The sequence below is a fragment of the Ammospiza nelsoni genome, chromosome 3, assembly GCF_027579445.1.
Source record: "Ammospiza nelsoni isolate bAmmNel1 chromosome 3, bAmmNel1.pri, whole genome shotgun sequence".
NCBI lineage: Eukaryota > Metazoa > Chordata > Aves > Passeriformes > Passerellidae > Ammospiza > Ammospiza nelsoni.
In genome coordinates this window covers 60,617,909-60,744,808 of record NC_080635.1, presented here as the reverse complement: position 1 = coordinate 60,744,808, position 126,900 = coordinate 60,617,909, and the positions used below count along the sequence as shown (strand labels likewise).

Here is a 126,900-nt window from a genome sequence, read left to right as displayed (position 1 = left end):
AAGCTTGCCTCAAGTGGCTACTTTTACATCTGTGTTGATGCAGAGAAGCTAGCAGTGTAAAAAAACCCAGTTTTTGCTCTTTCTATGCTGTACTTGACTGGTTAGATTTATGTGTTATTGGTTAAGCAACCAGGTCTAGGCTGCAGAAACATACACACACACCCTTTGTATTGTGAACTCTATATTTGAGCTTGAAGGAGGCAAATGCAACAAGGTTAGAAATGGTTTTCATTCTAATTCCCTATTTTCAGTGACTTATTACTTAAATAACTATTTTGGGCTAAAATTTTCCACACTTAGCTTCTACAAACATTTATTTTTCACCTGTTAGAATATTAGGGAGCAGTTATGAATTAATAGTGGAGAGAATTTCTCTGTTATGAAAGTATTCTTGTCACATTAATAAATAAATAAATGCTATAGACAATAAAATTAAGAATTTAAAATAGAAATTGGCATGGAAATATTAATTACCTTGGAGTATATCATGCTCTTACTGTGAAGAAAAATAATTCTGAGTTAACTAAGCATTAAGGATTCATAAGTTGGTTTTGAGCACCAGTAATGCCAGCTATAAAGAAAGGTGTTCTTGTTGTACACAGTCTGTTGGTTTAGGAACAGATATTGCTTGATAAAACTAGTCTGTGAGAATTGTAAAGTATTAAATATTCACAATTACCATGTTATACTTCCATCTTTTAGCTTTGAAGAGAACTACAACTTAAAATATTTGGAATATACTGTGTCAGCTTGTGAATTTGCAAGCTGTGCAAGAGAGGGGTGGCAACAGCAGTTGTAAATACACATTGGTTTGAATTCCAGGCGAGCACCTACCTTGTCTGCCATGCACATATGCATGTGTCTGTTTCTATAAGCATGTCTTGACATATTAGCTGCTACAACAGGAGAAGCAGCATGTGCAGTAAGTTTATATAATGTTTCTTATCCTATTTAAATCTGCAGCTGCTGATTCCCTGATGTGTGCAGAACTGTGCTCAGTAGAGCCTTATTCTGATGGGTTGTAGTAACCTAAACAAAACTGTACAGCACTGTGGCCTATTCCAGAAATTAAAAAAAAAGAAAAAAAAATCTTAATTTTGCATAGTATTTTTTGCATGCAGCTTCTTCTTCTTCTCGGACCATGTGATCTTACACCAATCTTCTGATACTAATGCAAATCATGATACACAGGCCCGAATACCCATCTTCACTACAGAACAGAACTGCACCAAAAGAGAAACAGTTCATGTTTTGGCTCACATGAATGTAAACCAGCATATAAACCAAATATATGACATAGCTTTCCTTATACGAGTCCATTTATATAGGTAATTTCTGCCTTCAGGAAATGATAGAAGAAATAGCATTTTATTGTAATATGATCTTGTTGTTATAGATGTGGGTCAGTCTATTTTTATGCGTGCTTATATAATGCAATTATTTGTCCCCAGCTGAAACTTGGCTTACATTCCATAGAGAAGAACAACCCTACTAGTTACCAAAAGATTAAGTAGTTTAATATAAATAAATAAATAAATAAATAAATATCCAGAGACAGAGAGAGAGTAAATACTATTCTTGCTCATTAAGATATATTTAGGTGGTAATTACTTTTCATTGGATTGATGCTTACAACTATCTCATCCAAAAGAGAAGTCAGAAATATTACGAATGGAAAGATATCATTATAATGTAGGAGACAGTTTTTGACCAATATTTCTGAACTGAGAATTGCAATTTCGATATTCACATAGGCTGTAATGAAGGTGCATAACTGAATTCACTGAACATTTAATAGAAGTAATAAACCTTTCATGTACATGTTTGTGTCCCACTCTTAAGGACATTCTTGACTCCACTGGCTTTCTCTAAAGCCTTAGCTCCCAACTCTGCACATAAAAGCAATGCCATAAGCTAGCCATTGATAACAGCTCCAGGTGAGATTTGTGTCTACAGTAAACTTACACTACGCCATCACTGTAATTATTTCTGTAAGGTGAAGAAAATGCATGTTGCTTTCGGGATGAACAAATATATTTATGAAACTGCTGCTTACATCCATGCATCCCTGGATGAGTGGTGACAGGGCAAGAGACTTTCTCTTTGGAGCAAGAAAGGTCTGTCATCCATTTTTAGCAAATCTAAAGTCTTCTGTGTTTTCTTGGAACTTTTAAATGTTCGCTGAGAACTCGTCAACAACCCCGAATGCAGCATTTGTGCACTGCAAATCTAAAAGTCCCTCAGTTTAAACTTTTAAACTTCATTTTTCCAGTTTAAATATTTGGAGGTTATGTAGAGAAGGGCAGATGTGCTTCCCAGTACAGTACTCTAATGATATTAATGATTATACAGTTGATGTTCCCATGCTGCATCATTTTCTTTCTAAAATTTAAGGCACAGAGGATTTCGATTTGCAAGAATTCCCTGGGGGGTAAGAAGCTAGGAGGGCTTGATGTAAAGTGCCACGTGAAGCTTATCTTGGAACATGTGAAAATGAACTCGTTTCAGCAAAAGTATCTTTCTGAAGTTCAGTTCCTCTTGAACGCTTAAGAGCATGCATCAGCTCTGTTATCAGTGGATATTGAAATCAAATCATGTTGTGGGAAACTGCAAATGTAAACCAACCTGAGTTGGTTCTTCCACAAATAGGCATCAGCCTGCACAGACTACTAACGTATACAGTTCTGTGCTCAAAGCAAAAAGAATATCCTGCCTGCTTTGTTGTGGTAGCCAGGAGACCGAGTTCTCCATTGAAACGTGTTTGTCGAACCTTGAATTCTACAGCAAACAGGTACTCCCACCTCTTACTATTGTCTGCAATTATTTTACTAAGAATATTAGTTCACACTCATTATTTTCTAGATAATAAATGAGATTTTGCCAGATTGATTTCCTAGCATGAGGAGGTAGCACATAGCTTTAAAGTCCAGAACAAAAACTCCCTTTTACTGACTGAAGCTACTATTTACATTTACATTTACATATTCACTTACATATATAGATCAATGAGAGCACAATGCCCACTATGCCAGCACAGGAAATGTATGAGTTGACTCCACAAAGCCTGATGACTCAGGATCATTGGCAATGGAATATAAATTTCTCAGAATCTGAATAGTCCATTCGTTGTCAGTTGCAGCAACAGGCTCCATTAATATTCTTTGTTGCTTGTCAAAGAGGGGAATGCTGTCGCTGTGTGTCCACATGACATAACAGCACTGAAAAAATGTTATAAAGGACTCACTTCTTGTTGTTCTACATGGGTTGTTGGACCTCACAGCAAACAGGAGATGCTTTGTCTGTTGCTTTAATTGCAGTCATGTTTGGCAGGCCTAGTGGATACCTGTTCTGCTGCAATCATAATTCTCAATTCTCAGGTAAGGAAAACCTGTTATCAACGTTCAAAAAAGCGTTGTTCAATGTTTGCTGCATTTCTGGTTTTCTTCTACTCCCTTTAACTAGTGGCATCAGGTTTTTGCATTAGCCTCCACAAGGAGATATCTGTTTGGTCAGAGAAAACCTCTGCATTATCCCACATACATCAAGCATGTATTGCCTGGTATTTGCAATCTGACACCACCAATATTAAAAAATACAGGAAAAAGGGTATCATTTACTTGTTTGAACACACTAATAGATAAAAAGTTTTGAAAATAAAGAAAGAATAGTCTGCATGCATACTTTGAGTAATTTGCTCTTATGTCTAATACAAGTAATATTTGGGATTCTTTCCTCTTCATCTACTGCTGGACCAATTTATATTTTACTGGGAATGTCCACATGTGGCTGTGAGTCACTAAGTCTGACACATGTTGCTCTGAAAACTGTTCTATTGCTCTCCAGGGAGAGCAAGTTAGAGCAAGTTCTCACCCTGCCATTGTGTTTTAAGGACCTTGGATGGGACTTCCTCCTCTTTTCCCCATGCTGTCAGGCTTTGCCGTCCAAGCAGACCCACAGGATGAGCTATTTATTCACTTCCAGATATTTTTCAGCAGCAGTTATAGATCTAAAAATTCTACAAACAATTATTAAAATAACCCCTGCTTTTGTTGCCTATTTCAACAGAATTGTTTTCCACCTAAGAAGTGAAGACTGCAACCCTTTCTCATTCAGCTTCTGTTCCCGAGAGTGATGTTTATTCTGTGCTGCCTCATCAACTTGCCTTCTTTATGCATATTAAAAATAAAGCCTTAGCTCTCAGAGTGACTACTAGCTTTTGGATGACAGGTCTGGAGTACCCAGCCTGAACAGAGTGTCCAAAGCAATGCTCTGCTGCAAGGCTGTTATAATCTTATGCGCAGTTGGAGTCAAAGCCTTCTGCTAAGGGAAACGATAATGGCCCTCACATGCAGAGTGTGCCCACATGCCTTAGGAAAGAGCATGCAGGAATACAGTTCTGTGCCAAAAAAAGCCATGTGGTGGTTACCCTCTTATCCACTCATAACCACGATATTGCTCATTATTATCCCTTAAAACTACATCTAGGAAACTCCATTTTTAAAGACTGCAAATCTCCTGTTACTTCCAGCTTTGCCTGGTACAGGCTCCCTCCCTTCTTCCCCTTTCTCTTCCTGACCCACTTACACTCTGTCCCTTTCCATACCACTTCTCCTCTGTGGTGTGTCTCTTTTCCTACTACCCACTCCTTTCCCTCAGGACCTTTGTTATTACCTATTTCTTTTGGCCTGTCATCCATTCCAGACCACACAATCTCCGCTGTATCTTCATTCCTCTTGTCTCTGGGGCCACCTCCTGCTTCCTTCAACTCATTTAAAATCTGCCAGTGCTCCAAGCCCTCCCCTAAATTCCAACTCACATGTCCAAGCTTCTAACTTCAGCCGCCTTCTAGTTCAAGAGTCCTCATCAATATTCCTAATTTGCATTTGACTCACTCTTGCAAATTACTTTTTCTGCTTTTACAACTCATTCTGGCCCAATGCTCCCCAAACCCTTAATATGCAACATGGCTCTGGATTCATTCCTGAACTGACAAACCCACAACCTCTCTATCTGCCTTTGAATTTCTTTAGTATGAAGAACCAACTCTGGAAAGCTCTGCAGTCTTGCAACTTTATGAGAGCAGGAATTTTCAAAGGCTTCATCAAGGTCTCCACAAACAAGCTCTCCCAGGCTGCACCTACACTTACATCCAGGGCACGTTGGGCTGAAACCTCTCTAGAAAACACTTTCTAGAGCAGTTTCTTTCAAGTGCTCATGCTCAAGTTTTCTTCCCAGGAAGAAAAGGCTGTTGCCCACCCAAGCCTCACTCTGGTAGGGAGTTGGGATGCAGTCAGGTAGGCATGCGGATCTGAAAGCTAGGAGGTATTACTGGCTCTCCAGTTTAGCATGACATTTGAATCAACTTTGATAAATATTCTGAGATGATAGCAAAATCAGCTGACTGTATTGAGAATAAGTCAGTCATTATTTCTTAACATCAGCGTGGACATCAAATTGTCTGGGCAGGGAGACAGTACTGCTGGAATCACCATGGACCACAATATGCTTGCTTCAACTGGTAAATAACCACATACACCTTCTCTCTTCCTTCCCATCTTCTTAAAGCTTTCAGACTTCCATTTTCCTGGCTTAGAGCTTTGCATAACATATAAATTATTTTTTTTCCAGTTATTGCCCTCAAACACTCTTTTCTGTCCTCCAGGTTGGGGAAGAATCCCATGACAGACTGATGACTGTCACTGGTGAGAAAGGTCACACTATGAGCTGCACAGGTTATTAGAAGTGTGATAAAAAGTCTATTTGCAGGCTATTTTTGATTAACAAGGCTATCTTTAAGGCATGTTAATCTGTATCATAGAAATCAAGATCTTGGAAATGTCAAATTATTTGGTAAAATATAAATAATGATTCTCTTTTTCTTGGTTTATGTGGATACTTGCTGAGGAGCCATTAGATCACACAAACCCAATATGCAAACTGAATGGATAATGTACATAACTTTACTCTCACCCCATTAAATGGTACTCAAGATTTGAATTTTGGAAGCCGTGTATATGGATGTTCATGCACATGCTCTTAGAAAAATAATCAGTATTTGGCTACAGCACAAACACCTATTCAACGAGTTACAAGAATACTCAGAGAAAGACCAAATTTAGCTACTCCAAAATCTGTCATTAAACATACTGCCAAAATCATATTAAATGCCATACTTACGTATAGAAAACAAGTGTTCAAAATTCTGCCTTTGGAATACAGATGGAATTCTAGTATTAAATAAAATGGCAACGGAACTAATGTTTAAAGAGCATATGTGTATGATGTTTAATCTATTTTTACTCAATAAATTTTTATTGACAAAATAATGGGTTTATTACATATCACGAGCTGACACACTATGATTAGGGCAAGGATTGAAGAAGAGACAGAGAACAGAAGGTACCTTTATTAATTTCATATGTCCTTTTATTTTAATCAAAGAGTTATCTGTTTGATCCAATAAGGCAGCTATGTGCTGTTTCAAATCCTTGGTTTCAGTTCCTACTTCCAATATACATCCTTCAAGGAGCTTTTCCACCTGTGTCACCATTTTCTGTAAGGGGCTACTTACAGCCACACCTATGACTATGTTTCCCTTTAAGGTTTTCAGAGGAAAGGGACAAAGTCTTTCAAGCATAAATAAAATAATGGCACATAACTAGTTAAGTTGTAATTTTAGAAATGTATTTTCTTAACAGGATATGTAATATCATTCCCTAAAACATCAATATCATCTGGAGAATAATCAGTACAGGTCAAGCATCCTAAAGAGTTTGAAAGAACACCAAATTGCACCATTCTTTGAGTATCTTCTGCAGAGCCCAGCTAATTTAATGCTACAATAGAATAATCTAGTTCTTTGGCAACTGTCTGACTTAAAACATTTCAACAACACTGATTATTGGGAACATTGGGAAATAATTTTCAAAAAAGCTCTGAATGACTTCAGTTGTAGTTTATTCTTTGTTTCTAACACACAAATTTCCTCAAGTAAGAGTTCACTGGTGGAAAGTAGGAATTTTCTCATCCTTTACTCTTTTTTGCATTTGTGTTTTAGAAGAGTTAAAATGTATGTTATCACTAATTATTACAATTAGGTTAATACTGTTTTCTGTAATTAGTTTCTAATGAACATATGTTTATTGATGAAAACTACAGCCTATATGCAATGCCATTTGAGCTGAAGGGGTGTGAGAAATCTCATCATTGCTCATAATAAAACAACTATAATATATTTTGCTTAGGCACCAATTCTGCAAATACTTAATTATGAACTTCTTTTAACTGCTGTGTAAAAAAATCATTTAAATAGACAGAAACTGTCAAGATAGTATGGTAAGAGCCTGATTGTCTGAACTGTTTGAACATGAGCATAGTTTAAGGGAGCAGAGTTGTCAAGCTTGGTTCTTAAATATTCTAACACACGTTCTGAAGTAAATACTCTACTGAACAGGAGCTGAGGCTAGCAAGTCTTGTCAGAGATGGAGAATCTCTATCTCATGTCCAGTGCAATGCTGTCCCCATCGTGGGCATCAGAGGGTAATACAGTATGCATCCATAATACCTAAAAGGTTGTACTTAGTCTTGTCATTTGTATTTACTTCTATTGATATTCAACTGATACTTATTACTGGCTGCCTATTAGTATTTGTGATTATTTCTGTTCTAGTAATTTGGGCCAGAGTTGGAAATGTAATTGTAGAAGGGAGCATATATAAAAGCAAGACAAGACTTGGTCATCGATAATTACTGGGATTAACAAAAGATGAGATCTTAGAGTTTTAAGAGATATATCATTATATGCCAAACTACCAAAATCGAGAATTTACTTTGTCAGTTTTTGCCTTTAGGATAGAATAACTTTAGGGAGATGCTGTGTGGTCTGAAAAAAATTAGGATTAGTATAATGAAGATTGTGTTCTGTGCTCTTTAATACTTTAACTCAAACTGCATGTATGTATGTATACACAGTTTTGAAAATATCATATTTACATCTGATCACAATCCTCCGTCCTCCCGCTTTCCCAGTACACTTAGGCCTCATACAGGTCTGTGCTGTGTAATGTTCTCTTGCTAACAGATCTCCTTGCAGGTGAAGTCCATCCTGGGCATTCCTGTGAAATAATAAGGGCCTTCGGTTTCCACTGTTTTCTGAGCCAGGGACAGAAAATGAATTAAGGCAATATTTGTCTTTAGGAATACAGGGCACCGATGAAGAGTATTCAAGCAGGTGGCACGTCTGAGACGAGTTTTATTTTGTGAGCTGGCTAGGTTGTAAAGCAGACGAGGCCCATCACAAGGAAAGTGTGCATACCGAACGCACCCGTGTTTCGGGAGCGCAGGAGGAGCCCGGCTCAGCGATGCCCGGCTCAGACCTTCTCCTCGGGGATCCCCTCGCCGGCCGCGGCGGAGGGCAGCCCCTCTCCCGCCGCACCCGCACTTTCCTCACTGGCGCCCAGCTGTTCTGCCTCTGCTCCAGATCTGCTCTGCGCCGCGGACGGGGCCAAGAGCCACAGACAGGCATTCCCGGGTTCCCCGGCGCCCACCAGCCGACCTCGGCAGCACCTGGCGAGACCCTGGAGGACCGGACCTCCCCCTCGCCGAAAAGTGCGGGGCGTTATTTTTGAAAGCGCCCAAAATAGCGCGCGACTGCTGCACAAGTCTCCTTATTATTCCTCCAGCGTCGGCAGTAAATCAGGGGGAGGATGCACCTCCGCCGGAGCCCGTGTCGGCAGCCGCGTTCGGGGCTCGGGCGATGCCCGGCGGCGGCGGCGGCTGCCGGGTGCCGGCTGCGGGCGGCCGGGGCGCAGCGGCAGCGCGGGCGGGCGGGCGAGGGAGGAAGAGGAGCCGCGGCGGCGGCGGCGGCGGCAGTTTCCCCTTTCCCCAGCCCTGGCTCCGCGGGCGCATGCTCACTGTGCCCGCAGCCCTGGACCATATTTGTCAGGACTACTCGAGAGACGGAGAAAGAGAGAATTTGGGGGGGTAAGGAGCGGCGGGTTCCGATCTGATCCGCAAGCCGTTTAGGGAGCCGCGATGGCAAAGGCTGGTGACGGGTTTTAATTTTCCCCCTAGGTGAGGATGAAAGTTAGAGAGAGCGCGAGAGATAAAGGGAGAGACGCACCTCCTCTCCCTCCCTTACGAAACGTATCTGGGGAAGGGGAGGGGGGCTTCTCCCCGACCACCTCGAGCAGAAAGGATGGAAGTTAATGCCGGGTAAAGTGGGCAAGTGACTCGCAAGTGGCTGGGGAGCGGCCGGGGCACCGGGGATCTCACTAAATCATAAGTGTACGAGTGTGAAAGAGGAACAAAAGAAAGAGAGAGGTGCCTGGTATTTCTTTTTCTCTTCCCAAACACATGAAGGGAGTACATGTATATATATATGCGCTGTATATTTATATACATACACAGGCACGCACGCACGTATGTGTATGTACATATATATATACACGGGGGAGGGAGCTGTGGAAATATGTTTGGGGGGGGCCTTTTTTTTTGGGGGGGGGGGGGTAGTGGGTTCCGAAGGGAGGGGGAAGGGAAGGGGAGAGACATTTTGCAGACTTGCCCCACCAATGAGCTTGTCAGTTGGCTCCATTTAATGACACTTACGGGGCACCGCCGTGCTGTTGGGAACAATGTGATGCGGGTGCCGCGGCCGGGCGGCGGGGGGAGAGGCTGGGGGGGCACGGGTGTGCGTGTGAGCGCCGGGCGGGGAGGGCGCGGAGCGGAGGGAGGGAGGGAGGGGGCTCGCTGCCACCCGAGCCCCCCCTCCGCAGCCCCGGCTCTTTGTTCGCACAGGCTGAAGGACGGGGAGAAGTGCGGGCTGCGAGGGGGCAATGCGCAGCGGAGAGGGGTGCGAAAAAGGGTTTTTCGGTCGGAAGCGGCGAGAGGTGGCGGCTGCCGGGATATACCGGTTGAATGTGCCGTGGGTGCCCGTGTGCGAAGGCCTCTACCAGCGCGCAGCAGAGAGTTTGTATTTTCCGTCGCTCCTGCACTTTGTGTGATTGTGTGCGAGAGATATTTAAAATATAATCATCTCCCAATTTCCGCCATTTTGGGGAAAGTTTGCACACACATACACATACAAAAAAAAAAAAAAGGCAAGCTTGTAGCAATTTTTTTTTTTTTAAGAGACGAAAAAAAAAAGTCTTTTGCTCGAGTGCTCAGTTCCTGCCTCTGTGCGGTGCGTGCGCCGCGCTCGCTGCGGCAGACATGTGAGGCGGCGGGGGAACGGCCCCTGCCCGCTCCGGGCTGCGTGCGGCGGCGGGGGCCGGCGCCTGTCACCGCCGCCGGCTCCGCGGGCCGGCCTCGGGGGGCTGCCGGGGGCTGGCCCCGGGGTACCGGCGGTGTGTGCGAGCGCACATACACGTGAGTGCGTATTTTGCCGACGACGGGGGCAGGGAGCGGGGGGGGGGCAGGCAGGGGCAGGGAATAGGACGCGGCTTTTCTGTTAAGTTGCGCGCTCTCGCCTGAAGTGCGGCCGGGGTGGGGGAGCGGCCCCCCGCGCACACGCCCGTCTCTCCCTCCCCGTCTCCGCAGCCGGTGCATATAACAACAGGATATAGGCACACTTGTTCTCGCTAGCGCGTGTGGGGCGGTGTTTTTTCGGTGGGGGGGGTGGGGGGCGGAAAGAGATTTTTTTTTTTTTTTTTTTTTCGGTCGCGGGGGGAGGGAGCGGCGGCCGACGGGAAGGCGCTCCCGCGGAGCGGCCGCCCCCGGCCGGGGCTTCGGAGAGGCGGCCGGGGCTACAGCGCCCGGGGCGGAGGGCGCCGGTCGGGGCCGCGGCGGCGGCGCCCGCTCCCCACCCCCATGGTTTTCCCCCCTCCCCGTCGGAGCGGGCGCACGCGAGAGCGTGAGAGAAAAAGTTGGAGCGCGGGGCCGGGCGCTGGCGGCTGCGGGGCCGGGCGGGGGCGAGCCCTCCGGGGCGGCGGCGTGTGCCGGCCCCTCCCGCGGCAAGGGCTGACTCCCCTGCCCAGGGATGCGCGGAGATCGGCTGCGAGCGGCCGAGGAGCGAGCCCCCGCAGCCCCCTAGGAAAAAAGAGAGCTCGCCCCCCTCCTCCTCCTCCGTCTCCTCCGCGCTGGGGGAGGGGAGGAGGGAGGAGAAGGTAACATTTTTTAAAATTTTTTTTCCTTTCCACTCGGAGGCAACCTCCTTTTCCCGGATCCCGGTCCCGGGGGGTGGAGGCGAAAGGGGGGGGGGTGGGAAGAAAAAAAAAAAAGGCGAGGGACCCGGTAAACAAGCAGAGTCCCTCTCTCGTTGTGCAACTTCCTCAGGAACACTTAACACCCAGTTCCTCTTCCACCCCCGCCCGCACCGCGCTCGCCCCCACCGCCGCCCCCTCGCCGGGCCAGGGGGGCACTCTTCCCCCACTCTGTTTAATTGCCCGGGGCGGGGGCGAAGGATAAAAAGGCAAATTCGGGAGGGAAACGGAGAGACTCGAGAACCGCTTTCCCCGAGCGCTCCTCCCGAGGAGCCGGGCGGGCGCTTTTGTCTCGGCGGTTCTGCCCGAGCCTGGGGAAGACGCGGACCTGAGCCCGGGTTTTCTCCAGAAAGTTTCAAGTGCAGCAAAAACACGCCGCAAAACTGGCCAAGGAGGGACCTCTGCTGGTAGGCCGCGGGCTGCCGGCGCGGGGAGCGGCGGCCGCGCCCGCCGGGCCTCGCCGCAGCGTTCCGGCCGCCGCCGCGCCGGGCGCAGGGACAGCGAGCGGGCGGACGGGCAGCGGCTCCGGGCGGGCCCGGCGGGGGCTCGGCCGGCGCGGGAGCGGAGGGGGCGCGCCCTCCCTGCGGCCGTGCCGCCCGTCCCGCTCCGGAGCGCGGCTGGAGCCCCCGCGGTTTGCAGGATCGAGGAGCGGTGCGCGCGTTAGGCGGCCCCTGGAGATGCGGCAGCCTCCCCCCGGGGCGTGAGGGTCACGGCCTCTTCCGTGTCTTTTAATTACCTGTGCTTCAGCAGCGCCGTGTGAAAGCTTTACGGCGAAAGGCAGCGGGAGTTACGGTTTTAGTTTTGTTCTATTTTCTTTATTTCTTCCGTATAGTTGAGTGGCACTGGACGGATCTTTGCTATTTGTACTCATGAATGGATGCTCGGTCGTGGGTGCTAAAAATCAGGTGGTGAGCATAAATAAAGCTCATGATATAAAAAGTTCAGCCTATGTCATTTTAGGAAATAGTCTGTGCTCAGAATTGTAACACAGTTTTCTTAGTGCAAATCTTAAAGCTGTTCAGGAACCAAGAAAGTTACCACGTTCCCAGAAGTGTGTATGATGAACATCTGTACGAGAGAAGCTCCCTGAAAGTAGTGGCTGAAGGCAGCAGAGCTTTCCGCTTTTATCCGGGTGGTGCCAGGTAGGCGTTATTTCCCGGTGAGACTTAGCAGCTTTGGCTGTGCTCCAGTTGGTCTCCTGAACTGGTGCTCTAGTGAAGGTGGCTGAAGCAATCATCTTGGATGGTCCTTGTTGTCAGTTGGACAATGGTAATAAATGCTGGTTTAGTTTGTGGTGTGTGTTTTCCCTTCAGTTTACTGAAGTTTTTTAGAGTATTACTTTAAAAGTTTCAATAACTTGTGATGACTTCTTTTCCTCTAAATTGTTGAGGGGTTTTTTGGCATCACCTGTTCTGTGAAGAGAGATGGTTGAGTTTTAGTGGGCTGTTCAATTTAGTCTTGTCTGTTTTTTGATGCTGCTGGTAGGGAGGATGATGGATTGTGAGTGATGGGTGTGAGGAATCAGTGATGAGCTGGCATGAGCCTTACTGAAGAAAGCAGTAGCATGTGTGTAGTCATAGCTTGTTAGTGCTCCAGTAGTAGGACTGCTCATCACAATGGGAGATGCCAGCAGCTCTTTATGAATGGGGGAGACGGGAAAGTCTATAAATGCAGTAACCTGCTGCATGTGTTTAGGAGCTAGGAAAGGTGAACTAATTGTTTATGAGCAGCAGAGCTTATGGGAGCTGATAATAACTGACAGATGAGGAAGAGGAGGGCATGAGTCAGACAAAAGGGATGCTCAGATCTATATTGAATTAACTTTGGGTAGGAAATAATTTGAAACAGGTCAGGTGATAGGAGGTGTGAAGATTCAATGCAGGCTCTGTCTTCGTAGAGGAAGGAAGAAGGAACAAATAAACAGAGAAGTTGTTTGTAACTTTCTGTGCCTGGCTCAAGCACTTAAGAGAATTTAAGACACAGGATTTCCAAGTTGTTGTGTACAACTCTTACTATCTGAGTAGATTAAATCTCCACTCAGGCCTGCATAGGCAACAGCAGAAATAAGGGAACCATGAAAGCCTTACAGAGGAAATATTTTTCTAGTGTGAGGTACAGGCTGTTTATAAACAAGGAAAGGCTGTCAGTGGTAAGTTTAATTAGATGACAGAATAGCTTTGGTATTGGGTAACTATTGTTGTAGTGTCTTGTGGATATTTGAAAATGAGGCAGTAGATGAAGGCTGTGTGTAATTGTTACCCAGTCTCCAGCAATGGTACAGCAATAACTGTGTCACCTTGCTGACAGAGACCAGACTGGGATGAGGACAGCACGAACCTCCTTTAACCACCCGTGCAGACCCAGGCTTCGCAGTATTTTTCAATGCTTTTGTGGTCACATTGTTCCTGTAGGGAAAAAGTTTTAAAGCCAAAATATTGGGAAGCAAGAGTGAACATAAAGACTAGCCATGGAGCATCTAGTAGTCAGAAGAGTAGCAACAGATAAAAAAGAGTAAATAATGCTAAGGGGACATCATCAATAGGAGCTCTGGTCCTTTTCCTGTTGCAACCTTTGAGTGGCCAAGAATTTTAAGCTGTGTCCCTTTGTGAATACATATAAAAGCTATATCTCATCTTTAAAATACCTTGCTTGTAGTGAACTTCATGAGCAGCAGGCAAAATAGTGAAATTTACTCAAACAACTTTTCAACACAGAGAATAGAAACATGGCAGAACTAGCAGTTTCCAAACAATGAAAAATAAGATTTTTGAGGAAAATGGGTATCTGAAAATACTTCTTTTAGTGAAATATTAAAATAATTAAACATTTAAACAGTACAAGAAAAAGACATATTAAAATGTGGTGGGTAGCATCAAAGAATTTTACCATTTCCTGTGCTGTTCCTGTTGTGGTTGTTTTTCTGTAAGTGAAGAGTCTGGTGCAAAAATATGAAGGGTGAGAAAGAGACAAGTGTGAGATGTGCCCAGCTTAAAGAGAGGACTATGAAGAGAGAAGCAGGGCTCACCCCAGTGGGTTTACACTCAATTGGCTTTGCTTTTGCTGTCATGAAGCTTGAAGTCACTACTGTTGTCAAATATAGGGAACTTACATTGCAAGGAGTAGTTCTGCTTCATGTGGCTTTGGGAGTGTAACAAGTCATTGCTGGTAATATTCACATTCTTACATGTTAAATAAAACTAAGCTGAGTATCTGCTTGTCCCTGGTGTCTAGAAGTTGGTGTATTTGCAGTTCTGGTACGCAGAGTTGTTCCCTTCAGATCCACTTTGTTTTCCTTATTTACTGGATATGGGGAAAGGTGTCCTTTTAGCTCATGAGTGCTACACCAGTCAGCCTTGGAGATGTCCAAAGTAAATGTATATAATATTAGGACAAAAATGCTAACCTGTTGCCTTTGTTTCTGAACATCTATCAATGCTAGTGTCACCCAGTCCAGTGGGGAGGAGAGACCGTGGCTTGCCTGTAGAAGGATGTTGTCTCTCTTGGGATCTCCTTTTCCATTGGAACTCACTCTTGGTGTCACTTGCTGTCCCGTGGCTCTGTGTTCCCAGTTTTGGGTCTCCTCATAGGAGCTGTCACCTGGGGAGAGGATCAGTATGGGGCAAATCGGCTAGGCTGTCTTGTCATGGCAGCTACAGAAATCCTCAAAAGTACAAATAAAAGTACACAGAGGTGCATAAGAAGAAATGGCAAATTACTGCAGGCATGTTATGATGACTGGTGGCTTTACTGCTGAGCTCTTTCTGCTGCCAGTGACCAGTATTGAGTTGACCCCACTGGTTAGAAATCATACAGGCATTTCACAGTTAGCATCTTAGATGTTAAAAATTCGGGTAGGGGTCAGGTAGTTTTTTAAATCACTGACTGAAAGGAAGAGTCCTGTTACTACTTTCTGATGTATTCACTACATAACCCTATAATTACTTCAAAAACTACTTGTAAGTCTAATTGGCATATTCTGTCCTGCTTCTTTGCTTTATATCTTTAGACAGTCTCTCACCAGAGGAAACTATCTAATTTTTAGTGCTGTTATTCTCAGTAAGTATCTCCTCTGTGAAGTACACACTTATCATTGAACCTGTTGGTAAAAATGAAGGTTTTTCTAAAGGATGTGTCTTAATCTTATTAAATGTGCTTTTTTATTTTAGTGGCTTCATTACATATGTCTGAAATAAAGTTAATGTTGAAATATTAATATGCAGCACACTTCTCCTACGGCTGTGAGAACTGAGGTAGTTACATCCCTAAAGGCAGATTCTGGAGATGCTTTTGGAAGATGACTGCTCCAAGTACTTACTATTATGTCCTTTCCTTCACATTAGGTGGCATTCACTGACAGGCCCCTTATTTGTCTAGTATTTTTACTACTTTTCTGGCAGTGCCGCAGCAGAAATGATACCAGATCGTTATAGAAGGAGTTATACTAGTTCAAAGAACTACATCAGAGCATTAAAAACAAAAAAAATTAAAGGTGTAGATAAGACATTCTTTTCTTTGTTCTGAGATTTAGATGTAGCTATTGCAATGAGTTCTTCCTTTTTTAGTACCGCGGTGCTGTAACAATTTTACTGGTCTGTATCTTATTTCTTGCTATCATTAGTAGAGGGATATAGGCCTATCTTTCATCTGTTCAAAGTCAGCAAAGCTGGAAACAGATACTTTGTTAAAAGTGATTCCTTTTTGTAAATTAATTTCTCTCTGCGTTGCCCTGTGACCTTTTCATTCCCACCAAGAACACTTCAGAAAGCTGCAGAATGTGAAACATACACAGATTGTGCCTTTGACGTTGAGTTAATTTCAAAAGGAAAGCAATAATGGATGTCTTTAGACATCTCCAGAATGTATCATTATTGCTGCTTGTTACCTGAGGAAAGTTTCTTATGTGCAATTAAGTCAGAATTTGTATGTTTTCTTGAGACAAGTATGCCCTGAACATTTCTGTTACCAATTTTTCATTACCTTTCATGGTTTGCTCCCTGCCTAAGTAGGCTAGACTCTTTCAGCTTCCCAGCCCCCATGTAATTTTTGTGTCTGTAATGGGAGTGGCACTGTGGGAGATGGCAGCATGTGATGGAGCAGCTGTGCTGTCCAATGCTCCTTGCTCTGTGCTACAGCAGCTGCTGAGAGGTAGCATTTCTCCACAGCCTTCCAAGCCTTTACCCAACTTCTGTCATACCTTCTGCAGAAATCATTGGAGCATGTTTTCTGTAATAAACCACAGGAGGGTTGAGTGAAGTGTCCTCTAAATAGAATGATAATTTAAGATTACTTAGAGACTTCAGTTAATGCAGAACACAGCTTTGTGTTTGCTTAGCCAGGCTAATCCTGGGGAGCTTGTTCCACCAATGTGCTTGAACCAGCATGTTTTGTGTCCTTAAAACTTCATGGGTGCCTGGAGAGATCCCATTTTTTAGCTACTCCTTAGCAGCTTGGGTCTTGTGTCCTTGAGGGGAGGCCTGTGCCTCTGCCACTGTGCTGCGGTTCAGTTTGCTCAAGCCTGCTTGAATTGGTTTGCAGTGGTACCTGGTACTCAGATCAAGCAGAGATCCCAAGTTGTGCTGCAGGAGCTTGCCCTAAGGTGGGGTGGTGGATTTGCCTGGGATTGTAAAAGATGAGATCTATGGCTTTGGGGAATTTCTTGGTTTGCACTGAATTTTTTAGATTTATCGATGTTTTTTAAAATGAATTTTTGTACATTTTTGTTATGGTTTTCAATACTTTCTCACAGGAGAATTACCTGAAGGTGGGAAAGGCACATTTAATCATTTGGTTCTTCTTACTTCAAACTTGTCATGTGAAAAATGTGAGGTTTGCTCAAAAAGCATTCTGTGAACACTGCCTATCTTGTGAAATAAAGGGGAATGCAAAGGCTTTTACTCTTAGCAGTGGATACTGACTTGAGGTCCAGCTTCTGTTGAGGTCCAGCTTCTGTTATCTTGTTGATAACTGTGTAGTTGCTGTAGTATAATGAAAGAACTCATGGAGAAAGGTGTTACTCACTTCTGCTAGAATTGAAGAAGAAACCAAGGAGAAATGAAAGGGAGTTCAAATTGTGTACCCCAAACCAAACTAATGTGTGTCTGTAGTGGGCATGTTACAGTGATGGATACTATTTTTCTGATGAATACAATGTAAATTCAATTGTTTTTCATGCAACTAAGTTAAGTTAATTTTTGTAACTTTTTGTTACGGTTTTCAATACTTTCTCACAGAGAATTACCTAAAGGTGGGAAAGACACTTTGAATAATTTGGTTCTTCTTACTTCAAACTTTAAACTTTTTCTCCTTAACCTTTCAATAAAAAGCTTCTAGATGACCAAAGTTTACTTCTGCTTGGTTTGCATCTTTTTCTGTTATTGGAATGAGCAAATAGCACCTTTTTGTTTGGTTGGTTGGTTTTTTGTTTGTTTGGGGTTTTTTTTGGTTTTTTTGTTTTTTTTGGTTTTTTTTTTTTTTTTTTTTTTTTTTTTTTTTTTTTTTTTTTTTTTTTTGTAGGAAGTCAAGATCTCCAGAAAGTATTTGCAGATTCAGAGTGGGACCTAAGTTAGAAATTAGGCTTTAGAAATCAAGGTTAAACTTTGAGTAAGTTCTCTATTTTAATTTCAAATACTGATACTTGCAGCAAACGTTTGCAGTCTCCAGATGGGATATGAGGCTTAAAAGGTGTTCGTTTAAAAGTTCAGAGAGTTTACATTCCAAAAAGTTCGTAAAGTGCAAATTTCAAAAGTGGTGAGGTTTTGCTGATAATTCACAAACAATGACAGCTAATTTTGCCACAGGTTATTTCAGCTGCTAGGCATAGTGTGGCCGCTCTTCAGAAACAAAATTAATGAGTCAGATTCCACATTGCACAAATAGTAAATTAGGTGCCAGGCCACAGATTTAAAGATTGCTGGGTTTGTGACAAGGGGAAAGGAAGAAGTTGGTGGCAGTCACAGCTGGCTGCTAGAAACACTTGCAGTTCAGTGCAACTGATGGTGACAAGTGGAGAGCTGAAGCCAGGGGCAAATGCAATGTACTTCTGTTGCTTGTGCAAATTCTTTATCACAGAAAGGGATGTCCAGATGCACTATTTCTGAAAGTAAATATTATCTTCTCTCCACTCACTGTTCTGAAACAGAGGGATCCAGTAAAGTCAAGTCTTGCAAAGCAGTAGGTTTCTCTGGTGTGCTTCTCTAGCATGGAAATAAGTTTTAACAAGTACAATTCAAAATTTATCTTTATGGAAACAGATGAAGAATATTCAAGTGTCCTGAGTCAGACCAGGAAACTGACAAATTTTCAAATTAATTTTGAAATTTTAATTTTGAACTTGGGTAAAGCATTCACATCAGCATACTATCCAATATTAAGGAAATCCAGTTCTGCTAATCAGTGCTTAGTGTATTTATTAGAGGCATGCAGTCATGTCTTGCCTTTCCTAGAACAGATGTTTTTAAGTGTACTTGACATGTTTTCCTCATGTCAATTTATTTGCAGTTTGAAATTTTTCTTTTCTCTCCAGTACAGCCCCATTGCCTCCTAGTGTGTGAAACAGGTATTATTTTCAAAGTTTCAGAAAGCTTTCCCCTTACTTTCATTTCATCATGTATATTATCAGCCTTGTCATCAGTTGTCCACGTTGCCAGCGTGCAGAGGGAAGCATTTGATACAAATCTGTGAAATGCATTAGAAGAAAGACCTGATGATATATGCATTAAACCACTTACAGAATTGTCAGATAACCTTTTTCTTTTTTTTTCCAGTACATGCATCATGAATGAATCTGCGTCCAGTGGAAATGGTCAGGAGTTTGATGTATTTAGTGCAATGGACTGGAAGGATGGCATAGGTACTTTGCCAGGAAGTGACCTAAAGGTAAGATACGTAATTTTTTCAATAAAAATCTTAAATGACAAAAGGATGCATTTGAAAAGCTGGTGTGTAGGTATCTGCTTTTATGAATAAAACATGAATCTGCAGTTCTGAGTTAAGAGACTGTAGCCTGTTAGGTTTTAGCTCTGGAGTTTCTTGATTCAGTTTGTGGTGCTGGCACAGACAGCCGTCGTCCCTGTAGGAAGGCATAAATTAGCACTGCCTCACTATACAGACAGAATTAATCAAATGCACAAAATCCCAAAGAAATCTCAAAAGTGTGAGAATGCAGTCTACTTAGAGCATTATATTACTGTATCACTAAGAATTTTCATACTGTCATTGACTCTCACAGTCCTACATTCTTAGGTCTTTTTATTTCTAAAAATAGTTTATTTTTGCTATGCTTTTGTCATGTGGGTGCCTAGAAAGATGAATAAAGTGAGTGCTTCTGAGCCAGTTTCAGTTTAGACATTTGAATTATATCAGAGTTGTAATTTTGCTTACATTTCTCACACCAGTTGAGTTTCCTGAAGTGAATCACAACTCTTTCGTTTTCAGTTTCTTTTTATTTATCTGTCGTCAGAAGGTATCCTTTGCTGTGCTTGCAATTTTGATATTAGATATTGTCCTGTACCTATTTTCTCTTGATTAAAGTCAATATTTTTGTATAGTTAAAACTAATGTATTTTGCTTGTAGTTTATGTTTTGAAAGGAGTCTCACAAGAAAATGTGTGGCATTTAAAACAAATTTTTATCTTTTGGTACCTGATAGGATTTCTATTGTTGAAGTAAAAATTTTAAAAAATGTTTGAAATTTGGGACATACATGTTGTGAATGTGTTTTTGTGTTGGTGTTACGTCGTTTGTTTGTTTTGTGGGTTTGTCTGAATTTTTGCTTTTAGTCACAGAACAGCAGAATAAATGTACAGAACAATTTTCTTTGCAGAGGACTTCAGGCCACCACCCAGACTGAGCATCCCAGGCCTCAGGGCGGGTTCGATCAGGTTGCTCAGGATTTGGTTATCTGCAGGACTGGAGATACCACAGTCTCTCTGAGTGACTTGTTCCAGCATTTTTCTACACTCATAGTAATTTTTTTTCCTTTTATGGATACTTTGTTGAAATATCTCCTTTTGTAGCTTATGCCTGCTGCCTCTTGTCCTTCTCCCATGCACATCTGAGAAGAACCTGGCTCCATCCCCTCTAAAGCTTCCCATTAACTGCTGGAAGAGTGCAGTAAAATCTCTCCTCCTGTTCTTAAGCCTGAGCAAATGGATTCACTCAGCTTCTTGCATGTCATCTTCCACAGCCTGTTCCTGGTCTGGTGGGCTTGCTGCAGTGTGAGAGTGCCTTTCTCCTAGCAGGCACATCAGTATTCGCTGGAGGAGAATGGTGTGTTCCCCTGTCCTGCTGGCTGCCCTCTTGCTCAGGTAGCCTGGGTGCTCCTGGCCACCTTTGCTGCCAGGGCACATTGCTGACTCATGTTCAGTTCACAGCTTGCTGCAGAGCTGCTCTCAGATAGTCAGCCCCTGCTCTGAACTCGTGCACAGAGAGGCTCTCTTCTAGTGCCTGCTTTGGTGGACCTTCATGGCATTTTGTTAGCCCGTCTTCTTCAGCTTATTGAGGTCTAGATAGACCAGCAACCCTGCCCTTCAGTTCATCAGCCATTCTCTTCAATTTCATAATTTACTTTTCCTGCCCGTACTCATAGAGAAGCCTTTCTTGTTCCCTTTGCTAGTTTATTCTCTGGCTGAGTTTTGGATTTCCTAATGCCATGACTGTGCACTGCAGCAATATCACTACATACCTTGTCTGTGAAGTTTCCTTTTCCACGTTCTGCTTACCTCCTTTTCCTTTTTGAACTAAGTCAGGACTCCCTGGTTCGTTCAGCTTGGCCTTCATCCATGTTTGCCTAACTTCTGGCACATTGACATGCCTCATTCTCCTGGTGTGACATCCTCGGAGAGAGAGAGAGACCTATTTCCTGGGCCTATTACCCTTTAGAAAAGTGTCCTGTATGATCCTGCCAAGCAGATCTCTGAACAAGCCAACATACACCTCTTCTAAGTCCAGGGCTGCTGCTTCATTATTTGTTTCTCTGGCTTCTTTCAGGATTTCAGACTTCATCATGTCATAGTGATGATGATAGCCAAAGCTATGATGAGCTTCCACATCCCTGAACAGTTCTGTATTTTAAGTCCAGGCTTTCAAAATTTCTTTCTATTTTAATATGCAACATTGTGTGAAAGGGAACCATAGTATTGCAGTATTTGAGCAATACAAAAGGGAACAGTGCAGGAAAATATAATAATCTCATATAAATCACTGGTTTGTGCTTTTTTCAATTGTGGCTATCCGATGTTGTACAAAACTGAAGCAAAGTTAGTCACTAATGAGTAGAGGAACTGAAAGGTTTCCATGGGAAGAAGTGAGGGAAAGGAGCTGGGAGGTAGCCAAGGGTAACTTCAAGAAATCATACAGATGATTCTTAACAATGTCCTTTTCAGGATAACATGAGCTTCATTTTAAGGCTGCTCTTTTGGTTGCCTTTTTTTTGTTGTTTTTGTTGTTGTTTTTGTTTGTTTGGGTATTTGTTTGTTTTTAAAATTTATTATAATTTGGAAACATGCATAGTTGATTTTTGGACAGAGGTTTTTTCTTTGGTCCAAGCATTAGGAGGGGTGCATTCAGAGGTGCAATGGTAGTCTACCCAGAATGGTGAAATATACAGAGTATTGGCCGGGCAGTTCCTTTTTGGGTCATTATTTGGGGGTTTGTTTGCTTGTTTGCATTTTGTTAGCTACAAAAGCAAGGGATTGAAGGGATAAAAGGGATGAAATTGAAATGGAACTATTTTAAGACTGACTGAAGGAAGAATATATATTTTCTAACAAAGCAGAATTATTCCAAGAAGGTCACTGAACTGGGGAACATCAAGATTCAGTGAGAGACTAGGTGTTCACACAGATACCAAAAACTGTTTGAGCTGTTAAAATAGTAAGGACTTTTAAGCTTTTATGATAATGGTAACAACTCATATTTCAAGACTGATTCTAAATAGTGATAGTTAAAATGGTGACTGATCACTTGAAATTGTAAATGTGATTGTGGAAGATATGTTATGCTCTATGTGAAATTCTCAGAATGGGTTTAATGAGGATTATTTACCTTAACTCTCCTGGTCACAGAGTATTTACATTGTGTCCTGAACCTAAAGAAAATGACCTTACGTAGCAGTTACTTATTGTGAGCTTGTGTGTGTCTTTCAAAAATTGTAATAGACTTGTTCCACTAAAGGCATCAAACTATTGTTGTGCATTGAAAGGCACTTGAAAAATTTGATGAAAACCCTGTAATAGCAAGATACTTAAACACAAATGCTCTAGTTTTGCAGCTTGGTAATAGATTAGAGTATCTGAGTCATTTTATAACAAATAGTAAGCGATACCTTAAATATCCATTGTAGACAATGTATTGCTTAATTTCTCATGTTTAATCTTTTCTCTTCTTAAAATGTTCAGGGAAATTGAACAGTCAGATTTGTTAAACTGCATTGTATCAGCATAATAAGGTAAACCTATACAAAATATTGAAATGCTGCTTTTTAATATCAACATTTTAGGGAGTTACCTAATTGAAGTCCTTATTTTTAGTTGTATAAATAATATAGCATTTGCTTGTCTTTACTGCTTGCATGATGAAGTGTCATGCTTATTTTAACGTATGCATGTTTTAAGAAGTCTCTTTTCTTGTGTGCTTTATTAAAATCCAGCCTGGGGTTATCAGGCAAGTATATATGAGAAACCATTCTTTTTAGAACCACTTAATTTTTGGGAATATGAGTTCCTGAATGGTGAAAAGTTGGTAAAATACTATTGTAAGCAGAGCAAAATGTTTTTGAAACATTTAAAAATAACTTTTCTCAATGTTTTCTTAAATTTCTTAAATCTAACTTTTCTTATGGTACAGAGGAACATCTAAATCAGGAATAGATACCTGAATTATTTCTTTTTCTTGTTTCCCAGTCTAATCAAAATGAGGGAGCAAATCAGATACCAAGCTTCCGTTCTCAGCCATGCCACAGTCTCTTATTCGTGAATCTGTTTCTATACCAGTAAAATGCTGAAAATGTTATTTTCCTATGAGTTTGGGCACTGTTAATTCTCAGGGTTTTGTCGCATGTAGTTGGAGAAAGCTGTGGAAATACATTCTTATACAGACTTTGTTAAAAAAAAATCTTCAGCAAAAATGGTTAACACTCCTTGAACACTGCTTTGAACATGCTGTGTGACAGATAAGTAGTGAGTAGTTGTGGAAAATGCTAGAATTTCAAATTACATAGGGAATAGGGAGAATTAAAAATTGTACAGTATGATGCACTGAAGACTGTGAACAAAAATTTTAGCATTGTATATTAGTTCTTTCAATATGTTTAAATAAAACAGAAAACTTGAATTCCAGTAGAATTTAAAATAGTTTACAAATTACAGAATGCCTTCATGTGGCAGGCAAAGTAATGTATGCTCATCTGAAAAACATCAGTGCTTACCAGTTACTCTGCATGGTGTGAATGTAAATGTGAAACACTCCTTTTTTCTCTTTTTTTTTCTTTTTTTTTCAAATCTCTGTGCTGAGTGCACACAGTAACACTATGGCTTCAAGATTTAAATATACTCATTAAATTGGAAAAGCTGTAATAATTTACAGTCACTTCCTACTGCAGTGACAGAAGTTTATGAAGTACTTCTTAATGCATTTTCTAGTGCTGTGTTTGGAAAGTGAGCAGTTATAAACTGCGGGGACAGAATTTTGGTTATTTCCAGCTTGCAAATTGTGCTTGAACATAAAGGAAAAAAAATTAAAATTTAATGATGAAGAAATTAACCTGTAAATAAAGTTGGGCAGTAAGTATTGTAGGAAACTGATAGAGTAGTGGATATGAATGGTGGAATAATGACCAGTGGTGTTTGGTATTTCCAGCAGTGCTGTCAAGAGGGTAAGAGTGTTTTGGATTGCTGTGTTTCTGAATGCAGGGGTGCTGCAGCAGCTCAAGGCACTAAAGTGCATCCTTCCACCTGCCTGTTCTGAAGTTGTGTTCCAGCTTGCCTGGAATAATTAATGATTTTAGAGCAACTTATTTTCTCACACTGTTATGGAAGCATGGGCGGTGTCTCGGGTGATAACTTTGTGCAGTCCTTTTACAGTGCAATGCTGCTCCTGTTCTCTCGTGGTGGCATGGGCTGCACTTTGAATCTGGGGAGGCAGGGAGGGGCCATGAGAGTGGTGTCCCTGAGAAACATCACTGGTAACTGGTTAAATCACTGCCGGCACTGGGAAGATGCTGCTCCAGAGAGAAGATGGATTCCCTTCAGGGAAGGGGGTAAGGAGTAGCCTAGGGAGCAGAAAACAAGGTAGATGGGGACTTCCTCTGACCATATGCGAGCCCCAGCAGATCTACCCAGTGGCCTGGTCCTTTCCACATGAAATTAACTTTGTTCTGTTGCAATCTACTGTAATTAATTAGTTCTTGCTCTGCTTCATTGCTATGGATTTCTGGTTAAAACTTTGCAATGTCATAAAATGAGTGAAACTTATGTAAGGAAAAGAAGGACCAAAAAAGGAAATTTCACTATTAAAATCGTTAAAACTGCAAAAGCAAGAGGTGCTGAATTTAGGTTTGCCTTTGGATCTTTATTTGGGTTCCCTCATGTGTATTCATGGTAGTCTTAAGTGATCACATGAAATTTTACCACAAAGTCCTCTGTGCTATTTGCTGTAGATGCTGTTAAATTTGCAAACAACTGGGCAGAGGGTTTCAGGAAGGAAAAGGAATAGTTTTGTGACTATTGCAGGTAAATCCCGCACAGGAACGCCTAGCACCGCACTTGTTTCTACCGCAGCCTTTCTGCGCAATGCTGAACAACTCACTGGAACCAAATTTTTGGCAGGTAGCCATTTTTTATTTGCTTGCTAGCTTGGGCTTCCCATGAGATATTAGTGTTTTGTATCTAGAAATACTCTGGCCAAAATAATTCGGAGCCAGAGTTGCCTTGTAGGTCAACTTCTGGATCAATAAGCGTCATCTTGGCAGGCCTTGACTTCTGGCTCTGTTGCTGATTTATGTGTCACCTGAAGAAAGTCTGTTTAGCTGCAATTTCCTACTCAAGTGGAGATAATAAGGCAGGCTGAGTTTGCAGTGTAGAGAAATCAGTGGGAAGCCCTCTGGTACTGAGATAATTCTTGAGCACTTCAAGTGGGATGGGAGGGGGTTTGGAAGAGCCTGAGGAGTGTCTAAGAATAAAGCAGATAAACATTACTGCAGACAGGACTGAGGTATTGGTATATACTGGGAAAATGTCAGTCTCTCTTGCTAAAGGAATATGTTTTCTGATGATACCTTAGCTTTCTGTTCAGCAGTGATGAGAGAATGCTCCTATTATTTTTTATTTTTGGAAGGATATAATTTGATAGCAATTCCTTCCTGCTTGTGCCTGCCCAGATAGGAAAAAACCCTTTCTTTTTGGATGCAAATTGTTCTCTCTTCTTTGTTACTTCAGGATTAGCCTGTTGCAGTGTTACTGAAGCATCTTAAAATCAGTCCAAGACTGGTGGAAGTGCTTGCCCTTCTTGCTGACAGCATCTTTCCAGTGAGAGTGGGTCTGGCCTTGCCCCTTGGTTGTGGTGAGGAATTTAATTTCTGCTGACTGTGATTTAGGGAGTGTGGATACCCTGTGATCCCGCTGAAGTTTGTCTTTTGCCATACTTGCAGCGTAGCAGTGTGCAGGCAGGATCCTTTCTCATGAGTGAAGAAGCAGAATTGGCAGGTGCAGAAACAGCACATTTCCCCAATATTCTCTATCCCTAAAAGAGTCAAAATTTTGTGACCAGGCAACTGTAAGGGGTCACATGCTTACTGAGTGCTTTAAAATAAGCTGGGAGCAGAGTGCTCAGAAGGATGACGAGCTACCAAAAGGGAGGTTGTTTCTTTTCTAAGTGGCTGAGAACAGAGATTTTGTTTCAGGAGTTACTTTACACTGCATTGTAACAGTAATTGCTAGAGTGCCTAAAGCTTTTTTAGATATGTGTTCTTTGTTGTACATAGGGGTTTTTTAAAAAGAAAATAAACAGTCATTCTGCTTTCAAACTATGTAGAGTAAATAAGACTGGCTTTACTGCTTGAAGAAAGAGTATAAAAATACCAACAGCTGCCTCATTTTTCTGAATGCTATTCAGCCCTTGCCTGGGGCAGGGGTTCTGTGGAAAAAGTAGTATGTGATTGTGCATGTAAAGAGTGTATCACACACACAGGGAAGAGGGGTCTGGTTGAATGGACAAGCTCTGGCATTTAATAACTTATTCAACTTCAGTAATATGTTATAAATAGTTTGGCATGTAGCAGGATGTGGTTGGACAATTCAATGGTGACAGGCAATTCCTTCACTTTAAAAAGACTGTAAAATGCCAGGAAAGCTCTGATTTGTTTGAGGAGTCCCACTGAAACCACTGTGACTAAATGGGGATTAACATCAAGAATGATGATAACTTTTTGCTAGCTAGAGATCAGAGTGTAGTTCTTGTATCACTGAAGTCCCAGGTGTCAGTCCTCTTGACAAAATGCTGTGGAATTCTGCTACTTTAAGCTTAGCTACTTCATAGGCATTAAGAGTTGAACATTTTGAACACTGAACATTATTCAGTTTACTCGTGTTTTGGATATTAAAAACTTTGCAGATTTCTTCTGAGAGTGTCCACAGTCACTGTTGTGGTGTCAAGATATGTTTTGTTGCTTAAGTTCCTGTCAGAATGCAGCAACAATTGTCTTTATTGCAATGAACTCTTTGTCCTTGTCTTGCCCAGTAGATGGTGGTGTTGGCTGATTTTTCTAATTTATTTTAATGCTGTGCATTAACGTATGTGGGGGTTTTGGTCTTTTTTTTTTTCTCCTTTGCATTTCAATTGCTCATCCTTTTTTTTTTTTTTTTTTTTTTTGTGTCTGTCCTCCCAAATAATAATTTTACCATATGTAAAACAATAGCAGTTTTTATTCTGATTGGATACCTGTGGGAGCTGATGAGATCTTTTACATTCTTAAGAGGGCACAAGTAGCAGCAAACACTGATAGTTTGATCTGCGTTGCTCTGAATTGGACACATGTAACAGTGGGGACTTAATTTGAAACTAGATTGATGCATCTGTTCCCAACAGGTTTGAGTTTTTAAGAAATAATCTACAATATGATAGACATTTTGCATTGTTTGCGATTTTAGTTCATCCCACAGAGAGACAAATGCTCAAGAGTACTTTTATGAAATGTGGAAAAGAGAACTGAAAGCCCTTTTAGCACTCAATTAGCCATACATAAAATCCAGCCAGCAGGATAAGGCAAAGAACTTCCATTAGAAATGGAAATTCTCTAAACCCACTGGAGTTGTGCTTTGTCATGTTCCCTGGGATTTCTGTGGTTCAGAAAGAATGACAGGCTGAGCAGGAAGATGGAGAATATTTTCATAAGAGCAGAGGGACCATGTGCTTAGCACAATAAAATCGAGTTTGAGGAGGTACATAATTCCTTGCTCTATCATATACCAAGAGAGTACGTATTGGGGTACTACAGCTATGTAATCCATAGGTTAATGTGGTTTAAGAAAAAATGGGTACAAACTGACAATGAATATGTGGAAATTAAAATATATAAGAAACTTTTTCAAGAAAGAAATTCAGGACTTTCAGTGCTCTGGTAACAGAAAACCTGCCTTCTTCTGAAACATTTATGAAATACTTTGTGTGATACTATTGCTTGTAGTAGACAAAGGCTTCATATCAGTGGTTTATGATACTTGTTTCAGTCCTGTGTAAATTTTCATACAATTTAAATTTTTTTAAAATGTTTATTAAGAGTAATTTTCATCCCAGTAGAAAAACATAGCGTGTAGACGGACATAAATGGTTCAGAAAGTATTGATAATGTTTGATTATTATTTATTTAAGCCTTGGATTCCCTCAGTATGTTCATTATCTATTGAATGAATATTAAAATTTTCCTGGGGATAAAATTAACAGTCATAAAAGCTGGAGTTTTTAGTATATCAAGGCATCATTTCCCAAGAACGTGAAAATGTATCTCAGCTCTGTGTGGAAAGCATCTTTAATGATGTTTAAATGGAAGCTACTGTTGTTGATCCTTGTGGAAAGTGCAGACAAGGCAGCTGAGTAAGTTCTGTGTTGTGAACCTACCTGTTAGCAGCTGGACTCTTCCTGCCAACTCAGTTACAATAGGTTTGCATTAAAAGAATTGCAGTTTCTTGAGCATGTATATTTTTGCCCTCATTGCTTGCCTGTACACGAAACATTGGAATTTAAATTTTGTACCCACATGCTGTATTTATTCCTGTTTATCTTCATGTGAATTTGTTCAGGAAAGCTGCTGAGGTTTCTTTCTCTTCTCTGTTGCTGTCTGACCTTTTAAGACCGTTGACTTCATAGCATGGGACACAGAATAACCTTAAGAGATTACTTAAAATTTGGCAACAGGCATTTGACAAAAGTCAAGTGGATTGAATTTATACACAATAAGCCTTATAATTTATTCACTTAAAAACATTGTAGTGACAAAAATCGGTCTTTTTTGTGAGTCTGTTTGTTAAGTGCTTGGTTATGGCCTTTGTTTACATCAAGGTGAGGTTCACTGTTTGATGCAATGAGGATTGAAGGAAAATCCCTTTATCTAATGCAAATTTCTATATTTACTTCAGGAGTTTTGTGACTTGAAAACAACTTTTTACTTCTCAGAAAGCTGTGGATCCATCCTCAGAAGTTGGCACTGCCTGGCACTGTCCCCTGCTGTGACATTTCAGAATGTCAAGACACCTAGGGAAGTGCCTGGGAGGACTGCCCTTACTGTATTTTAGCTTGGAGGAAATATTGTGACGAAACCTTTACTTTTAGGTTTTCTGTTGCCTACACTTTAAGTAGAAGAGGCTTACAAATGTGTTGAATTTTTTTCATAGGCACATAAACCACCATTAATCTACATCCTTTTTTGTCATGCTTCCAGCAGCATACACTAGTTGGCATGTTGCTCTGGCAGCTCTTATCCTGTGATGACTTTGTGCAGCATGCTGCTTTGTACATCTATTTATCCTGTTTTTAAGCAGTTAACCTTTGTCACAAGCTGCTCATGTCTTTTGCTCCCCAGCTAAAACCACAGTATTATTTCCCAGGTCTGAGGTGTTGTTCTGGTTAGCCACAAAGAGCTTGGTGTATACATTAATGCTGACGCTGTCACTGGGGAAATAGGGAGTGAGAGCAGTCATGAATTCAAGTTTGCCTCCAAACAGGAGCTGGAGGCCTCTGACACTGGTAAAGGCAAGGCTGCAGGCAAAACCAGGAGTTACAGTGATCAGTGAGGCAGTGCCCAGCTGGACTGTTGTGCCCTCCTGCCTGCTAAGGCAGTGGCAAGCTGTCACTGCCCATCACCGAGACCATCTTAGCGTGGTTGCCTGGCTTTGAGGAGCTCCTTGAGGAGCTTTTCTTTAATGGTTCAGCTCTTGCTGCTGTTAACAGCCTCCAGGGAAATAGTGGCTGGGAGCTGCCTTCCCTGCAGTCATCTGTCTTCCATGGTTCGGTGCCCATCCGTCAGCAGTGAGCCAGAAGGGCTGGCAGGTCACTGCACTGCCTGGGGGGCTGTCCTTGCATTCCACAGTAGGTCCCAGTGGAGGAGGAACATGTGTGTGGTGTCAGGGCTGGCCATCGATTGAACCTACAGACACATCCCAGGTATTTAGGTGTCCCAGGACTGCTCAGAAATACCTTTGGTGCCTGGGTGTTCCAGCTGACACTGTATGAAGGTGTGGGAGAGTGTTTCAAAGAGCTGCTCAGTCACCTCCCTGTGCCCAGCCTGCTGGTAGGCTGCAGCAACCTGCAGGGGTCTTGGCTCATGTTCGCAGCTTGCCTGCTGTGAGACAGCTCTTGCAGAGTTGGAGCTGACAGCAAGGAAGGTTTTCCCTCTGACATCCACCTGTTGCAGAGGCAGCAAAGCACAAATAGCAAAAATGAGCTTAGCCAAAATAGGAACAAGACTGAGTGTGTAAGTCAGCTGTAAGACTCTTCTGAATAGTAACTCTACTGCTTTTCTGTGGTTGGAACAGCATGAATGTCTCTCCACAAACTGAAGCATCAGCACGTGGTGTTTAGTGCATTTGGTTGCCTTTCAAAGTTGAACTCATGGCGTTTCAGTCCAGATGGATTTATCAGCAGTTTGTCCATGCTTTCATATCTGTTGTGAGCACAGCTGATAGCAAGCAAAAATCTTAGCTCCAGACATCTTATGACTGTGTGAGGGCCTCTTCTTCCTTTCCTTCCCCCCAGCTTATTTCTTAGCTGTTCACATTCCTTAGGGCTGGAAGGACTGTATTAGTGAAAGCACACTTTATATGTGTGTGTAAATGGGAGTCACCTTCGCTTGCAGCCAGAATGGCTTTTTTTCAGTACTGTACCATGGCAGGGTCCAAAGTGAGGGGGTGTGATGTGTTCAACAGCCTCTGGAGGCACAGAAAGGGTCAGTGTAGTGCCAGGCAATTGTTCCCGTTCTCATTTTCCCGAGGTAAAGTAGCTTGACCAGAGAAAGAGAAATAGGCTTCATGCTATGGCCTTGAAGGAATATCCTCTCTGGTGAATGCCAGGGAGCTTTGAAGGACTCTCTCAGATGTAATTTTCCCTGTAGAAAGCTGTTGGTAGGAGCCCCACACTGATAAAGACCTGCTCTCTGTGGCAGAGGCACCCCTTCACTGCTCAGAGCAGGCGTCAGGGACAGAACTCTGCCTTGGGCTAAACCCAGGTCACCAGCTGGGCCTGCAAACCACGCAGTGACTGGGAAGCAGAATTATTTTCCTGTGATAGTTAGTGCTGTAATCACTACAGCATTGGGAAGAAACTTTTCTTCTGGCAGCAGGACGGCTGTAACTCGCAGTGCTCCAGTGTAAGCACAGCATGTGGGGCATTGTTGAGCCGTGCGTCTGGCTGACAGTAATATCACATTCAGCGTGTAATTAAACACCTCATAAACTGCCTTGAGATGTTTGTTTATGTGTGCTTTTTAGTGGAGAAGTACTGTGTTTTCAGGGGATGCTGAAATTTCTGTACTCTGTGAAGCATTTGGTGTGTGATGTTCATTCAGCTCCCTTGTCCTCAGAAAGAATACTCGGTGTCTGGAGTGTGTTATTTTGCTAGCAGTGAAAAACATATGGTATGGGGTTGTTCCCATGAATTTCTGTTACTGTTTTTTTTTTTTTTTTAATATGTGTCTGTAAGTTAGATATTGGAGGCATCTGTATCAGTATCTATTGCAAATTAATATTTATAGATATCAAAATGAATGCACATTTGGCTTGATCAAAACAAGAACGGCTTGTTTTGAATTCCATGGGGATAAGCAGAAACACATAGAAAATAGGCAATGTGATGAGGACACCATGTAAAAACTATTTTGAATAGCAGATACTTCAAGAGACTTCCAGTAAATTTTTACTATGCTCTCTGCCATTTATTTTTTCTTACAGTTTAGAGTCAATGAATTTGGGGCCCTGGAAGTAATTACAGATGAAACTGAGATGGAAAGTGTTAAAAAGGCAACTGCTACCACAACCTGGATGGTTCCAACTGCTCAAGAAGGTCAGTTAAGAAACAGTAAACATTTTCTGTGATAGACTGTAGTTTCTTTAATGCATCAACTTGCCTTAAAGCTTGCATCCAAAGTGAAAAAAAAAAACCCAAACAATTTACTTGCCTTAATGGACAAAGTGTCTCTGATGAAGTAACCTGTTTCTTGGGATGTAAATTAGTATGAAAATAAATTAATTTCAAGTTGAAAGCAAATAATTCCACTGTTAAACATCTGAAGTTCAATTACAGACACATTTTTTTCCTTACAGTAATTTTCTCTAAATTTAGATTTGGTATGTTCCCTCTGTTTAATTTGCAAAATAGTAAATTTTAATTATTGAGAATTTAAAATTTTAAGTTATTGAATTTTTTGTTGAGCTGGTTCTCCCAGACTGCCCATGGACTTTGCTAACAGCCTAGAGCTGATTTGTGCACTGCAAACTGCCTTGGTATGGGCAGCACAGCTGCCACCACCCATGTCAGTGTTAGATGTGCAGTGTGTACCCCCACAGATGCCTTGCTCCTGACAACTATGCTTTTTTACAGCATTAAAATCAGTCTGGAGTAACAGGTAATGTTTATCTTGAATGGTGAAATTCTTAGAGTTGTAGTATCTATCTACCAGATTAAGTGTTTCCTGGATTTAAAATTCTGAAGTAAGAAACACCTGTTTTGTTCAAAGAAAGTTGGTTTACATGGTCATAAATTGCTGCAATCTTTTTACACTGACTCCAGTAATGATGGAGTAGCGTGAAAGAGAATATCACAACTGGTTTTGTGATTATTTACAACCACCTAGGTTTTTTTCCTTGTTGGTATTACATTTGATCAACTTTCTTTTAAAATATGTATTCTGCAAGTCCTTTGAAAAGCAGACATCACAATTTTTGTTTCATAATCTTCCCTATAAGCATGAGAAGTCAGTGAGAGCTTTCCTTTGCTGCTCCCTCACGGTGAGTTCATAGTTGTCATGTGGGACATTTACACTGGTAGGAAAGTGGTTTGGGACCCCCGAGGTCTGAAGCTGCAGATCACTGTTAGTGTGTTCTGTAGCAGGGCAGTGATAGTTAATTCAGGTTTCAAATCTGTGATGAGAGTAGCATCATTGTGAGAGTGTAGTAGCACAACAGATTCTCTGCTTAGACTGAGAGATCAGTTACAGCAAAGCACACAGCTGCATCCCCTCCACTCTGACAAACCTCAACACAAACTTGTGTTTCTACTGAATTGAACTGTTCATGGACATACAGACATAAAGAATAAGCCTTCTGCTGCTACCTTACACCATCCTTGATTAATTTAGGGCTTCCCAAAAGTAAAATCACTGCTGAAATTTTCTGCTGTGAGAATAAATAGTTGTTTTGAGCCACTTATGATGCTGGTGTGTAAATATAACATACATTATATATTCTTCTGGGGGAGATAGCCTGCATGCAAAAGTTCATTTGACTCTGCTTTTAAAGACAGTACAGTGCTTAAGCAACATAAATAGTCTATGACTTGAAATTAGTCTTTTGGGGAGGTACAAAGACAACAACCTGCTCTAGAGGCTGGAGTACTTGACAGTGCTTCATACTTGCTTGTGGGGGAAAGTAACTGCACTCTCTCCTGCATACAGCTTCTCCTAGGCTCTATGCCTGTTGTGGGGAAATTGCAGCTTAGGATCAGTGAGTAACTTGGTATTTGGAGATTGCTTTGTTACAGGGTGAGTGATGTTTCACTTCTGGTGGACCCCAGGCAGGTTGAGCAGTAGCTGCTGCTAGAGACTGCAGAGTGTAGTCAGCAGTTTGCTTCCAGAAATAATTTCGACTAATGAAAAGATAACTTACCCCAATCCTTTTCTCCCAAATTTAGGTATAGGCATATCAGCAAGAAATGAGGTCATGGATTCTAAACAGTGATGATGAACAGTCATAGATTCTAAACAGTGACTCTGTGAGCAGTCAGTGCCTGTCACAAAATTCAGTCCTTCCACAAGCAGCCACATCAAGCTGTGACAGAACCATAGAACAGTGGGTTCCTCTCTCCTCTTGCAGTGTGAAAACCTAACTTGCTTGTCAGCAATCTGGACCTCAAACAAACACTAATTCCTAGTTCTTCATTCTGACAAGAGTGGTGTGGCTGATGTTTTTCTCTTTGCTTGGCAAGGCCTGCTAAGGATATTTGGGAATGTATCACCTCTGCCGAAGTGAAGTTAACTTTTGTCATTGTGCAGCCTTTTCAGAAAAGACAGGGATCCCCACAAGGTTGAAGGAAACTGCAAAAGTGGATGGACTTGTTTTCTGTGAAAACTGTTACCGCTATGGTACCATAGAAGAATTTGTTCCTGAAGGGAAATTTTGCAGCCAGAAATGTGCCCAGCAAGTAAAAAACAAGTAGGTACTATAACAAAGCATAGAAGCAAAGAATTTGGCATAAATGCAGCATGAGAGTGAAGTGGTGGGATAAAATGTTCATGATGGGGCAGAGGGAGGTATTAAGCAGACAAGTTTCAGTGTCACCATTGGTTTATAATGTTCTTTCACTGTTTTTTTGTGTAAATGCCTTAACAACATTTGGTTTTGTCTAACACTGACATTGAAGGCAGTCTTTTTTACTCAATGTGCTGTGTTCTGCTGTCAGATGCAAGCAGTAAAACAGTCTATGGGATGCATGAATCAGTGTCAGACTCCCACCCTGTTTCAGTCATTGGAATTAAGATAATCAGTAATGAGATGGTTGGGGTGGTAAGTTAATTATAATTAAGTGCAAGAGCTGTTTTATACAGTGAGTGAAAACATGAGCATACTGCAGTTTCTCAGCTCCTCTTTTTCAGTTAGTGCATTTCATCTCATCATAAAAGCATGTTTGTGTTAGTGTGTCCATTCTGTATTGCATACGGCAGTTTTAAACATTTATGATTTTGTACATTTTCCTGCTTTTTAGCTAATTGCTTCAAAGTTTCCTGTTCTGATTTCTTGTTTAGCAATTTGTACAGTCACATACCAGCTTTCTCCAATTGGATTTGTCAGACTTAACAATTACCTTTGCCTTCCTCTCTCTAAACTGCCCTGCAGTCCTAAACATTTCACAGTTTGCTTCTCTGGGAGACTTGATGGTACATGAAAAAAGACACACTGTTTAAAACATGTAAAACTTGTTCAGCAGAAGCTGACAGCTTTCCTTTTACAGTTGCTATTGTGTGTCTCTCAGAATAATTATTTTGACAGACTTAATTTTCAGTAGTATTTCTAAGAATATATTTGGTGTAATACTATGGGACCCACACATTTACTTGCTTTTTTACTTGTTTTATGAATACAAGAATTGAAATAATATTGGCTTTGTGTCATTGTGTTACTTCTGTGATAGAGAACCAAAGGAGGAAAATCCCAGCATGGAATGCAACGGGGAAGATGATTCTAAAGGCATTCGGAAAAGAAAAGCAAAAGTACCTCTCAAAGAAGAGTCAAGGGATAATGGGGAGAAGAAGGAGAATCCAGATGAAATTGTTAGTGTGCATCATAAACCCATTCCTGCAAGTATTTGGGTGGGAGTTTTGCCTTCTGTTGCAATGTCAGTAGCTCCATCAGCCCACAAAGAGGAGAGACTTCATCACTCTGTCAGAGCCACAATAAGTGGTTGTTTCGTTTGCCAATTTAATTATGCCTCAGCAGTAAATTGTAATTATTGACAATGAATTGATAAAAGCTAGTTTTGGTCTCTTTTCCCTGCTTTTTTAAGAACAGAACAAAAAGAATTCAAAGGAAAAATTATGCTAATGTTTACTTGCCATGTCTTCAGCATGGAAAAACAGGAGTACATATTTCCCAACAACCCTGTTACTTTGTCATTCTACACATGAATAAATAACTATAGACCACTAATTTATTTACAAAGAAAGCTATACTACAGTTAAGAAGGGAATACTTTGGATTTTCTTTGTGTAATTTGCCTTTTAAAATCATATCCCAAAACTTGTTCTGCTTTTGTGTGGCAGTGTAATTTGCTTTGGGGCTCCTTTTATTTTCTTTTCCTTTTGGAATTATTCTTAATTTTAGAAAAAACTTACCCCACAGTACCTTCCCATAATGCTTGTTTCTTGTAGTATGTGTTTTCTTCCTAATAGCTGTCACACTCCTGGGGGTAGCACAGTTTTCAGGGAGAAGGGTAGATTCTGCAACTACAGAATTGTCAAAAGGATGAAGACACTTAGAGTTGTCAGGAGGGAATTTGCAGCTCTCTGTGTAGCAGTATCTTAGGCAAAACTCAGGGGATACCTTCTTTGTCTCCATGCATCTGCCCTCCTAGATGAGTACTTACTCTGCTCATCTGCTCAGATGCTCACAAAACTGTTAATACAAAAACAGTGAGAAAAATTGAAAGGATCACAATGCCATTTTGTATTTAATAAAGCAATTGAACGTTTGGGGGAAAAAAACAGATTAAAACTGTGTAAGGTTCTCTTTTACATTATTTTGGAGGCATGAAGATGCCAAAGATACTGTTATTTATCAGCGTCTCAGCGGGGTCTGCTGAAGGCTTCGTGGTCTCTGGGTCAGGCAAGGCTGGCTGAGTGCCAAGTGGTGAGAGTCCTTCTGCCTGCCATTTTCACTGTGTTTGCAGTGATTTGTCACTGATGGCTCACTTTGCTTCTATGAGACATCTGCACGTTTGTTTGAGGTAGGAGAGAGCTGGGTGAATAACCATTTAAATGAAGTCACAGTTTAAAATTCAGTATCTCAATTTTTATCATACTAGACTTCTAAGCTAATGAGCTTACTGTACTATTTTTTTTTTCTCTTTCTAATTTAGGAGGACAAACCTGAAGGAAGGATCTTGAGAGTCTCACAGAGAGCCAGGAGAAAAAGAAAAGGGGACATAACAGTTTTGAAACAAAGTAAGTTATATTATGGAACAAAAATCTCAACCATCAATTCTTCAGGTAATAGCCATATCTTATTGTGGATTGCCAGCATTGTTTCACAAAATTTATATTCCCTATTGATTTTTTTTCATTACTGTAAAAAGACAGTGACAGTGTTATTTACAGCAATTAAATTTTAAGGCAGCATGGGGGAGGATCTGGTGAGTGTAAATGCAACTAATGTGCATTTTAGGTTTTTTCTTTTGATCCCTCTAAATAGTGCCAGTATTAGAGGGAATCAGCTCCATTGAGTTCCCAGATGCTGAAAGACATGTATCAAGCAGAAGTGAAAGTTTACTTTTGTTTCCTTGGGGATCAATTTTGCATCTTCATTATGTGCTGGAAATAGACACGTTTATGGAACTGTTTAGGAATAATTGCTATAATCAATCCAAAGGGACATATACTGCATCAAGCAACATAATAAAACATATTTAAAATGAGTGCTGTTCTTTCAAGCTATTTGTATGATAGATAGTTTTAGGAAGAATGGGAGAATCAGCTGCTATTATACCTCAGTGGTACACCAACCACAGACCTACATGTTGCCCTCCAGAGTGCGTCTTATGGTAGATGGGGAGACATTAACAGAGGTTGCCAGGCCACTAATCAACACAGAACTCCAGTTAGCTCTGATGTACACCAGGCAGATGAACTAGATGTAACAATAAATGTTATGAAAGATCCCCCTCCCAAAATAGAATCACGTCTGAAATGTTTCTACAGTTGCTTCTAAGGCTGAAGAGATAAGAAGTGTGTGAGACACAGGGACAAAGCTGATGCTTTGTGGAAATCACTGCTGCCCACTGACAGAATGATTTACAAATTTCTTCTGTCAGGTGTTTTTTTTTTTTAATTTTTATTTGGGTATCAATATAAAAGTATAAACTGGTATCAAAGACCAATTTGTATTCAGAACCAAGTGCAATTAATTTCTTTAATGGAATAGATGAAAACTGGGTAAATCCCAAATAAAATTAATGTGGTCTAGTAGTGTTAAGCGATTACTATCACTCTAAAATTTATTATCTTTTGGTTACATTTTTGTAAGCTTTCTTCAGGAGAGTTTGGCATTACTATTGTTATGGTTCATGTTTTAATCATAAAAATGCTAAGCCAGACTGTTACTTAAAGGATTTATTTTTCCTGTGAGTAGCCCACAGTCTGGATCAAGCCAGAATCACAGTGTGGACTGTGATGAATCCTTCTGACAGTGTGAGCTTATGGTCTGAAATGCTAAGCTGCCTGTGCAGAGGAGGCATTTTAGGTGGAGATCAGTAGAGCAGAGTAGAGGTGTATGAAAGTAGATACATACATGGTCATCTGTTCTTGAAGTTCCTGGCTATTGCTATTGTGCAGGTAGTGACTTATTTTTGAGGCCTGAAAACTGTGACTGTAGCCATCATTAAGATGGACTGTAAGCAGTATTGCAATTACTGTGCAAGTGTTCACACTGTGTGAACAAACCTGAAACTGGAGGTTTCTCTCATATGCTAATGACATCCTGAGGAAAAGAAGCACTGGTGACAGTTCTGAAGACTTGCAGAAAATACTGTTAAATCACTGCCTTTCTACCCAAAACCATCAAACTACAAAGTGATGGAGTAGGTGAGAAACAGTCTGAATACTGTTAAAGAGTGGAGTCTTTCAAGCCTGATTAAACAACTTACTATGAGCAGTATCCACTTGAAAAGGCTTTCCAGTTAAAGAAGGACATGGGGGAAAAAGAAACCCCTTAAAATACTGAGCTATTTTGTGATTTGAACTCATCTTTTTACACATTTGCAAATTGTATATCTTAATGCTTCTTAGGAGCAATAGGAAAAACGTGTTGGAGCAAGACTTTGTAAGTTGTTCTTGTCACCTGAAGGAGGTTTTTCTTGTTATTAATCAAGGTTTGAGCTACTGGAACTGTTTCTGGACAAACCAGGAACCTTCATGTTCCTGGTGCCTTTCAGCCTACAGAACTTCTTTTTCTGAAATAAGTTCTGAACAACACCATGAGTGCATTTCATAAAATGTAAATTCAAGAATATTATGAACTTGTGTTGTGGATTTTTTTTTCTTGAGATATTAACAGTTACAGAATTATTTCCCTGTTTTATGCTTCTTTATAGCTGTACCCTCTAAAGGAAGGCAAGCATGGTGTTGGGCATCCTATCTGGAGGAAGAAAGGGCCATTGCAGTGCCTACTAAGCTTTTTAAGGAGGTATGACCTTTGAAATTTAAGTCAACCATCTAAGATCATGAAATTCCTAGGAAATCAATAAACAAAAAATAATTTGAAGATTTTATTCTTTTCTCTGGAAAACCTGCATGATGAAAACAATACTGTGTCCATCAGCAATTATGAAAGCAATTATCTCTCTGTTTTTTCAGAGAATTCTGTTGTTGTAGATGAATGCTGTCAAATCAGACTGCAGAAAGCAGATGCTCTTCCAAAATCTGCTGTTTTAGCCATTCCTTCTAGTCTCTGAAGCTAAAAAATGTGATACATGCCCACCCTTTTTCATGCCATATAATTTTCTTCAAATATGTTTAGAAAGGTGGTACAAAGGTCATCTTTTGTCTTGTTGCTTTGATTATATTACCTGTCGTTTCTTCAGCTTCTGCTGACATTATATTTTGTTACTACATCAGATACTACTTTGTCTTGTTCTCCTTTTGCCTGTCATCTGATTGGATGTCACATCATCATGTCCTGCTTGTCCTTTTCCTGCTATGCTTTGTCATTCCAGTGCTTTTATTAGTGCCACCTCTCTTGCTTGGAAGAGAGCTCTGTATCCAAATCCACAGGATTTCTGTGCTGTTATCTTCCCTTGCAAAAGCTGGTGAAACATGAACATGTCTCAGCTGCTGTACTCCTGCTATATGTTGTTTTTTTCTGATAATTCTGTTCTTACTTTTCTGTTTCTTGCATCCATTTCTTTCTGTATGCTTCATACTTCAGCTGTTAAATCTTCTCTGTGGGAATTAGTTTTCAGCTTACACATGCCATGTGATGCTGGTCTTTAATGGGTATTTTAGTTGCTATTGAGTGAGAAAAGTGAAGAACTGGGATTTAGGTTTACAGAATCCATAGATTGGTAGGTGCAAGAGCAACAGTCCCCTGACTGTCTTCAGTTGTGAAGATAGTGCTATATACTGGTTCAAAAATTAGCAAGAAAACAATCTAAAGAGTGCCCTGGTGGGAAGGCAGATTTACAAAGCATTGCTCTGCCTCTCTAAAGGTCCATGAAATGCTGTAGCAGTACAAAGGTTTTACAGGGCACTGCACATGGTGCTAAAGTCTGGAGTTATGTGATGTTTCCTTCACATTGTACCTTTCTCATCCATTGCATCTTAATTTAGTATTTTATTTCAAAGTTTTTAGCCCCTGGGTAATGCTGGATTTAGTGTGCAGTATTTAAAGCCTGTAGCAGAAAGAGAATTCTTAATAACACTCAGAATTGGCCAGGTAATTTTTCTCCATTTTGCAGATGAACAAGCAAGCCACAAAACCAGATAGATTAAAAAAAAGCCCAAACCAAACATCACAACCAATCATGAATCCTTGATTTCCGTTTGGATTTTGAGAATTACTTTTTTTCTTTTTATTTTACCATTTCAGAAGCAGAACTTCTCACTGGGTTGTTTTGTACCCTTAGTTAGGAATGGTCAGGATGATTGAGGGTCCTTGCCATTTCCTTAGACCTTGGAGTGATTTCTAAGCTGTGTCTCACAAGGTTTCCCTTCCTTCCAAGTAGGTGATACCTCTCTGAGTATCTCCCTTGGTACCCTTCTCTTCCCTTTGGCTGCAGAGTACTGCAGTTGACTCAGGAACATGTGTCTCCTAGACAGAAACAGAAGGAAAAGGGAACAATTAAGATGCTTTTCCTGTGGTTTTTTTTCTGTAACATAAAACTGACTGTTTTTTGAATTTTCTAACCTGTGGGGAACTGTCTTCAGTTTTGGTTACTCATTTTACTGATATTTCCTCCAATTTAACCTTAATATCTGCTACCTTCCATCCTCTTTACCAGAGGGATGATGATGCCTGCTGGTTGAAAAGGTGGTTGATCCATCCTGCTTAGCCTCATTTTCACTTTCTGTTTTTTGACAGATATTCTTCTGGGTTCATTGTAATGTGATGTAAAGGTAGTCATCTTCCTGTGATGTAGAAATTCTCCTGGAAGACTACATAGTGTGGACTCAGCATATAAAGGACAGCAAATAGGCCATCTCTACATACAAACAGTGTTCAATATTTCTGCCTTTCAGTTCATCTTTCATGGTCTGAGATGTGGAACCAAAAAGGCAAAACAGAGTCATTGTTGTGATTATTACAGGAATAATGTCCACCAGGAAGGTGTCTCTGTGCAGTCTGAAAACCGAATAATTAAATTGCTAAGATATTTTACCGTCAATTAGTGAAAAAAGTTGAAGACAAATGGTGTCATCTTTCCCTTGACTCTTGCTAATTCTTCCTAATTTTCTTACATACTCTCAAGTTTCAAGTCATTATGTTTTTCAAACAATCATCAATTTCTCTTTTCCTCTCCACATTTTTGAAAATGCAAAACATAAAGTGATTTTTTAGTTCCTTCAGAAACATGAATAATAAATAATGATTGCTCTATTCCTTATAAAGATATTGTGTCTTTCTCTGGTATACTCTCAGAAGTATTGAAACTGTTCTTTTCTATTGCAGTATCAGTCTTTCCCATACAACAAGAATGGATTCAAGGTAGGGATGAAGCTGGAGGGTGTGGATCCTGAGCACCAGTCCATCTACTGTGTTCTCACAGTGGCTGAGGTAAGCAAGCAGCCACAGTGCTGGGTTGTGGCAGAGTCTGAAATGAAACAGCAGCAGCTGAAAACCCTCACTCTTACCTAACAGGCAGACAGAAACTATATGTAGGAAGATGGTTTTTAAATTAAGAATGCTGTATTATTTCTGCCTGATAGGCATGTAAGGAATATATCCAGTGTCAATGCAGCAGTACATATATTTAACATACACAGCTACAGAAAACAGTGTTAGACTAGTTGGATAATATGTGGTTTTATCTGTAATCCTGTAGTTTGTATTTAAAAGGAAAAATAAATAGAAAACAAACATGACAACTCATACACAGCAGTTTTATAGAAGTTTGATAGTATTTGCAGTTGCTCCATTCACTGATACAAATACTAAAAGTTTCTCATGTTGCTGTTGTGCTACAACTTTCTCACGCTGATTGCCACAGAAACTGCCTGTATTGGCAACCTGTGCAAGTTTTCATGAAATATAAACCCAGTTTTTCTTTTTGATGTGGTTCATGATATAGTTTCTCTGATTAACAGCTTCTTTGCTTTCAGTAGATAACCTGCCTCTCAAGCATCTTTTGAATATCTTTCAAGCATACCTTACTTAAATTTTTGGATAGTTTTAAAGGATTTTTGGATTTCATTTGTGAACTAAAGTGGGGAAACTGGAAGTTATGTCAGAGTACAAATTAAATATAAAATAGTGTTGATGTTGAGATTTTTCACTGATGGCTGCAGTAAATTTATGGCATTTGGCACTCAGGGAGATGTGGAGACCTTCCGTACAAAGACAGGGTTGTGTCCTGTTTTTCTTCTCTTCTCAGTAGTTGACTTATTACTTCATGGAATAATGAAGTTCTGGGGAATACCTCCACTGACTTCTCATCTTTACTTAAACAGATTTCAGTATCTCTCTGGAGAGCCTTTTGAACATACTTATTGTTCACTGCTCCCTTGCATATCAGTTAATCAGGATAGCTTGAGAACCTCATTATCTGCACTATGTCCTCGGTTGCATCAGATGTATTCACACTCTTCTGTAGGGCTTATGTTTTACTTTGATGCTGGGTTGGAACCATTGTCAAATTTTTGAGCACTACTGGCAATAGCCAGCTTTTAGTTAAATTCTTTTGACCAGAAGAGGAGGCACTCAGACTGAGAATAGCTTTGCCTTTTAATTCTCTCCTTTTTATCAAATGAATTTATTAATCCAGTGCTGGATTGGGCAGGAGTAAAAAGCTGACTGAAAACATACAGTAATTATACATAATATTGAATGGAAGTGGTTATGTGTAGGGCAAAGGTCTTAGTGTTGTATGTTGTCAATTCTTGCTTTTAGGTTTGTGGCTACAGAGTAAGACTACATTTTGATGGATACCCAGATTGTTATGATTTCTGGGTGAATGCTGATTCTTCCGACATTCATCCTGTTGGATGGTGTGAAAAAACAGGTCACAAGCTTCATCCACCTAAAGGTATTTCTTAGTTTAAATCTCTGTGTCTTACACAGTTCTGAGATTGAGAGTACCTGTGTAATGCTGTAATATTTTTTTTTGCCAGAAATGTTTTAGTTTGTTTAGTCAAGAGTACTTCAAAATGGCAAATTAAATGCATATTTTGCCTAGAATTTCAGGTTCAAAAGCATGCCCCTTTTATTCAGTGGAAATTCAGAGAAACCAAGAAAAGAAAATGGGCCATAAGAGTCATCCATAAGGCATTAGGAAAAGAAAAAAACTGATCAGCAAGCCTAGACCCCAGCTTATTGCAAGGAAAATGGCAGCATACTGGTGACATATTATATGCTTAAACTGAGGTCTCACAGGCTGCTGAGGATCCTTTAGTGGAAGGTCTTAGGACATTTTTGCTACTGCATAGTGATCACTGTTATTGTACAAATGTTGGTACAGGCTAATAATCTTTGTGGAAATAGCATAGTCTTTAAGTCTGAAATAGAGACAAAAAGAGGAATGAACAGATCAATGGGGAGAAAAAAAGGTAAGACTGCAAGCCTGAAAGTGTAATTTGTACATGGATTATGTAAATGGTACACAGGTATTGAAATGGGTGTAATTGCATAGTTTACTTCCATTTCACATTGTGTAACTTCTTTTGGCAATTGGAGGGTATATGTACTGAACTGTACTATGAAAAATAGATAAATGTGGTCCTTTTGGAATATGGAGGGAGTATGTGGGGATGAAAGGAGCAAGTCCTGAAGTCTGAAAAGTGAGATGTAAGTGAATGTGCCATTTTGCCATACACAGTGAGGGTAGCATAATGTGGTTTAGAGGGGCTGGAAAATGAGGAGTGCACAGATTGAAGAGGATGTGCTTGCAGAGAATTACAAAACTGTAGATGTAAGGGCTCAGGTGTGGAAAAGTGACAGTAAAGCCACTGGGAGTGTAGGGGCATGGGGCCTGCCAGTGTGAGAGGATGGCATTTCTTTGTGTGAGCCTTGAGGGGCATGAGCTGCTCCTCTGAGTGCTCTGCAAGCCCCACTCTGGCCACAGGGTGCTGCTTGTCTTGGGACACAGTTCTGCACAACTGGCTGTGTAGAAATAGCAATTCCTTGAACATAAATAAGAATTTCTTAGAAGGCTGGCCTTTGCTGATGTAATAACTTGTATGTAGCAAATGGGTAGTTCCCAGTTAGAGCCTTCCTGATGCTATTACAGTGTGGTTAGTAAGTTTTGTATGTATGACAAGGATTTGTCACCTTTTAATCTTACATGCCTGGTTTAGAAATCTTTTGTTAACCATGAATGACTGCCCCTGGAAGAACTTTGTGGGGTTCTGCTTTTCCAAGGGGAAGGATAATATGCCAGTTGTAGGTTCTATTTTAATTGGATTGGACAGATTGGTTTATTTTGCTGTGTTATGACATTTTAATAATGATTTCTGTAGTGCCCATTGCAAATTTTACAGATGCTAAAGCCAATGAGAGTTATGGCATACGACAGAGTATTTATATAAAATAGCACCCCAGAGAAGAACTCAAAGGTTTGTGTCAGTAGCCTTTAATTTTCCAGCTAAAATACAAATTTATGACCTTCACAGAATAAACCCTAAGCAATTTGGAACCTGGTGGTCTGACTTGGGGGGCAGGGGGTGGGGAGTGAGGGACGTGAGACAGGAAGAAAATTATTTACATGTTTTCTGAAATGTATTTCTATCCATGTTTATTAAAATGGAAAGGATGGGTAACTCTTAGTGCTGCTGGGCAGGACAGGTCTTGTGATGGGATGGGAGGCAACAGGCAGCTACTCTGGGCTTCCAGCAGATATAGGAGAGCTAAGAGGCAAAATCAAACTAGATTTCACAGAAATTAAAAAAGATAGTGGTCAGGGCACTGTTCATTTTGTGTAGAAGAGGGCACTTTTTTATCTCACACAGGCAAAATCTGCAGCAAGAGAATGGATGTACATGTATATATATGCATGTAAAAATTGCATTGACTGGGACACATTCCTACAACTGATCTGATCTGCAGTGAATAAATCAAATTGACCTTTGGTCTTGTTATGAGAGATGAGCTAGGAGCTTAAGATCTCCCTTTCTCATTTGGTGACAGGAAGACCCACACTGCCCAGAAACAGTTTCACAGCTTACTAAAACAATTTTTTTTTTCCATGGGCTTTGTCCTAGTCCCAGTAACTGATCCCTTCTTGTCTTCTGTGAGCTTGGACTTAGGTTTGAATGCTCTCTAGAATTACAAAGCAAAAATGGAAAGCCTAAATACTGTATTGCTTTAAAAATGGTTTCAAATGATACAGCATTTGAAATATAACATACATACATTTGAAATATAATATACATACAACATAAAAATGGTTTTAAAGCTTGACACACTGCTGTAGTGTATCAAGAAAACAGACAATTGGAGGATAAGACAAGTATTTTGTTTGGACTTGTAGGTTAATTTATGCTAAGTACTATTTAAAATGAAAAGTGAGAAAGCTCAATGCGGAGAAGGTGAAGGTTTTAAATTTGCGGTTCCTGGGATAATATGAGAATATGAGAAGGCTATAATATGAGAAGATTAAACAAAGCAATTGTCTCTGGTGTATTTGAGTTATACTTCAAGTAGTTAAGAGGTGACACATTTCAGTAAAGGCAGTCACTCACTGAAATTTGTTGTGGTTTTGGTCTTACTTTACTGGGTTGTAACATATTGACTAAAAGAGATTTTTCTGCAACTGTTCCATAACAGAAAAAATAAAGGGGGAAATGTATTTGCTTCCAACTCCTAGCATTGTTTTTTAGATTAGAACTACAAATGGTATTTTGAAGATTATTTTATGCAGTTCAATATATTATGAATTATTTGTAATTTTTTTCACTAAACATTAACAGAAATAGATTTCTTTTCAAATGTTGTATACACAGAATAAAAAATGTATAATGTCCATGCAGGGGACAGTTTATACTGTAAATTGAGAAGGGGTCCTGAGGCATTGATAGTGCAAGCAACTGTTTGGATATAACCTAGAGGGGTTGTTTTAAAGCTAGTAGTGATGATGCTGTTAGTGATAGCCTGATGATGTAATTTGGTGAAGTCTGGAGGAGGAGGGATATTTTTTTTCTTGGACTGACTGGCACAGTGGGAAGAACTTTGGGATCTGTAGGTCTTTTACTGATTCTGAAGTAAAAGCAGCAGAGTGAAAAGCAGCTGGAGAACACTTGTTGGCTCTGTGTGTGTGACAGTGAGACCAGCAAAGGGAAGTTAGGTGGTACCTGTGAGGCTGACAGGTGGTGGTAAGGTGAGGTTTTCTTTGGGAGAGACAAAGAAATGACTTTTAGGCTGTGCTTTTTGGAGACGTTCATTCAAAGGGAAGAAGATAAAACTATAAAATTTGTCTCCGACTGATATGCGTGTCTCATGACCATAATTTCTTGCCCTTCTTTTACAACTCTCATTTAGGATATAAGGAAGAAGAATTCAGCTGGCCCTCCTACTTAAAGGCATGCAGGGCTCAAGCTGCTCCTAAATCACTGTTTGAAAACCAGAATGCAGTAAGTACTCACTTGTTACTTGTGTAGTTGTGAGCATGCTTGTGTGTGGTAGAGACTCATAGCACATTTCAGTGATGGCAGACTTGAGTCTGAAATCTAAAACAAAAGTGTTTACAGCAAAATGAATAACATTCTAACATCCTCCACTGCACAGCTAACCTCTGCAGTTCCAGTTCATTACTCTTCTAGTGATCTGTTTAAACTTCTGATGCATTCTTAAATTAAAGATTTGTTATTTGTACTGTGTCTTGCACCATAATCTTGTGGAACAAGAATGGTCTTTTAGAGAGAATATCGAAGACAGCTAAAACTAACACATTTCATTTTAGCGGCATATTTAGGATTTTTTTCCTTTCATTAACCAGAAATCTTTGTGTTTGAGCATCTCTCATGTCAGCTAATTAGCCTGCTGCCACTCTGTTGGGACAGTTAATTGGAAAATTTGGAAATGGCATGAATATATTGGTTGTGGACAATGGGAAGATTTCTGGATTTATAGTATTTATCTCCAGTTAAATGTCTTCCTCTATGTAGACAGTGATTCCGTCGGGATTTCGAGTGGGGATGAAGCTGGAAGCTGTAGACAAGAAGAACCCGACTTTCATTTGTGTTGCCACGGTAACAGACATGGTGGACAATCGTTTTCTGGTTCATTTTGACAACTGGGATGAGAGCTATGACTACTGGTATGATGTTTTTGTTTTGTATCCTAGTGAGATGTATCAGAAATGTGTTCGCTTTAAGTGCTGTTTTCTGTGATGCTTTCCAGGCTGGTGATACAGTCGCCATACCAACTTTTGCTGGATTTTTAAGTATGGTCACCAAAGTAGGTCTCAGTGGCAGATGGGAGGAATTAATTTTCCCATGTCAAGTTGCATGTAAAAAATGCCAAGGTTGTGCTAAGTGAGTGTTTGTGTGTGCTGCTGCATCTGGAGTTGTGGATTGGTTTCAATTACATATTATCTCTGAGGTTGATCTCTTCAGTGGAGAATATTCACCATGATAATGAGACTAAGTGTACTTGGAGTTAGTTTTGCTTATAATTGTAAATTGAACGAAGGGCTGCATGTGTTCATAAGGTTCTTGATCCACTTATGTTGAAACCAAACTGTAGTCATGTTCTATAAAGCATCAGGATAGTGGCAAAATTCTGATTTTAGTCCTCTGTGTTCTATATTCCAGTGGAAACTGAGATCCTGCTATCCTGACCTGTGTTTGAGGTGACCTTTCTGCATGTTTTATGGTGGAGGGGCTGTGTGTATCTTTAGGAAAGTCAGTGGATGGAGCAGGATGTACTAGGACCATAAAGATACTGAAGGAGATTTAGGCTGTTACAGTGCAGGTTTGTATTTGCACTTGGATCTTTATTTGACAGATCATTTGGAGCAATGTAGTTTACCTTACAGTCTTTGGAGAGTAAGTTACTGCAGAACAGGTAGACAGCATTGTTGTGGATTCCCTTTATGGCCAGGGTTCGGCAGTGGCAACTTAATTGTGTAGCTGAGCCTATAAAATAAATAAGGAAAAATTTCTTCATCTGTATTTGATGACTACTTTGGCACTCCATCAATGAGAATATCACAAAACTATAAAAGTAACTTCAAAGCTTTGTGAGTGCATCTCTTGAAATAATAATTTTGTGGCCAATGTGACAAATAAACCAAAGTAGAACTGAATTATTGAAGCAGTAGTGAACAGTCAGTTAAGTGAAGTCAAGAACTGAATATCAAGATAATAAACCATATGAGTCAAAGACAAGAAAGATGAGCAATTATTTCCATGAAGAAGTAACACAAATCATACATTTACTCTACAAAGCATCAGGAAACTGGGGATGGGGAGACTTAGTCTGAATGTTTTGGCATTTGCCCATTCACTAATAATAGCTATGGCATTAATAATTAAAATGGTAGTTAGGCAAAGCTTTTAGGGAAAACACAGTTTTGTGTTTTCCCTGTGTGTTGAAACAATATAACCCATAGTTTGTTCAGAGGTAGCACAGGCATCTTTCTAAAACGCTGCAGTCTATATAGCAGACAGATACTGAATTTCAGACTTGTTATTATTCCAGTGTCAACAGGAACTTTGTCCACCAGTCTTTTCAGAAGAGGGAAAAGTAGTTTTCAAGTATATAACCAAGCTTTGCATTTATAATATTAGTTATAGTATCCTGAAGTGGTTTTTCTGAATTTTATATGTAGAATACATGACATATAACCCTCCTAAAGGATGAAAAATATGACGTGGAAAGCTGATAGGTTTTCCTATAGGTTTTCAGAAATCACTGGAGCTGTGTTTACACTGAGATCAAGCTTAAGTTTTGTTCTTTTGGTGAAATTGTGAAATACCTTTCTGGAAGCAGCAAGAAGATGCTCCTGGAAGTACTGTACATGGAAATTAAATTCTCAGTAATGTGGTCTACCTCTCAGCATTGCATTGAGAATAGTGAGTAGAGAAAGAAAGAAAGAAAATGAGAGAAAAGAGCGGCAAATGAAAATAGCAGTGGAGCGTCTGACCAAAAGAGAGCCTGAAAATGTAACCTGAATGCATCCCACTCACATTTTTAATTTTAGATATCAGGTTTGTAAGGGCCTTAAAATATCTTAGGTGCATACATTTCATGTCTACCAACTGCTGTCTCTAACTAAAAACAAAAAGGTTTTTTGAGATTACCCATAACTGAACCTCACAGTTTCCTTGTGCCTGCATGTAAGTTTCAATCTCAGAATAATAATGAAGGCGAAATTACTTATTTTGTGTATGTTGGTTATTTTCAAACAAGTACCTCTTTTCTCTGTATACGTTTTGTGTTTTATTTGGAGTAGGCTGAACTTTCTCACTGAGGTTAAAAAAAACCTTTCCTATTTTTGTATACCTAAAAGAGAGTTGACTGATATTGTGACTTCAGGCAACAGAAACCCATTACGATTGCCTAAGGGTTTTTAGGCTCCAGGCTTTCAGCCTGAAGATACTCTTCCTTACTTCCTTTCTGAGCATTAGAAAATACATTTTTGGTTGAAAGTAAGTACTCTGGCTTGAATTAGTCATTATAGCAGCTCTTTAATGCATGGTCATGCCACTTTCAGCGTATTATAAATCCTATTAAATTTTCCTTTGATAGTGGCTTTTAGATGGAACAAAAGTGAGCAAAATTGTCAAATTCAAGATTTTACTTAATGAAGGAGAAGTTTGACCTATACAACATAAACCTCCAGGTCCTTTCCATCTATTCCATCTCTTTTGATGAAACATAATACTGCTTTGAAAGCTGAAGGCATTCTCATTCAGTGGGACTTCTCCATTTTCTTACCATTGTCTGAACCTGGAAATGGAATTGGGAATCTTTTGTTATGTCAGAACTATGAATTAAATACAGGTCCATCCTATATTCTTCTGTTTTGCTTACACACAGATCAAGGTTGTCTCATCTTCCTAATTTTTTTGTGACCAATGGAAACATAGCCAGAGCTCATGAAAGGGGTGAAGCTGTGCCAGCTTGTTGCTGTTTGCCCACAGGAGAAGTGGTGCAATGGCTGTGCTGCACATGCTGCATCCCAGACTTGCTGCATCCCAGGCTCTGGGTGCCCTCATTCATCCTTGGCTTGGGCTGAAGTTCCCCCTGCAGAGAAGGCTGTACAGGCAGATTTTGGGATCAGCTTACCAGGAGTGTGTTAAAATACAGTGACCCATGTGCCACTCACTGCTCTGTTCCTCTCTGTCTTGCACAGAAAAATGATTTCTGAAGCCTGCTGTGAAAATAAAATAGCTTTTGATTTTTGGAACCATTTTTTGATCTGTATGACTTTTGGAACAGACTGGACTTTGTCATGAGACTAAGAGGCCAGCCCTGTTGTCCATCAGTATTTACTACTTTCCTAGCAGCCAAGTCCTCAAAAGCTACGCTTCTCTTGTTTCATTTTTGAGGTAATTAACTTTGCTCTACTTTGAAAGGAACTGTCTTTTTGGAGGGGTAATATTACATCAAAAAGAAGATAAAACAATCTTAAAGAAGCATGAGTCACAGTGCATGTATTTAACTATTTAAATGGATAATGAACCATTATCTGACCCTAAGTTTCCTGTGAATCACTGTGCAGCTTTCTTATCAGACCTTAAATAGAAAATATGATAATATTTTATGGTAGTGCTATACCACCTCTGGATGCATGCCATAACCTCCTGGATTACATTTTGAGAAGCCCTGACCTAAAATTGCACCAGCTTTATGCTTGTCAATGATGAAGTATTCTCAATTATGCACTAGATGGGGCTGCAGGATAGTTTTTATGTTTTTCTATTTTTTTTCTCTGTTGGATGACTGACATGTCACAATCAAGAACTCGTATAAGTAGCTTTCTTGAGAGCACATTATTATTTATGGGTGTATGGGACGTGTGTATGAGTGGTTTTTGATAGACAGCATTTTCATTACAGACTGTATCTACACTTATTAAAGTGAATATCAAAATATTCAAAGGTTTGTTTCTCAAAAGGGAAAATCAGAAATTATTTCAAGATAGAAAATTATTATAACCCATGCACTTATTGTAAAGACAATACTGACCATTTAATTAAAAAATCTGTCCAGAGCATTAGGTGGAGACCTATTTAAGAAAATATTTTGCTGAAATAATTAACTTTTTCAGCAGCAAGCATTATCATCCATCTCTCTTGATTTAGTTGGGATGAGCTGTATATGTGAAACAGATTTTTGGGAAAAATTAACAGGACAGGTGAAAGTGATCAGTAGAAGAATATTGTCTTCCACGTGTATCTCCCCCCTGGGCTGTGCCCTCCTGCCTTAAGTTAAGGACTGCTGAACCTTACACGTGTTCCTTTCAGGCAGAGTGGTGCACACACCAGGGAATCACTGTCCTCAGTTTTCCTTATTGCAGAACTATTTCCTGGCCATTTACATCATGTAGCTCTTCCCTGCTTTGATGTTTTTCTCTGTAGTTAAGATGTCCACAGCTCAGCAAGCTGTCCCTTGTTCTGTCCCTCTGTGTGGCTCTCTTACAGGTTCAGCTGGTGCACTCTGCTGCCTTTGGCTCCGCTTCAGCTCTCTGGATTAGCTTCAGTTTCCAGTATGCTTATTAGATTTCTTTTTCTGACTGCATGTTCTCACACAACAGAAAGACTGGTTCACAAGTGACATGAATTGTGTGGGTAATCTTGTTTTATTAGTCGAGCGTGCATTTGTCGTGTCTCTGCTGCTCAGCAGAAGGTGGTGTTGGTGCTCTGCTGTGGTCCAGGGGTAGGTAGGTTTGGAGGTGCAAAATCCTTCAGCTCTTGCTAGTGTTGGTAACCTTTTTTTACCTAGTAAGCATCCTCACAATTCATGGATCATCGTGTTTTATGAAGCATGTGAGCTGGATGATCTGCCTTCTGTTTTGGAACAAAGGAAATAGAAAGCTGTGGGATGTGGCAAATTGATTGTGAAAGGTCAACATAGCCTTTAACATTCCAGTTGACAGCTCTTAAGGCTTAGTCTATTGTTGTTCTTCCAAACTAGATACATATCCATCAAATAACACACATTAAAGCATAATAGTTTTACTTTAAATTGTGTGTGACTTTTACTGATCTCTACTTTCTATTGTTAAATTAACTGCTGGAAGCTAAAAGGCTGTGTGAAATCAGTAGGTGAAGATGGACTGTGTGATCTGATTTTGCTGGAACAGGGATCTTTCTTTTTCCAGAGTCCACTGAAGTTGCAGGAGCTGCTCATAGGCTTATCTGTATTGACTGGCTTTTTCTTTTAAAGCAAATCAAAGTCTGCAGATGTTACATAGTGCTATTTTGAAATGCTGTTGAATCACAGGTTGCTTTGTGTTCATGCTCACTGTAATGTCAGAGCATCTTCCAGGAATGCATCTTTCATTGCAGTGTTCCTTGGTCATTTGCTTCTTCTTGAATCTTCAAGGCAAAAAGTGTGTGCAGTGGCATTCCCTTTTCAGAGTTTTATTAAAATGTATGTTCAGACTATGCTTGAGAAATCAAACCAAACCAAATGCATTTAGGAGGTGTGTCCTGGTAAGTGTTTTTACACATCTGCTTGATTATTTTAAGTATAATACTGATAATACCATAGTGATCCTGAGCATGGGACTTGTTCCCAAATTTAACCTGGGAGAGTTTTGAAAATCATTTGTGAACTTTACTTCAAAACCTTTTAGGAAGTAAGAGGATATGTCTTTTCAGTGCAGAAGTATGTCTCATACATGTAAAACTCCCAGTGTAAGAGGGATTGAAGAGAGGAGTGCTGCCCCACGTTCTTGTTAGCTTCTCTTCAGAGTTACTGTAAAGAGAAAGGAAGAGGCCAGAGGAAGCATGAATGGCTCACTGGTTTTTTTCTTATTTTTTGGAGGCAAAACATTTCTAGGAGTCAGGTGCTGCGTTTTAACAGTGCTAAATTATCACAAAAGGACCCCTGTTTCCTTTGCTTCCTTTTATTGATGCCAGCTTCAGCAATTTACAGAGTACCTGATGTGATACTATAAAAATTAAATACATACAATATGGCTTTATATATTATAGAAGGACAAAATTTGGTATTCGTGAACTGAATTAAAATCCTTGGCTATTGTCAGAGCCATTACAGAGTCCATCTAATGTAGGTTTTATCTGCTTGGAATTATCTGATTGGCATCATTACAAAGAAATACCAGCAGAATTGTTTCATATATATATATAGGCACAAGATAATGATGTTATTTTGGCCAGTATTTTTCATCATTAGTGCTTCACTCTGTTTAGGTAGAAGGCTAGAGGAGTGCTTGCTGTGAGACCATGTTCTGGAGCATCCAGCCTGCATTTCTGTTGTTGCAGTTTATCCAAATTTTAGACACCATGTAAAATAGTTCTCAGATTTAAAAAAAAAAAAAAAGTAAAGTTACTCCATGTATTTCAATTATGGTGTGCTCCTTCATTTTTCTTTTATACAGTGAAGGTTCAAAACTGCAATGTGGTATAGCCCAGTGTCCAATCTATAATCTTACAATCTTTTCTGTGCTGTGTTTCTTTTTGCAATCCCTAAAGTATGTTTGTGTCCCAGATCTGCAGACCCAGTGTTTTGAATCTTAAGACTATGGAGTGCCTACATGATTCACCTTTAGTTTCTTCTTCTCTCATGCACAGTTCACTGCACCCTTTTAGGTGTTGCACATTATCAGCATGTGATATTTTAGAAGAATATTAATTAAGGGAACCTAATTAATTTGAACTTCTAGCATGCTAATACTTTCTGGGTAGATAGAGATAACAATTATTTTGTAACAGTCAGAGAGAGCAGCCCCACACTGTTTGGTATTTTGCATTAGTAACTCGGGTTGAGGTAAAGTGGCAAGAATACCTGTTATTCTCCAGCCTAACGATGGAGACATTGACTTCAGAGAGAGATTAAATAGAAACTAGATCATGAGTGGTTTGGTGTTTTGCTCAGTGATTATTATGAAGTATGTGTCTTCATGCCTGGTTGCTCTCTGTTTGTTTTCTTTTCTTTTCTCATTAAGTATTTAGAAGTGTTTGCAAAACACAGGAGGGAGACAGTATTTGAGTCTAGACTATTGCTTGGCTGCTTAAGGTTGATTTCTTGATCTCTCCCTGGGGAGCTGGGAATGAAGGCCTCAGCTACTTCATCTTACTCAGGCTTCAATTTTTGGCTTTGCTGGGTCCTTGCAGTGAGTGGGACACTGAGCTCATGGCCACTGGAGAGTGGAAATGCTGGTGGGGCTCTCCATAAGAGAGGGGGGCATAGCTGGAAATATTTAATGTCAGCTACTGAAACACCTTTAGGGACAGGAAATAGTGGAGGAGAGAGGTTGTGCACTGTGATACTGAGTTTATCTAACTAAAGAAGAAATTAGGTGGGGCAGGATCCTGAGAGAAGCGAGGTCCTTAAGGGCAGATCTACATGGGTATTACATGGTTATAATATGGGGGTTTTAAACTAAATAGAGGCAAACAGTGTGTTTGCACAGTGCAGTGCCATGCAGTGATGCTGGCCTTTTGTGTCAGCAGCATGTTTCTTAGTCATCCTGGCAACATAAATACAATGCATTTCATTAAAAAAGTACTGTCAATTTTTTGGCCAACTCAAAAACCATCAGTAAGTACCAATGCACACGTAGGGATGGTGCATGTTTCACAGCAGAGTCTGACAGCTTATTACTTTTCCTGTAGATCAGTCTTACTTTTTGCCTTTATTAATAATATTGAGTACTAATATAATCATTGTGGTATATACATTATATATTATATACGCTGTGTTTTATTGTGCAAAATGTATTACGTTATGAAATAATATCACAATATGTAATAAGGATATGTAGTTCTATATATAATAATTTAATATTACAGAAGCTTAAACAGGTTTTCTCTTGTCTGCTTTTAGATCAGTTTCTTTACAGTGTGTGTCTCTTGTTTGATTTTGTAAGAGGACTTGATAGCCAGCACTCACTTCTGATTTTCTCTGTGCACAATGTAACTGGCCCAGTGAGCACAGTGACAGTGATCTCTCACTGCTTGAGACACGTGCCAGCACAGGTAGCTCACCCTGCCTCTGCTGGTCTTCTGTGGCTCTTCTGGCATGCCACAGGCAACAGCAGTTCTGCAAAATAGGATGCACTTTACAGAAAATACGGGAAGTAAGTTGTTAACTCTGAGTAAATGAGTTTGATCTGTTTCTGAAGAGCAGTTTGCAGTCTTGGATCACTAATTCTTTTGTGTAGTTTTGGGCCTCAAATGCTTGTTTTGTTGGTTTTTTTGGTTTTTTTGTTTTGGTTGGGGGGTTTTTTTCAGAGTTTTTCTCAGACTTACTTTGCTTATGTGCTGCTGGGTTACAGTAACATGTTTATAGCTCCATTTAAGCCACTCAGAATCCACTTTTGAATTTTTCTTGCTATTGGCAGTGTGTTGAAGTTATATGTGATTTCCTCCTCCACCTCCAGGTGAAACGTGGACCATTAATCAAGATCTTTAAGTTTCTGATTTCAAATTTTGGTCTTGGGCATTGCAAGATTCCATCTGTCTTTGATGGGATTATGGTGTTCTTGCAACTAGCCAACATGATTCTACCAAGAATGTCTGCTTGTGAACAGCATCATAGCTTCTCAAAAGACACCTACCACTAATTTAAAGGACTTATTTTCTTGATGTTCAAGCAAAATTGCAAATAAAGTCTTTTGCTTGTATAGGTGGTAACAAGCTTGTGTTAGATGTGTTTGTGTCTTCATGTTACGTTTGCAGTTTAAGTTGAAGGTGTTGTGGGTTGTTTGGAATTTAAGTCTCTCTTGTAGGTCTTGGTTTGTAAGCATAATAGGGTGTATGAAGAGCTGCTTTTTCAGGCTCTTTTTTTCTCCCCTTCCTCCAGGTGTGAGGCAGCTAGCCCACATATTCATCCTGTTGGATGGTGTAAAGAACATAAAAGAACTCTCATCACTCCACCAGGTTTGTATATTGTTAAATGTCTAAAAGATTTAAGGTGGCTATAGTCAGCTAGCATCATAAAAATTTACAAATTTACATCATTACAATTTACAATTCTCCTTTTTGTTTCTCTAATTAGGAATTGATATTTGCAGAGATGTAGTTTTTTTTTACAAGACTTAATATATTGAAAACAGAAATAGAATAGATGTTTGGCACTAAGTATGCAAATACGTACTGATTTAGTAAAGAGACATCTACTCAAAAGACATCCCTTGAGATCTGAACAAGTTTGTAATTTTTGCTGAATGGCTGACAAGTACTGTAAGACTCATGTTCTGAAAATGCTGATAAAGCAAATTCCAGGTGTATGAGATCATTGCATAAGAGAAACATCTTCATGTGAACTGAGTGTGCAAGGTAACAGATTGATGAGAAAATTGTCTTAATCTGATCAAGAATCAAACTTGTAAGGAGTCTTTGAAATGAAGGAAAATGCTGTGAGAGAGATGAAGGAAGTGTATTCATTAGTGTGAAACCTGAAATGTTTTCCAGGACTGTTGTGTATGGCTGGATGACCTAAATGCCCTGTTGCAGAAACTGGCATCTGGGCTTTGAGAACATAGAAGGTTTCAATTGGTTAATACTAACTTTGACAAAAATTCTAATCACCAGCACTCTTGAAAAGTCATAAGCAGTCTGTCTGCTAGAAGTTAATTGAAGCCTGTTATTCAGTGAATCCCTTGTAAAACAAATTAGAATTGGTTTTGTTCTCTTCTAGCTTATGAGTACTAATATTTAAACTTAAACTTGAAGTTCTGGTGTAGACTTGAAGGACAGGCACTGCCTTTTCTTTTACAGCCAAGCTGTCTTTGTGTTTCTTCCCTAGAATGTTTATAAATTTGACATTTTCTGAGAAAGGCAACATCTTCTTTGATGATGTCTTTAGATTATTGATAATGTCCAGGGTATTTTGTTAGAAAATTAGTAAAAAATTGCTCACCAAAAGACTAACAAGTAGTCAGGTGTGCTCAACCGTGGTACAAAGCTATCACTGATTAGATTGTTCACCAGTGAATGAGTGTTCATTACTTGAATTAATTTCCTCAGTTAAGTGGACAGATTTTTCCATTCCACATTATTTATATTGCAAAGGGAATCACAGAATATTCTCATATCCAGAGCAATTGTGTACAATAGGCACTCAGTAGTGTGTTTGAGAGGATTGTTGACTCTTAACCGGTGTGGTGAATTTGTCAGAGATAATTTAGAAGAGCCTTTCTTGCAATGATTTTATAAGTCCAGTGTATAAATCAAAACAGTATTATAAAAGCGCTAGGTACTCTGTAAATTAGACATTAACTTCATTTTTTTGCGCTGCTGTGTTTAATTTTGCTCATGTTTCTTCTGTGCCAGATTATCCACATGCTAAGCATTTTTCTTGGGAGAAGTATTTGGAAGAAACCAGTTCATTACCTGCACCTGCAAGGGCTTTTAAAGTGGTGAGAAAAATGCTTTAATTTCTTTCATGCTTTTAAGTTCATGTAATTAATTTGTTTAATACATATATGGTGTTCCTATGTTTCCAAATGAATCCAATTCATTAGTTGCAAACAGGTGGTTTATTTTTATGCAAGTTTGCAGTTCACTGTTAGAAATCAGATTATTATAAATAACTATTAATGCATTATTTTAATTATTACAAATGGGATTAAATGCTACAAATGTATTACTAATGAGTGTAATTTGCTATGGAAAATTACTGCCTACTTATTACAAATAATGAGATAGCTGCTGAGTCATGATAACATATTTTGAAGGTTTGTATTTCTGTACATTTTATATGGTGCGGTGTAGAAAAGAATGTAAGAGATTAGTCTGCTTGACCATCTAGTCCATTGTCTTGGGCTTGTTTTCAGTGCCCTTTAGCAGACCTTTTCTTCTGCAAGCTTGCAGCTAGGGCATGTGGGCAGCACCCACAGGCAGCTCCCCAGCTTAGCTTTGGTGTTTATGGGCAACATCCTTTTCTTTTATCTTTGTTCTTGCTAGTTTCTTTCAGTGATCCATCTTTTTGAGTTCTTAAGATTTCAGTGTTGGTCAGCACTGCAGAAAGGAATCACACAATGGCTTGTGCTGGAAGGGACCTTAAATATCCTCTGGTTCCAATCCCCCTGCCATGGACAGGGACACCTCTCCCTAGACCAGGTTGCTCAGAGCTCCACCCAGCCTGGCCTGGAACACTTCAAGGGGTTGGACATCCACATTTCTAGGCAACCTGTTCAAGTGCCCCATCATCCTCACAGTAAAGCATTATTTCCTAATATCTAAACCTACTCTCTTTTAGTTTGAAATAATTTCCCCGTGTCCTGTCACTACCTGCCGTTGTAAAAAGCCCCTCTCCATATTTCTCATAGGCTTCTTTCAGATAGTGGAAGGCTACAATGAGATCAGCCCTAAGCCATCTCTTTTCCAGGCTGAACAAACCCAATTTTCTCAGGCTTTCCTCATGGGAGAGGGGCTCCATCCCTCTGTTCATCTTGGATTGCTGTTGGGAGCCAGCGTTGGGTGGCCGGTAGCTCCCAGCCCTTGTCTCACAGCACCCTGAAGCACGTTGGCCTCAGCTTTTCAAATTAGGGACACTAATTCTCAACTTTGCTGAGAGCTGGATTAACAAAAGGCAAAATGTGGTGTTTATAGCAGTTCTGGGGTCAGTGGATTACCAGAGTTACTCATGACCTGTGGTTTATCACCCCAAGGTGTGTCTGTCTTGGTAATGTTTCTCAATCTTACATTCTCAGCCAAATACTCCTAGCAAGGATTAGGAAGTTATTTTTATTATATCTGAGACAGTAACAGTGCTTTGTGTTGTATTATGGGGGGAAAATTGAGTTCTTAAACTGCAGCTGAAGGAAAAACACCAATACTCTGCAAAGTCCTAGAGTGACAGATTACATTATTTTCATAAAAATTAGAATAAACCTCATAACTTCTCTTGTGAATAGGTTCCTTTAAAATGGAAATGATTTTGCTTTAGTTTTCATAACCACAGATGAGAAACACAAAATCTGATACTCCTACCAAAGACGCTGAATTTATCAAAATAGTATTACAAACCCAGGCATTTGGTCCTGCTTTTTACTGTTATGCTGTGAATTAGTTATGTTTTCAGTATGAGACTGAAAAAGGGTTTGATTAATGAAATCAAAAATACATACCAGAAAACACAAATATGTTTCCTGTAGACAATTTCATAGACATTTCAGGCAGCTGGTATGTAAGGCCTTATTAAATACTGTAATGAAACTGTTGGCCAAAACCTCAAGGAAAAGTTTTCTAGAGAAATTAAGAAAGAAAACTGATTCAAACCGAAGATATCCATTTAGATTTTTGGATGGCTTGAATCCAGTCCACTCCAGGAGAATCAGGAATCCCCAGGTGGTTACTTTGTTTCACTATATTGATGACTCTAGTTTGAATTATGTTTTTATGCTTGAATTTCTAGTAGAGGGAGGGCAGATTTAAAAAAATAAAGGCATAAAATTTTTGATGGATTAGATATATTTTATAGCTGCATCAGATTTTGAAATTTTGTTGTTTCATAGAGTATTGTTCTTCTTTTCTAGAAACCTTCTCATGGCTTTCAGAAAAATATGAAACTTGAAGTGGTTGACAAGAGAAATCCAGTATTTATCAGAGTAGCAACCATTGTAGATACTGATGACTATAGAATAAAAGTAAGTTCCTCTGTCTTATTGTACTATCCTACTTAAGTAAATGATGAGGAATTCATAAAACCAAAATCCTGAGGTTGTAAAATTAATAATGGAAAGAAATAAGTGGTATTGCTCTGTCCTGCTAAGCTTTTGCTCTTGCTTTTCACTAATTGATTTATGCATGATTCCTTTGGAATAGGTTGTGTTATTGTCCTCTTAGATACTTGTGCTGAGGTGGGTAGTTAGAGAGCAGAGTTGAATATAACTGGAAAATTGCTTTGGGAATACCAGATAGAAGACAATTGTCTATTCTATCAAAAAATGTGATTATTTAATATCAAGTGTCAAAGGGCTGCTTTGATATTTGTATTAGGGACCATAAAATATTTGGTCTGTGTTAATTGAATCTGTTTCTAAACGTTTTCAAGGGGAAGAGAGAGATACATGGGAGATATGAAAGAGCCCTGATCTTTTGTCCTTTGTCAGTGATTTCTGCATTTCTGAAGTTTCTGTTAATTTTGGGCTTTGGATTGCATTAAACGAAGTTAAAGTATTTTTAATGTGTTTTGCAGAAGCTGTGTACTTGAATTAATTCTGTTTCATTGTATGAAACCAGTTTCCACTCTGAAGGCCTTAAGTGTTAGAAGGGCTAACATATACCAGATATCCAATTAGAAATGAAGGATGTTTGCAGTTTGTACAGATTTACTAGGTATACCTGTTACTTCAAGTAGGAGATGCAGCTGACATTTCATTTTGAATCATCTGAATTAATTGCTGATAGGAAGTCATCAGAACTAGTATCTTCACACCTACACATTTTCTGCCTCAAGGTGGACATGCAAAATTTAAAAAAAAAAAAGGAAACAGAAAAAACCCCCATCCCAAAATAAAGAAAAATCCCACTCCCCAGTCTAATGTATTAAAGGGTTTGTAACTTCTAGGGCAGTAATTTAACTCTGTAGCATCTGTTGAAAGAGCTCTGTGTGTGTGTGTCTGTGTGTATGTGCGTCCACACCTGGGTGTGTGAGAGATCTGAGGAGTTTGCTGGTACAGAGATCATGCAAGATTTGAAGATATTTAGCTGTCATGTGAAAAAAATTGTGCATAACCCATACTGGTGCTGTCCTGTGAAGTCACATGCTTCATTTTCTCTTCAGTTTCAACTCTTTATCCTGTATAGTCTGATTTTAGTAAAACTGTTGCTTGTATGACAAGGGGATTGTTTGTCTTTTATAGATAAATTCATTTTTGTAGTCCTTTGCTTTACTGTTCTGCTGTTCTTAAATCCAGTTCAAACAGGAGATTTAAAAACATTTGGATTTTTGTGTGTTTTTTGAGACATGAAAAAGGCAGAAATTCATGCTTTAATATAAATATTAATGTGAGAACTGCATTATTTCTGGGATTTGAGCCTGACAATACAGTAAGCAACCATATGACATATGGTTGTTTACTGTTTACTTTAGTGAGAGTATGCCTGAGTCCAGAATGTAATGTACATATATTTTCTGTGTAACTGAAATTGTTCTCTGAAAGTGACTTCTCTACCGGACATGTCATTTCTAGAGATTACTCAGGTAAACTGCTTTTATGGAGAATTTTCCTGATCCAAAATGCACTATTCTCCTTTTTGTATTTTAGGTTCATTTTGATGGCTGGGATAGTATTTATGATTATTGGACTGATGTGGACAGCCCTGATATCCATCCTGCAGGCTGGTGTACAAAAACTGGACACCCTCTTCAGCCCCCACTTAGTAAGGGAAACCACACTCTGATGTAATGATGGTAAAAGGCATGTGTGCTGTGCTGTCTTTTGTCCCTGCCAGTGCCATTCAAAGAAGAGAAGCCACTAAGATATGCAAAATAATTGCAAATGTGACATTTAGTGCAAAATCAACAGTCGGTAATTAATCACTTTTTAGTGGATGGTTTTATTGACCCTTACTGCCATGGAAATACAGGAACCACAGTCAAAACCAGAAGTGGTGTAAAATGGCTCTCTCAAAGCCAGCACTGAAACTGCTGTGGCACTCAGTAGGGGTGCAGGGTACCACTCTTAAGATCCTTTGTTCACATCTCTCTGGATGGTTACTATGCTTTTTGGCTCAAAGGAGTCCAGAGTGCACTGAGAAGGCACTGCTTTCAGATGCTGTGGCAAATCCTCAGAAACAACAAACTTCCTTTTCTTCTTCAGCTGAGCAAAGAGGAATTAATGGTGCCCACTTTGAAAATAAATCTAATGGGAACATGGTACCAGTAATAACACTGGATTTACCAGCTTGTCCTCTCTGGGGATTTTGCTTTACTTGTTGAAGTAGTGGGAAAGGTTGCAGGGAGAAGAAACTTTTTGGTGAATATATCCCTGCCTAGTCCACCGAGTTTCTGGGTAATGGCAGTGAAATCACTTTAGCCAAACTTTGAACAGATGAGTTTTTAAGTGAGTGCTCTTCTCTGAGATTGGTTTATGTAGTACTCTGTGGTTTGCACAAGTGCTGAGTATTCACAGCTGTTAGAAGGTCAGAAACAGCTGTGCTTGGAAAATAAAAAATGCTGAGCAATGCCAAGTACTCAGAAAAAAAATTAATGCAAAATAACTGAGATAAGTCACATTATGTAAAATAACTGAGATAAGTATGAATATGTTACCTGAAAATCACAATACCTCAAGTCAATGAATGCCAAGAAGAAATTACTCCTATCCAGGGTGTGATCAGAGTATATTCATTAGTTTTCTGAGCACTCCAGCAGTACAGTGATGACTGCCTGTTAGGAAGTTAATCATTGTGCCTTCAGAATCTGAATAGAGTGCCATAAGTGCCAAAGCACAAAGTGAATAATGAGGAGAAGGCAGAATGCTGCATATCTGCTTCTTAATCTGAGATGTGCTGTCCTGTGTGCTGAATGAGCAGCCCAGTGGGAAAAGCAGTCTGTGGCCACATGTATAAAAATTGTATCATAAGGCAGAAGAGCTGAATAAGGTTACAACGTTTCTATTATGTAAGATTGATATATAAATAAACATCTTAACCTAGGTGGAGTATAAAATATACAAATTGGGGGTTTTGGAGACTTTAAAAGAAACGAGGTACAGGTACCCAGCATGTCATCTCCTCTAGGTGGTGGCTTAGGAGGCACTGCTCATCCCTTTTAGGATGTTACTGGTAGAAGTAAATTTCTGTTAAGCTACAAAAATTAAAATGGATGATATGACAGGAGAGGAAGTTGACCATCCATTAAATAGGAAAAAAGTAATAATCTACTCAAATACTTATAAAATAGAATGATTACTGAGTAAAATATTAATCCAACAATATGACTTTGTTTTATTACCATGTGGAATATTTAAAAAATGTTAATATTGCTTCCATGTAAGTTAAAAGGCATTTCCAGACTTCTGCAAGGGTTTCATAAGGAGGGAAGAAAATATTTTGCAAGGCAATTTCTGCCTCAGTCTGTGTGATAGGACTTGAAATGATAAGGTCCAGATTCCTGCCTTTCACATGAGAAGCTTTGTGTGAATGCTGTGCAATGTTAGCAATATTAGTCTACAGCAGTTCCCAGTGTTCATGTATTCATACTGTTTTCAGATGTAATGAAGTCATCATGAAGGATTATGACCTTTCTGATAGCACTTAGGGAATTAAGAGCCAAGTATTGGTGATGATTTTAACATTGTTTTACAGTGATGTGAACAGCAGCTTCTCATGTAAACATGGACAACCAGTTGTAGCTCTCTTAAATTACATTTTTAGAGAGTTAAATTTTTTTAAGTGGAGAGAGAATAGTTATAGGGAGTTATTTTTTTCAAAATCAGAACATCAGTGAAGCAAGACTTCTCTTTACAGAAACATCTCTATTCAGATAAATCCTCCTCTGAGTCTACTTGCTACATTATAAGCATGATTTCTGTATAAAGGTAGAGAAGGTAAAATTCCCTGTTCTCTCACCAATTACAGTCATTAAAGGCTATACAAGTCTTTGGACTTCAGTGTAGTGATAGTTCTGTAATTTTTGCATAGCTGGAACATTTGGTATAAAAGGCTTTTAGACTAATTATACATAATAATTCTCGGTCCCTCATTATCCATCTGCGAACCAAGAATCTTTCATCTGGAAAAACATTTAAATAGACCTTTTCATGTCTGTATTGTTATCTGTAGGGGGAGATACAAGTTCACGTGCTGTTCAGGAGGAACAGGAGGGGGCCAGTGCGTTCCTGCAGAGGCTCAGCAGGTGCTCCCAGTGTCGTGAGCAGGGCTGTCTCTCACTTGCTGTGAAACTCTGGGTTATGCATCATGTTTGCTTGGGCCTCAAAGCTCCTTTTGACACCCTTTGATGTCTCTGCAGGCATCATTGTACGGGTTGGTGAAAATCAGGTAGACACACAAATTCAGAGAAGGGAAAAAGTAAAAAAAATCTGATGGGTTGTTCTTTTTAGTAGGATTTTCAGCCTTCATTTTCACATCTTTTTTACTGGAAAACTTCAGTTTCAAAATGTGTAAGAACAGTACACATTACAAACACCTCCCTGTCTTCAGGAACAGGGATAAGGTAGCTTACTTTTTCTGTGCTCTTGCGAAACAACCAGGTTCCAAATAAATGTAGATAGTAGAAGAGAAATTCAATGTCATGCAATTCCTCCAAGATTTGTGTTCTTTATACAAATGTAGTTCTGTTGTAGAGATTTATTCACATGGAATAAAATTATTTCTCCAGTGGATTAGGTTGTTTAAATCTCCATCATGCTTTTACAGAATGTATTATTAAAGTGTTTCAGTTTACTTATTTCCTCATGCTTGCTACAATGCACTGGTATTTGTGCATATTTATATAGCTTTTACATATTATATAATTTTCTTGAGTCTCATTTGTAATTTCACCTGGCATACAGGTCCCTTGGAACTGGTGGAAGCTTTAGAGCATGGAGGGTGTCCCACAGCAGGATGTAAGGGAGTTGGACACATTAAAAGAGCAAGACATATCGGCCATCATAGGTATGTTCTCTGAAAACTATTTTATTCTTTCAATTAAGGGATGTGTGCAGATGGTTCTTTTAAATTGTTGCTCATAAGAAAACAGATCCAAGCTGGAAAAAAAATAGGAAATCTTGTAAACCTAAATATGCAGTTATTTCAGTTGCCATGGTGAGCATGCTGCAATAAACATTAGCAATCTGTAACTTCATTTCACCAGGGTGTGCTGAGATAAGATTTGCTGTACATTACTCTTTGTCATGATTGGTAGATTCAGTTACTCTGTATTTTGTTCCTTTGAGGATTCCTCAGCTTGCTGTCCAGTTTGCAAAATATCACAGACAGATATATATAAAGCAATAACTTTTTAACTTCTTGAAATATGAGGCCACTGATTTTATTATGGCTCGGGTGTTCTTGTTCTGCATGGTTGGTAAGGGTAAGGATTTGCTTGTTGGCTTGGAGCAATGCTAGGAAGGAGATTCTCATTGACGTATTCCCGAATGACAACTTGCTGCTTCTTTTTAGTGTTTCTAAAGGTACTTTGTTGGACACCTTCTGAAGAAATATTCAGAAATATGGACACCCCATCCTAGACAGTAGTTGATATTAGCAGCAGAGAATGGAATGGAAGGGCCAGAGACAATGACTGAGTAAATGGAAAACATTTCTCAAGTTGAAATTTTATTATTTTTAAAATATTTCCAGTGTGTAGTGAATCCAGACTGTTTCAGTAAGGGATGTACTAGTAATATAGTATGTTAAGTTGAGAGTGAAGCACCATAAATATCATCCTGTTACCTTTTTGCAAATTAGAGTTTCCAAAAGTTGTCATTTTTCCATTACACAGTCATAGAATTCTCAAATGTCATAATCCTTTGTTCTTCCTGCTCTCTGATATGGTTAGATGACTGCGCTTTGGTTATTTATCTACACATTTTTAAAAATATCTTTTCAAACTTCCTTGATCCAAGAGTGAGCTCTGCAATCTTTTCACGTTTTTGATGAGATCATTATGTCCCGTTGACTCAAATTACGCTACAAGGTATTCATGGTGTATCACCATGTATTGAGGTTCTGACTAATCCCTGTCAAAGATATCTGGCCAGCAAAAACTCACTGTATTACATTTTGATATGCAAAAGGCATCTTCTGCTGCAAATTCTTCCCTGTCTGCAGCAGAAGCATTGTTTGTGCTGTTAGAGCACAAACTATGAACTAAACTAGATTTGCCTAAAAAGCTTCCTGACTGCTTATCTGAAACCCATTTAATTTCACATTCTAGTGGACTTGAGTCTTGTATGATTTATCATTGGATCTAATCTAGGAGGCAGTAAATTCCAATTCCTTATCAAGTGCTATCTCAATTACTTAGAATCAGGTCGACATACCATGGGTTTCATACCAAAGTTGAAACTTAAAATGAGAAAAAAAAAAAGAAGGTAAATTTGTCTGAAAAGTTTTTCATTTATGATCTCTCTAAATAAACATTGGCAATAAAAGTTCTAATGTTTTAGATGGAAGGGATGAGTAAGAGCTATATGTCTATTTACTTTGTGTATCCTTTGCTTTTATAGCTACCTTTTCCATGCTATTTAAAGGTCGTTATACTTACTCATCCTAAATATTAAGAAAAGAAACAAACTCATGGCATTTCATTGTGCTTCTTTTTTTTTACTGTAGTCTAAGCAATCCAATTCTTTGCACATTAACTGATAGTTCTGGGGTATAAAAATATAACCAAGGAGATTTTGTTGAACGTAAGACAGATATTTGCCGTTTCATAGCAAATATATTTTACCAGTAAGTATCTTATTCACTAGCTATTGATTTGCCCTCTGTGATGATGCTCTAGTTTTGTTCCTGAGTATTTCTGTGGAAAAGAATGAGATTTGTTCTCCTCTGGAGCCTACAGACTTGAGGGTCCAGGTTTCCACAAAAATTGTAACATTCTACCGCCACTTTTTTCCTGAATTAACCAAGAGATTTTAAAATTTGTACAATTTTCCACATCAGGTAGCATTCCCTTGGCTCTTTTATCTTGGCAACCTTGAAATGTATTTAACCATGCTTATCTTGTTTTTTTTGTGATGAGGTGCAAAGCATAAATGCCTGTGTGCAGAAAAGATCATAATTTAAAATGCTAAGCAGCTCTGAAATAATTTTGAGAGCTTGTTCCTTAGGAATCAGATGAAAGCCTCTGTGATTAATTATATAGCAGTGCTAAAGCATTTACTTTTTGGAAGAGTTGATGTTATTAAGGACTTGGTATCTATCACCAGTTGATCTAGGGTTATGTGTGGCGCAGCTGAAGCAGCCTGACGTACAGATTGTTAGCATTATGCAGATCACCTGCATATTTGTGCTTGTGAATTGTATACCCTGATGTTTAATGCATGCAGTAATTCTCAAGTTCAAGCAGGAGCGTGAAGAGGTCAGTTGTAAGTAGTTCATTAGAGTTTTGAGTCAATTCTTCATGAGTAAAGATTTTTGCCTGAAACTTCAAACTTCCCGTGCATTATGTGCAAGCTGAAGTGAGCTGAAGTGCTGTGGTAGAGGCTGTATTGTAGGAGAACATGTTACATAAACATGGAAACCTCAGGTCAGCAGGAGGCCACATCTTTTTGTTCAGTGGTTTTTGATGCCAGTCTCAGGGTCATTGGCACCAGCCAAATCCATTCTAAAGTACTCTTGATTTCTTGATTCATCTTCAGACTGTTGAAGCAGCTTTCTCCTGAAAAATGAATGCTGTGATGATACACATGCACTTTAATTTGTGAGAGAGAATAGTTGTATTGATTGTTATGAGACTAGTTAAAAATGTTTTCTTAAAGCCTGAAGTAAAGAGATCACTTAACAAAATCCATCAGGAAAAGGAAAAAAAAAAAACAAAAACAAAAAACAAAACCCACATCCTTCAGATGCTGTCAGGATCTTTTCTCTGAAGGTTTCTTGCTAATCATATATTGCTACCAGCTTTGTGATCACCTGGACATAGACTGCTCTAGACAGTCTAATCCATCCCTTAGTCCAGTCTGGAGCTCTCATACACCTCTCATAGAGCTTCATCCCTTGGCAGTGCTCAGCAGTAACTTGCACCTGAAAGGTAATGGTGTTGGTGACATTTCCAAACAGTACAGCTGGACCAGGAGACCTGTCTGTGGCTTAATACAAGTTTGCACAATATTCCAAGTGTTGAAAAAGACTAATAATCTAGATTTAATAGTGCTTCATATTCAAGTTCTTAGACCTAACAGAGTGCTGCCTTACTCTTCTTTAGTTTGAAAGAGAATCCTGGCCTATGTTCCCTTCTTATATTAGGTGTAGACGAGAGTATTGCATCTGGACTCTGTGCTTCAGAAAATTTGCATACTGCTACAAGATAGGAGCATCTTCAAATGTCTGGAGAAGTCTAAGGTCCATGCCTACCAGCAGCCCAGTTTTATCCTCCTACCCTTGAACTTTATAGAAAAGAGATAGGTACGTAACTGCACCTAGAGATAGATCTTGAGTGTGACAGAAGAGCAGTTGCAAATAAACACAGGTGGGGTATGCTACTCAACACTTCTCTTCCCTCAGTTCTGGAAAGGGCTAGTAATGTAAAACGTCTGTTGAATTGAAAATCCCAGGCCTGTAATCAGAATGGTGCATTGCCTTTTTCTCTCTTCATCTTTCATGATTCAGTAAAAAACAGAAACTTATTTTAATGCTGTTTTTACTCAGCATGTGCAGGACTCTGGAAACAGTGGCTCCCTTTCCTTGGAAAACTGTGTCATGGACACACAGATTGCCAGCCAGTCTGCTGCCATTTCAGTGGTGCCCTGCAGACAGCTAATTATTGTGCTGTGCTGATCCTTCAGCATCTGGAGATGGCTGATTACTCCTGTGTGTGGGGGTGTGTGTGTCAGGTGGCATTAATGTGAATGTTTGTTTACTGAGGCAGCTCCAATGATAATTGAGATCTTGGTGTTGGACTGGTTCCAAAGCTGTGGGCAGTGCTGGGGGCTGTACAGTCCTGCCAGAAGAATAGCAGAGGTTTCACATTGAGTACCTGCTGCTTTTGCTTCATGCCATTCTTCCTGAGCCTCTGGCAGACCTTGGTACCCCCAAGCCAAGGACATCTGATCATTTTGGAAACAACCTTCTGAACTTGGGCTGTTTTCAAAATGGTGGGCTAAAGCAAAATGTAAGCTGGAGCAGAAATCCAGGTTTAAGGTGACAGAAGAGTTAAAAATCCTTATTTAATATTAAATAACCTGAACACCAAGGCTTCTGAGCCCTTGAGATGTGTTAAAATCTTACAGTCATATATAAATCGAATACTTCTATTATGTAGGAATAACAAGATTAATTTTTTTCATTTTTTGTAGTAGACAAGTTAAACTGAACTGAAGGCTGGAGGCATTGAGATTCAGGAGCATTTACTGATTGATCCAAAGCCATACACAGGTTCATTCATGCTGTGTTTTGTTGTAACCTAGCTAACAGTGGAAACCACGTGTTCTTTTGTTGCCCCAAGTAACAGTAACATCAGAGGACTATCAAGGTGTTTTTTAAAAATTGTACAGCAACTTGAATGATTAATTACAGATAAAAAGTCATCTGAATCTAGTGTTCCAAAGCATTGTTAATATTATAACTATTGGTGACTGAAACTGTCATTCAACTTCAGTTTTTCCCGAAAATACTAAGGGAAAAGGTAGTATATAAGCAGACAAGTTATAATAAAGGACTGAATATTTAGGCTTTTTCTTAGGGTATTTTGTTCGTTTTTTGGGTTTTTTTTAAATTTAAAACCTATTAGTGGTGTTGGTAAACAGAAGACCTGCTGGAGTCTGACAATTATATTGTCAGATTTCATTGGGACTGTAAGCCTTGCTTAATAATACACAACTGAAGTTAAATACCACATTGGTAGTGTTTTCTTGTGACAGCCCTTTAACTGCTCAGAAACATTGCTCAAAACATCTCTGTGAGCCTAGGAAGCCAAAAGAAAATTACATGCTTTGCCCTGTACCAATGGCAGAACTGAGATTAACCAATATATTCATGAATTTCTGAAAACTGTATTTCATCACAGTGGTATATGTTTGTCACAGCAAGAACTTAAATCACACTAGCACTGGTGCCTTCAAACCTTTTCGTGAGCAGAAGCTTTTATCTTTTATCTTGTATTTCTTTTGAAAGAGAATCATTGTGATAGATGCAGCAGCGTAAGTCCTCTGGCAGAGGCTGGTCCTAAAACACACAAAAACAGTAGGCTGAGAATAAATGTAAGTAGACATATATAAATAGATTTAAAATAAAATGCCACATTCTACTTAAGAGAAAGTAGAAATAAAAGGTGAATGTTCCAAGTTAATTTCTATTTGTATATTTTGTTCCATGTTTCTAAAAAATTTCGTTAACGAAAGTGTACCACACTTCAAGTTCAGTGTTTTGTAGTCAATTGGGTGGCTGGAGTCTATCTGATTTGGATGTGTAAACAAAGAGTTCCTCAGAAGAAGGCAAAAGGTGCCTGTTCTGTGCTTCATTGGATCACCTGGAGATATGGCTGCATGTCCCTCTACAGCGCTGTGCAGACTGTTACATCTGCTTGGAGTAGCCTTTAACAGGGATCCCATCTTGACTAGAAAAGCAGAAGCTATTCTATTTTTTTCTTTCATAATTCAAGTTCAGCATAGCTACTCAAGTATTTTAAAATAATAATATAGTATTTAAAAAATGTTTATACTGTCTTGTTTTCAAGTGTGCCAACTAAAGAAATCAAAGATACTGTTGATATTCTGCCTTGATAACCCCAGCAAGGGCTGACTGTCTTGGCCTTAAAGAATTTTCTCCTTTTATGCAAGTGCTGATAGAAATGTAAATTTCCACCAACTTTTTGTTTATCTTGGCAACATCAAAATTAGATTACCAATATTGGTCCAACCCCATTATAGGAGCTGTTACATAATCATTCTGAACCCAGAGCTTTGTTGGTAAGGGAAGAGGAGACTGTACAGCATATTTTAAATTAAAATGCCTTTTTCTCTTTTAATGCTCTGCTTTTTAGAAAGAAAACTATAGTGAAAGCTGTTGTTTTTCTATTAATTTTTGAAATTTGGAGGTGGCAGGGCATATGGCTGTCAAGGTAGAGATTTTTATATTAGACAGTTCTCATTGGAAATCATGTATGTAACTATCAGTGAAACAAATGAAACATTGCAGTGATTTATGGAAAGATGGGATAGTTACAGTAACTTCTTTCTTTTGTGTCCATGACACAGAAAAGAAAATAAGCAAAATTGTAGAACCATGGGGGTTTTACCTTTTAACATTATGGAAGTCATTGTAACAATACAGGTGAGTTAGGAAAGCGTAATTTCAAAATATATTTAATGTCATAGCTCATGAGCCACAAATGGAGCATCATATTTAGTACAGTCTGTCCTGTACCTTATATAGTTTTGAAAACTTGAGTGTGATGCTATTCACTGTTGTAACATGTATATACTATTCAGAGTATAGGATATTATCATTGGTGTGTTGAGTATGTGGTCTGGCTAACTAATCAGTTGAACACTGCAGAGCATTCTACTAAAGGGAAATCCTAGTTCAGCCCCATGTGTTTTGGTTTGTGTTGCTGTTTTTCCCTTTCCTACTTCTTGTGCAAATACAGGTTTTCTGACTTTGGCACAACTTTCACTTTTCTTAGAGCAGTATTTAAAAGTCATTGTGTCAATGTTCATTGTCAGATTATTTCCTCAGCAGGTGTGCAGTCAATGTTAAGAAAGACTGTAAAAATATCAGTTTCTTAATGGAGTATCACAAAATGGCATTTGCAAAGATGGGGCACTCACTGCAGTAAGGGGATGTGCTTCAGTCCTCATGTTTTGCCCTTGAAATGCAGCTTCTGTGTAGACATTACATAATAGAAATATCCTCCTTCACATAAATAACTAACCATGGTAATATGACTTTATTTGGAGAGACGTGGGTATAGTCAAAGGCATCCTGTGTTGTATGCATAAATACCATTAAAATGATGAGGGAGCAGGCTAAACATTTATCAAGCAATTTTCCACAATGAACGTTGTAATAGAAATTAATGCAATTTGTGTGACACAAGTTGCTGTCAAAACAAAATGCGGAATTTAGAGTTTTATTTGATGGATTTACTTACATTTTAAAGTACAACTACTTACTGCATTTTTAAAAATCTTCTTTATTTTAAGTTATTGCATCTACTTCTAGGAAATGACATTTTGTTTGAAATCAGTAAAGTGTCTGAGAATAAGGAGTAATTGTTGTTCTTCAACTTCTAGTGCAGTCAGCTGTCCATATTCAGAGATGAACTTGAACAAAGAAAGCCTCTTACCCGACCGATTGAGTGGGGAGATGCCTGCAGCCAGTCCCATCCCCAGAAACAGAAAAGTGGAAACAAATGAAAGATGCACCTCTCCTGTAATCAGGTAATTATGATTGAAGCAATGTCCATAACTAACAGCAATATTTTATTTCTGTGTTCTCCAATGCGATTTATAACTGTGTAATGACTGAATGGTTTCAGAAAGGCCTGCCCATTTATCTACATTTTCATTTACAGGGAAGAACAATATTTTTTTCAATGCTTATCAAAAAGGTCATGGAGCTGTCAAAGACTGATACTGATTTTACTGTCTATGGCTTAACAAGAGTTTGGTTTCATCTTCAGTGTAACTATCCAGACTACTAAGTGGTTAATTGGAATGTAAAATTGAATGTTGACCAGTTGGTTTCCCTTTAGAAAATTATTTCTTTTTGTTCCTTTTGTTTGCTGTAGTGGTGTTATTGATGTGACTTTAAATTAATGTAGCTCTTTGAAGAACAGCCACTATTATGTCTTTACAGTGGGAGTGAGGAATCAAATTACTGGAAGTGAGTTTTGCAAGAATAATGTTGAAGTCTGTAGCTGAAGCTTTTAAACAGGAGCACTGGGAAAAAACAAAGGAGTGTGATACCAAGATGATTATTTTCAGATGATTGTTTTATCTCAGAAATCGTGGATATTGATTCCTGTGCTTATTTTGGGCTATAGGGAAAAATAGATAATTTAAGAAGGAAAGGGAAAGGGAGAAGGGGAAGGGAGAAGGGGAAGGGAAAGGAAAGGAAGAGAGGCTTTCCCTTCTTTTCAAGAGTTACATTAATGTAATTGTGAAAGCGCGAATGTTGTGAAATGTGAAAAGATTTCCAGTTCCCACTGTAATGACCACATATTTTCAATAGATTGTATTTTAAATTGCCATCTCAAAGACAGTTTCAGCTTCATGCTTTAAAACCCAGAATGTTCCTCTGTCTAAGAGTTCTGCCTGATGTGATTGTTATAAATGTAGGATTTTAGAAATCTGAAGTGACTTAATTACTCCCTGGCAGGTAGCCTGCTTACCATTACAGTGAATCCACTGGCACTCTGAGCAAAGTCCTCAGTGGCAGGGACTGTGTCAAGTGCTGCTTTTTTCATTGCCAATTAAGAGGCTGCACAGAACACATTAAAGGCTGCACAGCGATTGTTATGGGAGAGAAGGTATAGGAGAAAAATAATACCCGAAAGTGTTCTTGTGTAACAAATATTTGAAGTGGACAGCTTATTATCAGAAGTAATATTAGGCAAATTCTGTTCCTGTTTAATTGTCTAATCATTTTACCATTGACTTAATAGAGAAGAGAGTTCTTTATTTTGATTTCTGAAAATGCCATGTATACAGTTTTTTTTTTAGTGGCAAGTAAAAAAACTTCTCTGTATTTCTTAACCAAAAAACCACCTTGGATGTTTTCAGTTTCCTTTTTGTGCATAGAGAGAAAAATAAATTAAACAGCTTTGCTGCTTCCACTTCTAAACATTTTGTTAATTTGTTTTAAACAGTGACAGAAAATGCCCCAGCCCTGGTCATGTAGGTATGAAATCTTCACCTCACAATCGACCATCAGGGAAAACTGTACCAGAAACAACCAAGCTGGAAGATGCAGAAAATAAATCTCCTTGCAAGAAGCCCCTGTTATGCAATGTGAAAGAAAAGAAGGCACCTGGGTAACTCTCAGTTCCTTTCAAAGTATTGAGTGTGTTTGGAGTCAGTTCAAAATGCAACTTACCAGGCAAAGCAGTCCAGTGTGATTTGTCTGTGGAATTCTTAGAAGCAGTGGGGAAGGAGATGGAAGCTCTTCAGCTCTCCTTATCTTAGAAATAGAGGGGAAGGGAGTATCACAGGGTGTATAAGAAATAAGTATATGTTAGAGGAGAGGAAAAATACAATACAATAATTGGAAATTGAGATTCTTCTTCCTAGGTTTGTGTCCAAATTATTTTATATATACAAATATGTACAAACATGGAAAAATGAAAAGTAATTATTTATCTTTCAGTATCTGGCATGTATTTTTGACAGAAAATGACATGAGAACTTTTTTATACTATAAATATTTTTCTCCAGAGCAAATTTGGAAACTATCTTTGAAGCTAAAAGTACACAGTTCAGTGTTTTCATGGGGATATGTGAGGCAATAGGATTCCCTACACTTTTAATTAGTTACAGTATCGCTACATTAATTTATTGACTATTTTCAAACAGAAATAGATGGCACCCTGGAAGAAGATGTCATTTGTTATATATTTACATGAGCTACATTATTTTGTGTTTATAATATATGAACTGTGTTAACAATATTAGTGTTTTGAGAGACAGAGACAGGAGAGTTGGTATTTTATGGTAAATAAAACAGCTCACAGTAAAACTGATGATTGAAATGGAACTGTTTTCTTAAGAGTTGGACTTTGGTGATCTTTATTTGGTCCCTTCCAACTCAGGATAATAAACAGCATTTACTAGTCATAGTCTAGTGAATTTAAACACCACAGAAAGGAAGATGGCTTCAAGTGTAATTTTGAAGTAACCTGTGTTAAAAAATAGTTGTAATTCATAATTTTTATCATACTTACAATAAATTCAAATTTTTTTTAGAAATATACTTTGGCTTTACAGACTGCCTCTTAAGATTAATTGAAGAAAAAAGTTTTTGTCTTTTATTTTTTTTGAGAGTGTTACCTTTAGAAGACTTAAAATAACCAATACTTGTGCTATCTGTTCACTGTGTTGAGTCAGTTTTATTAAGAGAATAGGTCTTGTGCCAGCTTTGAATTATCCAGAGACTTTGCATCTTGTATTTCAACTGTTTGAATACACTGATGACTGGCTGCATTTTATCATCTAGCTTTCCTCATTCATTATGTATCCAGCAAAGTCATGGAGGACTTTCAGTTGAATAATCTCCCTTTGAAAAAGGCATGAAAAATAATGTTCACAACATTAGGTATATATGAACTGCTGGGGTTATAAAATATTGAGCATCTGCTTATTGCAATACCCAGTGGATCTTTTTAGATGTGTATTCAAAGTACACATGCATAATTGAAGACATAGATACACACACTTGTGTGCTCTTTAGTTGCTGAGCTCACAGTGTGGATTTAATTATGTTTGACTTCAGTTCAATTGTGTATACCTTTGTATTCAAAGGTAATCTTCTATTTCATAGAATCCTTTCATTGAGGAACCAACCACAAATGATCCCAAACATAAGTTTTATTTTGTCATGTTAAATCTAAGTGGTACTCAGCTAATCTTGGTTCCACTTACTCTTTTTCTTTTCTCTCTCTATATTTTTTTCTCTATGCATCAAACAAGTATACTAGAAAATTTTGGTTTTCAAAAATATAATTATATACATAAATACTGCAGTGTGTCCCTCTGGAATGTTCCTGAGATTAAAAGTCAAGATAAAAATTATGCCTACAGCATATCCAATTTTAAAGTATCTTCAGAGTAGCAAAAGAATTTCACTGTAATAAAAATTCTATTCTGGAAATCTTTACAGTGAAGGAATCTGAACACTCAGACTTGGGAATCAAATTATACTGGCTCTTAAAAAAAATCTATTTGTCTCCCAGCCTCTTACCCAAAACCTTCAATTCATGATACAGTCATATTTAACTAATGAGGTCAAATTTCTGTATGTATGCTGCTATGAAAATTGCCCTTGAGAAAATAGGGAGGTACTTGTTTCCTCACAGGATTGGGTGATATCTCTTCCTTAGCTGAATTAGAAAGTTTTCTGTGTTTGTGGAGTTTGGAAAATAAGTTTTAAGTGAGTAAATCTTTCTGAGGAAGATACTGTGGAGAAGTCTTTTGTGGCACAAGACGTTGTGCCTGCTGTATGCATTCCTCTGCTATTGGTTGTCACACTATTATTATTTGTGTCCTGTCATACTAAAAAGGCTGGATTTCCTGATCTGCAGTGTTCATTTTGCACCATTACTAGTGTGATAATTGTATTTCTGTTGAAGTCAGTGAACCTGAAGCTCCTACTTGATTCAGTCACAAATGTTTTCTTGTATATAATATATAAATGGTATTCAATAATATAAATGTAAACAGTGGAATTAAATAGGTCTGTTTCTTCTATGGATTTGTGTTTTGAGCTTAGCTAATCTTGATGCCTAACAAAGTGTTAGGTGTACATCTGCTTTTCCTCTGTGATTTTGACATTTGTTAAGGTGTTCTTGACTCCTTCTGTGGTAGATAGTAAAGCATCAGTTCATACAGTAGTGAGATTTCTTGTAGACTTGACTCTAAGAATCATTCTGTTTGGTGTCTATTTTTAGAAAATGCTCATTATGTATTTGGTATCTCCGAGTGCTCTGAGTATCTGTGATGGTTTAGTAAGAATCAACCAAAGTGTTCTGAAATTCTTAAAAAGTCGAAGTAAGTAGACACATAATGTCATCAAATTAATATCACTTCACATTTGTAAGACACCAGGAAGTACCAGGAAATACATCTGGAAATGCCTTCTGAAGGCAGAGTTTGAAAAGGAACTTCCCAAGGGCTGACTTTAGGATGGGAATGTACACACCCCATACATCCCCACCTTGAGAAATTCTCTTATTTCCACATCTCTTGCCTGGTTTTTCTCAACAGGGGGAAAGACATTCCCTCTCTGCAAATTTTTGGGCTGGCAAGCTTAGGGAGCAGCTGGATAAGAAGTAATGCAAAAGCAGATGCAAAGGAATATAAATGTTTTTGGTGATATTTTTGGGATCATTAGCAGCTGCATAACAGGGTGTCAGTAACTGTACGGACAAGGAGTTGATGCCCTGTAGAGAAGAATGTTGGGCAGAGGAAAAGGAGTAAGTGTTGTTTCAGACAGCTCCTGCAAATGGGCTGCATAACCAGCCAGGCTTTGTAGGACACACAGATATATATGTGGGTTTCACTCTTCCCACCTTATGATGTGGACACATCCACTACCTCCATTTGTATATTTTCCAGTTTCAGTTATTAAGTCAAGTGTGTTGGTATGCTTTACATAATATTAGTTTACACTATTCTTGAGCCTTCTTTGCAAAATTCATGTCAGTAGTCATGCCATTCTGTGTAAGTCAGAAATAAGATCCTCTTTATTTATTTTATAATGATACAGCATCTTTTGTGTGGGAATCCTGGTGTGTCAGTAGTATTGCTAGCAAGAGATTTTATCATGCTCAGTGATTTTTATGATGTACTAATAAAAATTGAACATCTTCTTTTCCTCAGTGGAGTACTACAAACAAAGGATGCCATAAAGCACAAAGAGTGTGAAGATGAGGAGACAGAAAATAAGCTGCTCATTTCAAACGAAATCAAAGGTAAATTGGCAGTTCTTAATTTGTTTCAAATTAAAATCTGCAGAAGTGAAGAAGTTTGATGTCCCTTGAAATTCTCCTGAAACTGTATTGCGAATTATTTTCTACATTCGCTGTCTGTGTCCAAAAACACTTTCAGCACTATGTCCTGGTCTGGGGCAAATTTGGAAGGAATTTCCAAAGGGATGTTCCTTAAAGGGCAAAATTCAGCAACTCTTCCCCCTACCTGTTCAGGAGATTAGCTTGTAACCATCAAAGGTTTTTCCAAGAACTTTATCACAGGTGTAAGGATGGGTGCAAAATGAACAGCAATATAAAAATCTCATTTCAATGATGTTTTTCTACTGACTTTTCAAAATAGTTTATTAAACCAGTCTGAATTGTAAAGATATAAGATTCACTTATTGCCTTGAAAATATATTGAAATTTAAAGTACTTACACATTACAGATACAATGCAAAATTAAGGTGTCTTATTTAACCCAGCCTCAGTCTTGTTGAGGGTGATGGCCAGATTGTGGCTCCTCATTGGTGAGACAGGAAAGTTCTCATATGGTCTCCAAAGGTTTCTTCCAATGTGGACTTTTCTTCTGTTCAGTGATTCTGAGTGGCTGTATGTACAGCTGTAGCAAAACTCTTGGCTGATCACAGATCCACTTGGACAGATGGAAGCAGCTGTTCATTAATAATTTTTATCCTCATTGTTTAGAAAGAATACAGCACAAATCCAGAATATCAGTCTTATATTTGCTGATTTTTTCATGTGTAAATCTTAGTACCAGGTTTGTTATTAGACCAAGTCAGTGCATTGTTGCAGTGCAGCTTTGCTGCAATTATTTTATTAACTGATACAAGGTCAATGCAAGTTATGTATCTTAATTTTCTAATCTTAATTCCTTGTATTTTTAGATTATTTTCTTCAGCAATTTTTTGTACAACAACACTTTGAAAGCTTTCATCAAAACTGAGTAATTGGCTTGAGTAACTGTTTCTTCAAGAGCTACATGTCTTGCCTTTTAAGTGAGCTCATCTCTGTAAAATGCAGGAAATTCTTTGAGACTGGTAGAGCTTGCATAAAGATAAAATTGAGGTAGTGGTTTATTTTTAAATATTTACCTCGTGTATTTTTTTTATCTTAAGACATTATTTATCTGCCAGTACTTTTCAGACAGATATGAGGCACTCTGGTGAATGTAAAATTTGAGAGATTCCATCTACTGTAGGAGCTGTGAAAAAACTGTATTAGTGTTATAGAAGAGACTTTTTAGTAATTTTAGCTATTTTGTTTCAGTGGGAAGGAAATATGCAGTTTTGATGTTAACTTTTGCATTGTTTGACACAAAAAAATTCAAGTAGTTGGGAACATTTTAAATTGTTCTTTTAATTCTAAGAAAGCTGGCCTGATTTTGTGAAGCATTTTGAGTTTGACAAAATTGACACCTCTGCTTGCTAGGTTCTTGCATAGTTAGATTTAGGAAAATAGAACATTTTCTTACATCATCGTCTGGAAAAATCTGTCCTTTTTAAACACATAATGATGTTATGTTATTATGTGTTTAAGTAGGATGGCACATTTAAACTGTAAGAGGAAAATGGATCATTAAAGTCTTGCTATCATGGTCATGGAAATCTCAAGATAAAATAATTGTGCATTTAGGAACTGTCACTGTTGGTACCTGTGCTTTTTGCCCTGTTTTTTTTTGGCATGTCACTTACCTTATTATTCTTCAGCCTACTTTTGCCATACTCACTTGACCAGTTCCCTACTGATAACTTTATAAAATGTGTACTACTGTCTTCCTTTGTTTGGAGAAAGATTATTTGGAGCTAAATAACTCTACTGAAATCACTGCCCATTCATACTAACTTTTTTATGGGCATAAATCTTGTGCTTAAAAACCTTACATATGCTAAGAGCTAGACCCATGCAGGAGGCACTGAGCAGTGTTAATGGTCTCTCATTAATGCAGAAAGTATTTGCCACTTACCTTCTATGAAATATAAGTTTATATTTTGTTCTGTGGTAACTCATTAGGAAGATAGAGATGAACTCTCAGAGAGAAGGATAACAAGGTGGTGTAAAGTAAGAACAACGTAAAGGCAGGATGCTGAAGCAAAATGTGATCAGAAAAGACATGGTTAAGATTTAAAACTGTGAACTTTGTGCATCTGGCTGCTGTCTTGTGGAGCTGGCAAGCAGATTTTCTTTCTTCACTTCAGTGCTTGAAGAAGCTGTGGTTCTGTGATGAAACTGGCTAATCTCTGGTTCACCTCAAGTTAATCTTCCAAATGTCCCAGTTGAGACATAACTTGGAATAGATCTCATATTTTCTGTGGCCCAGAAAGACAGATTGCCTCTCTATGGGAAGCAGAGCATGCAGAGTGAGAAATACTCCAGAGCATTCCATACTCCAGAGGATAGGGAAAACTTTTAACCGTCTGGTATTAGAGATATAGATTGTAGCCAAAGCGGTGTGTTCTGGGCTTCCTGTTACAAGGTTACCCACACTAAATCTAAATTTCCTCTTTTTTGCTGTTGTGGTTTTATCTGCCATAGGGCTAGGGACTTTTATTTTTAATTTCTTCAATTTAGTTGAGTGAAATGTACTTTACATGGTCCACTGGTGCTCTTTGCCTTGCCTGTGAGGCAGATACTACACTGCCTGAGAATGCTGCTCATTATTTTGCCTGTACCTATGTGCTGTTGTGTGCATGCATATATTTATATATGTGAATACAGGGTGTGATTTGTGTGGTATTTTCTTCACACAGCATTACAGTCTGCTATTTATTATTTATGTGGCACTATCAACATATTGCATGTTTTGTGAATGAAAGGAAAAAATAGCTGAACACTTAACATTTCCAACTCTTGAGAGACCTTGTCTAGAAGGAAAAGATGAGAGGGTAAGGATAGGGAGGGGATTTGAGGAACAATTAGAAAGATACTGTTCTGTAAAATATGCTTTACATTTTTCTACCTTTTACATTCCTTTCTCACTGAGATTTTTATTAGTATTAGAGGCTCTAAGGAGCATTTGTAACACAACAGTGAAGTGTAAAAAGACATTTAGGGAACTCTCTTTGAAGAATGGGAGTGTAATGGTAATAAAATATTAAGGAGTCTATTTTAAAAGAAATGAATGAGTGGGCTGACAGTGCTGACTAAATGGCTTAAGAGTCAACTTCAGAATAATAGGCATTAATAAGAAATGAGGATAGATCTTGAAAGTAACAAAAAACTAGGCTCGAGGAGCAGAACAACACAAGCAAATGTGGTAACATCCTATATTAGGTGTATTATAGACCAGCCCCACTGTGCTGGCAAAAATCCATAATGGGAATTTGTGCCCTAGTTGTTGGGTGCAAATGTGTGAAAACTAGAACATTGTGGTTAATAGCAGCTTCTCAAAAGTGAAAGTAGAATGAAACTGCAACAGAAATGAACAATCCCAACAAAAATAGCATAGGGATTTGTGAGTAACTGTATGAACCATGTCATTAAGGAATATTAGGCATTAAGAGTGTACATTGTTGGCTGTTCCTTAAGAAGTGAATTTCAGAGGTTTTCCACAATCAGAGTTGGCAATTGGGAAGTACTTGGGCCTGAGTTCAGAGAGCAGGCGTGCTGCTTTTGCATTGCCAATGGATCTAAATGAGTAGGGATGTCATATGCAGTTTGACATCATTTGAGGTATCACTCTTCACTCTTTCCTGCTGCACACATCTGCAGCTGCTGCTTTTTTCCAGACATCAGCAGCGTGTGTCTGAAGGCAGCCTCCCACCAGTGCATTACCTTTGGGGACAGTGGGATGGGAGATCATTCCTTCCAATACCGATGAGTGAGATAAAATGCAGCACGGAGGAGTTTAATGTTATTTTCCAAACAAAACATTCAATTAAAGTGGAAGCAGAGAATTTGCGGACATTTGCGTTTTTTCCTCAGAAGAACTGAAAAACATTTTGTTGTGGATGAGCCATAAATGTTGTGTGGGCTGGGACTGTATAACTGATTCACTTGGAATTTTGTAGCAGTGCAGTGCTGCTTTTGATTTTCTAACAGCTCAACCGCAAAATTAAGTTAATTCTTGTATTGCTGTACTACTATTAAATATTAGTGTCATTTATTGTACCAAAATATTTTAAATTGTTTGACCTGTGGTGTGTTATGTTAACAGATCTGATGGCATGGAATTGTGTTGTGTTGAAAGAGACTTCTTCCATGTAGGAGTAGTTATATTTATAGAGAGCCAATATGATGATAGTCATACTAGTGGAAGAACAGTCATGGCACTTCCAATTCTGGTTTGGCATTCATGGCATTTTACTATTCAAGCAAAACTGTACAGCTTGTGTAGGGAGGCCCATGAATAGAAATGAATGTGCTTTTCCCATGACTGATCTCATCATTGAGGATTTAATTCGTGTTTCCTGTTGCTGAAGATGTTGAAGAACCCAACACGCAGAGGCTTCTCTCCCAACCAGTTATCGTGTCTTCTAAGTTGCAAATCCCTGGCCTGCCCTTGCGCTGGGAACAGCAGAGCAAGCTCCTTCCAAGTGTGGCTGGGATCCCAGCCAGCAAAGTTTCTAAGTGGAGTACAGATGAGGTAGGTTCCCTCTTTGTCTTCTGTCTTACTACCACTGTCTATGAAGTCTGATTTAGAGCTTTAGATTATCTCCATAGATTAAGAATAGTACATGACTACTCAGAGGATTAGACTCAGGCAAATCTAATGTAAGTGATCCCTAAAATGCTCATCCTGCTGCCATCCAGCTCCAGAAGCAGAAGTATTCATTCATATGCGTATTGATGCAGATAAATATGTGTGTATGTATATATATAAAAGCATATTCACTGGTGTTCTAAAGAGAAATGGTAAATGTATGGTCCAGCATATCAAGTGCTCATGGTCTCCACTACCAACATCTAGTCCCCACACAAACATTCTGGAGGAATGGACCCCAGTGTAGGGGTCTGCATGGAGCAAGCAGCTATTCCTTGTGCATAGTTTGGATGTGGCACACTGCTTTGGAGAGAGATTATACAGTGCAGAGAGGAACTGTATGGATATGGTCAGGCCATAGCACCTGATTTTAAGATTAGAGCCTCTGTTTGGGTATGTAGCAATGCTTGGGCAGACAGAATCTCATAATTGCTTTACTTTCACAAGTACCTGTGACTGTTCTCTGCACCCGAGGCAGTTGGATCTCATTTAATCAGAGAACAAAAGAAGCATGACTCTATGCACTTACAGAACAAGGTGGAACACCTAATATGAGACTGTAAAAACAATAGCTAAAAGACTTTAATGATTGTCAGCCTTAAAGACTATTTTGAGAAAATATGAGTCTAACTAAATCTTTTGTTGTATGCTTTGGTGGCAGGTCTCTGAATTTATACGAAGTTTACCAGGATGTGAAGAACATGGCAAGGTGTTTAAAGATGAGGTGCGTAAAAAAGGACAGAGACAAGAAAGCTTGGTAGAAATACATACAAATTAGTAGAATGAAGTGTATGGAATCAGAGAATCAGGGTTAGAAGAGCTCTTTAAAATATTAGGTCTAATCCTCCAACCTAGCGCTATCCCTCTAGCCTCCAAACCTTGCCAATCAGCACCAGACCCAGATGCCTCTTAAACTCTTCCAGGGATGGTGACTCCGCCGCCTCCTGGGACAACCCATTTCAGTGCCACATTGTTTAAAGTCAGATGCAAATGTATGGAAGATTAGGTTGGTTTTCAGGTCATGAAATAGGAAGAAAGTAAAGAGAAAACCAGCCAAGTGTCAGCCAGGTATTTTTCCATCTTTGTTCCTGGCAATTGAAATTACTTACAAACTTTTTGATTTACTACTGTTCTCTCTTGGTCTGATTGGACAAGATTTGTAAGCAAGGATGTTATTTTAGTTCTCCAGGATGTTAATAAGTAAAACAAAGCAGAACAGTAGTTTGAGATAACCGCCCCTTAAAACTCCTTGCATCTTGTCTCATCACATTTAGCTATTGATGCTCTTCCTCCTGATATAGCCAATTTATGAATGTGATTTAACTCAGCAGTGAGAAGATCTGAAGGTTCTGATGAGGTTCAAAGGAGCATGTACTCACTTTGTGAGCATGTCAGGTGTGCATTTCTGTCATCTGAGATTGTTTTTCCAAAGTTGTCATTAGGAATGGATAGGGTTTTAGATACATTAGGCCTTATAAACTAGATTGTCTTTTTTTTTTTTTCTGCTCAGAGTTTTGTTATTCCTTAATGTTAATGCTTAGCTTCAAGAAGGCAGTTTGATCACAGATGCCAGAGTGATCAGGTGCTTATCCCAGCCAGACAACCTGAATGGGCAGAGTCAGCCAGCCTTTCAAGTGAAGAATAATTTTGCTGCTTAAACTTGGGAAGGCACCTCCTGAGGAAAATGCATACAAATGGCCCTGCTAATCTCCTGCAACAGAAGCTTTCAGGCTGTGCTGTAGACTGTAATGACTATTACAGCTGCTTATCAAAGGACTGAGAGGCTGCATCTCTGGGCATTTGGCACTAGCTCAGATGTTGAGCATTTTAGTATTCAAGCCTGGATTGTTCCCTATGTCACTTAGGGTGTCTCATCAATTAATTTAGAAATAAAAGTTGGCATATTGCTAATCAAGTCAGCAAACAGCAAGTGCCACAGAGATGCTGAATTCTTAACACTTTCATTCTCAGAGGTGTGAGAAAATATTTCCCTTCTCTAGGATTCAGCCTCTCAGGCTTTGTCTGTGACTAGTAAATTAAATGTCCCCCACTGAGGTCAATGAGGTCATTGAGGCATGGACTGGCTGACATCAGGAGGTAGAAGATGCTGGTTCAAACTTCTATATGGAAATGAACCTTCAGCCTGCTTCTGTTAAGATGCTTCAGCTTTTTATTTGGGGGGCCCCAAGTTCACACACTTTAAGTTCTGAGCCCACCAAGTCTGGCTTTAGATACCTAAGTGATCAAAAGCTTAGATAGGAAATGTTGGCCCCATTGAAGCCCCTGAAGTGAGGACCCTGGGGGCTCTTCCTGTTGGGATTTAGCACTCCTGCTGAGAGAGTGATTTGCTTACAGGAGAATGTTCATTTGTAAAGTTTAGTAAAATATCAACAATACAAATTAAAAATATTCTGTGTTTTGAAATGTTCTGTTATGTTTGTGTCCAAGAGGCAGTTTTATTAGCCTTGCCCCTATTTTCATCTGGGATCAAATTAATTTCAATTTGCTATTTAGTGAGCAGAGAAGTGTTGGTCTGAAGGGGATTCCAGCTCTATAGCTGGGAGAGAGATCCAGAAGCTTCTCCTATGGATGCTGGCATAAAACGAATAGCTAAGATGTTTAAAAGCATTGCTGTGCTTCAGTATAGTTGAATTACACTTAATTTACCCTCTTTACCCTTCAATAGGTTTTATATTGTCAGTATGAAAATGAGAAACGTTTAGCTGAAAATTAGCCAGACGGTTGTTTTTGAGCAGAAGAAGATCATCCTGTTCTCTTAGACTAGCTGATCTGTCTGAAGGTTGAAATCAAAGCTCCTGAAAGCATTTGAAAGTGCTTGTATTCAGCCAGTCCTTAACTTTGTCTGAAGTTGCTGGGACTTTTCTTTTCATGTTTTCTGAAACTTATACTGCTGCACTGTCAAATCTATTAATAGCTTTGTGTGTTTTTCTTTTAAAGCAAATTGATGGAGAAGCATTCCTGCTAATGACCCAATCAGACATAGTCAAAATAATGAGCATTAAACTGGGACCAGCCCTAAAAATCTTTAATTCCATTCTGATGTTCAAAGCTGCAGAGAAAAATTCACACAATGAACTTTGAAGATAATGGAAAATGTGCACGAACTGGCTTTCTCCACTGGAGCTCATGTTTTATTCAAAGCACAAAGACTCACTAGAAGTGTTGAGTAAGGACTCTCAGAAAGGAAGAAACTGAAGTTCAGCACTCGTGGACTATTTATAATCTCCTGGAGCCAGTACACATCTGAATCCTTCTGGGAAGTGTTCAAGCTTTTGAGAAGGTACTGTGTGACACCCGAGTCAGCTGGTCTCATTTACCAAACTAATGGCGCTAATTCTCCATGGATGGTTAGGATACCTAACTCTCTCTGGACATCAAGAAAACCTTCCTTAATTATTTATGCTGTATTATATAAGGGAACGTTAATATTTTCTAAGGATTCTTGAATTGTACTTCATGTACCCATTTTACTTTTCAGAAGCTTTTACTTCATTTTATCAAAATAAAAACTGATCAGCCAAAAATTAGGCTACAGGTAGCCAGATGAGACTGTTACGGCTAATGTGTATTTGTGCCATAGTTTGAAAATGAAACACTTAATGTTACATATGTGACACTTTATGCTACAGCATATTACTTTACAGATAATAAAACTGTCTGTTTGCTTGTAACAAAACAAACCTTGTTGGGGTTGAAATTATAATGCTTTTTTGATAACTGAATGTTTTTACTTTTGCACGATTACAAAGCTGTTACGTGAGTTTTGCCACCAGCATCTTTCATGTATTTTATCAAAAGACCAGTATAGAGAAGGCTGCAACTGAAAAATAAAGTTTGACTTCATAGAAGATTTTTGTTTATGCTGCACAATAGAGTCCCAGCCATTTATATGGAGTCTGTTACAGTCCATCAGAACATGGAAGAAAATAGGAGTAATTTGAGGCAAGGAAATTAGCAGAAAAGAAAATACATTCAATTGTGTCTGCACTTCCCAGTCTTCAGCATAGTTACCACAACAATGGAGAAAAACTGTGCTCAAGCTAGGACTGCTACCCTGGTTTCATATTCTACAGCGGTTTGCTTTCCCAGGGGTGGGAGAATTATTTTTCTCACCACTTTCTAGCTGAAAACTCTGATTTGTAAATGGATAAGGCATATGGAGAAAGGCAAAGCACAGGGAAAAGGATACTTAAATGCTTGTGGTGCACCGGCACATGCTAGGTGTAAAATACATGCAATTCACCAGGTCATTAGCAGGCTGCAGATGCCACCAGCAGGTACTGAGGTGAGGCAACCTCCTTTCTTGGAGGATTACTATAGGGAAAGTCGTTGCACGTGGTATATATACATGCAAGATGTAAACCAGATGCACTTTATATGGGAGAAAGCCTAGCTACCTGTATACTGAGGACTGCTCCAGAATTACTTTGCAAGAAGAGAGAGAAGAGTTGGATCAGGTTTTTGGCAGCCCTCTGTTCAGTGCTGCAGTGGGCAGTTGCTCAGCTGTGGAACTGAGAACAAACAGAACATCCCCATTGCACAGAGCTGGGAGAATGTTACATCTTCCCACAGATTTTGCTAGGCTTTTCTTTGGCTGGAGTTCTTAAGTTTTCACTCTCTGTGTCCCTTCCAGATCATGTAGGTGACTGGTTCCTGCCATAATATGAGGTGAAACAGGGTCAGTATTAAGTAAGTTGCATTGCTCTGTTAATTTCCTCCCATAGCATTGCATAAATAATATTTTCACATTTTGTTCAATATGTGTACGTTCAAATTGCACTCTTATTGTACTACAATACAAATAAAACCTGAACTGGAGCCTCTGTTACCTTTGTGTGTGCCCAGGAGTCCCAGATGAACCCAGCTGCTCCTGATGGGTGTGTGTGTGTGGAGTGATTTCTCACTGTAGCTCAGTGCAGCCAGTAGTTTTAAAAGAGCAACTTAGCTACTGCTGTGTGCCCTCTCCCTCAACACTTACTCCCAAAGCTCACATCCCCCTGGCCACTACAATCAGAATGCCATTTATAGCCCTGGACTTTGTCACCAGCAGCACCTGAAGTTGCACAGGCAGGACTGTAAATAGCTAAATTCTTCTGTTTTCTTTCATTGTCTCCTTCTGTGTAGTTTATTTTCCTCTACCCTCTGTGTCTGTCCTGTGTGCCAGGTCTACAGCCTGCAGTGATAACCAACAAAGAGATCTGCAGCTCAACAGAGATTACCTGGGGATGTTAGCACCTCACTGGATTTTTATTTACAACTACTTACAAAGTACTGTGGTTTAAGAAATTAATTTAAATTATTACTGTTTACAAGATGGAGAATAAACCTCACTTGAGCCCAACTTTTTATTCACACAGCTATCACAAACAATAATGAGGACATACATAATCCTTACTTTTGTATCCCATGTGATGAGGTAGCTGAGTGTAGCCACCTCTGTTACAAAAACTACAGTCAACAAATTTTCTTTGTTGACTAAAGAAACTAAAACCACTCATCAGACCTACTGAATCTCTGAAATGGCATTGGTTTTTGTTTTGTATCTGTGGTAGCCCAGCCCTCACATTGGTAAAGGTTCCCTGGAACCATGTGAAGCCTATAGCAGGAGAGTTTGGCCATCAAATGCAGCCATCTCCTCTCATCCTGAAGGATCTCCCACTGTCATCACTGCCTTGGAGTCACCCCTGCACAGCCAAAATTTACCAAAGCTTCTGTGATCTTCCAGGCTGTGTGTTTGAGTGTTTAAAGAATCATTGTGACCACAGAGGCTGCTTTGCCTACGCTGACATTTTGGAACTTGTGGGAGATTGGTCTCTAACAGAAAGTAGTGTTTTAATAAAAAGCCAGTTTTTATTTCTAATTTATGCAATGGGTCCTGGCTGCTGTTCCTATCACCAGGCACTTGCCCAAAGCCGTGCAATGCCAGACAGCAATCCTTGGGATTTTCACACAGAAGTCACGAATGGAGTGTTGGCAAAGAGAGAAGGCTGTGGAAGAAGAGAGGAGAGGGCTTCTACTCTGTGTAGGCAGACAGAGTCACCATGTGGAGAAAGTTGATTTGTTCCAGGGAACAAATTTGGAAAGAAAATGAGGAACAAATTTGGAAAGAAATGTTCCCTCTGCAGCACCAATGCACATGGCAGCATCCCAGATAAGTCATTCTTGCTGCTTTGAGAGCTCATCTTAGAATGCCTATTTAGTAAATTCAGGATTAATGTTGAAACAAAATGTTTCATGCAAGAAGAAAACAGCAAAAGTCATCATCCTGTAAATTGAAAATCAGGCCCACCATTTTAAACCACTAAAATTATTATATTAGCCTCTCAGCAATCAGAACATTATGAAGTAATAGTAATAAGTAGATGTTTAATTTGTGCCATTTCAAAACATTAACTGTATTACCATCTAAAGCAGTGAAATGCTCATGTTGGCTCATTTTTTTAATTCTTAACAATCAAAATATCTGAATTTTTCAAATGCTACTTATAGAAAAATAATACATAACACATAAAGTAATCCAGAAAATTTTATTATCTCTAGACTGCTCTAAAATCTACATTTAAAATAATGAGATTGCTGGAGTTTTAATTTTTTGTTAGAAGTAGCCAGTACAATAAAAAAAGGAGGGCATTACTAAACGTAGCTTTTAAATATACATACACTTTGAATAGAAAGAATGGCACAAAGGGATTTATTTTGACAAAATATCACATGCTCCTGAGAGGAGTGCTGGGTGCACCATCAGGTACTGGATGCTTGGGTGCCTCCAGCCCTGTCTTTACTGGGGTGGGCAGAGATGCTGGGCTCCTCACCTCAAAGACCAGGGACTCCAGGAAGTTCAGTGTCCTGTGGATTCTCTTTGGGCATGGGATATCAAACACATGGAATGCAGCCACCAGTGCTGCCAGAGCCATGGTGCAGTCGTCAAGCTGGGCCAGCTCTTCCCTTTCTATGTACAGGGCAAACTCGCATGAATTCACGTTGAAGGGATTTTTCACTTCCAGCACTGGTGTCGCTGCCTTTACCTAAATTTAAAAAAGGCTATTTCAAATGATGCCGCAACGTTGCTACGATGAACGGGTCAGAGAATGAAGTAAGACTGATAACACTCCTTTGAAGTTAGGTAGTATTTCTGTGAGTATTTCTACTCAAAAGGCAGGCTAATGTCACCTCTTCCCAGAACTAAGCTGAGCCACCAAAAGCCCGGGTGATGTGCACATGCAGGTGATAAAAGGAAGAGAGACCAAGGCTGCTGGTGCTCTGTCTCCTACCTCCTCGTTCACTGCAGCAAACAGACTGGAATCATCTCCAAAGACTTCTGGCAGGAGCAAACATGCAGCAGTCATTTTCATATCTGTCAAAGGCAAGGATTTATACTAAATTACAAATGAAAACTTTCTGGCACTGCAGTATCATCCTGGAAAAACAGATTGCAGTCTATGTAATAGTTAAGAGCTCAGTAGTGGAGCTGTTGTTCAGTCCACTTTGAAGAGTAGTTTGTACCACAGTCAATATTTAGACAACTCAGCTGGCAATGAACATTAGTGCCAAATAATTCATGGGACTCTGCTACTCAATATTACAGTTCAATTTTCCTCACAATAAGTAAGTTGGCCATTGGGTTGCTTTTAGTTGAGCTTGTGAGCTGAGCAGTCTTCCTGCTCTCACTGCCCTTCCCCAAACTTCTCTCTCCCCAGTAAACTGAAGTCCAGGGAGTCCTTTTTCCAGGACTCTGCTTTGAAGGCTATGGCACCAGCTGGTGCTGCAGAACCTCCTGACACCTGGTATCTACTATCCCTCTGACTCAGGTGTTATTGACTATAACATCTTTTTTGCAACTCAGGCTTCTAGTGTTATGTGCTTCACTGAACTTACCTCGCCATGCATTTACTATCTAGGTGCCAGGTCAAGTTGTTTGTGAGAGAAAAACAGAAAAGGAAAGGCCTTGGGACTTTACTAAGGCATGAGTCAAAATCTCTGTGGACATGCTGTATAAGAAAAGGGGAAATTACTTACTATAGAAATCTATAGATTTCCTTGGCCAAAGCTATGAAAAGAAAGTTCATAAAGGCTTTCTGGATTAGACTATTCATTGAAGAATTTTAATCTACCATGAGTGCTTTTGTTTTTAACCTTAGCGAAGGAAATCCCCAGAATTTTAACCTACACTTCCTGCTTCTTTCGAAGCTGACCTGGCAATAAATGGAGTGAAACTGATATGGGACTCACATGTCTTCATATGGTGTGACCTTGGATTGACATCCTGGAATTATTATGCCTGTTCGACAGAAAGTGAGTCTAGGGAGGACTTCTCAGAGAGCTGAGCTTGGGCAGCTGGGCAAGAATGGCAATTCTGAATGACTGCTTGAAGAGTTCTGTCCCTGCAGGACCACACTGCCCGGATTTGTCACTGACTGAAAGAAGCTGAGTGTCAGCAGGTGTTTGCTCCCCACAGCCAGGATACATGGACCTCACCAGAGGCACCAGTCTGTGCCCTTTCTCCTGCACTGTTTGTCTGCAGAGACGAGGTGCCTGAAATGGTTAGTGGGAACTACTTCTTTTATTTTACTGGGGTAAAGATTATAACCATAGAAACTTGACTTGTAAAGGAAATTGCGTCTTTTTTATGGGGCAATTTCTAAAGCAGAAAATTAGTTTTCTGCGGGTATTTTTAGAAAATAATAAGCACTCATATCTAGAAATACATACTTCTGCTCATCTAGCAATACTTATTTTAAGGTAATTACTTACTTTATCAAACCTGCAGTCTTTTATTCAGTGAAAAAAAAGCTTCAATACTTGACTGACTTAATTTTCCTACTAATTTAGTAGCTTTTATTCTCAATGCTTCACCATCACTCTATATTTTCAAAGAAACCGTAACATTTTTGAAATTAGTTTGCAGTATAATTGAAACTAGTTTAGTTACATAAGTAAGAACAATTAGCTACAACAAAACTCTGATATTCAGAGCATAGGAGATTTGTACTGACATTTCAGAACGTCTTCCTCTGTGTGCTGCTTCAGATTTTCTTGCAGCATAATGTTAATTGGATTATTCCTCACCACATACAAGGACAATATGTTTTCTGAATAAATCTCCAAAATCTCGACTGTTTTCTTATGAATGTCCATGTGTGTGAGAAGCTGGAACTCCCTAAAAAGCTAAAAGAAAAACAAGTATTTGGTATTGCAAACCTCAAAACCACAACTGTAAACAATGCATGCACTTTGAAGACAGGATAAAACTAGCTCAGTTAAATAAGATTATAAACTCAAGAGGGTAATGTAATTTTTTTTCAAAGCAGGGAAGGAATGCATCAAGTAACACCAAACAGTGACACTGGTGGTATGTGTGGCACCTTTAACTCAGAATTGAAGTGATGAACGTTTTAAAATGGGATTTCAGTATGAATTAAAGAGAACGTTGCTGATGGATACTTCAGTGAAAATATCCTGTGAAATACACACCTACAGATGTATCACATCTATAACACAGGATTCAATGTTATTATTAAAAATAGCTCTGTTACCTGATAAGGGCATCTTAAGAAAGGAAATAGTCGAAGAACATCTTTTAAAGGTGCCTTATCGCTGATCATCTTTCTCCGTATTTCTATTGTCACATTCATTCTGTTTTCCACTTCTTCCCAGTTCCTCTGAGTTTTCATATATTCTTGATTAAGCCACTTAATATGTAAATCCATTGCACTGCCTTTAAGATGAGCAGGTTCTTCCTACGAAGAAATTAAGGACAGAATTATAAAAAATCAGTCTTTTTATCTGATTATTCATCTTTTTTAGCTCGTGTCATTTGATGTGACCTCTGTGATTTGAGTGTAGTTTAGCTCAGCAGAATGGGCAGTGTGGTTTCAGTTCCAGCTCTCTGAACTCACCCTCATATTCTAAGTTAGACCAAGGTCTGTTTTCATATAAAACTATACCTGTCAGCCAAGTCCCCCAAGCCCAAATTGCATATTTGAGGCTATTCATGAAATTCCTGTTCCTGTGTGTGGTTTGTCTCATTGTGGTTTATTGGAAAGGAGTAGTCAGTTCTAATGACAACTCAGTATTTAGCAATATTAAATCTGTATTACCAAGAGAATTTTAGTATTCTCCTCTTACCCATACGGGTCCTAAAAGCAGGACAACTAACTTTCACATTTATGCAGCTGGAATTTTTACCCCCAAGGACACTAGCTGAACTAAAAACCTAGTAGTGAAAGGCATTATTTGAGCAGTTTGACTGTTAGTGTTTCCAAAAAGTATTTTTGTACGTGAGGAAAGTTAACAACCTTCCTCAAAATTATTGTTATTGTTCCTGATGTAATTTCAAAGCCAGTAATTACTGAGAGGAGGAGTGGCTATCCAAAGCAGTACACCAGCTGGAGTAGCCTGAGCGTGTGTAGCTCATCCATCAGTGGACACAGGGAATTTGCTCACTGAAACAAGCTGAGGGACACAGAGATGCACAGCTGATACAGTTACATCCTCAGGCTGTGTTGCTGCTGGCTTTTGCTGTCTGTATTGTCACTGATGCAGCTGTGATTACACATATGGGCAGCCTGTGGGTCAATGCCAGAGGGAGTTGAGACACTTCAAAATGCCCCCCGGAACATTCCCAACACAGAGCTGTGAAACACACAACATCCCAAACCACTTCGCAGTGCCCTGCATGTGCATATAACTTTCCATTTTAATTAACATCCTTCTTTGAAATCATGCACGTGATATTCCAAGAATGGTTGCACAATGCAGTAAGAAACCTGCCTTTCCTAGTATATATCCATAGCTACCAATAGCCATTATAGGCATCCCAGAAGAAAATTAGATCCGCATGGAGGAGAGATACCTAATGTCCCCCCTGTACAACTCCCTGGCCCTTGCTAGGATTCTGTACTAGCACAGTCTGCACTCTTCCTAATAGGGGATTTCAGTCTTCACTGTGTTACAACAGCAGTGTGTGTTTGTGACCAGCTTGCATAGGCATTCCTGGCCTCTTCCTCAGAGCACAGGAGCAGAGGTGGGGAGACAAGTTAGTACCATATCCTCCCCTACCTGCCTGGGAGAGGTGCTGGCAAAAAGTATAAATGATGAGTATATGGTGAGTTTGTCAAGACTTACTACACTGGGGTCTGTGGACTCCCAATCTTTATATTTAATAGCCTTCAGTCTTTATAGCTATACAGCCTTCAGTAGATTGTTTTTCTCCTTCAATTACTTCTCACGGTCACTTTTCCAACTCTCATAAAATCATGCCTTCCACAAAATCCTACCTTAAATGTGGCAGTTTAACTATATGCTGTCAGAGGAAATGCATTTCTTTGTTTTTCTCCTGCTATTTCTGCTTCCTAATTATCATACTGGATTCAAAACCTATTCACCATCTCCATGCCACTATAGTTTTACAGACATGTCATATTCTGTCCTCAGCCATCCCTTTTCCAGTCAAGACTGTCCTAAGCTATTTAATCATTCCACATATGAAAGCTTGTCCATACTTTCAATAATCCTTATTGAAAGTTACTGTATTTGCAAGTTTTCTAATTTCACTGTAGTTTTTATGAAATAGGTGCAATATAACTTAAAAGTACTTCTTGAGATATACTGGGGCACCACAGGGGCATACAGTGGAATAATGCATTGCCTTTCGTTCCTTTCTTAAATAATTCTGTGTCATAAAGTTCTTTTTGTTGTTGTTTTCTTTTTCTGTTTTGACTGCTGCTTAGCATTGTGCCAGATATTCTTTAGCCTAGTACAAAAATAGCATTTGTGAATGGTACTAATAAGCTAAGAGCCCACCACTATCAGTGTTGTTAGGACTGGGTTTTCTCCTTGTCCTTTATTTTCCATCTATCAGAACTGAATTTTATCTGCTGGGTTTCCCCACCCTGGGATGGGGTCCTTATGCAATTCTTCAGTCTTTGCCTTTAGTATCCTTGGTAGCATCACAAAAGGTAATCTGCCAACTAGTCTACTTTTCTCATGTTATTTAGAAATATATTGAACCGCTTAAACTAAGCTTTCATAATCTTTTCCACTGCAAATCCCAACCATTTCTGCAGAGCCTTGTTTGTTCTATCTTATAACTCTTTATCCATTCAAGGACCTTCCTGTTTATCTCCTCAGATTATATCCTCTAAGAGCCTTTCAAATGCATGTGCTAAAATCTCTTCTGAATTTAAAGTAAACTATATCAGCTGGATTGCCTGTGTCCTCAGGGCTGTTGAATACTTCAAAGAACTAATGAATTTGTGAAGAATTAGGTCTATTTACCAAAATTTTGTTGATTCCTTCCTAATGTGTTAATCTCTTGGGTCTGCATTAGAGTTCTGGCCAGTTTGGCCAGTGAAAAGAGATGGTTTCTTGGTCCATATGTTCTCTAGCTCTCTCTTGAAACTCTAGAAACTGGCATGAAATTAGTTACCTCCAATTATCTAATATGAGAAAAAATGTACATCCCAATTAAAAGATTACCTGTTTTATCCTTGGACACCACTGAAAATTTTGTGCAAGTTCTTGATCCTGAAAATGTGTTACTGCTCATTTTAGTGAATTATTCTGTCCTCTTTAGTGACATGCATGTCTTGAGATAGATGCCCTGAAGAATGCCTATGGAAAATGGTCCCAGTAATGTGATCATTTGAACTCACCTACTGAGAATGCTTGCAAATCTATCTCATTTTTCTGGTATGGCTTTATATTCTGCCAGCCACCCTGGACCTAGGGAATGCACCTTGAGCACTCCTGTCCCTCAGCAGCATCAGGCTTCTTGCTTCTCACCCTGGGTGAGAAAACCTCTATAACCCATGTAGAAAAGGCAGAAAGCCACAAAAAAGAATTCTGTGTAAATGTCCATCAGATCGCTCAGAGTCATCAGAGTTTTGTTTTGCTGCTGGTATGTCATCCCTGCAAGCTTCCTGCATCGGCCTTTGATGGTTTCTGGTATGAAATTTATATTGGTTACTAGTATGAATACCATCCCAGTATTCACATATTCACAGCTGGGTCATTCAGCTATTCCTTAACCTGCCAACTTGCCCTAAGCTGGACAGGCTGTCCCTTGCTTCACTGTGACCAGTGCACAGAACCAAGGGATGACCCATTCTTGTCAGTCTCAAGATACCCGCATTTTCTCACACACACAAACTTGGGCAGTTGTTAGGGCTTTTAAAATTACATTTATGTTTTTATGCTGTGCAAGAGCTAACTTGAAGCCTCTGACTCCAAAGAGCCCTTTCACCACTGGTTTCTCCTGTGGGTCTGCTTTCAGGCCTCCTGCCCATAAAGCAGGAACTTCCCCAGCCAGCTGATGTGGAACATGGTGGCTCATTCCCTGAGGGCCTGTCACCTTCAGTGTCTTACTTGCAGAGACAAGAAAGCAAAACAACTCAACCCAGTGTGCTGCAACCACAGACTGACTGACTGGGTTGCTTAGAAACAAACACGAGAAGAAGTTGTGACCTTTACACCAGCTTCTCTCCAGCCCCCTTGTCAAGGCAAACACTGCTTGATTTGATGGACTTTCCCTGTGGTCAGCTCTGTCCCTGAGAGCTAGTTTAGCTGATGATATTATTAATTAGCTAAAAGAGACCATTTGACATTTTCATCAGTGGTAATGGCAAGCCATTGCAATAGAAATATGGCAGCAGCATAAGGAAGAATTGCTGTCGTAGCTATTTATTAGGGGGGAAAAACAGCAATGGAAGCCCAAACTTTGTAGTGTAAATCACCTATTACCTGGGAGAAGTCAGTGTTAGAATTGGTTGCCTTGCAGTGTTCATCCTGCTTAAAGCAATGACTATCATAATCTTTTCAACCTCTTTGACTGTGAATAAGTTGGCTTTTAAGGCAAGTGGAAAGGGGAGAGGTGCTTTCTTCTGGTGGAAATAAGTTATCTCAGTGGGACACCCATTTGATTGGAGAATGATTCCAAATATAATTTAAAATATTTTATAGTTAACTTTAACATTGCAGGAGGAATCTGCGTTTGGGAAGCTGGTTGCTGAACTGGTTTATCAGCCCACCAATTCTTTATTCAGGGAGGACTCTAGATCCTCTCCACTTCAACCATCACAGTGAGAAAGCCAGCTACAGCACAGCAATATTCCAGTAAAACTTGACCATAAGGTTAAAGCTCAATTATTTTGATAATGTGCAAAACCAATCCTATCTAGACCAAAGCTGGAATCTCGTCTCAATGCCTGAAGAAGCCACAGCTAACAGTTCAGCATGTATACCACACAGAACTAAAAAATAGCCTCATTAAATAAGGAATCTTTCTTCTTGAGGTCACCAGACCCCTCTGGCCAGATTTTCAGTTGTGTCACCAGTAACATCCATCTCAGTTGCAACAATAAGAATGTTAATTGGTGATATTTAATTATTTTTGTCTTGTTTAGCAATGCACATGCTTAGTCTATAAGGTAAAGGGTTACCTTTCTTTTTAAACAAAAAAAAATTGATTAAAAATAAATATTTCTGGAACAAACAAAAATTTATTTTGCAGTCTTTAAATAAGAAGCTGCCTTATAATCACAAGCTTATGAGAAGTGCAGCAGAACAGAGAAAAAGGCAAAAGGATGTGGAAAGGAAGTTAATGTAGAGGATATCCAGTACCTGTCAGAGTAACCTAGCCCTAGCTTGCAGGATGGTCCTGCCAAGGCTCCTACTCACTCTGCTGGATTCACTCTCAAAGGTGACAGCAGCAGGGAACTCATCCCTTGTTGCCCATGCCCATAAACACTCTTGACTCTTTGGCATCTCAGGTATCTGTGACTGGAGACTCTAAGTCTGGGAGGCACACAGGTTGTACGGCTCTTTGCCTACACTCCAGATGCCTTTTGAGTGTGACTCCCCACCTTCTATTCACAGTTCTACTTGGAACCATGTACAAGCAGACTGTGTTAAGATGCTCACATTAAAACAAGAAAACATACCAACAAAAAACTACTAGACTCCAAATTCCAAATTCCTCCCATCTCCTGAAGCAAGAGGATAGTCACTTGATTGGAGGCGGATTTCTAAATAAAGGCCTGATTCCTAAATGCCCTTCTGATACATCTTGGTACTTCCCAAGATACAAGATTGTATTAGCACCTTCTTGAAAAAAGCCCCAGCTAGCAGGGCGCCTTTATGAAACAGTGTCACAGCCAAGGCAGTGAAACTGCAGTTTGTGAGGAGGGAGGGAGCAATTCTTCTGCATGATGTGATCTCCAAGGTCTAAGCTCTCAGTTACTGTTGAAAGCCAGCATCATAAATTGTAAAGGACACGAATGTTAACACAAAACATGACTGCCTAATCAAAGAGTGATGAAAGTGCCTCTGGTGTGGACAGCAGACAACTCTTTGCTCTTTATATGGGTTTAGACCAGTTCCTGAATGGTAAATGCAGCCTCATTGTTGCTAAGGACAAAGATAGAGATCTCTTTTTGATGAATACCAACAGGACCTACTGGCTCCTCAGTTTGAGAGAGTTAATTCAGACAGGAGCAGTGGAGTTAAAGAGGTGTATATGAGGACATTACTGCATGCTGTCAGTCTGCTCACTGCTAACCAGTGATCCAGGTTCCTCACCTGGGATGCTCTGGAAATGTTTCTTTGAGGCAACTCCTTTGGATGGAGACTAATCTGCTCGCTAGAAAGCAATGTAGAAAACATGTGATGGTAATGAAACTCATCTCCTGGAACAGCAGTGCTGTGCAGGCAGGTTCAGTGGGATCAGCACTGAATGGGAAGTCCTTTAAAACCATACACTAGGACTGGGATGCTGATGGGTTGCTACAGCCTCTGTCTTTCATTATTATTGCTCTTGTCAGCTTCCAGCAGCTGCTAATAATATTTCCTTTGAAAAACACATTTCAAATTTTCCTTGCTAGATGCCAATGCATGTTCCAAGTCATGCTATTGCATTGATGTTGCCGGCAGTTCTTGGTTGCTGGGTCTACCTGCATTAGTTAGCATCAACACTCAATGTATTTACACAAGAAAGCCTGATGATAGTTAGGACTTTTGTTTGGAATAATCTTTTCCATTAATTGGCTTTTATAACTTCTTCAGGGTGAGAAGCAACTTTCACAGTTACTTAAACGAGCATAATCTCTGTGTCTTGATATTTGAATACTGAAAAGTGGGTCTTGCTATTCTGGACCTCATACAGACACAAGGCATGATAAAAGCACAGTGTGTAGACCAGTTTTTTTGCTACCACTGTTGTAAGGGACAGCCCTTTTTTCTGTGGTGACAACCAGGGTCATTGAAATGACATTTACTATGATGAACACTGAGCTGTTTTATATCAGGAGGAGTGATCAAAACAGGCAATGAGAGAAAGTGAAGGTCTGCTCAAAAAAACCCCCAAACACTGGAGACTGATCTGGAACAAGTATGACTCTAAAAAGGCAGGCTGTAAACTGGGCACTGCTCAAGGCCCATCTTCTCATCCTGGATGGTGGGAGAGAACTGAGAAGACATCAAAACCATGCCTCACCCCTCACATCCAAACACAGCGCACAAAGACATGAAACAGCATGGACAGCCTGCTTCCAAGCAAAATGAGTGTGTAACCATCAGCAGGATCCACACTGACTTGTACTCCAATGAGATGCTTAATTAAGGCAGGCTTTGCTTTAATTACACATAATTGCCTTTTTGAGCCAGGCAGGCAACTTCGGAACTAGATTTATGTGCCAGTGCTAACCAAAAACTTTCAAAGTCACGTAAGTCAGCCTATTTCTGACCACAACAATTGCTTTCTGATTTTGTAAGCTGCACAAGCAAAATTACAGAAATCCGTTTTCCTCTACCAAGGAACAACCTGTGCTTGACAATTTAACTCACAGAACAATGAAGACACTGGCTGACACAAATAAGAAGGTGAAGTGCAAGATGTATGCTGGGGATTTGTGTTTAAAGCTTTTGCTTTGACTTAAAAGCATTTCAAAATATTAACTAAGCAACACTACACGCTCAAAGTTTGATGTATGCACATCAAAGTTTTAGTGGAAAAATCACATTACAACAGTTCAGTACAGCCATTGAAAGATCATTTAAATATGCATGCTTACATTCCAGCTGTGCAAACATTCAAACCCCTTATGTGGAGACCATCAATCTTAGAGGGAAAGGTGCTATCACCCCTGTTTCATTGGGACATGGCATTCTCAGCAGAGATGGTACCTAATGCTCTGCCTGCCAATAGTGCCATAAGACTGAGCCAAGAGAATTTCAGCATATTGTACACAAGCTGTTCATCCTCTGAGAATTTTACAGACATTTAGCTCTCCTTTTCCCTTGCTGTTGCCTTATTTTTCTCATTCCTCCCTTTTTCTCCAGCCATCATTTTCCAAGTCCTATTCTTTCTAGAGCCCTTGAAATCTTGTTTCAAGTTTCTGACTCCTGCAGTGGCATAATATCATTGACAAACATGATGTTAGTTATCACTAAAGAAAGGCACATCCCTAGGAAATGTCTACCTTGCCTAATTTACCTAATCTGAGATAAAAGAGACTCCATCTCAGGGTAGACTTCACTCAGTCCTCACTCCTCCTTTCATCAGAAAAGACAGTTTCCAGATAAAAACAACAGGGTAAATTTCTTGTACTGCATGACACCACCAAAGCGAGCACAAATGGTGCACCTCCTTGGCCAGGGGTCTTCTCTGCTTTTTAGTCCTCCTGGCACAGAATTTGCACGTTCACCAGTTTCAAAATTCCTGCTTATCTTCCCTGTACAGGAATATCAATAGATGTCCAACTTCAAGAGTTAAAGTTTCTGCAGAATCCTTCTGCTTCTCCCAGTCAAAGTTCTCATCAAAGCTTTTCTTGTTTCTGTCCCATTGACACAGAAAGAAGATAGTGTGCCAGTGCCCCCTTTATAAATTGTTTTCATTTTGTTATTCCCAGCTCTGCTGGGTGTGGCAAATACTCCCATTTATCTGCAAACATCTACTGCTATCTCAGCTGACATCTTGTCAGAGCCTATTTTTCCTTTTCACACCTAACTCCAAATTTATTTGTGTGACAGCTTCAGAGAAACCCTGATGACCTCACAAACAGGCTGTCATAAGATGTAAGAAATCAGAGGCTTTAGAAGAGGGACTGTACTCTCTCTCCATTTTTGTTTAATATCAAGAACTACTAGCAGTCTTCTAGCCTGTTATATTCCCTTACATTTCAGGAAGCTTAAGGCCCCCTTGGGTAGTGCCTTTGATGAGATATTTTCTTATTTAATGTCTGGGATGGATTGAAGGAGCTTAATCCAGCTGCATAGATAGAGCTATTTAGTGGCATTTGAGATATCATAAGAGTATCCCAGAAGCCTCTGGGAACAGAATAGGATACTGGACCTATGGGAAACACACACCTCTCTGAATTGACAGGTTAAGCCATGCAGGATACCTGGGGGCTTTTTCATTTCTGTATTCAGCTAACTGAGTTGACAGTGAAGTCATACATTCCATGAACAGCACTGCTTGAGACTGGCAAGATTTCCAAACTTAAAGATCTGAAAGGGAAAATTTGCTCTTTGGTCACTGCCCCTGGGAAGACTAAAATAGTGCTTGAGCCATAAGCTCTCAAGGTATGCAAAGCAATCATCAGCTCTAACCCCATTTCCTTCTCCATCACCTTTCACCTTCTGGCAATCCTTTGCCAAGGACCAGGAAGGTCCATCTTTATGTTTCTTCTGGCTCCCCCAACTCTAGGGCCTTTCCTATTACAACTGGCAGGAGGTGGTTTCCCTCACGGCCTGAAGAACCATAAATCAAACAAGTTCTTAGGGCAGAGGAAGGGGGCTTGATGCTAATAAAATAATGAGACCAGTCAGAAGAAGCCACTGAATGGCTGCTTTAGCAGTAATCCCCCCCTTGCTGCAGAGGGGAGACTGGCTTGCTTTTCTTATGTATTTTAACAGTGTAATCCCCCTTGTCATGGAAAGACCTTCCATTTGCAGCAGATGAAGGTCATTATCATTACAAAACACTCTCCCCTGGATTACTGCAGCTCCAAGATATTTGCCTGACTGTGGAAAATGACTGAGAAGGATTCTCACACCATAGCCATAAAATTTGTTGTTTATGGAGGATTTCCTGATAAAACTCTGAATATCCCTCAGACACAGACTCTCAAATTAATGCCTGCCAGGCACAGTCCAAGCTTCTTTCCCTGGTGGTGCAACCTGATGGATATTTATAGAGAGCATCATTTAAATAAATCTCCTTTAGTGACAGACAGCTCTAGCATGGTGCTTACTTACCATCATCCTGCCCTGCACTTGCTCAAGACCTTTCATGTGATGCTAGTCACTAGAAAAAAAAGTAGCTACTCTTCAATCTTGTTTGAATATAATGCTCTGTAATGAGGAATACATCAACAGATGTTTTAAAGAAACTGGAGGAGAAAGCCAGATGCTGCACCTGGCAGCAATGCCCTGCACGGGAGCATACCCTGCCGAGTGTGCTTGAGCTGCTTTTGAAGAAGAATGCCTGGCTGGAAGGTGAAGGAGCTTGGGCAGTCCCAGGGGCAGATATCATCCAGCTCAAAACATCACAGGAAGATCATCCTGGCAAGCAGCTGGATTTTCACATGAAGAAGTAAAAAGATTGGTTGAGGGTTTTATTAGTAGTAATAACTTTATGACTCTTCTCACATAAAATAAATGCCAGCTATAACAGTGAGACATTTCTGATCAGTAAACAATCTTTTTATCAGTTTCATGCCATTAACACTCCAAGACTGTACTGACACAAAGCATACATGGCAGGGTGACAGCTTATGGCTGCTCAGAAATAAAGCTCGATGCAGAAGTCAGCCATGTGACTGGTAAGTAGGTCATCTGCTGGGAACAGATGTGCTCCCTCATCTGCATAGCTCTGCCAGTCGGCTTTAACCTACAATGCCCTAAATGTCCTACTCTGCCTGTCTAAAGGAGAGCGTGGTGGCCCAAGGGGACTGAGGATCCTTCACTAATTATTCTCCATAGGTCGCCTTAACCTCGAATTAATTTCCCCCCTCTTTCACCTCAATTAATTTTGATGTGTTGGCTTCACACAAGGCTGATTCATTCTTCCAGTCTTGGAAAAGGGATGAAGACAAGGGGATCTGGCTAACAGTAATTTGAATATAATTTGAGTTTGCCTGTGGTCTTGGCTTCTAGATAAAATGTTCATTTTTTGAGACTAAGACAGTTTAACAGTTTCTATTTTTCATAGAGTAATCAGTGCAAAGGATTGGCAGGAAAGTGCCTTTATGTGTGTTCCTAAATGTACAGAATGAAAATCCCCACTGCTTTTGTTAAAAATAATATGAAACATTTTGTTCCATTTTGCAGATATGTAGTGACATAAATTAGGATCTCAGAGTTAGACATCGCTGCTTTCAATGTAGAAACACATTCAAAACTAACTTTTGATTCCCTCAAATTATGGAATACATTCTTAATCCTTAATAGGGCCCACAAGTGTTGATTCTTGCATTTATATTTGCATTTTGTCTATAAATATATGTTCAGGATACAGGGAAAATGAGAGAGAAAGGAAAGTTGTTTAGAGATATTCAGCATCCTCTCACCACCTTTAAGTTTTACCGTTAATTTGCTTACAACATTCAGGCTAGCAAAAAAGGCCTAAGCCTTTAGAGGAGATGCAATATTTGTCTTTAATTTCTAAAGCAAACAAGTGTGACCAGTGCTGGCTTCAGGCAATGCAGTTAAAGAGTGGTGATTCCTGGTCTGCAGAAACACAGCACAGAGCAGTTACACCCTCTCTACAGATAAATGAAGTTTAGCAAGCAGTCCCTACAATGAGCTCATAAGACAGAAAAAGCCCTTCTCAATGAGCTCATAAGACAGAAAAGATCCACGTGTGCCGTTTCCAAGCTTTAGCAGATAAAGGATGGCTAACTCTTGATGTGCACACAAAACCAGGAGCTTATAATTTCTTCTTTACTGGGTGCGAGACTGTTTATTGTTTTGCACCAAAGTCACAGGTTTCTCACTTCACACAAGCTGCAAACTCTTCAACTAAAGCAGGCAAGAAGGGGTGTGTTTATTCCTGAACATATTAACCCAAAGAAAATAAACAGAAATCACTGAAATTTCTAAAAGCCAATGCAAACATGTATTTGCATTTTGTATGGGAAACTACAGCCACCTTCAATCACAAGGGCAATATATGCAGAAATGCATCCAATAAACCGCTCTTGTTCCCTAAATACAGGGTCTGGTAAACAGCAGGATGAACATGGATAAGCTAAAGATGAATATCTACTTACATAACTTCTTTATCACATTTGTACAATTGTTTAAATTTTACCATGTTTTAATTTCAGTGCAAAGAGGTGTGTGCAGCATTGGCAAACCTGGAATCTTAATGAATTTATGGAAGTGTATAAATTAATTAGGTTGCTTACAGGACAGTGATAACTCTCTGAATTCTCCAGCTAAAGGAATACACAGCAACTGCATGCACAGATTCGTAAACATGCCCATGTATATCACACAACTACACAAACAGATTTTATGTAACAAATGTGACAGTAGGATTTTTGTTACCAGCTCACATACCTCTTTGCATTCTTATTTGTACAGAGGCTTCAGCTAGTAGACATAATTCTCTATTGTTTTTTACTCTAATTGAAGGTATACAATCAAAAGCAGAATAGAAACACTACATTTAAAAAAACAGACAGTATTTTCTGTCCAATTTACAACTCTAAATGACAACAAATGTGCAAGGCGTCCAGTATCAGGTTTAGCTCTGCTGTTGATACATAAAAAAGTCAAGGGTCTAGCAACATAAGAAGCTCTACTCAAAATGAGTTTAAATGGGATGAGATCAGTTGTCCCCTTTACTGGCTGGTAGTCTTATTGTCAACAGAGGAGCTGAAAGGCTGAACTCAGTCAAGCACCAAAAAATCTTACCTCCACCTGCCCCTGGACACCATCAAGAGTATTTTCAGCAAAAGAAGATTTTCTGCTCTGTCCCCTCCTGTGGCCAAATTTGCATTTGTTCCTCAGGACTTGCTCATCATCCTCAATGGGTCTCCGAACATATTTGAAACGATCTTTAAGGGCCCGTTTCCACAGCAACTACACGGGGGGAAAAAATAGCTGTCATTACCAGTATCTGTCAAGAATTTGCCCCAGCCTAAAGCAGGTCAGTTTTTTTTAACTAACTCTACAAAAAAGTGTTTGCCATTAAGCAGAAAAAGGCTCATAGGGCAGCACCACTGTTGGCTTCAGGATGGAAGGAAACAAAAGCACCTGTGGTAAATGGCTCTACAGCAACCAACAGCTGGGCTAATGGCACTGCTGGGGCTTGCTGAGGACAACAGTAATTGAATCTAAGGGTTACATCTGTCCTAGGCTACCGATGAAACTGCAATGTTGTCCCTTCCTCAGCTCTTACTTTATGCTCCATTCATGACATTGGGTTGTGAAACTACATAGCGAAGCAGATCAGCTCACAGATACAACAGAAACTGCTGTAGGGTTTGGTGATTTGTTTTGGGGTTTTTTTTAGTTTAGTGTGTTATTTCTGCCTCTGGCAGTATCTAACTGGTTGCACAGTTTCATGATTATTGTGTCTAACAGAATGGGAGTGGGAAAGACACAGTGTGGCACTACCTTTTGCTGGGAGTCTACAGTTATACTGGATCAAGAGTATGTTTAAACTGAACTCAAAACTGCTGAATTAAGACAATCATTTAAATAGGTCCTAGCATTTCTAAGACACCTCAAGGTGTGTAAAGTGCAACTTAAAGGCATTTCTGCACTGCAAGCAGATGCAGGTCCTGTTTAATGCAACCATTCATCACTCTTTGGCAGTCAAAGGCAGAGCTTACACGGCCACAGTGCTTCTGTCACCCTCTTGTATTTCTTTATTCAGTTATTGAAAAGTCACTGCTGAAAGTTGTAGGGATGGCAACTTCCTCATGCATCCTTAAGGACCAATGGCCATTGGCATGTGGCCCAAAGCTGGATGTCCCATGGCAGGAGCTAGCCATGACATTGACACCCCAGGAAGCAATTTCTAAGCAAAGGCTGTTCAACACATCTGCAGACAAAACCTGCAGTTTTGTCATTCCTCAAAAGCACTTGCATATTCCAGCTACTGGGGACTGTTCAAGAGTCAGATGGAAAAAAAAAATCAGAAAGTGACTGTAAATTAAAAGATGTGGAGGAATTAAAATATCTGTTACTTTGTTTTCTAAAACTGACTCCAATATTACACTCACATAATAGTATACTCAAGCCTGCCCCTGGACATCACCAAGAGTCATGCTGACCCACTGACATGCTGAAACACAATATAAACAGAAGAATGATTACCCTACATTTCTTACCAAAATGGTGTCATTTATTAGTCAAGGCCACACGATATGAAAGGCTAACTTAGTGTAAACCAGAATTCAGTAGAAGTAGACTAAGTAGTACAGTATCTCTCTTTGCAATGAGCTGGACACGCCTGCCCTTCTCACTCACAGGATACAGATGAGAGGGTTTCTCAAGAGATGGTGGTGAAGGCAGTGTGACCTTGCATTTCTCCTTCCCAGCTTACTGTTCCCACTTCCCCAGGTTCTAGCTGACCTACAGGCCCTCAATCCTAAAAGCAAGACCTCCATTAATGGTGAAAAATTAGAATGGAAGAGCTATGAGACTACAACCCCTGTGGTCTCTACTTCAGCTCTTCTTGAGCAGCCCTGGGCCTACCAGGGCAGGACTGCCCTTCCTAAGGGGACACTCTCTGCCACCCTCATAGGTGCCCTTACCAAAGAATCTTTTCACAGCCAGTCACAGTTCAGCACCCAAGAACTGGAAAGAAAGTATACAAACTATAAATGCATACTAGAAATGCCCATCAGCATTTCTAGTATGCAAACTTCAGGCTTCGGGTTCTGCCAGAACAGAAGCCACATCAGCACTAACCTAAAGATAATGACTAAAAATACAGTACAACTGCTCACTCAGTCTTCTCACAAGGCATAGTCACTGCCTCAGGATGAGTATTACACCTCAGCAACATCTTCAAAAGCAGTAAGGTGACTACAGGCCTTGAAAATCCCACTTGTTGTTCACCTGAACCATTAAGGTCCCTAAGTACATTTATAGTTCTGGCCTTACGCATTTTGATGCAAATACCTCATCATTATATGCTTAGCAAAATTTATGCCTAGCTTGCTATTTTAAGGTTCCTAAGAAAAGCAAACAAAAACCTTAGTTTAATGCTTCTTTGAAGTGTTTAACAGATGTTACAGTATTTTAAAACATGATCATCCCAGAATATATTAGCAGCTGACAATTTAGGCATCCCTGTAGTTGAGCTTCACACAGCTTCTTTCTTTTGAAAATCTTTATTTGGCTAGAAGATGTTTTTGCTTATTCTTTCACATGAAAGAATATGCTGACACCTATACAAGGCTTTAAATATCCCACAAAGTTGAACACTTTCATTCTCCAGTCCCCCCAATAAATTAAGAATTTTAATTTAATCTATTTCTATAATAGGATTGTCATAAACTTAGGCAAGTCCCCTCTCACGCACCTATTTCCAGAATGAGACTGCAGGCAAGTATATTTATGTGGTTTCCCTTGTGGGTAATGCATGCTCTAAAAAGGATGCTTTTGTTACCTTTTCTGAACCAACAATTTTATTTTCTTATCATTTTCCTGCTCTCCCCAGCTTCCCCCAAACACCACCCTGGGAAGGTTTACCTTTCTGGTAAAGGAGTGGGAGGATTAGCCTGTGTCTATCTGACATAGGAGGGAAAGGATTACACACAGATTAAAATCAGTAATTTACTAGCAAATAATCACTTTGTGTGCAGCAGTTACATAAATGGGGCATGCCAGCAGTGGCACCCTGGTTTTCACAGGCACGAGCTCAAGGGAGCTGCTCATTGCAAAGCACAGCCAAAAGGGCAAGTGGTGTGGAGCAGGGAGCCCTCTCTCTCCCTTCCTCATGTCATGTTTTCTTGGAACCATATGATTTTCAAAAGGCTGGCTGAAATGAAATGGAATAAGGCAGATGATTCTTTCCAAATTGTTGGGTTTAAGCCTTGAAAAATGGACAAGCAGGGACAGAATATCTTGCAAGTTCTCAAGAAACAGTGTCACGCCAATTTGCTTTTGACTGCTGTGTTTATGACCTTCACTTTTTCTATATAAATTATATGTCTAACTTAATGTTGTACTGGTTACAATACACACCACAAATCTAATAAACTATTCCATGATTAAATGAAGAGTTTTATTTTTTTAAAATGTCATATGTTAGTTTAGGATAGCATTGTTCTGCAAGTAGAAGTAAATACCATGGGAAAATTTCCTTATGTAGTCACTTTAAAGCATGCTTACCAAAAGTTAATCTTGGAATTAATTTAATTCCAGATACCTCACTTCTTAAATGAGTTTTACTATTAGTAGAAATTTTTTTCTAAATCATTATTTAGAATTTTAGATAATTCCTAATCCTTGCTTCTAGACTGACCTCACAAATAACATTCTTTTAAAATTCATAGTACATAAGTGGCTTATTCATTACTTTATTTGTAAATGAATTTATTTAGGGTCATAATCATTGTCTTGACTATATTGAATTGGATACTCTTTGAAAAAGGAATGCACAGAAGCATTTTTTTCATACTGCAAAACTAAATGGGGAAATTTTTAACTGAGAAAACAGAATTGTGAATAATCTACTAATAAACCTTGAAACAACAAACTTTTAATGATCTCTCATTGCAAGAGTATGAGATTGAAAATATTAGACTACAGACACACATGGTTTAAATTATTTGTTTAAAATAATTTAGAGGTGTAAATAAGTATTTTGGGAAACAAAATTCCAGTATTTCGGAAAAAATCCCTACAAAAAAATCCCACAAAAAAAGGGAATGTTTAAAGTTTTGCAAGTAATTTTTCTTTCCTGTCATGAAAATTATGGTGGTAATTTAGGTGCTCTTATGTTTTCCTCTATGTTTGCCAGAAATCTTTCCTTTTCCCACTTGTTAATTTCACTTCATTTCTGCAAAAATGTTGCAATAAAAGTGCTGACATTTACAGTTCAAAGCTTCCCCATCCATGCACATCAATAACATCAAATTCTTTACATTCTGATTTTCTGCACTTGGCCAGAAGAACACGTTAATTCTGGAATCCCAAGATCCCTCCTGGGATGAGTTTTCCCTTTCCTCCCCCAGGAAGCCCAGCTGCCCGCCCCTGCCCAGCCACACAGGCATGCACCCTGGCCAGGGAGAAACCAAGAGCAGCTTCTGCTGCACCTTTCTGGCAGCCAGCACACATCCATGTCTGGTGAAGGGCTTTAAACTTCAGGCTTGTGAGTTAAAATTAAAATCACACCCACCACTGGCAGACCCTCTCAGGACATCTCTTTAAGAACTACTGCAGCCTTCTGCAGAACCCAGCAAATGCTGTGGCTGCCCCTCCACCCCAAAGGCTGAGAAACTGCTTTCCTTTTAAGCATAACTTTAGAGTTAAAATGAATCTAGGAACTGAGACCTGGCACAGCAATAAATAGCAGGCAGTAAATGAATTACATTAACACTACAGTGATATAGAGCATTTTACATGGCAGAAAGATAATACTCAACAGCAGAAGTGAGCTCCAGCACACCAGAGAGAACACAAAACTTGGTACTCCAAACTGCAGTCAGCCCTTTTGGTTTCTAAATGCATGAAACAAGTCATAATTTCTTTTCAAAGTTGTAGGAAAAATAAGTCCAATAATTGAAAACAGACTTGTTGGTATGCTAAATGGTCCCCAACGACTTTACTGCACTACCACCAGCCCAGCTGAATTGCCATGTTTGGTGTCTCCCATTCTCTAGCTTTACAAGACACAAAAAGGAGGTGATTATTTCTCCCTTCCCAATGTTGACACCAAAACCACATTATAACAACTGCGTCCCCAGAAGTTTATATATAAATGCTACTTAACAAAGAATGTAAGTAGCATTTTTGCTTGAAATATCACTCTCATGCTAGATTTCCTTTCTACATTTAACTATCAGTCCCCTTTTTCTCTGAATTTTATTGATGGTCAATTTCTTAAATGTTTTCAATGTACTATTTTAAAAACTGTAATAATAACTACAACTGTTTAATTACTGTAGATAAACAACTTAAAGGTATTCAAAACCTCTCAGTAATCAGTATTTTATCTCTTACATTTTAATACTATTATCAGGAACAGAGGACAACAATTATACTCCCTTAATAGCTGGAGGAGTTTGAAAAGAAAAGTCTATAAAATTTTTGCTTATTTTAATTGCTGAAGAGCCTTTCAAGGAAAAAAGACTTGTCAAAATTTTTTTGCTGTTCATTTGCTTCTTAAAGGTATATGAATTCAATTTTACTGCAAGTCTTGTGATAAATACTTATGCATCTATTGTAGGGTTTGTTTTAAGCTGTTACTGTTGTAACACACAACTGTCAGATCAAGAAAAAGGATGTATTTATAGTGCTTATGATCAAGAAGGAAGAACAGAGTGCCTAATGGTAGGCCCAACAAAAATATTAATTCATTCTCACACCCTCCTCCAAATTTAAGAATGCATATACCTTTTGAGCAGTTTTTCCTTTCTCAACACAGGCAATAAAGAGGGGCTGGATCAGAAAGTGGCAGACTAGCAATACTGCAAACTGCTAATTCCAGCTTCCTTGTTTACTTATTGCAGCTATTGCCAGAATGCTTTCTAGTATGAAGGGGGGGAAAGATCAAAAGATAAAGACCAATCACTCTGAAATCTCTCACATAACTTCTGCCAGCACCAGTTCTGCCATCCCTGCAGCAAGTAATGACTATTTACCGAAGAACAGGATTATAAGGAGTTTCCCTCAGCCTGTGGTCCTTCTGCAATTAAAGCCCTTTGAAAACCTAGCTTAAGAATCTGTTTAAAAACAGTTTTTAAAAGTAAAAACTAAAAATTCTCTTTGGAACAAACTGAATATCATTCCAGCTCCTCATCCTAGAGGGAGCCAGAGGAAGCCACAGCATTACTCAGGACCCTTCCCAAGGACCACCATTGGGGTATTCAGAGCCATATCCTGATTAAAAATGAGGACAGGCTGTTTCTCTCTGGTCCTTTTGCTCCCTCTCTTCTCTTTGACATGTGTTCATTTTCTTTAGTTCCTTCCCTTCAACAGTGCCTGGGCTCAGTGGAGAACTAGAATAGTTACCCTTAAGCCTCAGCTTTTTTATTTATTCCCCAAATTATTTTGCTTTCTACAGTAATGGCATATGAGATATATGTGAGTCCCCTCTGAGGCTCACAAGCTTTTACAAGATGGTATAAAAGTATCATATGGCAAAGCAATGATGTTAAGTGAGGCAACCACTGTCCTCCAAGACCACAGACAGATATGCTAAATCAGAAGTGAGAAAAATGTAGTTCAAATTTAAATCATCTCCTTCCACTGTTTTCTACTATTTCCCCCAATGATATTCCAATATTTATTTTAATTTTTTTAAAATTAGACCTAGATTCCTTAAACCACTGGTATTACTGCATGTTATAGTTTCATATCTAACACACAAACAATTATAATACATTGCAAGAGCATCAGTCACATATTAATCCTCACACAGACAATTTTCTAAAGAGCTGGCTTCTTAGGTTTTAAAAATGGAAAAAAAATCAGATTTAATTTTATCCCTGGGCAGATATCAGCCCAGAAAGAAAGACAGGTCTGCATGATCTCATGGTAGCTTTGAGGTACAGCTATAACTGCATTAATCTTTAATTGACAGAATCAAATAAGAATGTGATTTGCAAAACACAGCCAAGTGTGTGTACTCTGAATAGAGCCAGCATATAAGAAATTGAAATTGATTTCCTCTGAACTAGATTATTTTCTTGTGATTGATTATGTGGGAAAAGCTCACAATACTCACAAAGCCATTCCCATCTTCATCAAGGAATGGGTATGCCTGGAGCAGAGCATTGACAACAATGTTATATTGCTGACTGTTCGGATACCTGTGCAAACAAGACGGAGATAGAAAAGAAATACATGGTTTTCTAGACAGTATTCAACACTGGAGTCTATTCTGGTCTAGATTAAATAATTTCTGACTATTTCTCAGGCAATCAGCTGCCCTCCAAATAACAAAGGGCACAGCTTAAAGGCATGAAATCTTTCTATTGGTTTCAGTAGATGTCAGGCCCTTAGCCTCTTTTATTTAAGCAAATATATTAGAGAATATCTTTACATCCATTTGAAAATTTATGTCTGCAGACAACAGGTCTGCCCCCAAATAAAGGTAATGGTGTTGACTTACAGTGATCCTTCCAAGTATTTTGTCATGTCTGCTTGTAAAAATTCAATAATTCTTATTCTCATACTGTGATCAGGGCATTTTTTTTCTGCTAATATGCACTTGACATCGTAAGGGAAGTCTGGCAAAACATAAGAACTTGTCCACTGCAACATCTTGTGTCTCACAAAAAATGATTTCAGGTTTTTTCTGTAAAAGAAAAGATTGTATTATCACCATCACATCTTTCTTCTATGGAAATGCGGGCAGGAGGGAAAGATAAATACATGGAAAAACACAACACAAGGGAAAGTTATTGCTATAGAAATTCAAGGCCTGCTGTCTTTGTTTCTGCATAAAGAATACCTACAAAAGCAGTGATCAATACACACAGAGTGAAAAAGCAGATGTCAAATATGGAATGTTATAACCAGGAGACAGTAGGAGGTGCTTCCTAACTGAAAGCAAAAGCAGAAGTCAGTGGGGGCTTGCTGCTGTTGCAAAACACCTTTTTCTGTCTTAATTTATAATGTTTCCTCTCTAGTAAGACAAACAGCTTAATTGAATAAAATACTATACATGACATTATTTAAGACTGTCCTCCCACAGGGGAAGGCAAGGAAGGGATGAAGGCAGCTATCATCAGCTCATGGAAACAGAGCAGACACAGCCCAGCAGCTTCAGTCACAAGAACACCATGACCACAATTTACAGAAGTCACACCCCAGCTGGGGTGAACTTGAGGCAGGTTATCACCACTGGCTGCCCAAACCCTAATTCTGAAAGAACACAGGGAAAAGTGGGTCCCAACAACCAGTTATCATCTCAATTCCTCCTTGAGCAGGTTGGTCTCTAACTCTCAACCTCTCTGACCTGTTTATGCTGCCACACCACACTGGCATTTTTTAATGTATCTTGCGGGCTATCAAAAACTCTACATCCCTGGTATAACTGCACCAATGCCAGCCCTACCACAAATGGCAATGCAGTGCTGAGGAAAAAAAATATATATAGCTTCAGTACTGTGTTCTGCTCCCAGCATCAGTAGAAGTACTCAGCACTACCATTCCTCCATGCAAAACAGGCACAAAATGGTCAGCACCGCTTTCTTCTCAGGCTCACCAGACTCCATGGGACACAGATGGTTAACAGTAGATGCAAAGGGCAGTGAAGCTCTGTTTGCACTTTGCAGTCTTAAAAGAAGGCAAAGTTGTGCAGGAAGTGACAACATATCCACATAGACACATTCATGTCCTTTTTTGGTGATAAATTAATATACAAATAGGAAAATAAAACCCAGCTTGGATTCGGAAATCACTTGGAAATCCCTCCTATGCAAACAAAGTGCAGATGTTCAATGTAGCATCAGTGAGAGCTCTGCAACCTTTAAGTTTGCATCCTGTACCTTCACCAACTTTCCTGATGGAAGTGATGCACAGGCTGCAAGTTACTACATAATGTTTTCAGCATGCTACCATTTAATATAGCTCAAAAGTGGACAGAAATTTAAAATTTACAGTACTTTTCATCTAAGCAGCACTGAAATTCCTTTTGTTGGTAATACCACTGAAGCCAAAAAGTAATTTCAAAATGAGGGGTTTATAGCAGGTTCCATTTGGGGACACTGTACTACATTCAGTCACATGAGAAAATAAAATTTTCTTGCAGTTGGGATAGCTAATAATCAGGGAATATGACAACTCTCCCATCCACCAGGCCCTTCAACATTTGCCATGGCAACAAAAATACTCCAAGTTTCACTTATCTTCATGTATCTCACCTAACAAAAATAATTCCTTTCTCTCTAAACAAAATCAAAAATTCCTCTGGTCTCCACAGTGTGTGAGATTAAATATTTTACTAGTTTTAGCTGGACTCATGGCTGTTGGGAAGTCATGTTAAACATGTGCTGTAATATTTCACAATGAAATACAAGCTTGTTTGAAAAGAGACACAACTCCACATAAACTTTATCCTCAGAAACACTCACATGCAAACTTGTTTAACTAAAAGGACAGTTGAGTTCAGCTGTAATGCTGTCCTCTACGATCACAAGAGATTTTGGCTCTACACATAAATCCCAGTGCACGTACAGTTTTGAGATTTAGGTACAAATACATGTAGCCTGTTTCTGCTCATACCTCTTCTAGCTAACCTGAGGCAGAAATCAAAATCAAATTACATAAAAATCTTGAAATTGCAAAAAAAAAACCTCATGAAAATCTCAAAATCTCAAGTTACATCTTTTCCTGTCTCTCATTTCTTGAGGCTTTTGATTCTACAGCTAAATGAATCCAATGGCTAGCTAAGGCAAAACTTCAGTGTCCCTCTTTCCCTGCTGTCACACGTCTGAATTATTTGCACCCATTTCTCACTGGTACTAGCAACCCTGCAGCAAGTTACAAGGAGCTACAGTGACAAAGTTCTTAATTATTCTTTTCATTTCGTTTTCTCACAGTTTAAGCCCCCAAAATGACTTCTCATGCAGTGAAACAAATACCAATTCAGATGAAGCAAGCTGGTCTCTCTATGCTTAGCCGCAGTAAGGAACTGCATCCTAAGAGGAACCTCCTCAGCAAGGAGACAACTACTCACATAGCTTTTACCACTCAGCTTTTGTAGACTGCCACTTTAATGTGCTCAGTCACAGTCCTGTCTCACACAGCTGTTTCCTTCTTTGTCTCCATTGTAACCTTACTCTGCTCATGCACAGCGTGTTTACTGAGACATGAGGCTATAAAACAGCATTATTTTGGGAGGAGCCGTTTATCTCCTTCAGAAAAATGGAAAAATACCTCACAGCAAACCAGCCAACAAAACAAAAAAAACAAACACCAATAAACCTCACAAAGAGCCCTCAAAGACCCATCTATTTGAATTATATAACCCCTGGCATCCCTAATCCCAGGGAATACCTTGTTTTACTGCCAAAAAGACAAAGAGATTCACATTTGCAGTGTCACCCAGACCATTCAATGATTGTTTTAGATTACACTGGAGAGAAGAGTGGGGAGTAAACACAGCATCATCTCTCCAAGTTCAGTGCTGTGCAACACCACACAGACACACAGAGCCACCTGCATTAGCTGCAACAAGTCAGTAAAAATAATTTTGGTATCAATACAGACAACTCAATCAAGATAGCTGTATACAGTGCCATAGATATTTAGAAACAAGATCAAATACTAAATCATAATAAGACTGCTGTTTTTAAGCTTCCTGTTAAGAAATATCTATTTTGATCATTTAGGGGAAAATGTGATTTAAAGGTCAATTGAGCACACACAAATGTGCTGTGTGGCATGAGCTTTTCTTATTGTCTGCTCAAGTCTGTGAGTCAGGCACCCATTGCTCTATCTTGCATCAGCTCAGATCCCATTTAGTCAGAGGACATGGCAGTTAAGAAGAAATTTGCTGACATCAATGGGTTGTTCCCTTTTTGGTATATCCACATAAAACTCAGCACATAGGTGAAGTCTCAATAGATTCCCACTATTCACAAATAAAAGTCTAACCTTTCACATGTCCACATCACACATCAGCAAGAGACTCTGATCTGAAGGTATGTAGCCTGGAAGTCCATGTCAACAAATCCAAGGAAGAAACAGAGGAGGAAACAAGGAACATGCAGATGTGAAAGAAAGGAAAAGTCTTCAGCTGTAAAAAAATTCCATTTCCCTAATACATGTATAATATGCTTTCAATTTTATGACAACATTCAAAGTTGCAAAGGCTATTTCCATCAAAAGGAAGAAATTATGACAGAAGATGAAATATTCAAAAACTTTTCTTCCTGTCAATAGTCAGATAAAAAGGGCTCTATTTTTTTGTTCTCAGTTCTGATATCTGTGCCTGAAAGATCCTCATGCCATTCTCTTTTAGTGCTTCAATGTCATTTCCAACTTTTGAGCACAAATACAAGGTTTCCCAGTTATTCCCTCAAGCCTGGGATTTGCAGTCTACCTAGTGCTTGATGATGGCTTCTATTTTTTAGTTCCCACTAAACATAAAGGCAGGTATCCTTTAGACTGAAAAAGAAATTACCCACAACTTCAGCAAGGCTGGGATGTGGGAGCTGTGAGATGTGCCAAAGATGCCCATTCCCCAGAGCAGCTCCCACTTCAGCTTCCCCTGCAGAACCCATTCTATAGAAACCATCATGTTCAGTACGACTACAAAGTTACAGACAAAACAATTCTGCTTCCAAAAAAGTTTGCAAGATGCAGACGCAACCTTCTTCTAGAAGAAGTCCAGGCTTTTTGATGGCCTAAGGAGATACATCACGCAAGGGAAGGCTTTGCCCTCTCACCTTATGCGAGGGCAGCAGCTGTGGGTTGCAGAAAGGGAAAATAAAAATGCTGTTTAGGGAATCAGACTGAAAAAAATGCCAGCTAAATCCAGCCATTTAAAAGAAACAGGGTTTATTTGTATTCACCCCTGTAAGATATGGTATACTGTATTGTTGTTGTTATCTTATTGTATTTCATATTTCTGGAGTCCCATCTTAAAGTCCATACCTTCTTGCTGGTCCTATTATGCAGCTCCTCTCTGCAGCACAGTTCCTCATGGCTTCCACAGGGGCTCCTCCTGGGCTCTCGACCCAACCCCCTTTTATCCCAGAGCCCTTCATGAGCTACAGCTGCTACCCAACCAAGGATCCCACAGCTGTAGCTCATCCAGAGCAACAGGACCCACCTATCTAAAACATAGGACTCTCACTACATATATATATTCACAAGGACTCCTTTATAACAATACATATATTCAGGCCCCTACACTGTATCCCAAGAATTGTATGGGTTTTTGGAATTTTTGTTGTGCTGTTGTTATGACTTTGCTAGACCTTACTAAGGCAATGCAATTAGTGTATTTCGCAAGTCGTTTTTAAGACTTGCTAATTTCTGGTGTGGAAAAGACATAGCAATTTATTTCTTTTTTCCTGTAAACTTCTGTGGAAGACTCACAGCACCATGTCATTAAATTCAGCTCTGATGACCTGAGGTGCTCCAAAACTATGAGTCCTGTTGTCTTGACTTTCAAAACATCGAGGCAACAAGAACAGACAATAGCTATTATTATGAGTCTTCTAGGTCTTTTAGTTTAGTATCCTTAAGTATCCTGCTGCAATAACAGAGACATGAAATGCTGACTTAAAACAAAAAAAATGTGGCAGAAATTCTTGCATCCACATGAATTAAAAGCCTAAATTTAAAGCATCACCCTCAAGCCCTGAACAAACCAAACCAAAACTCACAGATAAGACAGGTTTCATGAAGATGTAACAGCAATTGACTTGAAATTATCAGAAATCATAAAAATGAAAGTTTTTCTGGTATGTTATACTAAAGGTACAATCAAACAGCATCTGACATCTGTACTTCTGAACAAAACAGGCAGTACTTCTTGCCTACTGTTGACCACTGTCAAAGACTTCATATGATTTGCTTAAGTCAGCTTTTCATGTCCTTATGAGCTAACTGAAAAAAAATCATCAGAATTATTTCTGGTATATGTGACGCTATCAAAAATAAGGTCTTTGCTTAGAAACTAAGAAACTCTTAAGCTATACATTAAGAAAAAGCATAAAAAGCACAGTCCTGCTGAGTTTTCATTGTAGGATTATAGCTACATGTGTTTGTATATGTATGTTTTATATAAAAGTAATATTTGCCCTCTTGTGTAAATAGAGCAAAATCATTTGAAGTAATTAACTCGATGACAATTTTTCAGGCTAGCTGCTCTTTTTCTCTTTTCCTTTTAAAATTTTCCTTTTTTTTTTTTTAAGCACAAGCATAAATACATTTCTGATAAAACACATCAAAAAGATGAATAATACTGATGTATAGGGAGGCAAAGGAAGGCGCTCTCTAAAGATCTTTAGAACAACATATCATAATTAAAGTCACTTCAGATGCAGCTACCCAGCAGTCAGGGCAGTTGTTGTAGCCTGACCAAAAAAGATGTGGGACTGGCCTAGTTAAAGACATTTCCTCCACTGAGGAAATGAATGACCCATGCAGGCCATCACGGCCATCTTAGAGATGGACACCAAATTTGTAAGGGCAGAGGTAAAGGTAATTGTAAATCTTCCAGCTGGTTGTCCTTGCTATCAGCTCAAATTGATGCAGGCAGCAGCACCAATATTCTGTCAATGCTGACAAAAGCTTTATTGGTAGCAGGCCCACGTTTAGCTGAGCACTGACCACATCTCCCAAACTCACAGCAAATAGGGAAGTTCAAACCTGTTGAGGCTGGCTGGAAGATCTGTTATCCTGCCTGTGCTCTGAGAAAATTACCCCAAGGCATTCAGACAGTAAACCTGTTACACAGCACTCAAGAGCTACAGAACATGTTTTTATAGAAAAAATAAATGTACACATAAACATGTACCAGGACATTACTCTTGAGGGAAAACAGCTGGACCGTCATAGTGGAAACAGTGAAAAAGGGATACAATGTCATTTTGCTAAGCAAATATGTTGAGGAAAGGCAGACAGGACACATAAACCAACCAATAAAAGGTTGGTTTTCCACAGCAGTATCAGGCATTTACAAATAATAAAAGCCTCTGTCTTAGCAACAAGATAAACCCCAGGCTGTCAGGAGCCATAAAACTGCTAGTACTCCAGTACAGAAAAGCAGGACTATGGGAAATGCATTTATTGAATTGTCCTCTGTGTCTATCCTTTTGTCTTCACAGACAGTCACTGCTTCAAGATTAATCTTCTTGGGATATTACCAAAAAGATGGGCTGGTTTTACTTCTGTCGTTGTGTCAAAGCATTATTCCATTGCAGTAGGTTGCAAACCTCATCTGGTTTAATATATGCCCAATTTCAATACAAGAAAACAAATTATACAATTGCTTCATCCAGTCAGTTTTTGTTTTTCTGTTTAAACAATTTTCTTTGATATTTTGGTAATATTTAGTAATATAGAAGAGTGCATTTAACACTGTTGTTAGGACTACCTACACAGGAAACACAGAGAAACTTGGAGCTAATTCAGCAGCATTAATAATCCATAAAAACATCCACGAATTCGCTTCCAGCAAAATCATACAGTTACTGAAGCTGTGGCTCCATGAATCTTCTGAGAAAACAAAGCCAAAAACAAACCACAAAAACCCAACACCACAGACAAATTAAAACAAACAAACACAAAACCAAACAAAAATCCAAAACCAAACAAAAAAAACCAAAATCAACCAAAAATTTTAAGTTTTTCTTTTCAGATGGCATGAAATTAATAAGGAGACAGAGGCTGTAAGTATAATCCTGGCCAAGTAACAATAATTTAAACTGTGCATTGTGAAATGGTTACTCTGATTTACACAATCCATCTTCAACTCTTTATACAGCACAAGGCAAATTAATTAAAAATTAGCATCCTTTAGAAAAACGGGCAAAATACTGCAGGATAATATTAGTGGTTTATTCCAAGGTTTCAAGTGATTTGGGTTTGTTTGTTTGATAATAATGCTGACAGGACCTTTGGAGTTTTTGGGATGTTCTTTTAAAAACAGAAGTACCAGGACTTTTAAAAGCATTAAATCATATCTACAGGGGAGAATGGCAGGGGGAGAAGTTGTAGCAGGTGGAAATAAAGGGGGATAATGACAAGCAGACAAAGCTTTGGAAACACAAAAATAATTGCCTTGAAAGAGGAACAGGGCACTCTTTCAACACTGCCTGCCCATCACAAAGAAGAAAATCATGGATAGGAGGGAAAAAAAAGAAAAAAAACCACATCACATTGTCTTGCCTCCAGTTTCTAGGTAGGCTTATTTTGACAACCAAGGAAAATGAGTGTGCAAATGGAAAAATGGAATCAGCATGCCTACCTTGCAAAGTGCTATATTTAGGATGCCTCAAGCACACAATTTATTGAATAGCCATATTCCACTGTGTAATGACTAATTTGTCAGATTGCTGTTGAAAACATACGTAAAATATGATTTTTAAAAATCAGATAAATAAAGACAAACCTGTATCTTGCCTTCTGCAAGAGGTAACACAAAACAGTGAGCAAGGACTGAGGATGCAATCACACCATCAGGCTATTTCATTCAGTCAAATAAATTCCTGTTCCTGTTGTTTTTTAAATACATGTGGATATACCTGAACCTGACCTCCAGTAATTAAGATTACTTTTATAAAAAGTATAAATGAAGCAAGATGAAGTGTTTATGTAATTTTCAAAAGGCAAGGAAAATTTCATTAATATATTATAAACTCACTTTTGCTTTAGCACTCTGTGATCAATTACTCCTTTTTCATTTTCATGTGAACACAGATACTTCTGCTCCATAGGGCCAGAAGAAATTAACACCTGTCTGTCAGTAGCCCTAAAAGAAAAAAAACAAAAATCACTCTCAGGTCTTGTGCAGCTTATAGAAAAGAGGATGTTTAGGGTTCTAAAATGCCAGTGGCAGAAACAGAACAGAAGTAAAATCAACATATCAAATATGTCATGATTTTATATGCTCATGACTCTTAATCAATTTCTCAGTTCAGTTATCAAACTAACAAATTAAAAGGGAAAAGGTAGAAAGTTCTGCCTGCTTATATTCTAATTACTACACAGTTACAAATCCCAAGAAAATCAGACCTCTCAGAGTTGCAGGGTAACATCCATCTTCATAATCTGGCATCCACAAACTTCTGGGAAAAACTAACCATTGCAACAATTAAGGGGTGAGCTGAAAGAGCTAATTACACAGCATTTCAATACATTTCTATTTAGCTAGAATCTTGAAAAATTGTTTTTTTTCTGGAGGTTAAGTCAAAAGCATCAAGTCAGCTTTGCATTACTCCAGCCACTCTAGAAGATCTCCAAGTTCTTCCTGATCTTACAGTTCCTGGCCATTTGCTCCAGCTCATCACTAGGAGCAATAACTCTAGATACCCACTTTGCTATGAGCCAGTCCACTACTTTCCATTTAACCTTTGTGTCCACTTCTCTCCCTCCTCATACTCGTTATTTCTTGTTTTGGTAAGTGTGTTGGGGAAGCCAACACCAGAAGTTTTACCCCATACTGGGCAAAGGCAGAGCTAAGAGAGGGGATACTGTTATGCTGCCAAGAATTCATGGCAATCATAAAACATTAATTTTTTTCCTAACCTCCTCTCTTCAGAACATCTGAACTCTAAAGATGCTCTAGAAATTGTTCCAGCCTCAGTTGCACTCAACACACAAAAGGCTGTTATTGGAAATGACATTTAAGTTTGCCATATTTATAAGGGGAGTTCTCCCTTTCCATGAAACAATATATTTCAGCCATGTAGTTAAACAAAACACAGAAACCCTTCAGTATATTCTCTGTGTGGCTCTTGGAAACAATTGATTGTGAAAGTGGAAGGCAGCTTCATGTTTACCTGGTAATGTCTGAGTTCCTCATACACACATAAGCAGTTTCTACTGTGGGAACACTTCCACTGAACCAGTGACAGACACAGGGTGCTATTTCCATGTCCTAATCCAAACTGCTGGAGATGTGAACCACATTCTAATTAGCCAAATTTTTTACTTCCACACAGAAAGCGTTCAGCTATTGCACTCTAAATTCCATGTCCAGCCAAGGACTTTGTTTCTGTTTCTGTCAGGGAGGAGAGGTCAGCACAATCCATACACAGTCACAGGATGAGCCAAGGACACCAGGATAAAGAGGTGGCAGCCAGGAGTGCACCAAAAAACACTGGGGATAGCATTTATATGAGAAATACAACAGGGAAATGCTGCTGACAGCTCTGGGAAGCTCCACAGTGACTTCAGCTGACCCAGAAAGAGACTGTGATGATGATGATTTCTTCCTGCCCTGAGCAATGCCCTCTCCACCCTGTCACTGGTCCTGGCAGGGCAAGCAAGTTCTGGGAACAGGCCTGACTGAGAAATAATTCTGCAAAACAGAAAAGATGGTTGGTTTTCACCTGGGCTCAAGCACTGCATGATAGGAGCTAGGAGCATGCAAACTCAGATTTCACCGTTGTTCTCTGGCACCGCAGGAGGACCACACACCCAGCTGTGGATGCTACAACTGCAAATCTTAACATGGTTTCTCTTCTCACTGTAATTCAACCTAACATCAGGGAGCAATGGAGGAAATGTGAGTTCACATCTACTGTGAACTACCAGAACTGTGAATTTTACATTAGTTCAAAACGGTGTCTCGTAAACTCAAGTCATGAGTCGAACTAGATCAAAAGAAATTATTCTTACAGGATTTTGTTCAAGATGTACCGAACAGACAAAGATAATTTTGAACTACATCACCAAGAAAAGCACTGCAGTGTTAAGAAAAGAGAGTCAGAACTATCTGCATATAAAGATACAACTTTCAGTTTTGTAACAAAATACTCTTTTCACTATAGATGCTTTTCCATAATTTTATACCCAAAAATGCACAGAATATATTGACTTTTTACTCGTCCTAAAATACATGACTGAATGCATCTTAAACTTGCTTGGATTTTATTCTGTCTTTCTTGATGACAAAAAATATTTCAGGAACAGCAGCTCATTTACTCAATTTCCCTGTAAAGAGAAGGATACCAGCAGCTTATTTTCCAGGAAGGAGACTAGATAGGGAAAGATTTTAATGTAAACTATATTCACTAAGATTTGATATTTTAAGATTTTTTTTGGAGTCTGCAGAACTTCACAGCAAAGCTGTTGCACTGATGCTACTGCAACTGCATGCTCTTTGTGGGACAGCGTGGCTTGACCTGCAAGAGCTGACAAACAGCCACATCTGAGACGCAGTCTATGCAAACACCCCTGACAAAGTCAGAAAGCTGAATATCCAAAGCAACATCCTAACTGCCCTAAACATAAGGACATGCTTTCTTCTGAACCCCCTGCTGAAATCGTGGTATATCCACTGCTGTACTTTGGATGAAGTACAATATACAGAGTAGTCTTCTTCAGCAGACACCTCTACCCCTAAAGAAGGAGCTTCCTGTAACTCAAATGGACAGGCCCTTGGTGCAGAGAACTGAGACTGGCTGTGATCTCATACTTCCGGCCTGTGATAAATCTTACATGCTTTGACTTGGTCTTCTTCCTGCAATCCCCTTCTCTCCAATGGTGTAAGAGCATTTACCTCAGGAGTTTCACAAATACTTCCACAAGGACAAGAGGATCTTTCTCCCTGTGCAGTTTAGTTCTGCTCATGAGCTCAAGTTGTTTGGAAGTAACTCTTATCACTGTTTATCAGGCTTTTGTTTGGGCTGTTAATCACCTCAGAGTGCACAACCTGGACTCCTTTTGGATGAAGGCAAATGCTCTGCAGTTCTAATCCTCTGGGATTAATCCTACTGTGACTAATGCAGCCTTAATGCTAGAGTCCTTTCTTTTGACAAAAAATGCATTTTGGATCCATGGCAAGCTGCTCTCTACAAGCCAGGATTTTTGGGTTTTAAAGAGACCACTTGGAGGTCAGGATTTCTCTTCTCAGCCAAGACATTCAGAAAAACATAACCCTGCTAGACTTACAGTAGATCAGAATGGAAGTAAAGGATGGGAGAATCAACAAACCTCTCATCCAAATACACCCAACAAAAACACTCCACAAACTCTGCCCCTTCCTCCCTTCCTCCGCTAAGAAACCCCAAACAAACAAAGAAAACCTGCTCAACCAAGAGCCAGAACATAATAATTGAGGACAATCTCCCTGGAATCTGTTTTCTAAAAATATATCTAGTTTCACAATAAATTTCAATAATCCACTATGGAATTATTAAATGCTTATATCTGGACCAAATCCAGAGTTTCCTTTGATAAATTGACTTTCAATATACCTGTGACAATTACTATCACTGGCTAAATCATTATTTTACTCTAAGACTGGCAAGCATTTAAAAGTAAGTTCTTCAAAAGGCTAATATATTAAACAGAGAAAATCCTAGCTCTAATGAAAGTTTGACAGTGCTTCATTCAAATGAAAACTGGCTATGAAGGAAGTTTAAATTAATTAATGGTGTGGTTCAGGAATGTCGATGCCCTGTTAAAAACCACAAGGTAAGAACCCAATTTTACATTTCACATTTGTTACAGTTACTGAAAATAAAAAAAAAACCAGGTACAGATGAAGAGCTAGTAAATGCCAGTTTTAAAATGCCATGAAAAGAACACAACTATATCCAGACTGATATTTGCTGTGCCACGAACAAACTCACCCACTGATTACTTCTGGAAATTTTTGAGAAGCTGTTTCACAACAGTATGTGAGGGATTCCAGCCCACTCTTCTGTTGCTGGTATTTTTTAATCAGGTCCATCAGCACTGCCTGGTGCCCAATCTTCTTCACCAGCTGCTGCACCATACGATCATTAAGAGCCAGAAGAGCTGCTCCACTTATTTCTTCTTCTGCAGATTGAAGAGGATAAAATCATTACTGTAAAATATCTTTATAGTTACAGTTACATTCTGTATGCCTAAAAACATGGTGATGGAAGATGGGTCAAAGGGAAGGATGCTTTGTACTGCTGACAGTCATCTTCAGCTGTCACCATCCTTTCCCAAGCAGTGCCAGGAGTCCTAATCACTGCCCAGATATCTTCCCCTGACACAGAGCCAAGTCTGAAACACACAGAGGCAGAGGTGACAATTTTAATGCTGTAAATCAGGCCTTGCTTGAATCACAAGAGACTGTTGCTTGCTAATGAAGGAAATAAAGCTTTTTAACAGAGTACACAAGAAATAGACTGTTCACATTACAGTTTCTTGTGCACTCTTCTGTAGAACATAAAACATTTACACACTACATTTGCATTATTTCAAGAGATTTCTACAACATAAAATAGGCCCTGGCAGGACTTTTAAACTGCCAGCTCTGATTTGAGGTGTGTCTATTTATATATAGGCTTAATCTCGTCCCCCAGGATTTCTCAGACTCTTGTAACAAATCTGTACACTTATGTTGATTTATCAGATCTATGTCAGGTCTGACACGAATAAATTTCTATAAAAGTCTGAGGTTAGCATATACACACATGCCCCAAACCAAAACAAGGTAGGCAGTGCCAATAAAATGCATAGCAAGATATACTAAACAAACAGCACCACCCCCCCAAACAATAAAAATGCTTACCACGGAACTTAGGAACTAGTTCTCCTAAATTTCTCAGTTTCAACCAGTTGCAGACTTGCTCAACTGACCAACTTTCCATCTTCAGTTGTTTCAATGCTAAATTTCCCTCTGAAATGAAAATAGGGGATTATTTTTGTGCTGAGCTCTAAGCCAAACTCCAACATTTCATAGCAAAAAATGCACTTAGCAAATAATATATCTACATGCTCTGAATAAAAATAGTGCTAAATAATCCAGCTAATGTCTGTTGTAAGTGGCAGTTTGCTTGGATCCCTTTCCTCACCTTCTTTCCCGTCTCTGGCTTCCCTCCGTTCTGAGGCAGCCTCATTCCTTTTAAAACAAGACCTGCTCCGGTACCATTAACACCCAGGTTTCCACACAGAGAAGAAAAAAGGTGTGAAATTCACCACCACCATCAGGCTCATCAGGAAATGGCTGACATTTTACAGAAGGAAAAAAAAAAAAAAAAAAGCCACCCCACCACCAGATAGGAGTCTGTCACATCCATGCTTACAGTCAGTCAAACACTTTAACCCCCTCTGCACCGCCTGGCAGGGCAGGTACCCAGCAAATACTTAACCCTGAATTACCAACAGCTAGGGACAAGGAAGGGGAAAGGGAGGAGGCTGCTCCTGCTGTTATTTGCTGGTTCCTTGCTCCAGTGGTACCTGGGAGGATGCAGCGGGTGCCCTGGGAAGGCAGAGTCTCTGGGGCTGCTGGGACAGGTGCATCCACCCTCTGGATGAATCCTGCACATACCGTGTGTGCCCCCCTGCCTGAAGGACTCACTCGGATGACGAGGGTGTGCAACACACCCCAAAACCACCAGCGACCTCCCCAGAGGAGGATTACTTGTAAAGGCACAGCTTGTTCCACACTGCAAACTTCTCAGCACAGCAAACTCTCTCTGAGGGGAATTTTCTAATTATTTTGTTTTGGCTCTACTACCTAAAAGAGCACCAAGTGCTCCACAGCCATGCTTGCAATCCACAGCAAAGCACTATTGGAGTCCATTTTTCAGACAAGCATATAAGTGTCTGGCATTGTGGGTCAAACATTTTTTTCCATACCCTGAGCCTCCAGCAAATTCCAGGCTAACATGAGGATTCACCCTCACAAACCTCATCAGCATCTGTGCTCAAAAGAAAAGGGAAAAAAACCCGAAAACAACTCCTTGAATAAAAAAAAATTCCATTCTCATCCTTCAGCAGCAGAGACCCTCCAAAAGACACACACTTCAGCCTACACTCTTATGCCTGTCGACTTCAGCACTTAGAAGGGTTAAATTTAAGAGGAATGCCTTTCTGAATTACATGAGTGGGTTTAATTTGATATGACAACAGTAGCCATACAACTCCTCCCCCAGGCTAAGCAACAAGAACAGGGTGTGAAAAGTCATTATTTGTTGAGAACTCTGGTGTAAATTAAAAATCACACCTTTCTGTCGCACTTCTTACTTCCTTGCAAAGAGTAGGGCAGAAAAAAAAAGTCTCCAAAACTTGAAAGATAAAACCGAGTGCAAAGCAGAAAGATACTTCCCTTATCAACCAAGCAGTGTAAAAGGAGAGAGATACATTTAAATGTTGGAAAGGTCACTTCTTCACCCTATAAGAAGACTAACACCCTAGAACAATTCTTCTAAAGCAGACAGGCAGATACCGACACTTCAGAAAGCGTCAAGCAAACTCTAGTGCCATGCACAGCAATGTGCACATTTAGCCCTGGGTGGCTAATTCTACAGCAAAATGGCCACTTGCACATGGAAATGCAGGCTGCACAGTTTATTGAGGGAAGTGATGATAGCTTAGAGGCTGTTTTTTTAAAAACAAGATTATATACATTAAGGGTCATGAAACATCAATACCTGAAATGCTTCTCAAAAGTGATTTCAGTTACTTGCATCTGCTATAGATAAAGCAACAAGAAAAAGAGCACATCAGTCTTCTATCAGTGTTATGGAGACAACAAGGACTGAGCACAGATGCTGATATTTGTCTTCATTAATGATTCTACTTATTACAGTAGCATCAAAAGACTACCCAGCAAAGGGTTGCCTGTGTTGAATGTGGTGAAACCTGTGAATATTTATATTCCTCAATCAAGTCTTATAAGTCAGAACAACAAAAACCCAATAATAGAAACATCTACATTTACAGTGTAAGTTCAAGTCAAATTCAGAACAGTTCTAAGAGTGAGTGATCTCTGTTTGTTAGTAATATAGCAAATCACTGGGACCCATTTCTTCATACACCTGGGCTCAATAACTACAATTAGGATTTAACTAGTCCTGGTTAATGAAATTAAATAATGAAATCAATGAAAATTACTTTTCCCTAGAATGTGACAGGAGAACACTTCTATTTACTATAAAATTCTTCAAAACTGAAGGATGAAAATCTCAGGTATATAGATCTATCAATGGTACAGATTTCAGCTCACACAGTTGGTTACTCAATAGCACGAGATGGGAATCCTGACCAGCATGCCTGTGCTGGCAGATGCATACTACATATGCACCAAATTATTCCACAGCTTGTC

The 126,900-nt window shown here is 39.3% G+C and overlaps 2 protein-coding genes across 7 annotated transcripts; one reads left to right on the top strand and one right to left on the bottom strand.

Moving 5' to 3' along the window:
* The first annotated feature begins 8,934 nt into the window (after nucleotides 1–8,934).
* On the top strand, nucleotides 8,935–86,811 carry L3MBTL3 (L3MBTL histone methyl-lysine binding protein 3). 6 transcript variants are annotated; one of them, XM_059468545.1, is made up of 22 exons: nucleotides 8,935–8,982; nucleotides 18,962–19,073; nucleotides 31,631–31,742; nucleotides 33,949–34,108; nucleotides 35,085–35,223; nucleotides 36,528–36,612; nucleotides 38,757–38,848; nucleotides 41,330–41,434; nucleotides 42,767–42,902; nucleotides 46,349–46,440; nucleotides 46,975–47,126; nucleotides 55,811–55,887; nucleotides 57,283–57,368; nucleotides 59,490–59,600; nucleotides 61,224–61,338; nucleotides 64,476–64,578; nucleotides 71,865–72,011; nucleotides 73,442–73,606; nucleotides 77,166–77,257; nucleotides 81,697–81,860; nucleotides 82,639–82,701; nucleotides 84,936–86,811. In XM_059468545.1, exons 2-22 carry the CDS (start codon nucleotides 18,972–18,974, stop codon nucleotides 85,077–85,079), a joined length of 2,442 nt encoding a protein of 813 aa, XP_059324528.1. In that variant the 5' UTR covers nucleotides 8,935–8,982; nucleotides 18,962–18,971; the 3' UTR covers nucleotides 85,080–86,811. The 6 variants fall into 6 exon arrangements, with proteins under 6 accessions (XP_059324528.1, XP_059324531.1, XP_059324527.1 ...); XM_059468548.1 differs by having other exon boundaries at nucleotides 8,947–9,072; XM_059468544.1 differs by lacking the exon at nucleotides 8,935–8,982 and adding an exon at nucleotides 10,191–10,365.
* A 1,894-nt stretch (nucleotides 86,812–88,705) lies between these two features.
* Nucleotides 88,706–124,465, bottom strand: SAMD3 (sterile alpha motif domain containing 3). Its single transcript, XM_059468900.1, has 10 exons — nucleotides 124,363–124,465; nucleotides 123,449–123,638; nucleotides 119,512–119,619; nucleotides 111,298–111,483; nucleotides 110,911–110,995; nucleotides 103,917–104,084; nucleotides 91,532–91,735; nucleotides 90,992–91,163; nucleotides 89,270–89,352; nucleotides 88,706–89,023 (listed from the first exon to the last, which is right to left on the bottom strand). Exons 1-10 carry the CDS (start codon nucleotides 124,439–124,441, stop codon nucleotides 88,706–88,708), a joined length of 1,593 nt encoding a protein of 530 aa, XP_059324883.1. The 5' UTR covers nucleotides 124,442–124,465.
* Nucleotides 124,466–126,900: the final 2,435 nt, after the last annotated feature.

What these genes read in the sequence shown, in the direction of transcription:
- L3MBTL3 (XM_059468545.1), top strand. Translation starts at nt 18,972, where the DNA reads ATGAATGAATCTGCGTCCAGTGGAAATGGTCAGGAGTTTGATGTATTT. An exon ending in AACTCTCATCACTCCACCAG is followed by an intron (nt 55,888 to 57,282) that starts GTTTGTATATTG and finishes CTTCTGTGCCAG; the next exon opens with ATTATCCACATGCTAAGCAT. An exon ending in CATTTCAAACGAAATCAAAG is followed by an intron (nt 77,258 to 81,696) that starts GTAAATTGGCAG and finishes CTGTTGCTGAAG; the next exon opens with ATGTTGAAGAACCCAACACG.
- SAMD3 (XM_059468900.1), bottom strand. Translation starts at nt 124,441, where the DNA reads ATGGAAAGTTGGTCAGTTGAGCAAGTCTGCAACTGGTTGAAACTGAGA. An exon ending in CACAGAGTGCTAAAGCAAAA is followed by an intron (nt 111,484 to 119,511) that starts GTGAGTTTATAA and finishes TTTCTTTTACAG; the next exon opens with AAAAAACCTGAAATCATTTT. An exon ending in TTGCTGCAGTGAACGAGGAG is followed by an intron (nt 89,024 to 89,269) that starts GTAGGAGACAGA and finishes TTTTAAATTTAG; the next exon opens with GTAAAGGCAGCGACACCAGT.